Here is a 126,923-nt window from a genome sequence, read left to right on the forward strand (position 1 = left end):
ATGGGGTCGCACAGAGTCGGACACAACTGAAGCGACTTAGCAGCAGCAGCAGCAAAGAGGACATGTGATTTACAAAGGACACCTGGAGAGTCGGTTGTTGTTGTGTTCAGTTCCCTCAATCTTTCCCAGCTTCAGCATCTTTTCCAATGAGTTGGCTTTTTGCATCAGGTAGCCAAAGTATTGCAGCTTCAGTTTCAACATCAGTCCTTCCAATAAATATTCAGAGTTGGTTTCCTCTAAGATTGACTGGTTTGATCTTCTTTCTGTGCAAGGGACTCTCAAGAGTCTCCTCCAGTACCACCGGAGCAAAGCCAGAACCAGAACTCAGGTCTCCAAGGATCCCTCTGCTATAACAACTTGCTGCCTGGGATGACTTGGGTGAGTCTGACCAAACACAGAAGTCCTTTCTGTAATTAGCATCAGTTTTAGTTCACCAAAGCAATATCGAAATAGAAAAACAAAACTGGAGAGCTCACACTTCCTAATTGTAAAACTTACTCTAAGCCTACAGTAGTCAAAACAGAATGGTACTGGTATAAGGATAAACATATAGACCAATGGAACAGAATTTAACTAAAATAACCTGGAAATAAACTTATACATCCATGGCCAATGGATTTAATTAATCAACAACATGGAAAATTGCTCTACATCATTAGTACTTCGGGAAATGCACATACAAACCATAATGAGATACAACTTCACACCAACTAGGATGGCTATAAAAAAAACACTCTGAAAATAAATGTTGAAGAAGATGTGGAAAAATTGGATCTATTGTAAATTACTGGTAGAAACATAAAATAGTGCAGCTTCTGTGGAAGGTAGCACAGTGGTTTCTCAAAAAATTAAACATAGAATCACCATGTGGTCCAGAAATTCCACTTCTAGATAGATATATGCCCAAAATAATAGAAAACAAGTATGTGAACACACATGAATGTTCTCAGCAGCGTATTCACAATAGATAAAAGGTAGCAACAACCCAAATATCCATCAACAGAATGGATAAATAAATGTGGTTATACTTACAATTGAATATAATTCAGTCATAAAAAATAATGATGTACTGATACATACTACAGTGTGGATGAACCTTGAACATTATGCTGAGTGAAACAAGCTCAGCACAAAAAATATGTACAATTCCCTTTATATGACACATTCAGAATAGGTAAATCCATAAAGACAAAAAGCAGGTTGGTAGTTGCCAGGGGTTTAGGCAAGGGGGCAGGGGGAAGTAACTGCTTAATGGGTAAGAGATTTTCTTTTAGGGTGATGAACATGTTTTACAATTTGATAGTGGAGCGAGTCATGGTTGCAGAACATTGTGAATGTACTAAATGGTATTGAATATATACCTTAAAACAGTTAATTTTATGTTATGTGAATTTTACCTCAATTTTTTAAAAAAGGCGTTAATTCACTCAGAGAGTCATTAAGAAAGGAAAATATGTAAGCCCGCTATGTGCTTCTTATGGAGCAAATAACTATTTGACTGACAACTTTTCACATTCTTACCAGTGTGTGGGGGGAAAAGTCACAAGTATTTTCTGGAACATGCAGAGTTGTGAAACCAATGCCCTGAGTAAACTGAAATTATTAACTGATGGAGCCCCAGAGGCCAATCTCGCTAGCTAGCTTAGAGTTCCCTTCTAACCATATGTGGCCCTGCCTCCAGGCATTGTCCCTTTCCATCTAGCCACAGACACTGTCCCTCTTTTACAAAAGTTTAACTTTCCAGTGGGATCCTGGGTGGAGGATATGATGGGATGACAGCGGGGATATTCTAGAGACTGAGCTTCACCACATGGCAGGTTGTCGGTGACTGGAGAGTTTTGCCAACAGACTGAAATCACTTAGAAGCCCAGGGGTAGTGGGCTGAAGCATTTGCTTGAAGAGACACTTAGAACAAAGTCTGGGGCCAAATCTCATCTGAAGCCCATCACCAGTCAGGTGCCTAAATGGAGTTCAGAAATCAGAAGTAGAAATGTCTGTGATGATGCTGGCAGGAAGCAGGTAACTGCTGCATGGACCAGCCTGGCAGAGGATAAAGGGAGGAATCAGGGTCCTGATGTGAGTTGGGTCAGCTGAATCAGGACGGGATGCTGAGTAGAAGAATGGGAGGTTGGACCTGAAAGAAAACAGCACTGTGGATGCCTGGAAAGACCTTAGGAAGTCATGCCCAGGCATCAAGCCAGCTCTGGGTAAACAAGACTGATGCTCCCTCACCTTGGTGGTTCCATCCAACAAACCACAGAGTTTATAGGATTATTCTTCTGCACCGGTTTCCACAGGTGACCCTTTAGATAGCTCCCTTCTATGGCGCCTAAGAGCACTCTGTCTGTGCCTTTAGGGCCCAACTGCAAGCTGTTATGGGCTTCCCAGGTGGCGCTAGTAGTAAAGAACCCGCCTGCCAATGCAGGAGACATAAGAGAGTTGGGTTCAATCCCTGAGTCCAGAAGATCCCCTGGAGGAGGACATGGCAACCCACTCCAGTATTCTTGCCTGGAAAATCCCATGGAGAGAGGAGCTTAGAGGGCTACAGTCCATACGGTCACAAAGAGTTGGACATGACTAAACAGACTTAGCATGTAGGCAGGCTGTTATAGATATTCATGGACGTAACTAAATCTCTTGCTTGCTCTAAGCCCCCTTTGGCCAGATGAGTCTGATTAATCTTTGTTTTCCTCTACAAAGCTGAATGTAATGCTTTATTCTGAGAGGGCACTGATACAATGTCTATGGATGATTATAAGGGATAGGTTTTGTCTTCCAGCAAGCTTTCACTGGGAAAGCATGACATGAACCACATGAGTCTGAAGGGGTATCAAACATAGAAGCCCCTGGGATGGCCTGTGACCTCACTGGTCCAATTCTAATTGTTTACTTCCTTCTCCGTGGTGGTTGGTTCAAACGTGTGATCTGAGCAGAACCAATCAGAATCCTCCCATGAGCTTTGACACATGAACTCTGGAAGATATCTCAAAAAGATTGTAAACCCTCCAATTAAGCTTTATTCTCTAATCATGCTGTTTTCAAAACTAAACACCACCAGCCGGATTAATTCAACATGCTTAAAGCCGAAGATTGGCCACTCTGGCGGCTTCTTGTCTCATCCAAATTAAGTTCCTGTGACCTAACCCTTCTTATTGCTAGTATCACACTTTTATTTTGTTGTCACTTAGTTGGATAACATAATGAAAGAAAATACACTCATTCAAGACAAATAATTTCATTAACATGCACTGCTAAACACAAAGATGGCAACATAGCCCTAAGCCATCTGTTTGTAGATGGGAGCCACCACCACGAGGGAGTTCAAGAAGTGCTTCCAAGAAATGGTCAGAGAGGTTCAAGACAGGCCCATCAAAGCAAGTTCCTAAATGCTTCTGTATAAAAGTATGGGGTATATGAGGGTCACATATTTAAAACTGAGTACCACCTGGTTGAATTGACATTTATTTACCTAATTTTTTAAAAGTTTCTTCACCTGAAAATGATGCACAGAAAAAAATTATGCATGGACTATCCAGTGCTCTCTTTTGTGCAACTTGTGCGATTCATACTAAATGTCTTCACCCTCTTGTGATCTGTCAGTGGAGGTGGAAAGGAAACAGAGGGAGGACAGGAAGTGACACACAGAGAGGTGAGTGGGGAGGGAGACCTGGCCACTCGTCAGCTGTGTCCTCTGTGCTGGAGGTTGAGGTCTTGGGCTGGGCTTGCCTGACCCCGCAATCCAGCACTGCTTCCATCTCCCATAGGACACAGGGCAAGTCATTTCTCACTGAGTTCACCATCCTTCTCTACCAGAGAAGGAATTCCTGAGCTCTCCAGCATAATTCTAGGGCTTGGTGGGGTGGAAGGTACTAAATAAAGTGTTTTCCGATGGAACCTGAACTGGAGAGTCTCCTGACGCAGGGGCATCTGGCAGAGTGGAGGGCAGGGACGAGGCATGACCCTGACCATGAGGATAAGGAGCAGCTGGCAATCTGAACCATCAGAACCACACATACCTTCCCCTCCCTTGATTCTAGAATGCAGGGGCCTTGGGCTGGTCACTGAGATGGAAGCTGCAGAAACCAACCAGTCCAAGTAAATGACCAAGGTCTTCTTTCAGTCAGCACTGAAATTAAAATATAACAGAAAAAAAAAAGAGGATTTTGTAGGAGGGTATGAAAAACTCAGAGACTTCTTCCCAAAAGTAGAACAAAAAGGTAAATAGAAAATAAGAGATAAGAGATGAGATATTTAGACTATCAATTTAGGATGTTTAATATCCAGTTAACAGAAGTTCTAGAGGGGGGAATATAGAAAATGGGAAAGGGTAGAAATTACTCAAGAAATAAATATATGCATTTTCTGCAGAAGTAAAGGAGATGAGTTTCTGGATTGACAGCTTATTGACTGATTGTCCAAAACAATGAATGAAAAGACATACTAAGAAATATCACCGTGAAGTGTTCCACCAATGGATATAGAGATTCCTAATAGCTCCCAGAGAGGAAGCAAGAAAAGGTCCCATGCAAAGACTCAGGAATCAGATTGGTATCTTGAGAGGTCTGACAACTTCCCTAAACTAGAAGACAAAGGAGCAATCTCTTTAAAATTCTTCTTCTTTTTTTTTTTTTTAAAAAAAGACTTTCAATCTAGAATTCAATACCTTACTAACTGAAAAATATACCCTTTCTCAGGAAGGTAATTGGAGAAGGGAATGGCAACCCACTCCAGTGTTCTTGCCTGGAGAATCCCAGGGATGGGGAGCCTGGTAGGCTGCCGTCTCTGGGGTCACACAGAGTCAGACTCAACTGAAGCGACTTAGTAGCAGCAGCAGGAAGGTAGTGAAGGAGATGCTCCAGCAAGACAAAGGAGTAAACCAAGAAAGTGGAGGACACAGGATCTAGGAAACAGGGTAACAAATGCAATATTTTTATTGTCAGAAATTCCTGATTTGTTTCACTCAAATATTACAATTCTATTGGAAGGATGAGAGAGAAAAAGTAAAAGGGAGAGTAGTGTAAAGTTACTAAGTTCTCATTTGCCATATGAAGAAGCCATTAGATGATGTCTAAAATTGATAAACAAAGAGATAGCGCCATAAACACATTATTCAGAAACAGGCAAATACCAGAAGCAGCATCAGGGGTTAGCAATCGTTTGGTTGCCTTTGGGAAGCAGAACTGGACAGGGGACAAGGATGGGAAGGAGAATGGGGAGGCCGATTGCAGGAAAACAGTTTTGTTGTTAAACATGCTTTTGTAACTAATTGATTTAAAATAGAAAAACTGTGCACATATTACTTTGATAAAAAAACTCTAAAAATAAATTCTGAGACTCAAAGCGTCAAGTTCACGTGTGAGCTACGAACACAGTAAAGCAAGGAAGTCCCAGGGGCATGGACAGAAGTGTGGTTCTTCCCTTTCTATCCAATCCTCTGGGTAGAAACGTCTCTGGCTGCTGCGGGGCTCCGGGCTTGGGAACAGCAGGCTCCACGTCGCTGTGGCTGTCGCTGTCTCTGGGCGGGGGAGACACTTTCTCCAATAGACTAAGCGGGGACAGCAGGAAGCGTCCTTTATTTACCACGCCCAGAGCACCCGCCGCAGAACGTTCCGGAGCCCCTGAGAACCCTCGCCGCCCTCCCCCTGCCCCACCCCACCCCCACTCCGCGGCGCCCTCCCCCAGCCCCACCGGCCGCCACCCCTCCCCCGGCGGCTGCTTGTGGCCGCTGGGATCCCTGTCGCCCCGGGACTCAGCTGACAGCGGACAGACAATGGTATTTCCCATCAGCCTGGGTATCAGGAGCCGGCCTTATCCAGCGGTGTTTTTCTATTAGTCTAACACCCCATTGTCCACCGCTTATCGCAGAAATGTTGATGTCATGCCTGGCTTGGAAGTGGTTTCTGCATCTCCGCTGGGAGGGCTTCGCTTTAATTGGAGGGAGGGGGAGGGGCGGAGGAGCCCATTTATCAGAATTCTCACGAGAATTCACCCCTCGTCCCCCCGCAGCCGGGCGGCCGAGGGCGCCACGGGGGGGGGGGGGGGGGGCGGTTCCCGGACACCATTCCTGGCCTTTCTCTCAGTCCCTCGCTCTCGACCCTGCCAGTCTCCCTCACAACTGAAGTGCTGGGGAGGGTGGAGCGTGCTGGGGGTGCTTTTATGCCCCCCACCCCAACCCCGGGCTGGGGGTGTTGGGAGGCCTGTTTTCTCTCTGGTGAGCTCCAGGTGGGGAGGGGTCGTGGTGCTCTTCTTCCGCTGAAGCTCCTTCAGGCCCCACCAGAGCCTGTTTTTGGTAGGAGCTTGGTAAGCATATAAGCAAATGATGAAACGAAAGCGCAGGCATCTGGGAAGGTCCAGCCTGAGAGAAGGTAGAAAACTCAAGACTAGCCTTCATTTCTGTTACATTCCACTCTCCAACCCTCCAGCCCTAGTTGTGCCAACTCCTAAGGAAAGTCTTAATATGGTCTGTCCTCTCCCCATGATGCTCAGTCTTCCCAGATTCTGTGTTTGCTCATAGTGGAGGTCTGAGCACAGGAGACCCTGTGTGTGCGCACGCGTGCATGCGTGTTAGAGCTGCCTTTGTTATAAAGCCCCTCAGAGAATGTGGTTAAGAAAGAAAATGGTGCATTGCCCTGCTGCCTTTTGCTGGGGTGATTTAACCTTTCCAAGACTCAGCTTCTTCCTCCATTAAACAGGAGTGTCTCAACGGATTGTCGGGAGGCCAGAATTGAAACAGGTAAGGTGCGTGGCTAGGTGTTCAGCTGGCTGCATGGCATGTAGTCACACGCAGTAAGTTGGTGGCTGCTATGTGTATAGCTGTTTAAGGCTTTGGCACAAAGCCTGGTCTCTGGACAAACCAGAGGAGAGCTGCCAGTAGGGGTTAGAGGGCATTGCCTTGATCCCCTCCTTGGAGAGCTGGGGCAGAGAGGAGGAAGTGTGCCTCGGTGGGCTAGGTCAGCCTCTGTTGGCTGCCAGAGGGAAAAAGAGACAATCGGGCGTCAAGTTTTTGCCTCACCTTTAAAAAGAACATGAATGCATAGGTAAGCATTTGGAGACTTCTCTGTGGAGTCAAACTTTGTATCTAATGGATCTGTTTTGAAGTGCTTCTAGGGAAACTTAATTTGGAACATGATTGGCAAGCTCCTTTTGAAGGCAGTTTTTATTTTGCAGAGTGGCCTAGTGAACCTCACTTAATGCACAGACAACCCTGCAGGAGGGCACTGCTCCTACAAGAGAGTGAAGGCTCAACACCAGGAATGGTGGAGACCCTTCCCATCCATCTGCCCCCTCCCCAGGGCTCCAGACCCCCAGGCTGATAATAAGCACAGCCCCTAAAGGCCAGAGTCCTCAAAGTAACCCATCCTGTTAGGTTCTTACCAGGTCCTGTGAGACATGCTGGCTAATCTCCACCACCACATTAGACCCAGGACACAGGGCTTACCTAGAGCTGGAAGTCAAACCTGAGTCCTCTGAGTCCACATCCAGGCCTTTTCCAAGACCTCAAGTGGCAGCAGACAGAGCACTTGGCTTTGTCTCTTAAACGCATACTCCTGAGACAAAAAGAAGCTTAGAGAATAGGGGCAGACACTGTCTGTTTCGTTGCTGTGTTTGCCGGGTGATCTTCCTTCGTCAGGGGCTTGCCATACTCTCTGTCATCCCAGAGGCCAGGGCTGAGGGGGCTAAGGGGACCAGACATCCAAAACAGAGGAGCCCTTCCCCAATCCCAGGCCACACTGGACACACCTCCTTCCTGACAGGACTCTCTTGGAAGTTCCAAAAGGGAAATATTAGAATGACAGAGGCAGAAATACAGTGCTGCATGGATTGGAGATGGTGTTTTCAAGGGTAAGTTGTTTTTTTAAAAAATATTAAACTAACTTTATAATTAAGTTGTGTATAAATTCTTTTTTAGAAAATGTTTTCTTTTGCGTTGGGGTATAGCTGATTAACAGTGTTGTGATAGTTTCAGGTGAACAGCTGAGCAATTCAGTCACGCGTATACACGTGTCCATTCTCCCCCAAACCCCCCTCCCAGCCAGGCTGCCGTGTAACACTGAGCGGAGTTCCATGTGCTACATAGTAGGTCCTTGTTGGCTATCCATTGTACATATATCTGTGTTTTCATGCCCGTCTCAAACTCCCTAACTATCTCTTCCTTCAAGGGCAGCTTTAAGCAAAGTCAATTCTCTTCCCCTGAGGGATTTGAAGGATTCCTACAGGTCTCAGATTTCTCCGCCGTGGACTGGTTGTAATCGCATCAATGATCCTTCTATCTGTCCCATTTTAAGGTGCAAATATTTCTGGGAGAACCATATGTAAGTCATGAACACCTTAATGTGAATAGGTTTTCATGTGTTCTCTTCTGTGAGTGCTGAGTGCCCATTGGAAACACCAAGGGGAAAAGGGTCAGTGCAAGAGGAAGGGGGCATGGGACAGAAGGCAAGCATTTGCTGCCCAGTTTGTCCAGACTTGGCTTTTAAAAATTATTATTATTATTATTTTCACGGTGTCGGTTATCTTTCCCTTTCCAGTTTCACATTTGGAACACGTGTTCCTTTGGCCCAAGGCAGCATTTCCTGGGTGTCCCTTTGCTCAGCCGAGCACTTAATGCTCCTTAAGCTTTGATGATCTCAGAGCATAATTTTCTAGAAGTCAGAAGGCCTGACTGGGTTTCTTGGGAGATTCTTACATACATTGAAGTGCGTCCTCCCTGCCCAGATAAACAATCCCGTTTAGGGAGTTGTCAGAGCTTTACAAATACCGTGTTAGCACACAATGCCCGGCTCATCTCTGTAAGCTGGTCCCTTTCTCCTTTCTGCCTTCTGTCTCAGTCCTTCGCCTTTCACCTTTCTCCTGTGAGATCTGCAGTAGAAATACCAGCTCATGCAAGAAGTCTGTGGCCTTGATGAGGCCGTGATGTATTCTTCCTTGGCTTATACCCGCTCCCCAGTATTTACGTCCCACAGAACCCTTAATAGCACCTCGTGTGCTTGGTAATGATCATTCATGTGTTTCTTGGCATCACCTCTCAATCCAGAGCCCCAGTGGGACAAAAGCGGGTTGTTCTTGACCCCACTGTGTCCACACCATGTCTCTGTATCTCAGCCTGCGGCTGGCACACAGAAGATGTTCAGAAAACATGGGCCAAGTGAATAAATGAGCTGATGAGGGGGTACTGGGCAGACAGCAAGATTCTGGGGGATGGGCTATGACCTGAGCTCTTACAGCAGGGCATCCATGTGGGTCTGTGATGGTGAGGCCACCTCACACTTCGGCATCCTGGAGCAGGAGCCCGAAGGAACACTGGAGGCTGAGGATAGAGCAGGAAGCGGAGGTTCAGGGAGAAGATGAAGATGGTCTAGGGTCAGCTATAGGGAAAGGGGCAGCTGCCTCTGGGCGGTTCCTGATACTGGCTCTGTGCTGTCTCTTGGTCTGTGCCTTGCTTAGCACTGCGGGGGTGCCAGATCAGGAAGCCCAGGTGTCTATGGGATGCTTGTGCCCTGTGTGGATGCCGCTCCAGGGTGCCTCTCAGGAGGTGGGGGGCGGTGTGTGCGGAGTTGTGGACACATGCACAGAAGCGCTGCTCACACAGGCTCCCCCACATGCCCTCTGATGCCCGAACTCGGAGGAGGCACTGGAACCACGTGGATACAGCCCAAGCTGCTGCTCTGGTCACCAGAGACCACCCAGGGCCACTCCAGAGCTCAAGGGTCACAGGGAGGAACTGAGGCCTCCTTGAAGCCACTCTCAGGGAAGGTGAAGAATCAGCCCTTTGGTAGAGCCTCCACTTGGACCAGCCTCCTATCCTGCAGCAAACACCCTTAGAGGAAGCTGGGCTGCTAACAAGCCACCCTGCACAGCCCCAGAACTCAGGACAGTTAGGAACTCCTGGAGAAAGTGGGGTTTCCCCTGAGCCTGAGCAACAACACGTCTCATCCCTGGACCGAGGCCCCAGCCAGTTGGGAGCTTCTGCTGGGTCCGTCTTGGTGAGGCCTTCCTCCCAGCTTCCTCACCTCTTCCTCTCCCCTCCGCGCCTCCCAGGCTCCTGCTCTGGCTCCAGGGGTCTGCTGCCTGTGTGCCGCCCCTTTATCTTGTCTCCCCGTTTCCACCACTATCAGCTACTATCTGGCGCAATTCCACCCGGCGGTGGGCAGGGCAGGAAGCCGGCGTGACTCTCCTCTTTGCTCTCCATCCTCTTCCTTCTCCAGAGACAAAAGCAAAAACAGCCTGTTAACAGATCTGCCATTTCCCTCGGCTCCTTGACTTCACTTCCCACTCATTTTTTCACAGCCTCCACTTTTCCACCACAGGGTCCAGGGCCATAACTTCCTCCTGCCTGTCTGCTGGGGCTGCCCCCTCCCAAAGCCGCCTGCTCCCCTTATCCTTTCTGAGGTCAGCCCGACCCGAGGTAGCCGACTGGTCGTCTGCAAGGATGGGGCAGGATGGCGCTCTGGCCTGCCTCATGGACCGCTAGGCTGTGGCTCCGATTGTAACCACAGGAGGATTTTGTTTTGTTTTGTTTTTGGTCAAAGAGCATCATGCATCCATTTATTAGGTCACCATTCACTCAGACATTCACTGTGCACTTCCTACACTACTGCTGGACACCCAGAGAGGCGCAAGATGAGACCTTGGCCTCTAGTAACTTGGGGAGTTGGCAAGTTGCTGGGCCGAGTTAAGTGCTCCATCCAGTGCTTGGTAGGACTTACTAAGTGCAACCAAGCACTCTGAAAACTCAGACGGGGAAAGACAGATGCTCACAAGGAGAGTGGGTGCTCGTCAGCACCTCCTCTGTACCAGGAGCTGGGTTAAACTCTTGTGTTGTTGCCTCGTTGCATCCTGGTCCTCTCGGCAAACCTTTGGGCAGATGTGATGATCATCACCAATTTGCAGATGAGAGACTGAGGCTAAGTTATGGCTGGTGAATTCAGCATCTGGGTTCATAGCTGGAGCCCCATTTTACTTGAAGACCCAGCTCAGGGCTCCTTTGCAGTCTTCAGCCTGCGCCTCATGCCGCTTGGTCTACATCGAACGCTGGTGGAAGAGTGAGTGCCGGAGAAATCTCTGGCTTGAGAAAGAGATTAATTGCAAAAATAATAGACGCTGAATTGCACCGGGTCTCAGTTTTCCTCATCTGCAAAAGGGGTGATAACAGTACCTATCGCTTAGGTTTGTTGTGAGCTTTAGGGGAACAGTGTGCATAGCGTGCTTATCATAGAGACTGGCATGCAGTAAGTATTAGCCGTGAGTATTCTTGTGATTCTTACAGGAGACAGAATATCAGGAGGTGACTTAGGAAGTGGACTGTCAGGGTTGATATAAATTTTGTATCTGTTTTCTAAGGGCAGACGCCCTGGGCCTTGTCATCTTAGACCGAGAGGATCTGGACAGGACAGTGCCCCAGAGGCTGTATTTCCATTTTCTCTTGAGTTTACTCTGAGTCTCCCCCATGCTCAAACAGCTTGTTACTTTCAAAGTCCTTGGGTCCTTCCAAAGCTTGAGCCCCTTGTCTTGTGTTTATTGAAATTCAATTTTTTCCTTTTTCCCTTGTGGCATAATACCCGGTGGCTCGGTGATAAAGAATTAGCCTGGAATGCAGGAGACCTGGGTTCGATCCCTGGGTTGGGAAAATCCCCTGGAGGAGGCCATGGCAACCCACCCCAGTATTTTCATCTGAAAAATCCAATGGACAGAGGAGCCTCAGGGGCTGCAGTCCCTGGGGTCACAAAGAGTCAGACACAACTGAGGCAACAGAGCACACAAGCAGGCATGCATACATCACATAAAGTTGACCGTTTTAACCATTTTAAGTGTGCAGTTCAGTGGGATTTTGTACATTTGTTGCTGCACAACCATCCCCACCTTCCATTTCCAGAACTTTCTCATCATTGCAAACTGCAGCTGTGTCCCCATAAATAATGACTCTCCTGCCTCCAGCCCCCAGCCCCTGGCACTCTCCTCTCTATCTCTATGAATTTGGCAGCTTTAGGTGCCTCATATAAGTGGGATCATGTAGTATTTCTCCTTTTATGTCTGGCTTATTTCACTCAGCATAAAGTCCTCAGGGTTCAACCTCAAGTTTGCCGTATGTATCAGGATTCCCTTCCTTTAAATTTTTTTTTTTAATTTTTATTTATTTGGCTGCACTGGATCTTGTTGTGGTACGTGGGATCTTTAGTTCCCCGACCAGGAATCGAACCCAGGCTGCCTGCATTTCAGAGCCTGGAATCTTAGCCACTGGACCACCGAAGAAGCCCCTTCCTTCCTTTTTAAGATTGAATACTATTCCACTTAGAAACTTCCCTGTAGTCCATACAGGCAAACAGATAAAGAATCTGCTTGCAATGCAGGAGACCCAGGTTTGACCCCTGGGTTGGAAAGATTCTCTGGAGAAGGGAATGGCAACCCACTCCAGTATTCTTGCCCGGAGAATCCCATGGACAGAGGAGCCTGGTGGGTTATGTACGGTCCATGGACTCGCAAAGAGTCAGACATGACCGAGCGACTGAGCACACACTCTTCCACCGCATGGATAGGCTATGTTTTTGTTTTCCATGCATCTCTTGATGGACGTTTAGGTTGTTTCCGCCTTTTGGCATCTGTGATTAGCGCTGCTATGAACACGGTGTACAAGTATCTGTTGCTAGATCAAATGGTAATTTTATATTTAATTTTTTAAGGAACCATCATACTGGTTTCCACCATTTCACACTCTACCAGCAATGCACAGGGGTCTTTTTACAAAATTAATTGATTTTTTAATTGAAGGATAATTAGTTTACAGAATTTTGTTGTTTTCTGTCAAACCTCAACATGATCAGCCATAGGTATACATATATCCCCTCTCTTTTGAAACTCCCTCCCATCTCCCTCCCCATCCCACCCCTCTAGGTTGATACAGAGCCTCTGTTTGAGTTTTCTGAGCCATACAGCAAATTCCCATTGGCTGTCTATTTTGCATGTGGTAATGTAAGTTTCCGTGTTACTCTCTCCATACTTCTCACCCTCTCTTCTGCTCTCCGCATGTCCATAAGTCTACTCTCGATGTCTGTTTCTCCACTGCTGCCCTGCAAATAAATTCTTAATGTCTATTCTCTATTGCCTATGTCTTAGAGAATATGTCTGTTCTCTAAGTCTATTCTCTACGTCTGTTTCTCCATTACTGCCCTGAAAATAAATTGCTGCCCTGCAAATAAATGCTTGATTTCTCCATAACCCTCACCCACCACCTCAGGACACAGTTTACTCTCTACAGGTGGGGTGTACATCTGATTGTTGGGAAATTCTTTTTGCCCCAAGTTCAAATCCTCTGGTACCCTTTTTGCTGGCCTGGTGACTCAGTGGTAAAGAATTCGCCTGCCAATGCAGAAAACGAGGGTTCAATCCCTGGGTCGGGAAGATCCCTTGGAGGAGGAAATGGCAACCCACTTCAGTATTCTTGTCTGGGAAATCCTATGGAGAGAGGAGCCTGGCAGGCTACAGTCCATAAGGTTGTACGGAGTTGAGCAGGACTTAGAGTGTAAACAACAACAATAAGAACCCTTTACACCTGTCCTGGGCTGGCCTTGGTTCCCAGCCAGTCTAACTCTGCTCCTTCTTCCCCTGGGTATCTCTTCAGCAGCCTGGGGCAGCCCCTGCCCAGCGGTCAGTACACTGACCCACCCCATGCCTGCTGGCTCCCGGCCCACCCTGCCGGATGCTGACACGAGGTTCCTGTGCTGACTGCTCCTGGGCCCCTCCTGCCCCTGAGTGGGCACAGACGCCGACAGGACCGGGGGACGCCACTCCCTTTCTCAAGGAGTGTGAGTTATTGGAGGGAATGCTGGCTCCCTGAGGAGTTAAATCATCCCTTGACTCAGACAACAGCCCTTTGCCCCCCTGGAGAGCATCACTCATCCCGGCACCCGCGGGACCAGGCTCTGTGTCAGAGGAAAGTGCCGCTCCCTTTCCCCTCGCCCAGAAGCTCATCCATCATCCCTATTAGAATTTCGGCTCCTCAGATTAGACACGGAACAGCTGGCCAAGCCAGGGCTCCCCGGGGCTCCTGGAGTTTGCTCTGGGAAGCTGGAAGGGATGCCTCAGAGGACGGGGGACCCCAGATGCCAGGACTCATCCCTCCAGGCCAGCAACTCTGCCACGGCTGGACCCCGTGAGACAGGAGGACTTCAGGCTCGGTGTCCCTGAGGACTTGAACAGCCGTGGGGAGGGACCTGGGGAGCCATGGTCTGAGTGTGACGTGGCCACCCTGCCCCTGGGCCTGCATTGGTCATGCCCAGGTTCCATAGCTCTTGGATAAATGTTGCAAAACTCTGCCCTGGCAGGAACTGCAGACATGTTTTCTCACTTACTTTTCACCAGCTCTTTGACGGAGGTGTTAGTTGCCCATTTCACAGATGAGAAAGCCAAGGATTGTGAGGTTATATGACTTGCTCAAGGCCTCAGAGTCCGTGAGAGCCAGACAGAGGGTTTGAATCCAGATCTGGATGATCCAGGCCTGGCTTCTCTTTCTTGTCACAAATAACCCCACCAGTATTTTTTATGCTCCTCAGAAGTAGGGCAGTGGTCTAATTCTGGGGGCAGAAAAGTCTCCCCAGGCTCTGCTGACATTGAGTTCGTCTTCAGCTATTCTGCAGGCTGTGCTGTCCGAATATATTACATTTTATTAGTGTGTGAAGCTATTAAGCTTTTACATTCTTCTTCTGCTGACTTTAGAAAATCCTTCTCCAGTCTCCTGGCTGTCTGTTTCTACGATGTCTTAGATCCTGCCTGGGGACTTCCCTGGTGGGACCGTGGTTAAGAGTCCACCTTGCAATGCAGGGGACCCTGGTTTGATCCCTGGTCAGGGGAACTAAGATCCCACATGCCACAGATGAGCTAAATTTGTGTGCCACAACTGCTGAAGCCCAAGTGCCCCAACTACCGGAGCCTGCGCAGCACCAACAGAGACCCTGCATGCTGCAAGTAAGACTCAGTGAGGTCAAACGGATAAATATTAAAAAAAAAAAAATCCTGCCCGGACTCATCTTCAGACTTGAATGGGATGTGGCAAGGGATTAAAAACTCTGGGAAGATAGACAATGCCACTTCTGAGGGGTGTGCCCTAGACCTCCCAAGTGACCTTAAGGAGGACAAGGAGTGGCCTCAATTCTAATAACAGCGATCATTCACCAAACCTCCACTGCGTGCTGGGTGCTTTGTGTAGCTTGACCAGTCCTTACAATCATTCTGAAAGATATTCTTGTCCCCACTTTACAGGTGACAAAGTAGAGGCTCAAAGAAACTAACTTGTTGAGCAGTTAAATGCCTCCAAAGTGCACACTTGTTCTGACACATCACAGGTGTTCTTGCATGGCATGGGCATGCCTGCATGGATGAAGATTGCCCCTGGCCAAAGGCCCTGGCCAAAAGACCCTGATGATGGGAAGGATTGAAGGCAGGAAAAGAGGGGGATGACAGAGGATGAGATGGTTGGATGGCATCACTGACTCAATGGACATGAGTTTGAGTAAACTCCAGGAGTTGGTGATGGATGGGGAGGCCTGGCATGCTGCAGTCCATGGGGATGCAAAGAATCAGACACGACTGAGTGACTGAACTGAACTGAAAGGCATAGCGAGGCTGAATTGCTGCACCATCTGGAGCAGCCAAGTCAAACCAGGGGTGGGGTCTGCTCAGGGGCTGAAAGACCTTGAACATGGCTACGGCTCCTCCTTGACCACTGATCTCTTGGGCTTCCTTGTGGCTTTGACAACCATCAGTTATGTCAACACAACACCTTACACGTGCTGAAAAAATCACTGCTTTGGGAAAATGTGCTTTTGTTCTTCACAACCAGAGGGTCAGAGCCACTGTGAGTATAGGGGGCGTCCCTTAAATCTCAGAGTTTCATTGGAGAGGTGGATCCAACTGTTCACCCTTGGGACTTGGAGCAGGAAAGACCCTCCTCAGTCCCCTCAGCAGAGCTTTCCGTGGAGCTATCCAAGGTCCTGCAAGTGCTTTGCCCAGTGCTGCCTGTATTCAGTTGACCTCCGATCTTTCTGTCTGGATCCTTGGCATCTGGCCTTCCCTGACTTTCAGATCAGATCAGATCAGTCACTCAGTCGTGTCCAACTCTTTTTGACCCTGACTTTGGGACCCACCAAACTTTACAGTACCCTGCCCTTTCACCCACTTTCTAGGTCCTGCTGATCCGAGCTCACTGGACCCAGTCCACCATGGCCTTGAGGCCTCCCTCTTCACCTCCACTGTCCTTGCTGATAATCAGCCAAGCCCACTGTCCAGCACTGTGTCACTCTGTCCCTTACCTCCTCCCACGGGCACTTGCTTTCCTGTGTGGTTGTTCCTTGGAATCTGGTCGATTTTCAAGACATACTCAATTTGTTGATTTTGTCCTTTCTACTTCCCCGGCCACGTAAGCAGACATTTATGAAAAGTTTCCTGGCTTTAGAGCAGTGGGGATATTCTTATTTAATAAAGCCCATGACTTGAGGAGGTCTGTGTCTCAGTCCTGTGATGTGGTTGCGTCTACTCTATGTATCTCGACACAAGAAATTGATTCTCCAAAGAGAATTGACTAGAAAATGAGCTTCCATTGAAAAGCTGCTTTGCTTTCTCGTGAGCATTGGAGCTCTGGTGTTCCGTCTCAGGATTGCTCCTGACCAGCAGTGTAACCTTGGGCAAGTCATTTAAGCCATCAGATCAGATCAGATCAGTCGCTCAGTCATGTCCGACTCTTTTCGACCCCGTGAATCGCAGCACGCCAGGCCTCCCTGTCCATCACCAACTCCCATACATCCCTTCATATCCCTGTCATTCACTCACTTTCTTGTACAAGTTATTCATCATGCATCATGCACTTGGCGAGGTGCTGTGGATGCTGCAAGGAGAAAGATATAGTTTCTATCTTTAGGGAGCTTGCAGTGTAATCCAGGAGACCAATATGCACTTGGCTAAAATGTAGTGTCAAAAATTATTACAACAATAGAAGCAAAGTGCAGAGGGTACAGGGAGGAGGCCATACCCATCCTTGCTGTCCCATCTGCTTGGAAGGCCTCACCCAGACGCTCGTGTGACTCACATCCTCACTTCTGCAGCTCTTCGGTCAGTGTCTTATCATCAGAGAGGCTGTCTCTGACTACCCTATTTGAAGCAGGAACCCTGCCCCTGGCCTGGCACCTCCCTGTGTCTCTCTTCTGCTTTTTTCCCCCCATAGCACTTATCATCCCCTGGCAGGGAAGAATCTATCCATCTGTGAAGTGGGGGGTTGCACTCATGATCCCAGTAGTGAGTTGAATGGTGGCCCTAAAACATACATATACATCTTAGCCCTAGAAGCTGTGAATGTGACCTTATTTGGAAAAAGAGTCTTTGCAGACGTAATTAAGGATCTTGAGAGGAGGTCATTCTGGATTTACCTGGGTGGACTCTAAATTTAATGACAAGTGTCCTTATAAGAGACAGAAGAGAAGACTCAGACAGAGGACAAGGCCACTTGAAGACAGGGGCAGAGACTGGAGTGACATGGACACCAGCCAAGGAAGGTAGAGAGGTTGGGAAGGATGCTCCCCTGGAAGCTTCAGAGGGAGCATGGCCCTGCCGACAGCTTGACTTCAGACTTCTGGTCCCCACAACCACGGGAGAATAAGTTTCTGCTGCTTTAAGCCACCAGTTTTGTGATCGTTTGTTATGGCAGCCACAGAACATAATACCATCTCTATGTTGTTCCTATGGTCATCTTCACGGCAAATAGCCTGAAACCTAAAGAAGAGTCAGGACTGAGAACGTCATTCAACAATGCCAATGTTTTCAAAGATTCACCAGCTATCTTCATGGAAATAAACACAGCTTGGGAAGGGGTGCATAAGTCACTCCTTATGCACCATGCCGGGGAAACGTGCAGAGCAAGAGGCTTTCTCTTGTTGTTCCCAGGGTGAAGAGAGAGATGCATGGTTATCTGGTCCCACTGGGGATATGGTCATCCACCAGCTTTGCAAAATAAAAGAGGGGTCACATTTCAATTACAGCATGGTTTGTAACAGAAAACAATGAGAAGGGGTCCCAACTTCAGTCAGTAAATCAGTATATGAACCATCCTACATCCTTACTGTAGAAAGTGAAAGTGTTAATCGCTCAGTTGTTTCTGACTCTCTGCGACCCTAAGGACTGTTGCCTGCCAGGCTCTTCTGTCCATGGGATTCTCCAGGCAAGAATACTGGAGCCGGTTGCCATTCCCTTCTCCAGGGGATCTTCCCAACCCAGGGATTAAACCCAGATCTCCTGCATTGTAGGTGGATTCTTTACTGCCTGAGCCATAAGGGAATTCCTTACTGCAGAAACACCCATGTATTCTAAAGTCTGTATTCTACCTCTAGTCTATGAGGATGGTATGCGGGCCCATCTAGTGTATTAGTGTAGTATATTAGAACATATGCTATACCTATTTATTGTTTTTTAACATCTGAAAATGACTTTTTTTGGTTACTAAATTACTGATCAAGTGACAGTGTACATTTGATGAATTGGACCTATAGATGGCAGAATGGGACCATTCAGTTCACATTCTTTAAGGAAAAGACTTAGAGGAATTGTTGCTTTCAGCTACTCAAGAACATTCCCAGTTTCCAAATGTACCCATTGTTGTTTAGTTGCTAAACAAAGAATCCATGGGATTCTCCAGGCAAGAATACTGGAGCGGGTTGCCATTTCCTCCTCCAGGGGATGTTCCCGACCCAGGGATTGAATCCATGTCTCCCAAACTGGCAGGCAGATTCTTTACCACTGAGCCACCTGGGAAGTGCTGCTGCTGCTGCTAAGCCACTTCAGCCGTGTCCGGCTCTGTGCGACCCCATAGACGGCAGCCCACCAGGCTCCCCGGTCCCTGGGATTCTCCAGGCAAGAACATTGGAGTGGGTTGCCATTGTCTTCTCCTGGGAAGCGCTAGAGGCCTGTGAATCCACTGAAAAGGCCTCTGAGGACACAAGCTAAGCTGCTGGCCTTGGGGAGGGCCCTGGACTGAGCAGTGTTTCCAAGGGATTTTCATTTCATCTGCTTGTGTCATTCTTTTTACAATGACTTGAACCATTTTTAAAAGTTCTTTAAATAGAGTTATTTAAATAGAAAAGAATGAGAAGAAAGGTGCTCAGCTGAGGGTGTGACTTTGGGGTCACTCGGCCTCGTAGCTGGAGGGGGCGGGGAGCGGGTGGGAGGTGGGGTCTGTGGTTCTCTGCCACTCCAGGCTCACAAGTGCAGCTTTGACTGCTGCTGCTGCTTTCTGGTTCCTCGTCATCCTGTCGGGGCCTCGATGTGAGATCCATGAACAGACGCAGTCCTAGAACCTAGTGTTCCAGACAGAGAGTGCTGTGCAGGCAAACTCGTGGGATGTGCCCTTTCATGAGGAACAGCCGGTAACAGGCCACCCAGCCCGGCCAGGCCCAGCCCACCTCTGAGGCCACCCAGGTTCAGAGTGGAAGCATCCCCAACCAACTGTGGAGTGGTGGGTGCAGACCCAGTGGCCACGGCAGGTGTCTTGGGAGAGAAGGCTGCCTCTAGGCACCTGGCACCCTGTTCCCCTCCCCCACCCCCCACCCCCAGGGTGAGAAAAGGAGGCAGCCTTTCACCTCTCAGAGAGGCAGTGGTTAATTCCAAAAGCACAGGACACCTGGGACCAGAAAAGGTCTCCAGGGAGGGGGAAAGAACCCAGGCTGTCATACGGAGGAGAAGCCTAACATGGTATGTAAATTAGTTATTAGTTTTCAGTGCAAAGGATAAAATAAACTGAGAGGATAACCAGCACAGACTTTTTAGGACTCCTTCAGGGAAGGGATGAGTCTCATTTGTAACCAATGCTGTTAAGCCAAATGATACAATCCTGAAAAAAAGAAATTACATTTGCCTCGCTTCCTGCTTCTGTGCATTAGTACTTTCCCCGGCAAATGCTGCATCTTCAGAATTAAAAAAGCAATCAGGAAGAACTGTCACAGTCAAGAGGAGTCTAAGGAAACTTGATGAATAAGCGTAACACGGCATCTGCGGTGGGATCCTGGCACAGAAAAAGGACATTAGGTGAAAACTAAGGAAATCTGAAAAACTGCAGGCTTCAGTGAATAAAGGCACAGATATTAGTTCTTTAATTGTACCAAGTGTATCATATTATGTAAGAGGTTAACAAAAGGGGAGACTAGGAGGGAGTTGGTGGGAACTCTCTGTCTTAGCAACCTTTTTGCACATCATTTAGATTCTAAATTTAAATTCTAATTTTAGATATCCTAAAATTTTAGTTTTTGTTGTTGTTAAAATACATCAGGCCTGGCCTGGTTTAATTGGTGTTCATGCCAAATGGAGTTTGTAAGTGATAATAGGGGTGAGTGGAATTCAAAGTTTAGAGGGGTTATGTAGATTTGTTGAAACTCATCAAGCCATACATTTAAAATTCATCAATTTTACTGTATTTTAATTACATTTTAATAAACTGATTTTTTAAAGGGCATAAAGCCACGAAGTTTGGGGGTTTACAATGAGTTGATTTGAAGTAAGATTTGTGAGTGATTTGTTGTAGAATTTCTTCCCCACTGTCCCAGTTGAGCCTTAGTTCAACTGTATGAGAGACTATTATTCCCATCTCACAGATGGACAAACCAAGCTCAGGGAGGTTACATGGCTTTTCGACATCACCCTCCCCACTCCAGCTGGTGCTTTATTTACTCCTGTAATGTGGATAATCCAGATTACAGGATAATTTCCCAAAATTGCCTTGTCTCTTCGTGTGTCAGTGTCTGCCAAGCACTCACTCCCTCTTCTTCTCTGCCCGCCAAATCGTCCGGTGTCTCCCACCCTCTAAAGATGGACTCAGACCTCACCTCCTTTGAGAAGCCTTCCTGGATGCCCCCGTGTAACAGCCACTCCATAGTCGGTGCTCTCTCTGACCTCCCACCCCCAAACAAATTCTGTCCTTGACTTCTCTGACCTCTCATTGGACCGGGAGCAACTTGATGGCTGGGACGGTGCCTTTTCCTCTTTGAATCTACCGTCTGCCCAGGGCCTGGCCAGCCCCAGCTGGGAATCACTTGCGTTAAACTGAAGCTAATGTGAAACAGCGTTAATCTGCTCAGGCTGCCACAGCAGCAGCAATGTTTCCTCGCACTTCTGGAGACAGAGAGTCCAAGAGCAAGCTGCGGGCAGGGTCGGTTCCTCCTGAGGCCTCTCCTTGCATGCAGATGGCCGTCTTCTCTTTGGGTCTGCACACGGTCTTCCCTCTGTGTGTTTGGGCTCTAATCTCCTCTCCTTATAAGGACACTGGTCATAGTGGATTAGGGCCCACCCTAATGACCTCACTTAATTACATTGTTAAAGGCCCCAGCTCCAAATCCAGTCATATCCTGGGGTTCTGGAGTCAGTACTTCACCCTAGGAACTTGGAGGGGACACAACTCCATCTATAAGGAAACCAGGGCAGGCTGTGGGGTTGGAGTTTGGTGGGGAAGCCACCACTAGGGTCTGCCATTTAAAAGATGCAGTTAAGGGAGTTCCCTGGTGATCCTGTGGTTAAGAAGTGCCTTCCAGTGCAGGGGATGTGGGTTTGATTCCTGGTTAAGGAACTAAGAGCCCGCATATGCCTTGGGGCAACTAAGACAAGATGCGACTAAATAAATATTTGTTTTTAATTAAAAAAATTTTTTTGGCCATGCCTCTTGGCATGTGGGGTCTTAGTTATGAGACCAGAGATCGAACCCGTGCTTGCTCCATTGGGAAGCCCAGAGTCTTAACCACTGGACTGCCAGGGAAGGCCCCCCAAAATTAAAAAAAAAAAAAAAGATGCAGGTGACGTGTGGGCAAAGGCCTGAACATTTCTAGGCTGGAGTTACAAGGGCATTGCTTTTATTCCAGGGCAAAGAATGCGGGAAAGACTTCTCTTTGGAAAATGATATGAAGTCTTGAGATGAAGGAGCTGTGAAGACGCTTAAGTTTATGTATCTTCACTAATGACTGCTTCAGCCGGAAGAAGATCCCACAAGCCTTTGGTCTGTGCTGTGTTTTCTGGCCTTGACCCCGCTATCGCTGTGCTCACAGTCTCCCTCTCACTCCTCTTTCTCTCGCTGTTACTTTTGCCTGTCCAGCCCACACAGCACGTAACATCTTCAAGGCCTTGCGCTCGGGGCAGGGGGAGGACCGGAATGGAATTTCAGACTAAACTTGCACTGGCCAGCTACCTTCTCAAGGGCATGGTGACGTCTCAGGCAGCAGCTGCAGCTGTCGAGGACAGCCAGGAAGCCCCAGTGGCTTCTTTTGCAAAGAAGGGGGAGGTCTTGACAGACTGCCCACTCCAGGGAGGGTTCTGTGAGCCCCGTCCCCAAGGGCCCAGTCATCTAAGACCCTAGGAATGCGCAAAGGCAGGGGAAGCTGGCAACATTTCATGACTGCTGGTTTGTGCCATCAATACTGCTACTTTGGGAGTCAGGGCTTGTTTTGTCAGCATCAGTCCTTCCAGTGAATATTCAGGGGGTTGATTTCCTTTAGGATTGACTGTTTTGATCTCCTCGCTGTCCAAGGGACTCTCAAGAGTCCTCTCCATCACCATAGTTTGAAAGCATCAATTCTTCGATGATCAGCCTTCTTTATGGTCCAGCTCTCGTATCTGTGGTGGCTCTTTATTATTTGGCACAGTACTTGCTGGTCCACAGAGTGGCCTCACACAGAGCTCTGCGTTTGATCCACACACATCCAACCATCCACATCCCCATCTTGCAAGAGAGGAAACTGAGGCTCTGCAAAGTGGCATGACTCACCCAGGGTTGCCTACCTGGTATGGGGTGGCATTCACATCTGAGAATAAGTCCCTGGCTTCTGGGACTGGGCTCTGTGCCTGTGTGAGCTCATTTGAGCCCCTCACCAATCTCCACTGCAGAGGCTGGGGCTCCTCATTTCCCAGGTGGAGATGAGTCCCGTGAATCCCGGAGTTCATGGAGCCAATACCAATTCTGATGACTTCTGATCTCAGGTGCTTTCTTCTCCAGCACACCACCATACCTGGACAGGCGGGACCCAGTAGGTTTGTGGCTGAGTCCTGTCTTTATGCAGTCTGGCTGCTTGAGACAAATGGTGGCTGGAAGCATGGGGGTGAGACTGGAAGTGTACCCACTGGCTAGGGGACCAGGTCATGCATCCCATGAGTCAGGTGCCACATCTCCTTGGTAAGCCAGGGACCATGCTGGCAGCAGCTCTGGCCTGCAAACATAGAGCATCTTTCCTTCCACCAACACCTCTGGGGGGAAGACTTGGTGTCATGGAAAAAGAGCGTGAACTCAGGAGACAGACCACCTGAGTTAAAACGCTGATGCTGCCATAGCCTTGCATGCATTAATTAATTTCCCTGAGCCTCAGTTTTCCCACCTGTATGATGAAGGCTTCCTTGGTGTCTCAGATGGTAAAGAATCCGCCTGCCAATGCAGGAGACCTGGGTTCGATCCCTGGGTAGGGAAGATCCCCTAGAGAAGGAAATGGTAACCCACTCCAGTATTCTTGCCTGGGAAATCCCATGGACAGAGGAGCCTGAAAATCCCATGGGCAGAGCAGCCTGGCGGGCTACAGTCTGTGGGGTCGCAAAAGTGTTGGACACGACTTAGCGACTACACAACAGCAGAATGGTGAAGGCAGTTATGCCTACTTGGTAAGACTGCTTTGGAGATAAAAATGGGACAACGTGTGTCCGTCATCCAGCACTGTCCCTGGAGTGTGGGAGATGCTTAGTAAGGGCAGCTAATGTGATGATGACTACCACATGGGGCCAAGCACCCAATGTGCAGTCCTGGGAACTGTGTAGGTGCTTGGGGCCCAGAACAAACTCTCTGGATGATGTGTGTGTGTCTGCACACCTGGCTTCCCTGCTTGCAGCCCATGGAGCCAGGGCTGGGCAAGCATGAGGGTCACCAGCTGTGAAACCTTGGACAAGTTACTTCAGCTAAGTCTCCTCTGCTTGTCTGCAGGATAGGAATAATAATAGAAACACTTTCCTGGAAGGGTTGTGAGAATCAAATGAGGCCATGCATGTAGAGACTCAACACAAAACAAGCTTTATATATACATGTATTTGAATATATATAGATATAGATATATGGGCTTCCCTGGTGGCTCAGCGGTAAGGAATATGCCTGTAGTGCAGGAGACCTGGGTTCGAGCCCTGGTTGGGAAGATATTTTGGAGGGCATGGCACCCACTCCAGTACTCTTGCCTAGAGAATCCCAGGGACAGAGAAGCCTGGCAGGCTGCAGTCCATAGGGTTGCACAGAGTCAGACACAACTGAAGTGAATAAGCAGCAGCAGCATACAGATATTCATATGAAAGATCATTATCATCGTCATTGTTTCGTGTGTCAGCTCAGCCATCTCTGCCTGGACGTCCATGTTGGAAGGACTAGGGACCTTGTCTCAGTTAGAGGAGAAGGAAAGGGCCATTACTGATCAGTGAAGTGTGCTGAAAGTGGACGAGGAGCATAAAATCCCCAAGTTTCCTCTCTTGAAGTGGACGATCTCCAAGGTCCTGTTGGTGTAAAGCATGACTCTTTCCTACGTGGAGTGTTAGTTGTCTTCTCCATCCATGAGGGACTTGGATGGCTGATCTTGGAATTCCTTTTTAGCACCATTACTCTAGGACCCCAGTGACCCCGAACATCATCCAAAGTGCTCCTCTCCAGAGAGCTGGCTGTAGTGGGGAACAGGAAAGAAGTCAGTTCCTGCTGGCCCCTGACTCTGGGGTGGGGTGGTGGGGAGGGTTGCAGAGGCAGCTCCACAGCTCAGTGGGCGGCGCCTGGTCAGTAGCTGGGCTTCCCCCAGCCTGCACACGCAGCCCTCCTCCCTGGGCCCAGCCTGGTGGGGACAGGCCGGTCCAGTCTCTCTGCTGTGCTCTCTGGCTTGAAGCAGTGCATCTGGGGAACTCTGCCCATGCCAGCTGGCCGTTGAGTCTGCTGGTGTGGCCATGAAACGCGGCCCTCAGAGCTGCTCAGACCTGAGGAGTGGATGGACCTTGACCGCCAAAGGGGCCTGCGAACAGCCCTTCATCATCTTCCCAGAGGAATGAGCCACTGAAAATGAAGCTGGAGAAGAGAAAGAACATCTGCCGAGCTTCCCACTCTGTTGGCAGCACGCAGCTTCTCAGGATACAAAGAAGACGACAAGGGGTCCATTATATAGAAAATAAGACAAAATAAGACAAATTGCTTATTTTTTAGAATTTTTTAAAAAAACATGTCTGTTTCTTCTAACTTGACCATAAGCTGCAAGACAATGAGGATATCCTTCATGCTGTTAATCAAAGTATCCCAGAATCTGGCAGTGTGCCTTACCTGTGGCAGACTCTCAGAAAATACCCATTAACTTAGTGGAACAATTACAATATTGCTGAGTAAGAATGGAAGTGTGATCAAGGTGCTGGGAGAAGGTAGAGAAGGTCAAAGCCAGAGAGGTGACAATTAGACTGGGTTTTGAAGAATGAATAGGAGTTCATCAGGGAGAGACAGTATCAAAGATTTTTTTTTCTTCAGTTAGATTTCAGGATAAACTTTCTGTTGGTGATACTTATGAGACCCTTAAATAAGCTGTGATAGGAGGCGAAGGTGTGAGCAATAAAGAATAAATGTCTTGAGGTTTCCACAATGGGGAAGAGAATTGATGGATATTAATGGCTTGCTTTGTATGTGCCCAATGCTGTGCCAGGCACTTACTACATGATATCTTATTCCTTCTAACCCTCCTATGAGATAGGCATTTGATAAATGGAGGTGCAGCCTTAGAGGCTTCCGTAACTTGCTATGGGTCTGGGAGCTTGAAGGTTGGACTAGACCTAGTGTTTTCCACACCCAAACCTCCTGTTCTTTCATGGGCAGGCTGGCCTTCCTTCAAGGCAGGGGACCTGGTCACCTTAACTATAAGCTAAATGAATTAAACGCCCCTCTAGAAATAGAGCCTTCTGCTAAAGCTCCAGGCTCCAAGGCCAGAGTTGGAAAATAAGCTCTAAGTCTTTCTCTTCCAAAAGAGAGAGAAAAAAAAAATCATCTGTGCCTGTAGCTTTTCTGCTTTCCTTTCTCCCAGTTCACTCCTGTGGCCTCACGGTCCATCCTCTGGCTTGAGGACACTCAGAAGCTCCAGGAGGAGGCCTCAGCTGTTTCATCCATCAAGACCTTGAAAGGACCAGGGCAGGTTTGGGGGGCAGGATTGGGGGGAGCCTGGTTATTCCAGAAGGGAATCGCAGCCCGGAGGTCCCTAGCTCCATTCCCTGGAGGGGAGGAGGTGGTGGGGGTGGGAAGGGATGGAGGAGCAGAGGAGAAGGGAAGATAAGCCAGTGGTCATTTGTCTTTTTAATTGGCTCAAATGCTCGGAGGAGAGAGGCGTGATTATCCTGGCTCTGGGCCTGGACAGGGTCCAAGCTCCGGGCCATGGAGCAGGGGCTGTGCAGTATGGGGCTGCAGAGGGAGCCTGTGCTCTGCCCTTCACCCGGGAGGGGCCCCTGGGGAGGGAGGGCAGCTCTGGAGATGGGCTGGGAGGCAGCAAAACGTGGTCAGAGGCGGCTTTTGCTTCTCCAGCATTTAAGAAATTTTAAAACAGTAATTCAGTGACTGAAATAGACATATTTTAAAGAATCCGTGGCATCCGAAGGCCCCTCCTAATTCATTCCTGTACTTGTGGACGGAGCCTGTCAACCAGCTAGACCTAGAGGTGTCTGTAGGGAGGGAGCGTGTGGGAGGTGTTTGTGTGGAACTTGAACTTCCCTTTAATAAGGACAGAACAGACAGTGCTCAAGCACTGGATCTCAAGGTATGCCCTCCTATTTGCTAGCCCATTTATAGTCAGCAGTGAAGGAATGTTAGTGGCTCAGTTGTATCTGACTCTTTGTGAGCCCATGGACTGTAGCCTGACAGGCTCCTCTGTCCATGGGATTGCCCAGGCAAGAAAGAATACTGGAGTGGGTTGCCATTTCCTTCTCCAAGGGATCTTCTTGACCCAGGGATTGAACTCAGGTCTCCTGCATTGCAGGCAGATGCTTTACCAGCTGAGCCACCAGGGAAGCCCATAATCAACAATGCCCCGTTGCATTTATTCCCCCATTTGGGTCTCTGAAACAATCTAGTGAAAAAGGTAGGACACGTTCAAAAGCGGTACACCGTCCCACGTCACAGGTCGCAGCTGAGGAAGCTTCAGCTCTGAGAGGTTTGGTGATGTTGCAAGAACACCCAGTTCTGCAGCTGGGACTCAAATCTGGGTCCTTGAATTCTGAATCTGTGGACTGGCCCCCGGAGCTGGCCACCCCACAGAGGATCCATGCAGGTGGATGCCTGGCGTGGCCTGGTGGTTCCCAGTGATGGATGTGGGCACAGCTGCCAGGAACAGACAGCTCAGTTCAGGTTCCCAATCTGAGCACATCTCAGCCTGGTGAGCTTTCTTGGTGGGAGGAGGATGCTTCCAGGGCAGGGATGGAAGGGATTCCCGGCAGCATGATAGGTCCGGAGAGGAAATGGTGAGGGCAGGGAAGGAAGGCAAAAGATGAGGTGGTCTCAGTTAGTACCAGAGTATACAGCTAATCAGGGCTTCCCTGGTGGCTCAGAGGGTAAAGAATCTGCCTGCAATGTGGGAGACGCAGGTTTGATCCCTGGATTGGGAAGATCTCCTGGAGAAGGGAATGGCTATACCCACTCTAGTATTCTTGCCTGGAGAATCCCATGGACAAGAGGAGCCTGGCAGGCTACAATTCATGAGGTCACAAACGGTCAGACACGGCTGAGGGACTGAGCACACAGAGATCGAGAGCAGGGAACGAGAACAGATTCAGCCTGTCCTGAGTCTATATTTGTGGTGAGGGTCCTTGTGATGCTGAAGGTTGCCTGTAATCCCTAGGCCTCCAAGATCGTTCCTCAAGGAGTTTCTATTGCATCCTTGAATAAAATGGAAAACCCGTTGCCTCAGTACGGTGAGGCCTGAACTGCCCAGACTGAACTGCCAGTCTCTGAACCCAAAGCAAAGGAAGATGCTTTGATTTTGCTTCCGTGAATCTCCCAGCCCTTGGGAGGAGGTGGTTCAGCCTCAGACTTCTTCAGCTGGTGAGCAGGCAGCTCCTGGCCCCTGGGAGCCCCATGCCTCACCCTCTAGCCTTGCGGCCCCGCTGGCCTGTCCTGACCTGAGCCGTCCCTCTTCTGGAGTCTTTGGAGTCCTTCCTCCAAGCTCAGCTTGGATAGCATCTCCTGGGTCATGGCTCACCTGTGGAAACTCTTCCTGACTTCTGTTCCCTTACCCGTCAGCTGGTTTCTGCATTACCCCATCCCCCTCTGGCCAACACCCCAGGCTGCAGGAAAGGGAGGCAGATGCCAGCGCAGGGGAATATGACCCAGTGGAGAGTCCTGGTGCAACAGAGAGGAAGCAAACGCTGCCTGCATCCAGGCTCCTGAAGACTGAAGGAGGAGGCAGGGGCAGGTGGAAAGACACTGCCCCAGCGTCCCTCCCTGCAGCAAAGTCTGCTTGCCACCCTCTCCCTACCCTGATGCAGCTCCTGGAGGGACTGGCAAGCTGGGCAGGTGCAGGGGACGGGGGTGGGGGGCCTCCTGTGGGCCTTGTTTTGCCGCCCTGGGTGCTGTGGGAGGGACTCTCCATTTCCTCCCCCCAGCCCCAGCCCCAGCCCCACTCTACCCCATTCTACTCTGTGTCTCTGAATTTGATTCCTTAGGTATCTCCTGTCAGTGGGATCATACAGGGTTTATCCTTCAGTGACTGGCTTCTTACACTTAGGAGAATGTCCTCAAGGTTCCTGCACTGTGGCCTGTGTCAGAGTTCCGTTCCCTTTTAAGGCCGAACAATATCCCGTTGTATGGACATGCCACATTTTGTTTACCCATCGTCAGTCGGTGGACACTTTGGACAGTCGGTGGACACACCTTTTCAAATCTCTCCACCTGTTGAGACTCAGCTCAGGCGTTACCTTCTCTGCAAACCTAAACTGCACACGGTTGCTGAACGTGTCCGGGGCTGGACAGTTGTCCGGGGACTTGCATGGTGGAGGAGCTGCTCCCCCACACCAGCATTCCCAGGTGCCTTGAGCAGGAGGGAGAGCAAAGTCTGCTTGCTGCCTACGCCTGTGCCAACTGGAGGCCTGGCAGTGTGCTCCTGACACTGGAAGTCACTTCTTGGCGATGACTGAAGACATTAGACTCATAGGGTGGCCTTTTCTCCCAAGAAGGAGGTGTCTCTCAAGTCCAGGTCAGATAACTGTGCTGGTTGGAAGCTCCTGGAGGATGGGGCAGGGCCTCTTGCCCCGAGGGGGGCCCCAGCTCAGCCCTCAGACCCTAAGGGACTTAGGGTGCCTGAGCTTGAGCTCAGGTGGGAGGTGTGCAAAACAGCTTTATTCTTTAGTGGGAGTGCATAGTTTACTACCGCAGACCCTCTTCATCTATTCCTGAACCAGTTAGCCAGGATGAGAGTCCTGGGAATGACACATCACTGCAGGAGAGAAAATGAAAGAAGTGTCAAGGAAAGGAAGAGAGTCAAGAACAGAGGCTAAAAGCCTCTGGGAGTGTGAGATGCTCTCTGACATTTTAGAGAAGGACTGCTCTAGATGGTTAAGAATTTTTTGCTTGTCCTTTAGTAAAACACTAAATTTACTAAAATTTTTAAAAATCACTTTGGATTTAGGACTTGCTTGGTGGTGCAGTGGTTAAGACTCTGCCCTTTCACTGCACCGGGAATGAGTGAGAACCCTGGTTGGGGAACTAAGATCCCACAGGTCTTACTGCACGGCCAAAAAAATCACTTTTGATTCATATTGCACATCACAGACTCCTTCCAGCGCTGAGACTCCCGAAAGTTCCTTCTCACATTTGAAGGAAAAGAGAACCACCATGCGGGAGGGGTGGGGGAGGGGGCGCACAGAAAGTGGTGCACTGCAGCGATTTGCCAGCAGGTGGCGGTAATGTGTCTCAGGGAAAGATACCTGTTTCATTCGCCAAAGGTCCTGGATGAGTTAGTGGGTGGCCTAGGACTAGGTGAAGGCAATGGCACTCCACTCGAGTACTCTTGCCTGGAAAATCCCATGGACGGAGGAGCCTGGTAGGCTGCAGTCCATGGGGTATCGAAGAGTCGGACACGACTGAACGACTTCACTTTCACTTTTCACTTTCATGCATTTGAGGAGGAAATGGCAACCCATTCCAGTATTCTTGCCTGGAGAATCCCAGGGACGGCAGAGCCTGGTGGGCTGCCGTCTATGGGGTCGCACAGAGTCGGACACAACTGAAGCGACTTAGCAGCAGTAGCAGTAGGGCTAGGTGAGGATTGTGACTTAGAACCTAATTTTCTTTGCCTTTGGTCAGATGTGAAGTATGATCTGCCAGTGGGTTAGACACTACTCACCCAAGATCTATGGAGGTAAGTTACACTCATTCTACTCTGCACCAGAGACAAGGAGTAAGAGCCAGGGTGAGCTTTACAATAATAAAAGATGTCAAAGATTTATGGTAGTGAGGTCCTCATCACCAGAGGTGTTCAAGCTCAGGCAGATGATTCTTCCTTAGTAATATTGTCGAAGATCCTCAAACCTTAGATGAGTTTGGGTTAAGCAGCCTTTCCACACCAGAGAGCCTATCTTGTTATTTTCCTAAGAGGAAAATGATCAATAAGTTCTTGGCTCATGGAAGGAAGCAGTGTGTCTTATCTACCAGTGACTCACCTGTCCCTAGGACATATAGGCTCATGTGATGAACATGTCAGTAGATACAGCAGCCTTATTAGCTAATTAGGGATCAGCACTGTTGTTAGCTCACTGGAGCAACTTACAGGACCCTGTCAGTGGCTAATGGTTAACAAAAAACCCTTCTCACTTCCATGATGACATTTGCCACCCTACCCACCCCACCCCCAATCTCTCGGCTGGCTGCCGTGTCTGTGCTGCCATTTTGAAACTTCAGGTTAGCTTTCAAGGAGCCCCACCTCCAAACACCGGCCCTTAGCATTCACTGGACATAAGATGGTGAGGACAACGTGCATGCATGCTAAGTCGCATATTCGTGTCTGACTCTTTGTGACCCCGTGGACTGTAGCCCGCCAGGTTCCTCTGTCCATGGGATTCTTCAGGCAACAATACTAGAGTGGATTGCCATGCCCTCCTCCAGGGGATCTTCTGACCCAGGGATGGAACCCACGTCTCCTGCATTGGCGGGCAGGTTCTTTACCTCTGGCACCCCCTGGGAAGCCCCTAACGAGGGCAACAACCACTTCCATTTCTTCTCTCTCAGGAGATGGAGCCAGGCAGGAGTGACACTGCTGCTCCGTAACCATCTGGAGAGCTGGCCTAAATCCAGTTGAGAACTCCAAGTGTCCTAAAAATACCAGTTCCCACCCCCGTGTCCGATCCCAGCCCCCACATCCAGAAATCCCTGACAGTAACCATATGCCACCAACGAGTCAGTCCAGGCCGCCTTGGCAAATGTCAGCCACAGTTGCTCGTAATCTTCAGGGAGGAAGGGCGGTGCCAGAAGCGACCGGTTTCTTTATCCACATCACCCAGATATAAACAATATCGGGGAACCGTGACAGGGAGCGCCTCCTAGACCAGTCCCCCTGACCCATTTCTCCTGAGCTGAGTTACCCTCAAGCTCAAGGCCCTAATGGTTCCCGGGATTTCGGCTTATGACTCTTATCTGCTGGAGGCAAAAGCACCTCGGTGAAAGACATTTTTTGGTGCCCTGTTCTGGATGGCTCGGTAATCCTCTCATTTATGTACGCAGACAAGGAGATCAAAGCCCCCGGGGATGCATAAAACATGTCAGGGCTGGGAGTCATACATCCATTAAAGCTGACAAACGCTTTGTCCAGCTGACGGGTGGCCAGATAGCCACTCTGGGGGACAGGAGAGCTGCGAGGAGCCAAGCAGAGGAGGGCAGACCTGCACTGGGCTGAAGGCTGGAGAGGCAGGGCCGAGCATGGAGCCAGAGTGGGGCATGCAGGGTGGCCGTGGCACCCAGGCCCCAGCCTCCTGCAGCACCCAGTCTCCCATGAGGACAGTCGATGTTTTCTCAGGCAAGTGCAGAAAAGCAGGTTCAAGATGCCCTCCGCATTTGCCATCATATCCTCCAGTTCTCTGGCTCAGGTAGGCCTGTGCTCTCCAGGGTCCACGGAGGACAAAGTCCTTCTGAGACTTCCTACTTGAGTGACATCATCAGTTTCCCTCCACTTTCGGGGGAGTCACTCTGCAAACAGAGCAAAGTGTCCTGGAGGGGGCCTGATGCTCTCCTGGCCTGTGGGAGAACACAGGCTGCTGTTTTTCCCCAAATAAGGAGAGGTCTTAGGTCAGAATGTGCTTGGATCTCTGTGTGTGTGTATGAGAGAGACAGGAGGCGGAGAGAGAGAGAACCTGGACCAGGAGCTCTGGCTGCTGCTCGAACCCACAGTTCGAGGTGCTGAACTATTCTGGTACCTGCAAATATCATACAAGTTAGTATGCCTTCCAGGGGAGCCTCATAATAACTGCACAGCCTGGGCTGGCTTAACACAGGAAGTCTCCCTTCAAAGCTGCAGCTGGTGGGAGCTGCCCGAGGAACTGCCAGGGAAGCCTTGTCTTTAGTTCTGAGAGATGCTGTGCTCGGGGTGCTAAGACAGCATGGTTGCTAGGGGATGAACTGGTTCTCACAGCTGCTCTGGCTTTGCTCCTCTGGGTATCTTTGTCCAGTGCTAGGCTCATGGGAGCAGATCGAGAATACGAAGTGCTGTCAGTGAGTCTTCTCCTTCCTCGCACCAGGATCTGCTGTCCCCGTTACACCTCCACCTGTCCCCACAGACCTTGTCTCAACCTCAAGGCTAAGGAAGTGATCCTCCAGGCAGCCCCTACTCACCAGTGGGCTCTTTTGGAAATAGTAACACAGTTTCCTATGGAGACAATGCAATAGTTCCAATCCTCCAGACAAAGTAGCAGATTTGATAAAGCATTTTCCTCTCCTAAATGCTAGTTCTTGAGGAGACATAGATTTGGTTTTTATTGTTGGTAATTCTTATCAGTCTTTTATTTATTTATTTTCTCAATTATTTGGCCTCAAGGCGTGTGGGATCTTAGTTCCCTGACCAGGGTTAGACCTCTTGCTCCCTGTACTCGCAGCATGGAGTCCTAACCACTGGACTACCAGGGAAGTCTCAGGAGACATAGATTTTTAATCAGAAGAAGGTGGAGAAATAGGTGGCGATTTATCCACCTGAGGGGACTCCTGAGCACCTATGAGTGCTGTTTTGTAGAGATTGATGACATTGTTCTTCTTTTTTTTTTTTAAATAGAAGATTACAAGTCTTTTAAAAGATATTTGTTTATTTATTCTGCTTCATCAGGTTTTGGTTGTGGCATGCAGGATCTTCTCTGCAGTGCACATTATTCTACTTGAAAAATTGTATTTAGCTTCAAATCTAATATGTGTTCCTTCCATTCATACAGACCCTTTGCTATCCTTCATTAATTGTGACGGGGGTCATTTAAAGAAATTTCTTCAAACGAAATTCAAGAAAAAGCAAGATGGGAAAGGAGAGAAGTTTCCCCTGAGAAAACTGGGTGTGAGCTAAGGCAGAGATGCAGGAGTTAAGAGGGGACGTGTGTATATGTGAGCAAGTGTCTGATCTGAAGGGAGCTAAATTTTGGACGGAGAACTACAGCACGTTCTACAGAGGCGAGGGCGGAGGGTGTGTAATTCCTTCAAAGAGACACGGGAGTTGGCCCACCTGCAGATGTCTTGGTTTTTATTTCCAGCCACTAGAGGGCAGCACTAGCCCAGAACAGTTTGGTTGCTTTGGGCGGAGAGTCTGGTGAGTGAGACCCACCCAGGCAGCTCTCCGGCCAGGACCTGCCTGGTTCTCAGCTTTCCCGAAGCTCCCCTCACCTCACAGCTCAGGCCACTCAATTCCCACCCTCATTCCAAGTTCTGAGACGAATCTTGACAAATGTGGTTTTCATCACTGAAGCTTTTGACTTTTTTCACTTGTACCCCAATTCTCACCATCCCCTTGTACCTCCTAACTGCTACTTACTAAAAACAAAACAAAACAAAACAAAAAACACAAAAAAAACCACTCCCTGGATCTCTAGATCTCAGTCTCCTCTCTTCCTTGCGTCCCCCTGCCTCACACCCCAGGGACAGAATTTCCTGACGATGCAGAGACTGGCATCTGCTGCTGACGTCTCTGATAAAGATGCTGCCTTTGCCCATAGTGGTAGGTCCTGTCTGAAGTCTGTCCTGGCCCATGTGCTGGGTCTGTCTCTTCAGCTCCTGCGCCTCCTAAACTTCCCCCAGACTTCTGCAGTTAAGCCTCTTGACTAGCAATATCAGGAAGAAAGACAGCCACACGTATTGCCCTTCCGTGGTGCTGCATGGTTTAAGATGAAGCCCACAAGCCTTAAGATGAGAGATGCCTGGCTCTTTTCCAGGCTTCTTCTCCTACCTCCCCTCTCTCCGTCCCTTTAGGCATATCCTTTGCCCTAGTCATCCCCTTGCTTGCCTGTGTGCTCAGTCTGACTCAGCACAGGGACTGTAGCCTGCCAGGCTCCTCTGTCCACGGGATTCTTCAGGCAATAATACTGGAGTGGGTTGCCATTTCCTTCTCTAGAAGATCTTCCTGACCCAAGGGTCGAGCCTGCGTCTCCTGCATTGGCAGACTGGTCCTTTACTGCTGAGCCACTGAGGAAGCCCCAGTCGTTCCTACATGGGTTCTTTTTGCTGGTGTTTTGAAGTCCCTCATAAGCTTTTCCTTCTTTCTAGAACAACCTTCTCCTACATGAGCCTGGCTAACTCCTCTGCTTGATTTAAGGCTCAGCTTAAGCTGTGTGTTCAAGGGGAAGCCCTCCCTGATGCCTGACTTGGCATAGGAGTCCTCTCCTGGGCATCTCCATATCCTGTTCTGCCCACTGTTGCAACTCTGATTCAGTGTTTTGCTGAATTACACAGCCCCTACAAAGCCGCCTGATGCCGGGGTTCCCCCCCCCCCCCAGTGTGTCTGGTGGACAGGGACTGTGACTCATGCCTTCTGTGCTCCTAGTGCCTGGACAACACAGCCTGTCTTTGTGCATGAACACTGACTGTTCAATGAATCATGAGTCAAGGGTATCTGAATGATACACTTAAGCATTTTCCTAAGTACATTCCAAGAAATTCTATTTCCACTGAATGATAGATATTAGTAGACTAAGGTTTTCATAGAAAATCAATTTGGAGAAACGCTAGATTAAACAAAGTAAAATAGATGTCTTTTTTGAAGTATTTTCCACAGTTTCAAGTATTCAGTATGTATTACTGTCTTAAGGAGCCTCTGATTTTTTAGGGCTGTCTGGCACATCCTTTGGGAAACCCTGCTATAATTCCTATATCCACTCTCACATGAAGCACAGGGACAGAGAGAAGTGTGGTTGCTTCTGTGGGAATAAGGCCACCATGGCCACGATGACGCACACCTTGTTTGTATGCTTAACTACATTTATCGTTTTTTAGCCACTGTGTTGTGTCCAGCACTTTTGCAGCCGCATGGACTGTAGCCTGCCAGCCTCCTCTGTCTATGGGATTTCCCAGGCAACAATACTGGAGTGGGTTGCCATGTCTTTCTCCAGGGGATTTTCCCAACCCAGGGATCAAATTCATGTCCCCTGTATTGGCAGGTGGATTCTTTACCGCTGAGCCTCCAGGGGAGCCCATCCATTGTGTTTACTGTCTTCTTACACTAGTAATACTAGTCTTTCACAATCCTTAAGATCTATGGAAAACTGATTGAACTTCACCATTTCATCCCAGGGATCTTGGGAAGTAAGGCCATGTCATCATTTCTTAATATTTTCAACCCACACATTCCTTTAGTCAGGGACCCTCTTCCTTCTCCTTACCAGATGGAGTTCATTTGCCTAATTTGTGAGTTTTGACACTATTTGTGCCCTTTTGCTGCACAATTACTTCCCCGGGTTTCTGTGGGGCCTGGCAATCAGGAGGCCACCATTGGCCTCTTAGAAACCCACTGGTCAGAGAGAGGTTCAAAGACGGCGGCCTCTCAGCCTGGGCTCCTTAGAGCCGCCTGCCCTTGGCTTCACAGACTCTGAGAATTCCGAGACTTGGTAAAGGGACTCCCCTGGGGGCATATCCTCCATCTCCAGCTCCAGGAAGGGCCTCATTAATCCTCATAATGTTTTGTCTGGGCTGACAGTATTTCAGAGGGGGCTGAGTCTTATTCTTACCCATGTGCCCCCTCCTTCAGTCCTGCGAGGCACCCTCCCACCTGTCTTCAGGGCCCCCTCACACTTCTCAGGGGAAAAGAATTGGGTGGGTGGGTATGGGAGGTTTAAATCAGGGCAGAAAAGAGAGGAGAGTGTCCCATCAATCACAGAGCATTAAATACGTGACCCAGGCAGGATTAGCGGGACCCCTTCCATAGCGGCCTGTAAGAACTTAGACATTGATTGCCTGCAACATTGATCCCTGGGGGAAAGAGCTTGAAGGAAACGACTCTCAAAGGTCCCTACCACAGAGGGCATCAGAACCAAGTCAGTTGACCACTGCCCTCTGATGAGGATGGAGTAGGGAAGATGGTAGGTGGAGTGAGAGGTAAGAAGGGCAAGAAGTACTTCCACTGTGGCCTTCTCAATCCATGCCTTCATCAGCTATTTGCTGCTGGCCTGCCATGTGCCAGGCATTGCTCAAGGCCCAAAGGACAGAGCAGTGAGCAGTGGGTCTGACACTCCTCAAGTATCTGCAGAACTGTCCCAAACTCTGAAACAAAGACTTGTTCAACAATTTCTAGGTCTACTTGGTGCCAAGTCAGCTGCCAACTTTATGTTTCTTTTCATTTTCCTATTGTGGCAAAATATCCATAACATTAAATGTACCATCTTAACCACTGTTGACTATACAGACTCTGACTATACAGACCTTTATTAGCAAAGTAATGTCTCTGCTTTTCTAGACAGCATATAAAAAAGCAGAAACATTACTTTCACCAGCAAACACCCATACAGTTAAAGCTATGATGTTTCCTGCAGTCATGTATGGATGTGAGAGCTGGACCATCAAGAAGGCTGACTGTCGAAGAGCTAATGCTTTTGAACTGTGGTGCTGGAAAAGACTCTTGAGAGTCCCTTGAACACCAAGGAGATCAAACCAGCCAATCCTAAAAGAAATCAACCCTGACTTTTCATTGAAAGGACTGATGCTGAAGCTGAAGCTCCAATACTTTGGCCACTTGATGTGAAGAGCTGACTCATTAGAATAGACCCTGATGCTGAGAAAGATTGAAGGCAGGAGGAGAAGGGGACAACAGAGGATGAGATGGTCGGATGGCATCACTGACTCTGTGAATGTGAGTTTGAACAAACTCTGGGAGATGGTGAAGGACAGGGAAGCCTGGTGTGCTGCAGTCCATGGGGCTCAAAAAGTTGGACACGACTGAGCAACTGAACAACAACAAACCATTGTTGAGCCTGCGGTTCCGCCAGTGGCATCAAGTTCATTCACAGAGGTTGCAACCACCACCACCACCACCATCCATCTCCAGAACTTGTCATCTTCCTAAACTCAGACCCTGTACCCATTAAACGCTGATTCCAGTGCCTGGGAACCATCATCCTACTTCCTGTCTCTGTGAACTTGACTGCTCTGGTAGGATCATACAGCATCTGTCTTTATGCGATTGGTTGATTTCACTTAGCAGAATGTCCTCATTTCATCCATGTGTCAGAATTTCCTTATTTTTAACGCTGAATAATATCCTAGTATAAACACTGCATTTTGTTTATCTGTTCATCTGTTGATGAACATCTGGGTGATGTCCACCTTTTGGCTATCGTGAATAAGGCTGTTATGAACTTGGATGGGGGGCTTCCCTGGTGACTGAATGGTAAAGCATCCGCCTGCCAATGCAGGAGACTTGGGTTCAATCCCTGGGTTGGGAAGATCCCCTGGAGAAGGAAATGGTGGGCTACAGTCCTTGGGGTGGCAGAAGTGTCAAACATGATGTAGTGACAAAACAATGAGAACTTGGACGGACAGCCAACTTTCATTTTACTTCGATGGTGTAGGCAAGCATTATTTCTGGGAGGAGAAAGGGGATGTGGGGACATCCCTTAATTGCACTACTTGAGTTCGGATGTCATGAATCTAAGGTACTCGACTACAAAGTGTTTTGTGGCTGTAACCTCATTCCAACAGATCCAAGAGGCAGGAAATAGAAGGTAAGTGTCCAAGGCAGATCTGAACTCATCTGGGGTGGATCTTGCAACTTCAAGGGGAAGAATCGAGATGACCTTGGGGCTGTCTGCCTCCTCTCAAAGAGGATTCCTCTTGATTCTTCACAGAATCAAGAATGTGAGCTAGTGGGCAAGTGCCAGACTTCCTAAAGAGACCATGCTGTGAGTGGACAGACAGTTGATGAATCAGAAATGTGGGGGTCAACTAAACAGAAAACTAACAAGGAAACATAAACTTTAAACAATACAATAGACCAGTCAGACCTAATTGATATCTATAGGACATTTCATCCCAAAACAATGAATTTCACCTTTTTCTCAAGCGCACACGGAACCTTCTCCAGGATAGATCACATCCTAGGCCATAAATCTAGCCTTGGTAAATTCAAAAAAATTGAAATCACTCCAAGCATCTTTCCTGACCACAATGCAGTAAGATTAGATCTGAATTACAGGAGAAAAACTATTAAAAATTCCAACATATGGAGGCTGAACAACACGCTGCTGAATAACCAACAAATCACAGAAGAAATCAAAAGTTGCATAGAAACGAATGAAAATGAAAACACAACAACCCAAAACCTGTGGGACACTGTAAAAGCAGTCCTAAGGGGAAAGTTCATAGCAATACAGGCATACCTCAAGAAACAAGAAAAAAGTCAAATAAATAACCTAACTCTACACCTAAAGCAACTAGAAAAGGAAGAAATGAAGAATCCCAGGGTTAGTAGAAGGATAGAAATCTTAAAAATTAGGGCAGAAATAAATGCAAAAGAAACAAAAGAGACCATAGCAAAAATCAACAAAGCCAAAAGCTGGTTCTTTGAAAGGATAAATAAAATTGACAAACCATTAGCCAGACTCATCAAGAAACAAAGGGAGAAAAATAAAATCCATAAAATTAGAAATGAAAATGGAGAGATCACAACAGACAACACAGAAATACAAAGGATCATAAGAGACTACTATCAGCAATTATATGGCAATAAAATGGACAACGTGGAAGAAATGGACAAATTCTTAAAAAAGTACAACTTTCCAAAACTGGACCAGGAAGAAATAGGAAATCTTAACAGACCCATCACAAGCACAGAAATTGAAACTGTAATCAAAAATCTTCCAGCAAACAAAAGCCCAGGTCCAGACAGCTTCACAGCTGAATTCTACCAAAAATTTAGAGAAGAGCTAACACCTATCCTACTCAAACTCTTCCAGAAAATTGCAGAGAAAGGTAAACTTCCAAACTCATTCTATGAGGCCACCATCACCCTAATACCAAAACATGACAAAGATCCCACAAAAAAAGAAAACTACAGGCCAATATCATTGATGAACATAGATGCAAAAATCCTTAACAAAATTCTAGCAATCAGAATCCAACAACACATTAAAAAGATCATACACCATGACCAAGTGGGCTTTATCCCAGGGATGCAAGGATTCTTCAATATCCACAAATCAATCAATGTAATACACCACATTAACAAATTGAAAAATAAAAACCATATGATTATCTCAATAGATGCAGAGAAAGCCTTTGACAAAATTCAACATCCATTTATGATAAAAACTCTCCAGAAAGCAGGAATAGAAGGAACATACCTCAACATAATAAAAGCTATATATGACAAACCCACAGCAAACATTATCCTCAATGGTGAAAAATTGAAAGCATTTCCTCTAAAGTCAGGAACAAGACAAGGGTGCCCACTTTCACCATTACTATTCAACATAGTTTTGGAAGTTTTGGCCACAGCAATCAGAGCAGAAAAAGAAATAAAAGGAATCCAAATTGGAAAAGAAGAAGTAAAACTCTCACTGTTTGCAGATGACATGATCCTCTACATAGAAAACCCTAAAGATTCCACCAGAAAATTACTAGAACTAACCAATGAATATAGTAAAGTTGTAGGATATAAAATCAACACACAGAAATCCCTTGCATTCCTATACACTAATAATTAGAAAACAGAAAGAGAAATTAAGGAAACAATTCCATTCACCATTGCAATGAAAAGAATAAAATACTTAGGAACATATCTACCTAAAGAAACTAAAGACCTATATAGAGAAAACTATATAAACACTGGTGAAAGAAATCAAAGAGGACACTAACAGATGGAGAAATATACCATGTTCATGGATTGGAAGAATCAATATAGTGAAAATGAGTATACTACCCAAAGTAATTTATAGATTCAATGCAATCCCTATCAAGCTACCAACGGTATTCTTCACAGAGCTAAAACAAATAATTTCACAATTTGTATGGAAATACAAAAAACCTCGAATAGCCAAAGCTATCTTGAGAAAGAAGAAGGGAACTGGAGGAATCAACCTGCCTGACTTCAGGCTCTACTACAAAGCCACAGTCATCAAGACAGTATGGCACTGGCACAAAGACAGAAATATAGATCAATGGAACAAAATAGAAAGCCCAGAGATAAATCCACACACCTATGGACAGCTTATCTTTGACAAAGGAGGCAAGAATATACAATGGATTAAAGACAATCTCTTTAACAAGTGGTGATGGGAAAACTGCTCAACCACTTGTAAAAGAATGAAACTAGAACACTTTCTAACACCATACACAAAAATAAACTCAAAATGGATTAAAGATCTAAATATAAGACCAAAAACTATAAAAATCCTAAAGGAGAACATAGGTAAAATCACAGCAGGATCCTCTATGACCCACCTCCCAGAATATTGGAAATAAAAGCAAAAATAAACAAATGGGACCTAATTAAACTTAAAAGCTTCTGCATAACAAAGGAAATTATAAGCAAGGTGAAAAGACAGCCTTCAGAATGGGAGAAAATAATAGCAAATGAAGCAACTGACAAACAACTAATCTCAAAAATATACAAGCAACTCCTACACCTCAATTCCAGAAAAATAAACGACCCAATCAAAAAATGGGCCAAAGAACTAGACATTTCTCCAAAGAAGACATACAGATGACTAACAAACACATGAAAGGACGCTCAACATCACTCATTATCAGAGAAATGCAAATCAAAACCACTATGAGGTACCATTTCATGCCAGTCAGAATGGCTGCGATCCAAAAGTCTACAAGCAATAAATGCTGGAAAGGGTGTGGAGAAAAGGGAACCCTCTTACACTGTTGGTGGGAATGCAAACTAGTACAGCCACTATGGAGAACAGTGTGGAGATTCCTTAAAAAACTGGAAATAGAACTGCCTTATGATCCAGCAATCCCACTGCTGGGCATACACACTGAGGAAACCAGAAGGGAAAGAGACACGTGTACCCCAATGTTCATCGCAGCACTGTTTATAATAGCCAGGACATGGAAGCAACCTAGATGTCCATCAGCAGATGAATGGATAAGAAAGCAGAGGTACATATACACAATGGAGTATTACTCAGCCATTAAAAAGAATACATTTGAATCAGTTCTAATGAGGTGGATGAAACTGGAGCCTATTATACAGAGTGAAGTAAGCCAGAAAGAAAAACACCAATACAGTATACTAATGCATATATATGGAATTTAGAAAGATGGTAACAATAACCCTGTATACAAGACAGCAAAAGAGACACTGATGTATAGAACAGTCTTCTGGACTCTGTGGGAGAGGGAGAGGGTGAGATGATTTGGGAGAATGGCATTGAAATATGTATAATATCATATATGAAATGAGTCGGCAGTCCAGGTTCGATGCACGATACTGGATGCTTGGGGCTGTTGCACTGGGATGACCCAGAGAGATGGTATGGGGAGGGAAGAGGGAGGAGGGTTCAGGATGGGGAATACGTGTATACCTGTGGCGGATTCATTTTGATATATGGCAAAACCAATACAATACTGTAAAGTTAAAAAAGAAAAAAAAAAGAAATGTGGTGGTCTCACTGGCTCCAGAATTCTTACACCCTGCAGTCCCCATCCACCCTCTAGCCTGCCTAAGGCAGGTACTGGAAATTTAGTCCTGATTTTTAGCTGGAAATTTTCCAGTCCCTTTGTTTTCCCCTCCTGATGTGTCTTGCCACCTCTTATTTGCAACTTACTTAAAACACACACACACACACACACACAATGAAAGTGAGTTGATTTGAGAATATGCAGAGAAATTGCAGTTTGGAAGCATAAACTATGGAGGCCCACGGGCAAATCTAGAGAGAAGGAAGGGGAGCCTAATTTTACAGGGTAAAGGGGAGAATCTGCTGGAGGAAGCTGATCTGAAGTAGTTTGGGGCTTACTTTAAGGCATGTGTGGAGAAAAAGATGAAAAGTAAATGTAGGTCTTTAAACAGATGCTTATAAACAGTCCTGATCAAGAGAGGAGATCAAAATTAAAGTGATCAAAATGTTTTCAGATTAGAAAACGAATATATGGTTGTTAGTGGGGAAGGATCGGGTGGGGAGGGGGGAGGAGGGATAGTTAGGGAGTTTGAGATTGACATGTACGCACTGCTGTATCTTAAATGAATCACCAGCAAGGACCTACCGTACAGGGAACTCTGCTCAGTGTTCTGTGACAGCCTGGATGGGAGCGGAGCTTGAGAGAGAATGGATACATGTATATGTGTGGCTGAGTCTCTTTGCTGTCCACCTGAAACTGTCACAACATTGTTAATAGGCTATACTCCAGTATAAAACAAAAACTTTTAAAAAATCAAAGTTTTAAGTATCCGAAGATGCCAATGTATTGATCACTTACTAGGCAATTACTTCCTGACTCTCCAGCCCTCTCAGGCAGGTGGAGGCTGGGGCAATGGGGCCAGGACCCTGAGTCTGGTACAGGGGAGATTAGAGGTGGGGGCGGTGGGGAGAATGAGGTTGTGTGAGGGACACTGGGAAGCCAGGTGGGGTGATGGGGAGGGAGGAGGAGCCAGAGGGACCAGAGCAAACAGGAAGAACGACTATTATTTAAGACGCTGAGCGTTAACTGTATGCCAAGCCCTGTTTTAGGCCAGGGACGCGGCAGGAAACACACTGGCTGCTCTCGGGGAGCTTACACTCACTCTTGTGGTTTGCAGATGTTCCAGACACCTCCTGGCAATTTCTACCAGTCAGGATGGGCTCCCTCAGGCCTAATGGGTCAGAATCTTCCTCTTCTTCTCCCTCTCTTTTATGTATTATTTAATCAATCAACTGATTAATTATGGGATTGCTAACTGGTTAGGGCAGGGCAATGCTGTAGACATGGATTCCCCGCTTGGTGTCATGGATTTCGGGTGGGAATTGGAGGGAGAGGCCAGAAATGGAAGAGGTACAGCCCTCAAGGGAAGGACGCTCACCAGAGGGCTGCAAGTTGACCTTCTGTGTCACCATTGTGACTCAGATCGGGGTCACCTGGGGCCTGGCTGACACCTGAGTCAGAAGCTGGCAGGACTGTTCAGAGAGAAGTCAAGTCAGCCCTGCCCTGGAGAACTGTTCAGCATTGGCGGTGAGAGGCTCACATGTAGGAGACAAGGCGGTGTTTCACAGGGACAAAATGGACCAGCTCCAGTGTTTAGAGCTACAAGAGGTTGGCAGGTGTGCTTGGAGTAGGGATTTAATCCACAAGACTAATGGGGAGGATATTTAGGAATAATGGTAAGAACAAGAGCAAGAATTTTGGTGTCAGAGGGACCCAAGTTGTGATCCAGTCTCAGCTGGGGATTTGTCCTCAGTTTTCTCATCCATAAAATGGGCACAAGAATAGGACCCACTTCATAAGGATAGACTTAAGGAATAGAATCAAATTCCAAAGGTGTAGTAAGTACTTGGACATAGGAGACACTTAACAGACAATGGTCCCCACTACTTTGAGGTTTTGATTATAATTTAGTCATATTCCCCTCATAGGCAGGGGCGGTGACTAACTCTGTGTATCCCTTGAGCTTGCATGGTGCGTGGCACATGCTGCCCATGGGAAGACTGAAAAGGTAAGTTGGGGCCTGTCTGCTCTGGGCCTCTGTACTCTGGGGATGAAAGTGGAGGGTGTGGCCCACAGCGAGCAGTTCCTACACAACAGCTCCTAGTATTGAATTAGGACTTGCAGTGCTGGAGCCTGGCTTCAGCCCTGGGTTGCTCGGTCTAGACCCCGGACTGGCTGCCTTGCTAGACCGGAGGAGGCATGCTAGAAGGGAGGAGGCATGGGGGTCAGGCTAGGTGAGTTTGGTCCCCAGCTAACTTGGGGAAACACTTAGCTACTTGAGCTTCTGAAAGCAGTGCAAATAATTAGTGAGAAATTTTCTTGTACCTCACTTTTTTTTTTTTAATGACATTTTTAAAAAAGATCTTTTTAAATGTCTTTATTGAACTTGTTACATTGTTTCAGTTTTATGTTTTGGTTTTTTGGCCCTGAGGCATGTGGGATCTTAGCTATCTGATCAGGGCTTGAAGCTGCACTCCCTGCTTTGGAAGGCAACATCTTAACCCCTAGACTGCCAGGGGAGTCCCTTGTATCTTACCTTATGAATGTGGGGTCAGTGGAGCAGATGTCCTTATTACCTGCACGTTAAGACCTGGATGCTGAGGTTCAGGAGGTTGAGAGCCTGCTCCAAGCACGCAGACTTGGTGAATGGAGGGCCTGACTGACCCTGCTGACCACGAGTCCTGCAGCCTTTTTGAGGGAACTGTGACTGGGCTTGCCCAGATTGGCAGAGGCCTTCTGGCTTCAGAGTTCTGTAATTCTTCATTTTCCTTCACTGATAGATGTCATAGACCAGCCTGCCTCTCTCCCAGGGATCTTAGCATCTTAGGAAAGGGCTTTTGGAGAGGGGAGAACTCAAAGTGGGAAGGTGCTAACTGGTCTTGAGTGCTTTTCTGTGTCTAGGCCCTGCGCTGGGCACTGTACAGTCCAGTGTTCACAAACATTCCAGGCCAAGCAAGAGGAGGCATTATCCTCCATTTGTGGAAGAGACTGAAGTTCACAGTGGTCCCATGATTGCAAAGACGTATATGGGGATTATCAGGAGTAAGTGAGCCAGAGGGGCAGTGTTTCAGGAAAGGGGGCCTCAGAGGTGGCTTACCCCTTACTCTACCATCTGCACGCAGTACCCGCAGCACTGGGTCCCTAGGTCAGGTCCTCCCAGGCTCAGATGCTGCCTTCCAGGCCTGTGGAAGGATTCCAGTCCCCCAGGCCTGTGGCTCCCCCAGCAGAGAGAAGGACGCTTCCCAGCTCATCCAGATTTGCAACGGATGCTGTTGTGTCCATCTCAGTGTTTACACCAACTTCTCAGAGATTCTCGAGCCTCCAGTTCAGCCCCCAATCAGCAGGGAGCGTGGAGAGATCCGGAGGCCTGAGCAGCTGCTGGCCGCAGGCTGACCCCTGTGACCCCAGAGTTATCGCAGGGATTCAGTGCTGCGGTGGGCCCAGGACCACCAACGATGCAGCCAGGACAAGGGCGGGGGTGGAGTGAAGAGGAAAGCTAAGGGAGGCTGCCACAGGCCTCTGGACCAGTTCTGGCTCCTCACGGGGTGTGTAACGAATGCCCGCTGCCTGCAAGGACAATAATGCCAGTACTGCTAGCGTCTCCCAGGCATGTTACAGACACCACCGCCCTCGCCCTCCCCCAGCCCTGGAGGCAGGCACGGGCATTGTCCAGATTCTGTGGCTGGGGCAACCCAGGTATGGAGCAGAGAGAGGGGTAAATGCCATACCTGGGGCACTCCCCACCTGGGAAGTGACCCCACCAGGATGTTAATCCAGGTGAGTCAGCTCCAGAGCCCCGCCTCACTCCAGAGTCCTAGATTGAAGCCCACTGGAATTCCCACCAAGCCTTTACATGAGCCTGGGCGCAGGAATCCTTGTGGGGCTTCAGGAACTCAGAGAGAAGGTGGAAGAGACGGTTGAGGGTTTCTGTGTCAGTGGGTAGATTGCCCACCACCAGTCCCACCCCAACCCCACTCCCAGGGAACAAGGACATCAACCCACAGCACATCAGCATTAGGACTCACCAGCCACAGGGGGAAGGGACTTGTCCAAGACCATGTGTTTGTCACCTCTCATGAGTGTAGGGAATATTGGGTCACAGCCATTGTCCCAGGAAGGCTAATCGTATTTGCAGTTAAACTCAAGGGACAAATCATAGACTCCTGAGCCAGACAAGGGTCATTTCCTCCAGCCCCCTGTCTCCAGAATTTTTTTTCCTTAAATACTCTTAGGACAAAACCACACAAAATTGCTAATATTCAATTATTTTGACCAACAAAAATGGCAGTTTCATCTGGTCCAGCCTAATATCGAGAAGATCACACTGACTCAAGAAAATTTGCTGGGAAAACCCAGATTGGAATTCTGATATCTTTCATGCTCAAGTCCTTTCTCATCCGGCTGCCTGTTTTCGGCACAGTTTATCCAGAGCCAGTTGTGTTGCAAGCAGCTGGGTCTGCCGTCCTGCAAACGTCACCAGCTGAGGAGAAGTGGAAGGGGACTGGGCTGGAAGTCTAAACCATGTAAATCTGAGCAAGCCACCCACTCCCCTGGGCCTTGGTTTCCTCACCTGAGTCTTCTTACGGTGTTTTCACCATTGGAACGATGCGTGCCGAGCACCTAGCTCCAGGCACTCAGTCAGTGCTCATGCTGTGTGTGTAGGGTCAATCTGAGTCAGCAAGATCGGTGTTCAGCTCAGAAAGAGTCCCCACAGAGATGAAGCCCCACTCGGCCACCGACCACCCCCACCCCAACTCCACTGTGGAAAACGCTCTGCAGGTGCCTCCAGCCGTCGGCAGCTGCCACGTGTGTCCCCATCAGGCTCTCTGCATCCACCTCCCCCGTCTGCTCCGTCTCTTCTCGCAGTCCACCTGGGTGCTGTTTTGCCTGGAGTCTTCGGTTCAGAGAGGCCTGCCAGGCAGGGATCTGATCCCATGAAGTGCACCTTCCACCTCACCCAGTCCCTCAAAAAGCCAGGAGACACAGTTCTCAATTAGTGGGGCTCAAGGGTAATGGCATTCACATGAGTCACCCCCAATGGAGAGGGTCCCTCTCCCACTGACAAAACTAAGGGGAGCCACTGCTAGGGTTCCAGGCCCCTGGGAGAGACCAGGGCTGGAGGTGATGAGATCCACTGGGACTCCCTGCTTTCCCGGCGGATGTGCATTCAGTGGCCTGCATTCAGATCCTGGTTCTGCCTTGTATTTGTTGGAGACCTTGGTCACTTAATATCTCTAGAGCTTCCTCCCTGTTGGGTAGAAAGATTAAGAAGCAAAAAAGCAGACCCACCACCCAGCACAGCAGCAGGCCCATGGAGGGCGTGCAATCCATTCTGGTGACATTATTGTTACCACTGGTGGGCTGCAGTTCATGGAGTCGCTAAGAGTCAGACACGACTGAGCGACTTCACTTTCGCGCATTGGAGAAGGAAATGGCAACCCACTCCAGTGTTCTTGCCTGGAGAATCCCAGGGACGGGGGAGCCTGGTGGGCTGCCGTCTATGGGGTCGCACAGAGTCGGACACGACTGAAGCGACTTAGCAGCAGCAGCAGCAGCAGAAAGAGATGAGGACGTCCCTGGCGGTCCAGTGGTTAAGACTTCGCCTTCCAGTGCAGGGGGTGCGGTTCGATCCCTGGTAGGGGAGCTAAGATCCCACGTGCCTTGAGACCAAAGAACCAAAACATAAAACAGAAACAATATTGTAACAAATTCAATAAAGATTTAGAAAGGAATGGTCCACATCAAAAAAAAAAAAAGAGAGAGAGAGGGCTCCTGAGGCTTGAAGACTGTCATGGGGATGTCCGGGCCGTGGAGGGAGGAGACGCTGGTGGTGGGAAGTTCGGCTCCCAACCCCCAGCCCATTAGGATGCCGGCCTTTGCCGGGGAGGGGCTTGGTCACGATCCACCAGCCGCGTCTGGTCCCTGGACCTCCCGCTGGCCTCCCTCCCTACAGGGACGATAAGCCTGCTGACGGCACATTAAAGGTGTGGTGCAGGGCTGGCCTCCCCGCGAGGCAGCCGCTGATAACCTGGTGGGGGGCGCTATCTGGAGAGGAAATGGGCTGAAATGCGGGGCGGCAAATGAGGCCCCGCATCAGGAGGCTGATTGGAGCCCCAGGGCGGGACCCAACCCCGGGGTCACGTCATCCCTTCTCTGCCACCAGGCACAATTGCATCGTGCAATCCATCACTGACGTTGCCTGGCTTTTTTCCTTCAAGTGCATTACTGCATTCTCATTCTAAAAGATTCCAGCCAAGGACGAGTCAACTGTGAGCCCCTCTGTTATCTGCCTTTGTCCCCTGAGTCCCCACCGCCAGCCCAGGTCAGGCTGGGCTCTTTCTGGTCCCTTTACTGCACATTTACATACATGTAAGAGTCGGTGTGATAAATACCAAAACTGTGTATGAATTCATGCCATACGTGTTTTTCTGCACCTTCCAGGTCCTGAACCCTTGACATGTCTTGGGCATGTTTTCACATCATAAGGAAGTGCCCCATTCATTTTAATGACAGAATTCTAGTCCACAAAATACATGTTCCTTAATTATATCTTCCTCTTTGCTGTACCTTCAAATTGCTTTCTTTTTTTTTTTTTTTAACTTTTAAAATATTTATTTGGTTGCCTTGAGTCTCAGTTGCAGCATGTGGGTTTCTCTAATTGTGGCCTGCTGGCTAATTGTCCTGAGGCCTGTGGGATCTTAGTTCCCTAAACAGGGATTGAATCTGCCTCCCCTGCATTGGAAGCTCGGAGTCCTAACCACTGGACAACTAGGGAAATCCCTCAAGTTGTTTTCGATGTTTGCTGTTGCAATGACAGAATGCGGCCATGCGTGGTAACTTTCACATATCTTTGAGAAGGAGTGTGTGTCTTAGTGTATCATCATTTTCTAGAAGTGCAATTACTTCACCACTGAGTACAAGCATCCCAGATTTTGCATGGTGCTGCCAAAAATGCTCCCCAGAACATTTTTAATCAAATAACACTCTTGTCAACACTAGATGAAGGTAACTAGTTTCCTACATCATCACCAGAAATGAGCAATATTGTCATTTTTGCCATTCTGATGGCAAAAATATTGATTACCTATTTAATTTTCACTTTTCCACTTATTGCTGTGATCAGGCAACCTTGCCTATGTTATTAGCTTCCCTGGTGGCTCAGACAGTAAAGCATCTGCCTGCAATGCCGGAGACCTGGGTTCGATCCCTGTGTTGGGAAGATCCCCTGGAGAAGAAAATGGCAACCCACTCCAGTACTCTTGCCTAGAAAATTCCATGGATGGAGGAGCCTGGTGGGCCCCGGTCCATGGGGTCACAAAGAGTCGGACACGACTGAGCAACTTCACTCACTTTCTGTCCAGTACTCATGTCCACTATTTGTCCACTAGTCTTTTGGTTGTTTAGAAACAGGAAAGTGTTAGTCACTCAGTCGTATCCAACTCTTTACGACCCTGTGGACTGTAGCCCACCAGGCTCCTCCGTCCATGGAATTTTTTTAGGCAAGAATATTGGAGTGACTAGCCATTTCCTTCTCCAGGGGATCTTCCCAACCCAGGGATCGAACCCAGGCCTCCTGCACTGAAGGCAGATTCTTTACCATCCAAGCCACCAGGGAAGCCCTAGAAATAGGAAGGACTCAAGTTTTCTTTCCTTTGTTATACAGCTACTGCAAAAATTCCCCCTTGTCTGACACTCTTAACTCATTCATGTCCCTCCTGAGGCTTTCCTTTGCAGGATTTTAAAATAATTATTTATTTTTGCTGCACTGGGTCTTCATTACTTCGCATGGGCTTTTTCTAGTTGTGGTGAGTGGGGCTACTCTTGTTGAGGGCTCAGTGATTGTGGCATACGGGCTTAGGTGCTCCTCAGCATATTGAATCTTCCCAGACCAGGGGTCAAACCCCCGTTCCCTGCATTGGCAGGCGGATGCTTATCCACTGTGCTGCTAGGGAAGTCCCCTTTGCAGGATTAGCAGCAACCCACCTCATCCTTTGCTTCTGAAAGTTTAGCCCACCTTTCTTTGGTAGATATCTGGTACTATCATTAACAGTTACTCTTCTGTTGAATGCCTGCCATGTACCAGGCTTTCTGTGAGGGACAGGAGAGGTATTGACTATCTCATCTGCTCCAGGCATGGACCCAGTTAGTGGGTGCAGCTGATGAGAGAGGACTCAGGATCAAGGTGTCAGCTGACTTGCAAAGGCCTCCTGGCTGAGCAGGACTCCAGCCTCCAGAGCCACAACCACTGGCTCTTTTCTTCCCAGCCTCAGCCCCTTTCTGATGTGGCTCAAACCATCCTTGCCTGAGCCCCAGTTGGGTGCATCATTTTGACTTTAACATGTTACTATCTCTGGGATGTGGGCAAAGAGCAAAATAGCAACTTGTTCCCATTCACTCATGTATTTCACAAATATTCACGGAGGACTTTCTATGCTTCCAGCTTTGTGCCAAGGGCTGTGGACACAGTGGGAAAAAGACACAGACCAGCTCACCAGAAGGGACTGTCTGGCCAAAGCTTTCTGCATTTTGCTTTATCATTTGCTCACTCACTTAATGAGTCTCTGGGTCATCTGGGATTCAAGAGGCACTGCGTATTTTTCTTAATCTCGTGTGTGGTGCACGGGGTGCAGTAGGTCAACTGTTCAAATCTAGGGGTTAAAAATGAGGAAGAAAGAAATAACACAACCAAGAAATAAGGCCAATGGCAAGAAGCTTGTACAAGTCTAACTTGTCTCTTCCCCAGGTGCCCTGCTTCCCAAGTGGCACTAGTGATAAAGAACCTGCTGCCAACGTAGGAGGCTTAAGAGACACAGGTTCAGTCCCTGGGTCAGGAAGATTCCCTGGAGGAGGGCATGACAACCCACTCCAGTATTCTGGCCTGGAGAATCCCATGGACAGAGCAGCCTGGTGGGCTATGGTCCATAGGGTCGCACAGAGTTGGACACTAATGAAGCAGCTTAGCACACACAAGGTGCCCTGGTCTGGTTAGTTACCCATGCGTGCAAGCCAGCCCGTGTGTGCATGTGTATAACATCATATGCACATGCCCCACCCCTCTTGTCCAGTTTCCAGAACAGAGGCCACAGATTCCACTTCTCTCTGGGGAGCAGAGGGCACACAGCCCAGCTCATCCATGAAAGGCCAAGTGCTGGTGGCTCATGGAAAAGGCCATTCAGTCCAGAGCAATGAGCAAGAGGTTAATTTTAACCAAGAGCCTGCAGAATGACCTTGGCCTAGAAGGAAATGCTCCAGCAGAGGCACCCCCAGAGGGGACCCTCCTCCTTCCAGGAGACATCAGGCCAAGATGAGGGACCCCCTGCCCTCCTGCCCTCCTTCCTCACAGCGATGCTGTCAGCTTATGGGCAGTTGTCCCCTTCACCTCATCAGTCCTCAATAATCTGCCTTTAGACCCCTTGGGACTGGCTCCCATCAGCCCTGTCAGCCTCTGCTACCCACGGGAACCTGGTGGCCCAGGGGCCAAACTGATTTGAAACAGAGGCGGAGGGGCTGGGGGTGAGCAGGCTGGGCTCCCACACTGACCCCCACGTGACCCCAGGGAGATGCTGTCTGTACTGCGCCCCCGGCAGGCGGGGGAGCGATTGTGTGCTGACCTCCTACCGCATGTACAACCCATACCCGAAGCTTCATGCACAGTATCTCAGCTTACCCTTGGCTTCCCTGTGAGATAGTATGTTTGTGTCCATTTTAAAGACAGTGCAACTGAGGCCAAGAGAGGCTAAGTAACTGGCCAGGGGTTTGGCAGCCAGTAAGAGGCAGATCCAAGAGGTGGAGTGAACACTTCCTGGTTCCTCTGAAGCCTGTCCTTCCACAGCACAATGGACAAGTGGCCCAGGAACGAGGCCACAGGGGTCTGGGCCCAGCCTGTGGATGGGTCTGGGGCAGCGCCAGCTCTGCCTCCAGCAAAGCCTAACCTCCTCGTTCTCCCAGGAACTCCCCACTGGAATGGGCTCTGCACTGAGGCTCACCTGGGCTTGCGTCCCTGATGCCTGAGCTCAGCAGGTGACCTTACCTCTCACAGACGAGGTTTTTCTCATCTACAAAGGGGCCTAGTAACAGAATGGGTTCTGAGGTTTCATGTGGCATGTGTCATGTGGCACAAACAGAAGTAGGAGCGTGGCACCGGGCAGGTAACAAAGGTGTGCAGCCTGCTCCAGCATCCTCGCTGTGATCACAGCAATGGATGTGAGACACACGCTCCCACGAGTGAGGTGTATTTAAGAGCCCTTTGGGAACAGATTCTTGTCTTCCTCATCACTGGAGCCCTTCATGGCCAAGGAGGAAATGAAAGGTCAAAAAGTCCCTGCAGGTGCCCGCCAGATCTTTCCACACACCCACCATTCTGCCCAGAAATTTTAATTTTCCCCAGTATCTTCTAGACACTCCCTAATGGCTATTTTTATGGTCTTGGCTGCTGTCAGGTGGAGTCGTCACCCCGTGAGTTATCAACAGAATCCCCATCTCATGGGCAAAGACTCTGGCCACCTCACCTCTCCGGGGACCACAGTTACTGTCTCAAGGATGAGACTCCATCCAGCCCGCGGTCCCACCAGCACCAGATATTTCTCCTCCTTGCTTTTCCACCAGGTGCTCACAAAACCTTCCTGTCATCCTCTCGGAGCAGTTTGCTTATCCTTATTAAGAGGATAGCCCCACACGGCCACTTAGCCTGCCCTGCACAAGTTGGGTCCACCCCAGTCCTCGCTTTTCACCTCAGTGCTATCTGCTGGATCCCTCAAGTGCTGGGTGTGAAGCCAGGGTCAGCGCTCCAGCCCCTCCCCTGCAGTGATGTGATGGTGAGTGGCACCGTCAGCCTTGCCGCCTCCCCTCGTTCAGTACTAGGAGGAACCCGGTGGCCACTCAGGTGGCCGACATCTGAGAGGCCGCGTAGAGCCGGGGACCCCTTTGTAAACTGTCAAGTGCTCTGTCCTGGGGGCCCCATTCTCATTAGTAACTTTTAAAAAAATATCGGCTTACTGTTCTTTTGGCTGTGCCCCAGGGCATGTGGGATTTTAGTTCCTGGACCAGGGATTGAACCCTTGCCCCCTGCAGTGGAAGCATGGAGTCTTAACCACTGGACCACCAGGGAGGTCCTGTGAGTAATGTTTTAAAGGCTCTGGACTCTGTTCCATCAAGTGAATAGTTCTTTTGCCATGGTTAAGAAATGAGGTTTTTCCAGGGAGCTAATTAATGTGATTTGGAGAATTCTCAAATACAAGAAGGGCTTCCCAGGTGGCTCAGTGGTAAAGAACACATCTGCCAATGCAGACGCCTCAGGAGACACGGGTTTGATCCCTGGGTTGAGAATATCCCCTGGAGGAGAAAAGAGCAACACACTTCAGTATTCTTATCTGGAAAATCCCATGGACAGAAGAGCCTGGTGGGCTACAGGCCATGGGGTTGCAAAAAGTCGGATACAACTGAGCAACTTCATACACACACAAATACAAAGATGTCTGTTTTCAAAAACAAAACAAAACAAAAGCCTGCAATAAACTAAAGTCTGCCCTCCAGGAAAGCGGGTGAGCTGGGGTGGGCAGAGGCTAGACCGGGCCCCGGCCCTGGTCTGTGGACCTGGTGTGACTCTGAGTCCTTATCTAGGCCTCAGTGTCCACTTGTGAGAGGGTGAGAATGGAGTGAGGGTTGGGCTAAATGATTGATTTTCAAAACAATTTAAAAGTCACACTCTGTTCAAATAACCCTTGTGAGGCCTCTGAGCTTGTGAGCCAGAGGCAAGAGGGGCTGCTGTGCTTGAGGTGGGTGGGCTTTCTCCCAGCCGCTCAGCCTACTGTGAGCCTCCTTCTCCTGAGAGCCCAGCATGGAGGCCCAAGTCTTCGAGGGGGCATGGTCTGAGACATCTGGACAGAATCTTCCTGGAAGAATGGTTAAGAGTGGTGAGTCCCCATTGCAACGGAAAGAATAAAATACTTAGGAATATATCTACCTAAAGAAACTAAAGACCTATATATAGAAAACTATAAAACACTGGTGAAAGAAATCAAAGAGGACACTAATAGATGGAGAAATTTACCATGTTCATGGATTGGAAGAATCAATATAGTGAAAATGAGTATACTACCCAAAGCAATTTATAGATTCAACGCAATCCCTATCAAGCTACCAACAGTATTCTTCACAGAGCTAGAACAAATAATTTCACAATTTGTATGGAAATACAAAAAACCTCGAATAGCCAAAGCGATCTTGAGAAAGAAGAATGGAACTGGAGGAATCAACTTACCTGACTTCAGGCTCTACTACAAAGCCACAGTTATCAAGACAGTATGGTACTGGCACAAAGACAGAAATATTGATCAATGGAATAAAATAGAAAGCCCAGAGATAAATCCACGCACATATGGACACCTTATCTTCGACAAAGGAGGCAAGAATATACAATGGATTAAAGACAATCTCTTTAACAAGTGGTGCTGGGAAATCTGGTCAACCACTTGTAAAAGAATGAAACTGGACCACTTTCTAACACCATACACAAAAATAAACTCAAAATGGATTAAAGATCTAAACGTAAGACCAGAAACTATAAAACTCCTAGAGGAGAACATAGGCAAAACACTCTCCGACATACATCACAGCAGGATCCTCTATGACCCACCTCCCAGAATATGGGAAATAAAAGCAAAAATAAACAAATGGGACCTAATTAACCTTAAAAGCTTCTGCACATCAAAGGAAACTATTAGCAAGGTGAAAAGACAGCCTTCAGAATGGGAGAAAATAATAGCAAATGAAGCAACCGACAAACAACTAATCTCAAAAATATACAAGCAACTCCTACAGCTCAACTCCAGAAAAATAAACGACCCAATCAAAAAATGGGCCAAAGAACTAAATAGACATTTCTCCAAAAAAGACATACAGATGGCTAACAAACACATGAAAAGATGCTCAACATCACTCATTATCAGAGAAATGCAAATCAAAACCACTATGAGGTACCATTTCACACCAGTCAGAATGGCTGCGATCCAAAAGTCTACAAATAATAAATGCTGGAGAGGGTGTGGAGAAAAGGGAACCCTCTTACACTGTTGGTGGGAATGCAAACTAGTACAGCCACTATGGAGAACAGTGTGGAGATTCCTTAAAAAACTGGAAATAGAACTGCCTTATGACCCAGCAATCCCACTGCTGGGCATACACACTGAGGAAACCAGAAGGGAAAGAGACACGTGTACTCCAATGTTCATCGCAGCACTGTTTATAATAGCCAAGACGTGGAAGCAACCTAGATGTCCATCAGCAGATGAATGGATAAGAAAGCTGTGGTACATATACACAATGGAGTATTACTCAGCCATTAAAAAGAATACATTTGAATCAGTACTAATGAGGTGGATGAAACTGGAGCCTATTATACAGAGTGAAGTAAGCCAGAAGGAAAAACATAAATACAGTATACTAACGCATATATATGGAATTTAGAAAGATGGTAACAATAACCCAGTGTACGAGACAGCAAAAGAGACACTGATGTATAGAACAGTCTTATGGACTCTGTGGGAGAGGGAGAGGGTGGGAAGATGTGGGAGAATGGCAATGAAACATGTAAAATATCATGTAGGAAACGAGTTGCCAGTCCAGGTTCGATGCATGATGCTGGATGCTTGGGGCTGGTGCACTGGGACGGCCCAGAGGGATGGTATGGGGAGGGAGGAGGGAGGAGGGTTCGGGATGGGGAACACATGTATACCTGTGGCGGATTCATTTTGATATTTGGCAAAACTAATACAATTATGTAAAGTTTAAAAATAAAATAAAATTGGAAGAATAAAAAAAATAAATAAAAAAAAAAAAAAAAAAAAAAAAAAAAAAAAGAGTGGTGAGTCCTTACTCCGCTATTTACTAGCTGTGTGGCCTTGGGTTGATTACTTACCCTCTCTGTGCCCCAGGTTTCCTCATCTCTAAAACAAGGATCATAGGATCTGCTGCTGCTGCCGCTAAGTCACTTCAGTCATGTCCGACTCTGTGTGACCCCATAGACGGCAGCCCACCAGGCTCCCCCGTCCCTGGGACTCTCCAGGCAAGAACACTGGAGACCTCTCTCTTTATACCCAATAAATATGGACTGATCATGAAGCTCTGTTCAGTTCAGACTGTCACAGGATCAGAGGAGTTGAAACACGGCAAGTTGTTGGCCAGAGGTTTGGGGGAGGGTGGGAGGGAAGAACAGGTGGAGCCCAGGGAATGACAGTGAAGCTATTCTGTAACCCTGGAACGACGGCATGGGAGTATACATAGGTCCATACCCACAGAACACAAGGCAAAGAGTGCATCCTGAGGTAAACTGTATGCTGAGTTGCTTCAGATGTGTCCGACTCTTTGAGACCTCATGGGCTGTAGGCCACCAGGCTCCGCTGTCCAAGAATACTGGAGTGGGTTGCCATGCCCTCCTCCAGGGCATCTTCCCAACCCAGGGATCAAACTCATGTCTCTTACATCTCCTGCATTGGCAGATGGGTTCTTTACCACTGCGCCACCTGAGAAGCCACACAGGTAAACTATGGATTTCAGTTAATAATAATGTGTTGGCTCATCACTGATACGATTGCAAGATGTTAACAGTAGGGAAAGTTGGGGGTGGGGCGGGATGAGGGGTTAAATAGGGATTCTCTATACTTTTCATTCATTTTTCTGTAACCCTAACAGCTCAAAGAAGTAAAATTTAGCATAAACAAAACAGAAACATGACAAATGGGGAGCTTCAATGAACAGTGCGGAGCCTGGAACGTTCCTTCGTGTTACCATCCCCAAGTCACCTGTTTATGCTCCCGGTCCAGGGACCCAGAGCCCGGGGCTTGCTCGCCTCCCTTGCATGCGCCACTGCTGAGCAAACCCCCTTTCTCCCCATCACCCAACTCAGACCTGGAGGCTGAGGATGTCTGAGGTGAGAGCGCCACCTGCTGGCGCTATTCTAGCTGCCCTAAAAGGCAGTGATGGCGCCCTTGTCTTGGGGCTGGGGTCCTCGATTTCCTCTTGAAACCCAGTGCCATCTGCGAGCCCCTAGAGGCACCACTCATACAACCACGAATGGCAGGTATGCGACGTCCAGGCTTGTCGCCAAGAACGACACGGGAAACGTCAGGTCTCGCGACTTTATTTCCGAAAAGTCCCAAAGTGCTGAGCGCAGTCTGGGTCAGGTGAGAGTCGCTGGACTCAGGTCGCCGGTGGCCGACTCCTCGTTTCTGGTGCCAGCACAGGGAGCCTTCTGTGACGTGATGACGGACACCGAGGAGTGTGTGATCCTCGTCACCGGGTCATCCTCGTGAGGAACATGCGAGGTAGGTTCTATTGTGGTTCATCCCCTTTCTGCCAGTGTGAAGAGGCGCTAAGAGGCTAAGTCGCCTAGGGGCGCACAGCCGGAGAGGTGTGGCGCTGCGATTGGATCCTGCTCCAAAGTCCAGGCCGTGACCCAGCTGCCTCTAGTTTCCTCATCTGAGAAATGGGCGTGCGGACATCTCCCCGCCTTTCGGTGCATCTGGGGCTGAGGCCAGACAGTTTTGCACGCGGGCCTAGGGCTGCAGCTCGTACTGGCCCTCGGTGGCCGTGTGGAAGTCCTCGAGCACCGACTGCAGGAACTCGAAGGTGGGCCGCTCCTCCGGCCGGCTGCGCCAGCACTCGGCGATGACGCCGTTGTACAGCTCAGGCGGGCACGAGTCTGGGCGGGGCATGCGGTAGCCGCGCTCCAGGTTGCGGATGACCTCGGGGTTGCTCATCCCTGGAGATGGAAGGGACGTGGCTGAGGACCGGCGGGGGCCCGCGAGGCATCCACCGCCGTCTCTGCCCTCAGCCCGGTTGGTGCCACCTTTACACATCCCTCCATTTATTTTTTATTGCTTTGAGAACAGTGTAGATGATCTCAGTGCGGGGCAGTTCCTCCTGCATGGGGTGCTACCTGCTTACCTGGGACTGTCAGGCACACAGGTGAGCATCACTCACCAAGCAGGTGCTTGGTGAACAGGCCCCAGCCCCTCCCATAGGCTGCTAAGGGCCCAAGCCCTTCAGATCGGCCTGGGGGTTGATTCTCAGGATGGAGGTTTGGGGGCTGTACCCACGATGTAAGGCCAAGGGAGGGACCATTTGGCCACTCAACTGAGGGCAAACTAACTGGAAGAGATTTGAATTCAGATCCCCACCTTAACTGAATTCCAGGTTTGTGGACTCACTGACCTCTGCTGGATGCAGGGGACACAGTCCTGTTTCCAAGAGCAATGCTGAGGGGAGGGAGGGAAGCCCCGCCCCACCCCCAGAGTGGCACACCTGGGTTTCAGTTTCAACCATGGGGCTCCATTCTGACATGCAGGTGGGCAGCCCCAGGCCCTGAGGATGGGACATCTGCCATCACAGCCGTCTCAGGACGGCCCTGAGCCGGGAGGGTCGCTGCAGGACACAGCTGCCTACCTGGGTAGGGCACACGCCCATAAGTGACAATTTCCATCAGGAGGATTCCAAATGACCACACGTCCGCTTTGATGGTGAACACCCCAAAATGGATGGCCTCTGGGGCGGTCCACTTAATGGGGAACTTGGCCCCTATAAGAAAGCCATGAGCAGCTTCATGAGGCCATGACTGACTTCCTCCACACCCCCAACTCCTTGCTCTTTCTCCCCCAGCCCCTGCCCTGCCTGGTGATGCCTGGGTCACTGTATCAGACAGAAATGCGCCCAGGGAGTCATTCAGACCCATAGGACACATGACCAGGAGTGTGAAGACCCTGGGGGTCCACAGCACCAAAGGACAAATACCACCCCTGTCTCCCGCTTTGTGTCTTTGCCTAAACTGGCTTCACTGGGCGACCAGCATGTGTTTCCGCCTGGCACTGAAGAGGTCGTTTCCACCTCCCATTAGCCTTGTTTACTAACAGGAACCCATGACTGGGGCAAGTCGTTTAACTTGTCCTTGCCTTAGGTGGGCTCTCCTGATGGCTCAGACAGTAAAGAATCTGCCTCCAATGCAGGAGACCTGGATTCAATCCCTGTGTCAGGAAGATCCCTTGGAGAAGGGAATAGCTACCCACTCCAGTATTCTTGCCTGGGAAATCCCATGGACAGAGGAGCCTGGTGGGCTACAGTCCATAGGGTCGAAAAGAGTTGGACATGACTGAAGTGACTGAGCAGGCAGGCATTTAGGGCAGTGTTTTCTAAAGTCTGCTCTGTGAACCCTTGGTTCTATGAGAGGTTCACAGAACCTACGTGGAAAAAGTTTCTGGGGTTCCAGTGACTTTGGGAGACACAACGGGAAACATATGTGCCTTGTTACTTAGCTGCTGCCTTCTCACTGCCTCTATTATGCTGCTATGGGCTGGGAATCTCCAAGAGGACTCACAGAACGGGTGGTATCTCTAACCCCACTCTCACATAGTCATTCCTCCTGAGGCAACTGTGGTCTGCAGAGCACGTCGGGGAAATGCTGAACTAGTTGGGAGTAAGGTCAAGACTTGCACGACAAGAAGTCCAAGGGGGACTGGGGAGTTGGGGTGCTGCTCACCCTCCTGGGCGGTGTATTCATTGTCGATGATCCGGGCCAAGCCAAAGTCACCAATTTTGCAGCACAAGGCCTCAGACACCAGGATGTTGGCCGCTCTCAGGTCCCGGTGGATTGAATTCATCTGCTCGATGTATGCCATTCCTTCTGCAATCTGTGGGAGGGGGCCCCACAGTGAAGGCCAGACCCCTCAGGGAGAGAAAGGACTTTAGGCCACCCTCTGCATCAGAGCCAGGCGGGGTGAAGGTTCCAAGATATGACAGGACGGGGGGAGCTGCCATGTGGCTGCAAAGTGGGGCACACAGGCTGCGGTTGGAGGGGAGCTTTGCACTTCATGCTGTAGAGCAAGATAAGGAGCACCCAGAAGGCAGAGTGTGCATGCGTGTGTGTATGTTTGTACACAGAGCAAGGCGTTAGCGTGATCAGAATGTGTTTTAGAAGCTGTTCACCTGGAAGGTTCTGATTTTCTGCTTTCCTAACCTTCAGATTCTTGGCCACATCTACTTATAAACCTATTTATTTGCAGAGTACATCATGAGAAATGCTGGGCTGGATGAAGCACAAGTTGGAATCAAGATTGCCGGGAGAAATATCAATAACCTCAGACACGCAGATGACACCACCCTTATGACAGAAAACAAAGAACTAAAGATCCTCTTGATGAAAGTGAAAGAGGAGAGTAAAAAAGTTGGTTTAAAGCTCAACATTCAGAAAACTAAGATCATGGCATCTGGTCCCATCACTTCATGGTAAATAGATGGGGAAACAGTGGAAACAGTGACAGACTTAATTTTTTTGAGCTCCAAAATCACTACAGATGGTGACCGCAGCCATGAAATTAAAAGATGCTTGCTCCATGGAAGAAAAGTTATGACCAACCTAGACAGCATATTAAAAAGCAGAGACATTACTTTGCCAACAAAGGTCCATCTAGTCAAAGCAATGGTTTTTCCAGTAGTCATGTATGGATGTTAGAGCTGGACTATAAAGAAAGCTGAGCACCGAAGAATGGATGCTTTTGAACTGGGTGTTGGAGAAGACTGTTGAGAGTCCCTTAGAGTGCAAGGAGATCCAACCAGTCCATCCTAAAGGAACTTCCAATGACTATTTAGGACTGATGTCCTAAATAGTCATTGGAAGGACTGATGCTGAAACTCCAATACTTTGGCCACCTGATGCCAAGAACTAACTCATTGGGAAAGACCCTGATGCTGGGAAAGATTGAAGGCAGGAGAAGGGGATGACAGAGGATGAGACGGCTGGATGGCATCATCAACTTGATGGACATGAGTTTGAGTAAACTCTGTGAATTGGTGATGGACAGGGAAGCCTGGCGTGCTACAGTCCATGGGGTCAGAAAGAGTCGGACACAACTGAGCGACTGAACTGAACTGAACTTATAAACTCAGGTGACTTTTCATATCCTTTGCCTCTAGGGGACCCAAGATTTCCTGAAGGATTGACAGAGATCATTGACAATGAGTGAGAAAAGGAAAAGAAAGGGAAAAAAGGGAGTGGGCAGGCTTATCACTGAGCTGTGGTTTGAAACCAGTTACCAGGCTTAGTTTTCCGAGACCACCTCACCATCCTGTTCAACCCAGCCTGTGCACACCTCAGTGGAAAAAAGGGGGTGGAAAAAAGGCACGGTGACCTCAGTTCCTGCCCTGATACTAAGAGCAGATAACGACTTGGAGGGGGGTGGGGGTAGTGTGGGATAGGGGAGGGTGCCTCCCTCCAACAGGATGTGTGTGTGTGTTTCTGCGTCTCACGAGCTGACCACAGACCGGAGCTCTTCTTCTGAGAGTTCCAGTTTCAACAGACACACACGCAGGGCCACCAGATGTGCTTTGCTGCCAGTTAGAATCCTCAGCTAAAGTCCCCCGGGAGGAACGTTTCCTTCCTCTTCATTTTGCTCCTCACCTCATGATGTCCGAGTCTACAGAAGGCATTGATTGGCACCATCTGAGGATGGAGGAGGTCACCACAAAGTGCTGACCTGCCATATGACGTGGATTCGTGGGGACTTTCTGGGTTCCCCACACCATCCTTTCTTCCTCTGGTCCTCACCAATAGAACCTTCATGGCTGCCTAGGAGAAAGACTACATTTCCCAAGCTCCTTTGCAGCTAGGTGCGGGCAGGTGACAGGTGGCCAGGGGGCTGGGAGAGCAAGTGTAGTGAGTGACTTCCAGCACTTGGCTCTAAAGGGAGCGGGTGCAGTTTGCCCCCTCTATCCCACTTCTTCCTCCTGGCTGAGGAGGACAAGGTGCTAAAGCATGAGCAGGTTCCCTGGGTGGGAAGATGATCTATTAAGACCCAGTGGGTGGAAGAAACCTGGGTCCCTGTGACTCTGAGGGGAAGCTTCACTGCCCGCCCCAGACTGCCCACCTCTGGTGCTTACACATTGAAGCTATGATGACTTGGGCTTTCTGTCTCTCACAGCCCAGCCTAAATCTAATGGACACAGCCTCCAAAGAGTTGATCTCGCTGAGCCACAAGGGCAGAGGACAGGGCCCAGGGGCCTGGATCACTGCACTTGGCGCTCACAAACCTGGGCCGACATGTCAATCAGCCTTGAGAGGGACAATCGGCTACCTTCATCCGTCTTCAGGAAATCCAGCAGGCAGCCTGAGGAAAGAGAAGTCGCAGCTGAACTTCTGCAGGGTGACCCGACCCTGGCCAGGCCGGCCTCTCGGGGTGTGGGCTGCTGCCCACCTGGGCAGGAAGTGGGTGGCACTCTTTCGGGTCTCTTGTGCCCCCACAGCTGCAGGTGCCTCTGCTCTACAGAAACTCCCATCTCAGCCCTCACAGCTCCCAAGAGGCGCTGATCTGCTGCCAGCTGCTCAGAGGACGTGATGTCTCGGTCAGGTTCAAGGTCACACAGTCAAGGAACCGGGTCAGAAACTGCTCGTTCCCTGCATGACATTACAAAGCATCTTCCGTCCACTTCACCCTTTGTTGGCAGACATTCTGCCTCCGAGGATGCAAGAAATCACCAGAATTACGGAGACTCATCTCCTGGAGCTGGTACAGGGGACAGACGCTGCTCCTCTTTGGTACCTAAGAGCAGGGGACTGCTCATCTGAGGGGTGGCTAAGAGGTGAGCCAGGGAGCCACATGCCTCCAGCTCAGTGTAGGACCCCTTCATGACACCCTTTAAGGAACAGACAGCATCAACACAGCATTTTAGGATCTGACAGGAGTCGGGGTGTGGTCAGGATCATAGGAGGGGTAAGAAGGATTCCCCAGGCCCCAGCAGAGAATGGCCATACTCTAGACCTCAGTGGCCATCTCACCCAGCCTCTCATCATCCGTGTTGAAAATGTTCATAGGGTTGTACAAGGTCTCCTGGACTAGAACTGTCTCTGGATGCCCAGCCTACTATTGTTTAGACTTTGCTGCCCTCTGTCCGCCCCAGGGGGTGCCAAGCACAGGAGGCTCCCTGCAAAGATGCTGGTTCAGGGTCTCCTGAGCTATGGAAACTCCTCTATAAGGACAACTTAGCTGTCTTGTTCTCATCATCCTTCACTCTGCCCCCACCCATGCATGTGGAACACTAGATCTGCAGGATATTGGCTGATGGATCCAGCTCATGCCTCAGTAGTCCCCTGAAGAGGTCCCCCAGCCAGCAGATCAGCCTTATCCTTCTCGGAGCCCCCAAGCCTGGACTCTCACCCTCAAGCCCTCCTGCCTCTGTGTGAGGGACACAGCCCCGGGCAGGTCCCCACCTCTGGCCATATATTCGGTCACGATGTAGATGGGCTCCTTGGTGACCACAGCGTAGAGACGGACCAGCCTCTCATGCTGGAGAGTTTTCATCAGGTTGGCCTCGCCCAGGAAGGCCTCCGGAGACATGGTTCCCTCCTTCAAGGTCTTGATGGCCACCTTGATGTTGTTTTTATAATAACCTGAGCCCGGGGGACAGAAGATGAAGAGGATGTTCAGAAGACTTGGAGGTGGGGGCAGGTGATCCCTTATCCAAAATCTACGTAAGCTTCCAGGAGCCATCCCTGTTCTATATAGATGGGGCACTGAGGCCAGAACCCCGCCCCCGGAAGTGATCCTGGGCTGGAATTACAGCTCCTGATGGTGACGGATGCGCCCGCTTACCTAGAAGGATTCAAGCCTGTCCCGGCCTCCTCTGCTAGACAGGAACCCTGGGCGGTTAAGGAAATTACCCAGCCTGGGAGGGGGGCCGTTTCACTTCCTGGTCCCTACAGCCAGGTCCGGGGTGCGTCCCTTTTGTCCTCCTATCTCTGCCTAATGAATCTCTTCAACCACTTGATAGCGTCAGTATGGCAGTAAGCATCACAGCCCGTGGCAGAATCATAGAGGAGGCAGAGGTGGCCGGGGCCTCTGTGCCCCATCTCTGTGCCCTGTGATGTTCATCTCTAGATCCTTACAGCTCCTGCACCACCACCGCCCCCCCACCCCACCCCACCCCACCCCCGCCCCCGCCACCACACAGCCCAGTCCATTAGGTCCCTGTCTGCACTGAAGTGAAAAGATAAGTCAGGACTCAGACTTGCAAGGAACCAGGGGGAGCGCCTGCCAGGGGTGCCCCAGGCATCAGTCTTGGATGCCGGAGGAATCAGGGAGGCAGCAGGGTCCCACCTTGAAACCATGCCCCAGAGACACGGACCTTTCCAGGGATAAAATAAAGCATCTTTTATATTCTGATCGCACATTGGTAAGCAGAGGAGCAGCCATTCACTGTAATTGAAGGCGAGGCCACAGGGGCCGGGAAGTTAAGGGACGGGCCAGTCTCACAGCTGCATGTGGTGACTGTTATCAGGGTCCTGGAGCCCTGGTTCACCTCTCACCCTGGTTAACATAGTGTTTCCACCCAGTGAGACAAAGCTAAGAGGAGCTAGCCAGGCTCCTCTTCCAGGTCACACAGGTGTCAATGGCAAAGGCAGCTCTGGGCAGTGAAGAAGGAAGGCGGGAACGGGCTGGGGTGGAGGCAGGGGGAGAGCTGGATTCTACTCCTGCTTCATCACCATATCAGAACAGCTGAGGGCAGGTGACTTCAGTGTTCTGTACTTCCATTACCTAGTCTGTAAAATGGGTATATGGTCCCAGTCCCTTCCCCTTCACAAGCCTCTATGGGAAGGACGAGGCCCAGTGCAGATCCCGAGCCTTCTGTGCTCTAGGATGCAGGGCAGTGGGTGAGCAACTCCTGGAGTACCACATACTCACCCATCCAGACTTCACCAAACTGCCCGGATCCAAGCTTCCTGACCAGCTTGAGAGACTGCCGGGGGATTTCCCATTCATCCTGGCCCCAGGGGTTCTGGGGAGCCAGGCTCACACAGGGGTGGGTCAGCCTTTGGCACAACCCGTCCCCTTTCTCTGCATTAGGAAAGAAGAGATGAGCTGGAGGTCACAAGCATAGACAGATCTGTGGAGACCATGCAGATCATGAGAGCTGTATCATTCCCAGCTGTGTCCCTGCTCCTTCTTGACAGCCCCACATCCACCCCAAGTTCAATGTGCACAAGTGCACACACACACACACACACTCAGCTCTCTGCATTTGTTTTACATAAAATAAGCACGATATCATTGTCCTGCTGTCTCTAAGAGTGAAAATACTTGCTATTCTCCATGTGGTCACAGCCAACATAGAGGATCAGGGAGACAGACAGGGAATCATTATGTTGACAGTTAACACCTCAGGTCCAGCCTTGGGATAATCCTCCACCCCTCCACCAAAACAGCACCAATGGTTCATGCGATCTCGAGAACTCAGTGACGGAGGGACACGAGGGCTCCTCTGGCGCAGCCCAGCCCTCTGTCAGATGCCCCCGTCTTACTAGTATAGTGCTGCACCAGAGCCTGCAGAGTGGGGAAGGCGCTCCGGGGGGAGATGTAATAGCCGCCTTCGTCCAGGGAGCGGATCTTATAGTGTTTGATCACCTCCCCCTGCGTGGTCACATCCTTCACAGACAGAGAAAAGGCACCTAGAGAGTTAACAAAGACACACCATGAGAAGTAAGACACAACGAGGGAAAATCAGGATTGGGATTTGGGGCTTCATTTCAAGGCCTTGGAAAAGTGCTGTTAGTTGCTCAGTCGTGTCCAGCTCTTTTGAGACCCCATGGATTGTAGCCCTCCAGGCTGCTCTGTCCATGAAATTCTTCAGGCAAGAATACTGGAGTAGGTAGCCGTTCCCTTCTCCAGGGGATCTTCCTGACCCAGAGATCAAACCCAGGTCTCCTGCATTGCAGGTAAGTTCCCCCAATTCTGCTTTCCATTTTGACCATCATCAGTTACCTTTTTCTTTGTCTCACCCTCCACCCTCCACCCTCCTGGAAGCCTTTCCTGTCAGCTCATTCTAACTCTGTCCTTGGCATTCCTCCTCAAGCCTCCTAAAACTGCTCCAGAACTCTGGAGCATGCAGAATGCTCTCTTAGCCATCAGGCTGTTCCCCTACTTGGGCACCTGTGACTTGAGGACCCTTTGCCCTGGAATATTGAGAAATACAGAGTTTTTTGGAGGGACTAGGAGATTGACTCACACATTCATTCCTTCATTCCGTTTAAAGATTGACTCTGCCCCACATGCAATGCTGCCAAGTCGCTTCAGTTGTGTACGACTCTGTGCGACCCCATAGACGGCAGCCCACCAGGCTCTCCCTTCCCTGGGATTTTCAAGGCAAGAACACTGGAGTGGGTTGCCATTTCCTTCTCCAATAGCAAATTACAACTGGAAGCACTCCTGTCCCTGGGGAAGAGCATAATAAGACACAACCCAGGGCTTCTGTTCAAATCCATACACACATCTACGTATTCTGTTTTCTAGGTTAATGTTTCCTGCGGTCGGAGGTTGCAGATGCCAATTTTGTTAAGGGCAATTTAGGAGGCAAGAGTTTCCAGCTGGGAAATTTTCCATGAACTTGATATTTTTATAAGGCGCCTCTGTTCAGCTCTCTGGGTGCCACATACTTCCACTTTTATTTGCTAAATGAGAAACCTGAGGCCCAGAAGGGGGATGTCTCTTGCCCCAGGGCCCTTGGCTGATCAATGGTTGGCTTGGGGGCTCCCGTGACCGTACTAAAGGCGCGCCTACCGCAGGCAGTACCACCCTCCGCCACCAGGTGTCAGGCTCGAACACCTCTTGTCCTGGGCGTGGGCGCTTGATTTTTGCCCTGCGCTGTTTGTCTTCAGGCGTCTTTCCTCCCTTTTCAGACTATCACCCCATCTCAAATCCCTTCTCCCCTACCTTGGCCATTGCGCCTCTCTCATCGCCCACCTGCAAAAGGATGTGGAGAGGCCGCGCGTCCTGTGGCGTGCCCTGCCGCTGACACAGCCCGCCCCTCGTATCCTACCTCAGCCCAACCTGCACGCTGCAAAGTGTCTTCCCAACTTCGCCGCTGGCGAGTGCAGCAAGCTCGGGTATCACAGGAACCAGAGAGTGGCGCTAGTGAGCACATTCATCCACGCACCACCGTAGTGAGGAAAAGAGCTATCTTCTCCATTCCCTCTGCTGTTCCCTGCTTGTGATGCCTCCAGATCAGCCAAGGAGGCCCGAGTCTCTTCCTCCAGTGCCACGGGAGCTCTTATTTAGGGCCTCTCTGCTGTGTGGGCTCCTCTCAGGGCCTGTCCCCAACATCTTTTTACAATTTGGCATTCCTTCTTCTTAAGACGGGTCTCAATCCTTCCTGTTCACAATATCTGGATCCCCTGCCCTGCCTCCACCCTGTGGCTGGAATGCTCTGGGGTGCGGGGCTGGGCTCCCAGAGACTGAGATTTTCGTAAAGGCCACCTGTCCTTGAACTGGGAAACTGGTCAGTTCTAACAAACATATCAATAAAATTAGTCTCGAGAAGCTAAGGGATGTTCTGGAGACCTCTTAGGTTAGAACTCGCTGCCCGCCTTCTGAGAGCAGTGTTCCTTCCCACCTGAAGAGGCTTTGGATTTCTGCGGAGCGTGTGCGCATGTGTATAGAGGTGCTGTATACTTGGCGAGGGGTCTTCTAGCCCCTGCTCCAACTGGCCAATCCCAGCCTGGACTAGCTGTGGGGTGGGGGGCAAGGACAGGAAGAGACACCCCACCTTTAGAGATCCTTTCCTCCTTCACACTGAGGTTGGGGTGGCTTTCCCTCCAGAGGGCCCCTTAGCAACAGGCAGCCATTAAAACATCATTTCCTGGTGAAATGACGTGATGTCTGGCATTTGCTTCACAGTAATAGGGCTGGGGATGTACATGAAATCAGATTATCTGGGTTGATTATTGTTGAAGCTGGGTGTTGAGTACAGGGGTTCCGTTTACTATTTGCTTTACTTGTGTATGTGTTTGAAATATTCTACAGCAAACAAAACATCTAGTCATCTTCACCCTGTTTGGGAAGTTCTCCTCCATCTGCCCAGTGTTAGGTCTGTTTGACACATTTAGAGCTTGTGAAAACTTTCAGAGCCTCTCAGATGATTGGGCCCTGATGCGTCTTCACTGTTGGTCTAGAGCGAGTCACTTCTTCCCTCAGTTTTCCCATCTTTCAAATGGGGATACCGGCCCAGTATCTCAAAGATGGAAGGCTAGAGGCAAACCCACTAGGAAGCATATGCCTCAAGGTTCACAGCAGTACCTTCATAACAGCCCCAAACTGGAAACAAGCCCAGTGCTACCAGTATGGAGAAAGAGCTTATGGAATATTCATATCCTGGATTCTGTTTAGCTGTCAAAGTCAACAGATTATTGCTGTTGCCTCGGCCATGCAAATGCATCTGTGATGGACGGAACTGTGTCCCCCCATCCCTGCTAATTCCTGTGCTCAAGTCCTATACCCCAGTGATGTGACTATCTTTGGAAATAGGGTCTTTAAAGGGGCGGTTACATTATTGAGGTGGGTCCTGATCCACGCAACTGGTGACCTTATAAGAGGGGATGAGGACGCAGACATATGCAGAGGGATGACCACATAAGGATACAGGGAGAAGTCGGCCACCTGCAAGCCAGGGAGAGAGGCCTCAAGGGAAACCAACCCTGTGGACAGCTTGACCTTAGATTCCTGGCCTCTGGAACTGTGGGAAAGCACAGGTCTGCTGTTTAAGCCTCTCAGTTTCTCGTACTTTACTACAGAAGGCCTAGCAAACAAATACAGAATTTTACAATGTTGAGTGAAAGGAATAAGACACAAAGACTAAAATGGCTTGATCCCATTTGTATAATAAAGGTGAAAAACAGGCAAAACATGCGTGGTAAAACTATAAAGAAAGGCAAGGAAGGGCTTCCATCAAAGTCAGGATAGCGGTGGCTCCTCTGGGGGTGAAAGGTGAATCAGGAAGGGGTACCGGTGGGGCAGTGAGAGGGGCTCTGGGCATCTGGAATATTCTTGCTCTTGTAGTTACACAGATGTGTACTTATTATGACTCTATGGTTATAATTCTGCTCTTGTTCATAATTTATGCAATTTTTTAGATGTGTTTTATACTTGATAGCCAAAAGCACTTTAAGAAGGAAAGACAGAAAACTAACAGAGAAAACCCAGTGACCTCAGAGTGGCGGCAGACACATTCCACTCGGTCAGTGGGTTTAAATCTAGGAGTCCCCGCAGTTCTCATGATCACTACCCCCTTCTTTTGTATCACAGGCTGTGCCCCAAACTTCCGATGCCTCCCAGGCTCTTGCAAGTGTCTGAGCCACAGCCTCTGACTGAGATGATCTCTAAAGATTCTTTCAAATCCTTTGATTCCAGATGGGTCACCCCCCTTTCTGCCCCCCACCAGCCTCAGCGCTCCCGCTGGCCCAGGCAGTGTGAGACCGGCCCGCAGTGGCTGGAGCAGCTGTCTAACTCCCTCTCCAATCCCCCACCCGTGTTGGGTGCATTTCTAGCCAGGTCTTGGGAGAGCTGTCTGTGTGCACAGCCTCAAATACTGGATACTCATGGGCTGTCCTGGCTGTCCTGATGTGGCGGGGACACCCAGGTGGAAGCTATCAGATTCTCCTGGCTGGCACCTCCCCTGACCCCCACCCAACTCCCAGAAGGAAGGCCATAGGTGGGGGTCCCCGGCTGCATGGTGAGGGCAGCAGGCCCCAGGCTTACCTTTGCTGGTTTCACTCTCTCTAATAAGAAAGGCGCCAGCCTTATTGACTGGAGCCAGAAGCTGCCTCTCGGCATCTCTCCGGCAAATTGATCTAAAGAACCACCTGGAAAGGAAAAGCACAAAGGCAGGCAGAGCTGAGAGTGGCCATGGTCCTGGGGATCTTGTCACCCAAGTCCCTTCCCCCTTGAGATACAATGTGTTCCTGTTGCCAACTTGACCCTGAGCTGAACCCCCGTGTCTTGATACATGAAATTCCCTGAGTCCCTTTTCCTCCTGTCAGCAATGGACATGGTGTTTCCTTGACAAGAAATGAGAATGGTGTTTGGTGCCCTTTGTTAATTTCGCTCTGGGTAAATGCACCCGATACCTTCGCCTACAGCCCACCCTCCTTGGGGTTGGTCTCCAGTGCTCCTTGAGCGTGGCTGGTTGAGGTGGACCTGCCCTAGCCTCCCTCTGGTCCAAGGAAAGGCCCAGGACTGGGCGTGCTGGGCAAGGAGCCCTCCCGAGGGTGAGCATCACTGGACAGGCACACCAGGCGAGGCTGCTAACCTGTTCCAGCTCTGAATTTGACAGACTCTGAGCTCCTTCAGGGGAGGGGCCGTGTCACTGTTGGTTTGGCGTCCTCCCCAGTCCTGGGCAGAGCCGGGCTCTGGCTCTGGTTGTTCAGGGCTGTAATGCCTGAGGCTGTGGCTGGTGCCGTGTGCTGTGAGTGATGAGGATTCTGTACAGGCTCTCCTGTAAGGCCCCCATCCTCTGAGTTCCCCCAGGTGTTAGCCCTGAGTGCTGCCCCCTGGAGGCAGGGGAGGAGGCTGGCTGGTTAAGGGCGTCCCTATCAGGTTAGCCAGGAAATGGGCAGCTCTTATTTTACAGATGGGAGGACTGCGTAGGCTCCCTGGCGTCCTTGGTGTCACACAGACGTTTAAATATTGTCTGGGATTTTAGACAAGCCTTTCCCAGCAACTCCGAGTCCCCACCCCAGTCCTGTGCCCTCTCTGCCGGGTTCACACCCTGCTCTGCTTTTTAGCTGCTTTCTGGCTCCGTCCTGCCTGGAACAGAAGCAGCCAGCACACCTGTGGGGCTGTCTGTCCACCTACTTTTCCACTTCCAGGGTCTCTACCCGGGCCACAAAGTTGCTGGGCACGTAGCCTTCTCTTCCTGTGATGAGAGACTTGGCCAACCACCAGTCTCCAGTTCTAGGAAGAAAGGAAAAACAGAATGGGTAGTGACTCTCAAGGGCCTCTCCCTGGGTAGCTCACAGCCCACAGCAGCATCTCAGGCAGAAAATTCGAGAGGCAGAGTCGGGTAGGGAGAAGGGACGGGGCCAGTGGCTCAGTCCCTGAGGTGTCTGGGTCACTTCCAACTTGCAAGCTTCCTTCCAGGGAAGAAGGGGATAATACGGCCTCCAGGGGAGGTTCATCTACACAGCCTGATTCACCCAAGAGGGGCCCAGTCTTCTAGTGAGCAGCCTCCTCTCGATAAATGGGACACTTTTAGAGTTTAGGGAGTAAGTTTATACTGGATGGGAAAGACAGAAACAAGAAGGGCTGCTAAGAAAGGACGAACCAAGAGCCATTCTGCTCTTGGCTGGAGGCCCTCATAGAACTTCGAGAACAAAAGCAGCTCCCAGGTTCCACAGGACAAGCACGATGTTTGAAGCAGAGTATAGACTTTGGAGGAGTTTCTGAGAAGAAACCCTGGATAAATCTGGACACAACTGACTCTAACCCAGAGCTGTGATGGAGCAGTCAGGCAAGCACTGTGGGTGTCAGGAGGGCTGCATGGAGGAGGTGACATTAGAGGTGGGTTTTGAAGGAAGGATAGGATTTTGACAGCAGAGCAGGAGGTACTGAATAGGAGCCATCTCACCAGAAAGACTTTTAAAAAGTACATGGAGGAAAGGTGATTGGGTCAAGTTTAAGAAAGTGCTGGGTGACTGGGCTGGAGAAGATATTCAGGAGGCAGCTGTGGGATGTCAGGGTGGGGAGAGGGGAGGGGGTCCTGCAGGGATGGGGATGGTGTCCTGGACACTTACTCCTTCAGGATCTGCAGCTTCTCCCCCTTCAGCATCTGCAGGTCCCGGTCGTTCATGGCCTTATAGTCATACAGGGCCACCACGAAGTGATTCTCTAAAGGGAACAGGTTAGACATGGCCGCGAGAGCCGTGGTAGGGGCTGGGAGAGTCCCAGGGGTCTAGGGAGATGAGCTCTGTGGACCTGAGAGCTGCAGACCTAAGTCTGGGACCAGCGTGGGCAGATCTCTCAGCACCTTGTGGGCCGTGAGCCTCCCCTCCTGCCCTCCCCGCCTCTGCTCCAAGGGGAGTAGTGGTCTCAGAACACGACAGCTGTAACTTTGACCTGTGACTGTGCCCAGGGCTTGGTCACAGTGCTCAGCCTGACAGTACCCAGACAAGCTGGTGGTCCCACAGCAGAGGTGGGGAGGGGGCTCCGGGGCTTGGCTTAGCGTTTTTCCAGGGACCACTACTTCTCTGCACAGCTCTGGGGAGCCAAGACCCCTCCAGGAAAAGGTCACCTGGAGACCACTTATCTTCCCTGGGAGTAGATGACTCAGCTTTGTCACCAAAGCCTGGCTATTCACCCCCTCTGGCGGGAAGGAGGGGCTGGAATACATGTGCTGAAGGCTGTTGGTTTATTTCCTTCCCCTGAGCTTTCTTCCTGGAGGTTCGAAATCCCCAGCAGGAAGTGAAGGACCCACACCCCCCACCCCACAATGGTGATTCATCGTGTCCTCAGCAGGATAAGAAACTCCAGGCACCAGGCGAGGCCCCTAACTGGGCTCCAGCTCTTCTGAGTAGACAGACTCTGAGCAACTTCAGGGGAAGGGCCATGTCATAATTAGTTTGGCATCCTCCGCAGTCCTGGGGCAGAGCTGGGCTCTGGGTTGATTGCTTGGTGCAGTGGTGTGACTGCCTGAAGCCTGAGGACCCCAGGTGCTGGGTGCAGGTGGGTGATGAGGATGCTGCGGTGAAGCACTCCTGGAAGCCCCACCCCATGAGCCCCCTGCCCGAGTCTGAGCTTCTGACGCAGGACGGCCAAGGTCATTCATTATGTCATCTCCGCAGTCCCTCCCATCAGAGTGAAGTGGAGGCTGGGGGTGGTTAGAAGGTTGGTGGGGGGCCTTTAAAAGTGGGTTGGGAAACAAGATGGTGCTTCCATGTGTGGGACAGAGCAGGGGCTGGGAGGCAGAACATCGGCTTTCACCCTTGGAAGCTGGGTGCTGGAATCTCTGAAAGCCTGGGTTTGATGATGCTGTCTGTATTTGCGGTAACTCTTTTGCTGTTCATTTATAGTTTGTAAAGTCTTTTGCAAAGACTGAGGCTCAGATACTGAAGGAGCTGGTGCTTAGACTCCTGGAGAGATCCCCTTTGACAGGTGAAACCTGGGGCACCTCACTCAGCCTCCCTCCAGACTTCTCCCACGAGGGCTTGTCTTCTCCAGGCAGCGGCTCCCGCCTTAGCCCCTGGTCCAGCCTCACGAAGCCGGGGCCCAGAGGACGTGGCCAGGGGGCGCTCAGCTGCAGCCCCTTCTTACCTTGATCTGGGTGCGTGGTGTCAGGAGGTGGGGGAGTCAGGTGGTTAAACACAACCTAGAGCGGAAATGCAGGCGCTCTATATTAGTTCACACCCTGAGGTCTGGGTGGGGCCCTGTGGGGCGAGGCTGCCAGCTGGAGGGTCTGGGGGAGCCCGAGCTGCACAGTTAAATTCTACATGAGCTGCTGAAACTCTCCAGGTGCCAGCACCAATCCCCACTACCCACCCCCCACCGTCTGCCAGACCACACACAGGGTTGGAGGAGGAGTACATGGGGATGCCCCAACTTCGTAAGAAGCAGCTGTGGAATTGGGGGCGGGGAACTGGATCACCAGCCAGGGTATAAGCTTGGCTCTGCTTTAAAAGATGAAGTTGCAAAAGAGTATTTGTTCTCGAGGGAAATTATTTAAAAAGCATATTTCGCTAAAATTCAATGAATGTATTCCCAGATATGCACGTTGTAGAGAAAGTGTTATACAGAAATGCTCCTAGCCCCCCAAAAAATTAAATAAAAATTGTTGAAGTGTGGAAATCACTCTTCGACCAAAGACAGACAAATAGACAAACTGGTTGGGAAGTCATGCAATGAAATTCTGGACAGCTCTAGGAGTTTGCGGCTATAGTCCTGCACATTCACGTGGATAAAACCCACATATGTAACAGAGATCAGAAACTCAGGTCTCCAGGCTTCCCTAGTGGCTCAGTGGTAAAGAATTCATCTGCCAGTGCAGGAGGCGCGGGTTCGATTCCCGATCTGGGAAGAGCCCACATGCCGAGGAGCAGTTAAGCCTGAATGCCACAACTACGGAGCCCGCGTGCCCTAGGACCCGTGCCCTGAGAAAAGAGAGGTCACCACCGTGAGAAGCTCGTGCACAACAACTAGGGAAGAGCCTGAGCAGCAGCAAAGACCCAGCACAGCCAAAAATAAACCAATAAATAAACATTAAAAAAAAAAGATCCCACGTCTCGACAAATATGTGCCATCTGATTCAAAGGGCAAAATCAAACTGAATAGTATACAGAAATGCATACATATGTGATCACACCGAAAAAGTGAAGCTGAGAAATGATAAACACTCAGGTCAGTGAGCCCCGAGGTGACGATGATGGACTGGGGGCAGCAGACGGTCTCAACTGGTCACTTTCTGCTTCTGAGGATGAGGGGGTGCTGTGCTGGGTGTTCATTTTGTTCTTAGTTTCAACTTGATGTATGTGTTACACATATTCCTTTTGTATTCTATATTTATTGAACACAATTTTGAAGTAGCATTTTGCAAAACGGCATGTATCGCATGGTTCCGTTGAAAATAGAAACACATAAGTAACATACAGGAAAGGGGTCTGGAGGCAGGAGCTCTGAAGTGAAAAATCCTGGTATCATTGGGCAGTGGGACAAATGAGTATTTATAATTTTTTTCCATAATTAATATATATTATGTGACTTTTTAAAAAAGTTAAAAGCATTCCAAACTCTAATACTTATTAGCAAGTAACAAACTCAATTTAAGTCAGAGTTTGCCCAGTGAATCAATCGTTCATTCAACAAACATTTCGTTATTTGCCAAGCCCTGCACTAAATTGGGACATAGATGGAGAAGATTTCTCTAGAAAATGGGATTAGCAATCCCCTCTCCCCCAACCACCTCAGGTCACTGTCAGAATAAAGCAATGGCCAGATGGATATGCTGATGGGGGCAGAGAGATCTGGAGTGGGGGATCCAGGCATGAATCCCAGCTGCCCCAAATGAAAAGGGGGTATGTGGCCAGGCAGGAGGAGACATGAATAGTCGTCTAAAAGTGCATCTTTGGGGATGGTACCATCAAATGGTGCTTTGTGAGCAGACCAGAGGGGACAAGGATCTCCAGGAGCTTCTGGGCAGTGATGGGGCAGCAGATGTTGCTAAATGCTCCAGACTCCCCCAATTTCCTTTTTTCAAGTTGACATTTCCTTATTTCCCTTTCTCTTCAGGCTGCCCTTGCCCATTGAAAACTGGCTAAGAATTAACAGGTGGGCCTACCAGGCTTGGTCCTGTGCTAAAGGCAGTGTGCCTTCTATACCTGTATATACACTGCATATGGTCACAGCCCCATCAGAAAGGCATTCTAACTGGACCCATTTTACAGATGCAGACACTGAGGCATGGGGGAGGTAAGTAACCTGCTTCGAAGCACACAGCTAATACATTTTGACTCAACAACCTGGCTGCTTAATTTTATACTATACCACCACCACGACTTGAGCCAGGGTGGCCGTGGGAGGGGACCTGTTTGTCGGAGCCCTGAATTATCTAGAGATGGTGCTGGCCCTGGCAGGAGACAGGTAACAGCCCTGGAGCCGCACAGGTAGGCTCTGTGCTCCCGTCGCCCACCCTCTCCAACTGGGCACCCAGGTCACTCACCAGGGATGGCAGTGGTGGGGGCTCTTTGCTCTGAGTGCTGGTCTTCACAGGGCTCCATCCACTCCTACCCTTCTCCTTGACCTGCCTTTTGCTGCTCACCACTCCCATCCTGTCAGAGAGTATGCAGCAGATCAGCGATGTTAGTTTTCAGAACCTCTGTGCACAAGAGAACCCCCAAACCCCTTCCGGTGGCCGATTACAAAGGTAGAGAGGCAGTAGTGGGGAGTGTGAATGTCAAAGTCAGAACATGAGTTCAGAAGGGGTTTGGGCGGGCCAAGCTTGTCTGCATCTTTTTCCAAGAGCCAGAAGAGGTGGCCCAGAGAGGAGAGACGCCTGGGTTTAGGACTCAGAGATGGTCTGGTCTGAGGAAAGTGCCAGAAACCTGCTGGGGTGGATCCCAGGCCCTGGGGACAGGAGCCTTGCTATCTAGAAAGAGGTGACCAACGCATCTGGTGATCTGGGTTTCAGTCTTAACTTGGGAAGATCACATCCCCTCTCGTGGACCATGAGAACATTCTGAGGTTCTTTCCAGCTCAGGTTTTCAGATGAGATGCTGTAATTCACAGCACAGTGAGAGCACAGGCACCCAAGGTCAACTTCTCAGTAATACCTGGGAAAGTTCTCTAGAGGCGAATGGAATATGACTGAGACTTTTATTGAATAAAGAGACTTCAGTGACAGATGTGGGGAAGGCCCCAGCATCCCCACCATGTCATCAGCACCCTCACTCCAGGGGCAGCTGTTCGGGGAGAGCTTACTCTTGCCAACAACTGTACCTATCTCATATCATCCTTCAGATCTCCAAAATGAGTGCAAGTGGGAGGTCTGAGCTGGTAAATAGCTGGTTCCTGGTCAGACACACAGAGCCAGTTTTGGAGCTTGGGCTGACCCTAGACCACCACGCTCCAGCTCACGCTGGCCCGCCCCCACCAGGCCGGTGCTTATGGAGGAAAGGGCTGTTGTCTGGAGGGTGTGTGGATGACGGGGTTCCTGACTGCCATAGGATACATACATTGTGCACCCCTTTCCCGCATCTCAGCGCCTTACAGTTGATGATTCATCGGTAATTAGCAGCATCTCCCCCTCTCTCTTAGTGATACGTAAACGCTAGCCCTCCGAGCAGCAGCCTTTTAGACTCAAAGTAACACCGTAAAGCATTTCTTTCAGAGTTAAAAAGCACACGCCTCGTATTATTTCTCTTCAAAATCATCTTGAAATCAGAAAAGACTATAATAATTGTGAATAATGGATACAGAACCATAGTAACAAATAACCCACAAGTATTGTTTTTTAGTATATTTCTCATACAGAACATTGTAAACTATGTGAGTAATATAGTACTAATTTTATTAGTACTATAATAATTACTAATTATTAGTAGTAATAATAATGTAAACTAATTACTAGTTTTAGTTACTAATAATGAAAACAGTTCTGATAATTCACATTGTTAAAGAATAACACTTTTTTCCTTGTATTTGTGGTGTGCGTGCTCAGTTGCTTCAGTCATGTCTGACTCTCTGGGATGCTATGGACTGTAGCCTGCCAGGCTCCTCTGTCCATGGGATTCTCCAGGCAGGAATACTGGAGTGGGTTGCCATGCCCTCTTTCAGGGGATCTTCCCGACCCAGGGATTGAACCTGGGTCTTCTGCATTACAGGCGGGTTATATACTGCTGAGCCACCAGCAAAACCCCTTTTTTGTATTTACTTGTATTTAAGTAGTCTCTTTTGTTGGTTTGGATCACCTTTAACATCAAATGAAATATAGCGCCAAAGTGACAGGTCACTGTTTCAGTTTTCAGAGATCTTTAGGGATCCACATCTTGGGTAAGGGATAGTAGGTTTGTACTTGGAAGGGCTGCTGAATTTTACCAGGTGCCTATTTAACATCTATTAACACAGTAATTTTTCTTCTTTAATTTGTTGATGTAATGAATTATCTTGATAAATTTTTTTCTATTGAAATATCCTTGCATTCTGGAGTAAAAGCTATTAGGTTACAGTACATTAGTCTTTTTGATTCATGGTTAGATCCTATTTGTTAATATTTTATTTTGAATGAAAATCTATATTCCCAAGTGTGATTAGTCTATGAGGAATTAAGATGATGCTGGCTTCCTAACATACCAGGACGCTCATCTTTTTTCCTATAATCTTGAGTAATTTAATAACATTGGGGCTATCTGTTCTTTAAAGGCTAAATGGAACTCAGCTGGTAAGTCCTCTGTTCCTGGGATTTTAAATAATAGATCTTTAAATAAACTTCCAATTTCTTCTACAGGAATTTGTGTCTTGCTATTTTTCCTCCTTCTTACACCATTTTGATAATTTATATGATTTATAAGAGGTCTTTGATTTCCTTTACTTTTCAAATTCATTGCAATGAAGGTTTACATCATACTGTTTTGTAATTATTTTCATTTCTTCTCTTTCTTGATTATGGCTTATTTCTTGTTCCCAACAGACATTAAAAGTACTTTCAATAATAAGTATGATTTTTTAATTGGATAAAATTATCTGAAAGTTTCTAAGACCAAATAAAGTTTTATACCAGCTTTAAAATTACAAAAAAGGAGAGTATAATCAAAATAGCATGTAAGTGGTATAAGAACAGATGTCTCACCAGTGAAACATAACAATAAGCATGCAAACAGAGTCCAGTACATATAGAAATGTGGCATTTTAATTCAGTGCAGAGCTGAGGGTTTATTTTAATAAAAGGTATTGAGAAGATATATATCTACTTAGAAGAAAGTGCAACTGGACCCCAATCTCACACCACATTAAAAATAAGTTCCAGGTATACTGAAAAAAATATTAAAAAAATTTTTAATGAAAAATTAGGAGTCTAATATGTATGACCCAGGCTTCCCTGGTGGCTCAGTGGTAAAGAATCCACCTGCCAATGCAGGAGCCACAGGAGATGCAGGTTTGATCCCTGGATCAGGAAGATCCCCTGAAGAAGGAAATGGCAACCCAGTCCAGTATTCTTGCCTGGGAACTCCAATGGACAGAAGAACCTGGAAGGCTACAGTCCATGAGGTTGCAAAAGAAATAGATGCGACTTAGTGACTGAACAACAACAAAAATAACAACATATGATTCAGAGCTGGAGATAACAATGAACCAAGATAGACTAGCTGGAAACTACGAGAGAATAAAAAGACATATTCATAACAAAAAGGCAAATTCACAAATGCTAAAGGTACTAAGCATCAAGTCAGTAGATGAGCAATAGATTGGGGGAAAGATTTGCAAACTGTATGGCAGACAAATGTCTATTTATAACATACACAGAGCTCATGAAAATTGACAAGTATGGGATTAGCATATAATCTACTCAATGGAAAAATTAGTAAAAATATAAATAGGCAATCCATCCAACACAAATGTGAATCACTAAATAGGCATGTGAAAATGCTAAAATTACTTCCCAATTGGAAAACGCAAATCAGAGTATCAAGGAAACACTATATTACATCAATAAGATTGGGAAATAAATACAAGGAATGGTAATGCCAATTGCTGATGATAGAGGGAAAATTGTGTTTCTTACACTTCTGGTACAAAAGTATTTATTATTGTTATTTCATCTGTTCTCTCTCACTCCATTTCTAGGTTGAAAGCTTTATGAAGACTGGAACTTTTGTATTATACATTGTTAAATCTAAATTACCAAAACAGTGCCTGGCATGGAATAAGTGCTTAATAAACATTTATTGAACAAATAAAAGATTAAATGTTACCAAACTTTTAGAAAGCAATCTTTCAAGTTCTATTAAAATGAAAAAATGTACATACCTTTCGATTTACAATCTCTCTTCCAAGAATCTCACCGTGTAACAAGACATCATTATATAAGAATGTATAAGATATACATGCTTTATTGCAGCAATAAAGCATCAAAAACCAGAACATAAAAAACTTTGTAACTGCTCACCAATTATAAAGCTGGACTTTAAAACTCTCTAAAATATGATACATCTATTTTTTAAAAGTGCTAGATCTTTACCAGCGAGGCTAAGAGAATTTCTACAACATATTGTTAGGTGAGAAGGGCAGCATGCAACGAAGCAGGTGAGGTTTACCCACATTCGGAAAAACAAAAGAACGAGACGAGAAACCCCTGTATAGGCTTAGGGTTAGGTTTGGGAGGATAAACAGCAAGATGTTTACTTAGGTTATTGGCGGGGGAGGTAGAGACAGAAAAGGAGGTAGAACACCCCCACCCCCAACCTCCAACAGAAGGAAAAAGCAAATTTAAAAAAATGTGTGTGTGGGTGTGTGTAGGAGTGTTGATGCAAAGTAGGGCTCCAAAAAGATATTTCCTAAAATGTTAATATTGTTTATCTCAAATAATAGGACCTCATGTGACTTTTGCTTTCTTATGATTTTATGTGTTCCTTGAATTCTTTAACAGCAAGCACATCTTATTGGTACAAGCAGAAAAATGAAAAAAGACGTGAATGACTTGCTCAGCACCAGAGAGGGTGTAAGACCTGCCCCAGGGTCAGCCCCAGCACTGGGGAAGACTCCCTGGGTCTCAGGCTTTTCCTCCTGGCTCAACGAAGGGTCGGCGGGCAGCAGCTTCTAGAATTTTCCCTACATGGACATCTGGTTCTGCACTTGTGCAAATGACCAACCCTGTCTGGTCAACCCTATTGCCACCAGTTTTAAACTTTCTGTGCAAACCTTTCTCTCCACTTAAACAACAGAACTGGACATCCACATAACTTGACGAGAAGTATCAATACAATTCCTCAGATTAAATCACCACTACTTACACTTCCTTGTCCTTCAGTTCCTTAGCAGTGTGTATGCAGATGGTTTTCCATGGGTTTTCTAAACACATAGGTTCTCCAGGGTCCCTTCACCCCTGGGGCTCTGACTGGAGCCCGAGTTAATCAGGAGGGCATGTGACGAGTAGCGTCCTGCCTCGTGCTTGGGCTGTCACCCTGCTGTGAAATTTTAGCAGTGTCAGGCTGGGTGGAGCCAGGAAACTCAGGGTCCGTGCAGAAGCCCTAGGCAACATGTGCAGGTCCCAGGAGCTTCAGGGGCTTTGCTGCACTCAGGGGATACTGGGCTCCTTCCAGCAGTGAAGAACTGATGGGAGAAGGGTATATGTGTAAGTGTGAGAGCGCACACCCGTGCACCTGTGTGTGTGTGCATGGCAGAGCAACCGTGTGTATGCTGTGTGTGTGTGTGCGTGTAGTGCAGAGAGGGTGGGGGAGTAGCAAGAGAAGGGGAAGGCTGGGGAGGGGCTCATGCTTGTTTATTTGGACTAGGTCAGATCCCCGTGCAGACCTTTACTGGAGCAGGGAGATCAATGTGGGCCCCAGGGAAGATGCCTGCAGCCTGAAACACAGCCTCAACCTTAGAACCTTTTATTTACAGTTGCATTTCACAGGTTGAAAGGACTTGATAGATATGATTTACTGGATATTCATGTAGCATCCATAGGGTTTTCCAGGTGCCGCTAGTGGTAAAGAACCTGCCTGCCAATGCAGGAGACTTAAGAGACGCCGGTTCCATCCCTGGGTTGGGAAGATCCCCTAGAGAAGGGCATGGCAACCCACTCCAATATTCTTGCCTGGAGAATCCCGTGGACAGAGGAACCTGGCAGGCTACAGTCCATAGGGTGGCATAGAGCTGGACACGACTGGAGTGACTTAGCATAGCACATAGCATCCATAGGGTGACATAGAGCTGGACACGACTGGAGTGACTTAGCATAGCACATAGCATCCATAGGGTGGCTACAATTATTCTCATTTCACTGCTGAGGATGGAGTGGCCAGGTGACTTGCTAAGATCACACTGAAGGTGACGGAGTCAGGGGCTGGAAGGAGTTCTCAGCCTATCCTGCCCCCGACCTCCCTGCCCAAAGAGGGTGCATGGGTGCCTTGCCTGGGGCTCTATCACCAGGGCTCACTGTTCGAGTTCTGACACCTGATCTTCATCTCTGTGGGGACTGCACCTGCCTCTGAAGGAAAAGCCCTCCAAGAGCTGATGGAGAGGGGAGGTGTGGAATTCCAGGAAGAGCCTGGCACAGCAGTCTCCCTCCTTCCTGGTCCAGGGGAAGTGGGTGGTCCAAGCAAGCAACCAATAGGCTGGGTGAACTTGGGCAAATCATCTCATCTTCTAGACTCAGTCTTCTCACCGATAAAATGGGGAAGTATGAAACTATTCCTCCTTTTCATATATAAAGACTTTTGGAAAAAACATACTCAAAGGTGAATGCCAAAAAAGCCAAACAATAGACTTTCCTGTTTGGGGCTGAGGAGGCAGTTTGTTTCTGCAGAATTAAACCAGGTTTCCATGCACTTTTCTGCTTGCATTACCCTGTCTGTGGGCTTCCTTCATCCTGGTCCTGGCATTATGGAACACCATTTTTTTTTAGCATGTTTTTAAATGAATACTGATAACCTGTCAATTATGTCTTGCCTATTTGGAAAAACTTGGTCTATTTTTAGCCTTTCACAGATGTCTTAATTATGCACTTACCCACAGTCACAGGTGTAATTCCAATGACTATTTGTCCATTTGTGTAAAATTAGGGGAAAAGGCACCAAAACATGGAAACAGTTGTGCAAACACTATTACTCAGATGAAAGTGCTAATCCGGACGAGACGGAACTGTTGACACACAGGTGGCGGTTCATTCATCAGCTGACGTGCTCAAGTCCAAGTTAGTGTGTGGAAGACGTTTGTAATGTGGACACAGGGTGCAGCTCCCTAGGTTCTATAAAGGTCAAAGGGCCTGTACATCAGTCATACGGTTGTTATCCAGACCAAACCAGATGAAAGAGCCAGAGCAGACAGGGTACTAAATAAATCGTAACTGGAGGATGAGCTGGGTGACAGAGGAGAGCCTCACGGTGCTCCGAGCTGGCCTGGGACCCCCTGAAGTCCCTGACCTTTCCTCTCGGGTTGAGGGCCTGGAGAGGCCAATGTGAATGGCAGGTGGCCCCAGAAGTGCTGATGGCTCTGAGTCCCTCCACCTGCACTGGCTGCTCCAGAAGCAGCCTATCTGAGAGGCAGGAAGTGGATGTAGAGGGAAAAAATCTTCTATTATACGAAGTCAACCCTGGAATGCACATGGTGGCAAGACAGAAAAATCAGTTTGACGCTGGTTTACTTTTTTAATTTTGAAGAATTGAGGTACACAAAGTACAACGTTTGGCTCTGGTTTACTCTTTTAAAGAGCAGGTACCGGGACTTCCCTGGCAGCCCAGTGGGTAAGACTCTGCTTCCAGTGCAGGGGGCCTGGGTTCGATCCCTAGCTGGGGAACTAAGATCCCGCATGCCTTGCAACAAAAAGACTTTTTTAAATACCAGGTACTCTCATGTGTTGAGTGGCCTTCCTGTGCCAGATACTGAGCCAGACACCCCACGAACACTGTCGTGTTTGAGACAGACCACAGAGCACCAAAGACAAGGTTGCAGAGGTCTGAACCCCAGTCTTGCTCTGTTCAACCTCTGTGTCCTTGCGAAATTTGCTTAACACTGCTGTAAGGATTCGATGAGTCATTCCATGCTCCTGGCACATCTTAGAACAGTGCGTGGCCCATAAAGTAAGTGTTTAATAAATACTTCACTATTACTCCACATATACAAATAACTACCGGTCACAGCTTCTTTAGTGACTGTGAAACGGGCAGCACCACCTTCTTTCTACAGATGAGATGGACTTGAGACTTGAAGCCCAGTTGAGCTAGTGAGCTGCGGGGACAGCCTACCTCTGACTGGTTCCTAAGTCTGGTGTCTGGAAATTTTGTCGTGTTCTTGGCCAAAATCTCAACTCTGTGACTTGACCTGACAGACGTGAGGGGCCAATTCAAGGTGGAACAGGTAAGCCTATGAGCAGAGCCAGGGCTCATTTTGGGCACTGGCTGGTGTCTCGTGATGAGATACCAGCCTCCCATTGGTGAGTTCCTTGCATCCTTATGGAGTATTGGCCAACGTCTAAGCATTCCAAGTGTTGCCCCCCTCCATGAATCCTCTAGCGCAATGCCCATTTCCTAGATGAGAAGAATACAATGATGGGCTTATGACTCTGATCTAAAAAGAGGCCAAAGAACTTGAACCAAAACTCATTTTTCGAGTCTCCTGTTCAGGATAACTCAGCCTGAATGAAGGCAGTTCGCCTTGTGTGATCATCCCCTCCACTTGTGGTCATGATGGTCACAGGTGCTCTAACAGTGCTGGCTCTTAGAAACTACATTCTTGTGTCCACTCAGTCACAGAAACTGCATGCTGTGTCAGGCGCAGTGAAGACACAGAGATGAAGCAAGGAAGATGTCTGTTCTCTAGGGATGGTAAGACGAGACACGAACACTCAAGTCACAACAAGCAGGGTAGGCAGGTGGCGTTCAAAAGAGAGGTCTTGTGAGCTGAGCAAGAAGAAATCACTTCTACCTGTGAGAAAACACTAAGTAATCCTTAAAGGATGGTTCAGATATAATTTTTTAGATCGAAACTGTTTTGAACAAAAAAATTCAAAATACAAAGCATAAGTATAATGAACACCTCTATACACATCTCCCAGATTCACCACTTATCTTTAGATACTATTATTATTACTTATTTTATTTTTTCCTTTTTTGGCCACACTGCCCAGCATGTGGGATCTTAGTTTTCCCAACCAAGAATCAACCACACCCCTTGCCCTGGAAGCATGGAGCATTAACCACGGGACAGCCAGGGAAGGCTTAGAAATTATTTTCTTGAAGGAAATACTTTAAGTGTTTTAAGACAAATCATTTTATAAAGGATTTAAACTTTAAAGTGAAATGAAACTCATGGCTTGAAACATGCTGTGTCACCTCCATACTCTGTACGCATCTCTAAAACATAGAGACATTTTTCTCACATAATCACAATGCCATTATCACACATAACAAAAGGAGCAGTAACTCTGTGGTTTTATCTAACATCCAATCCATAATCAGTTTCCCCCAGTTGTCTCAAAAAGGGCTTCCTGATGTTGGTTTGTCCTATTCAGGATTCAGACAAGCTTCACACATTGTATGGGATGGTTGAGTCCCTTGGGCCACCTTTACTGGAGTGACCTCCCACCCTCGCCCACCCTAGCCCCTGCTTGGGTTTGTTTCATGCCGTTGATTTGTCAGATCCAGATTGGTGGCCCTGTGGAATGTTCCGCTTTCTGGAGTTTGCTTCCTCATGATGGCTCATAATGGGTTCCCCTGTGTCTCATTGTTCTTGCTGTTCAGTCACCCAGTCGTGTCCGACTCTTTGCGACCCCACGGACTGTGGCACACCAGGCCTCCCTGTCTCTCATCATCTCCCAAAGTTCGCCCAAGTTCATGTCCATTGTCGATGACGCCATCCAGCCATCTCATCCTCTTCTCCTTCAGCCCTCAATCGTTCACAGCAATGAGTCAGCTGTTCGCATCAGAAGACCAAACTACTGGCCTTTTGGCTTCAGCATCAGTCCTTCCAATGAGTATGCGGGGTTGACTCCCCTTAAGATTGACTGGTTTAATCTCCCAGCTGTCCAAGGGACTCTCCTGTCTCCTCCAGCACCACAGTTCAAAAGCATCAATTCTTTAGCTCTCCGCCTTCTTTATGGTCCAGCTCTCACTACTGTACATGACCCCTGGGAAGACCATAGCCTTGACCATATGGACCTTTGACGGCAGAGTAATGTCTCTGCTTTTCAACACACAGTCTAGTTTTGTCATACCTTTCCTGTCAAGAAACAAACGTCTTCTGACTTCATGGCTGCAGTCACCATCCATAGTGATTCTAGAGCCCACGAAGAGAAAATCTGTCACCACTTTCACCTTCTCCCCCTCTATTTGCCATGAGTTAATGGGGCTGGATGCCATGATCTTAATTTTTTTAATATTTAATTTTAAGCCAGCTCTTTCACTCTCCTCCTTTACCCTCCTTTACTCATCAAGAGGCTTTTTCATTCCTCTTCGTCTTTTGCCATTAGAGTGGTATCAGCCGCATGTCTGAGGTTGCTGGTGTTTCTCATACATAGAACTAACCCTGCAGGATCCACTACATCCAGGTTCATCTTCTTCTGATAGGGATGCCTAATAGGAGTGATATGTGCTTCACGTCATGTGGAGGCTCATCTGTCAGGAGGCTCAAATACCCAGCTGCACCACCTCAGAGATGCTAAGATAGATCTGGGTTCAGGTGATGCCAGCCTGATCCTTTCATTGAAAAGCTCCTTATCAACATTTTCAGCTAATGGTTCCATGAGAGGTCACTGAATACGGATGCTTTAATTCCAGCATTCCTTTCACACTTGTTAGTTGGGAGTTGAGAGAGTAAAGGATGAGAATGAGAGAACATCCGAAAAAAAATGCCATGCATAATTCCACCAGGATTAAGTAGTATCCGCATATAGAGAAACAGTGCCTTCCCAAAGACATGGAGACAAAACCCTTGTTCAGAAAACAGAGTTTTTCCATTGGCTAGATTGTAGAGCACGTGATGGGATCAGTCAGGAAACCACAGTGAATGCCTTGTGCAGTATTTTCAATACTAGTGGGATATCTGCCCAGTGCTTTCACAGGACCCACTGTCAGAGCTGGAACTCCTGCCTGGGTACCTCGGGGCTGCTGGGCGAGCTGGCAGTGAACTTGGACTTGTGTGTGCCCTGGGCCAAAGTGGCTGCCAACTTAGGCTTGGCGATGAGTAGACACACATGTGGCTGTTTCGATTTTGCAAACTGAAAACGTTCCCACAGTGGAAATTCACTCCCCACAATGATAAATTTGATGGAAACTGTTTTCAGGTGGTGAAACGTTTGAGGGTGCTAAGCAAAACTTCAGGAAGGAAGACAGCATTTCTGTGAAAATGTGTTAAAATACAGATGCATGCTTACTGTGTCACCTACATTTGATTCTGCTGACATAGCGAAGCTTGAAATTTGTTAGGCAAATTATGTGTAAAAATGGCACCAGGATAGTATTTAAATTCTTGTGATAATTACTAGCTTGTGAACAAAATTCTTTTATTTGGAGACACCATATACATATTTATTTAAAAAACCACAGTAGTGGTAAGTAAAACATGCTGCCCATATGTCGAAATGCAAACAGCTACTGGTATATTTGGTACTGATGGGACTGTGGACTTTAATCTACTTTTGTTTCTTTTTTTGCATTGTTTTTATTACAAAATTAAATCATGAATTCACTACTTCCTAATGGAGTCAGCTATGATTTCTTAGCATAGTCGTTGCTTAACTTGCATTATCACAGCTGGGAGTTTGCAGATTCCTGAGTTCCAGCCCCAGCAGTTCTGACATGGAGGTCCAGCCTGGGGCCAAGTGTCTGCATTTTTAATTAGCTCCCTGACCATGCTGATGCAGACAAGTTCACCTACCCCACTTCACGAAGACTTTCTTTTATTTGGCTGCACTTCCAGAGTATTACTTGCAAAAGGGATTAAAAGATAGTCTTGCAGACCTTCATAATGAAGTCGCTCAGTCGTGTCCAACTCTTTGTGACCCCGTGGACTGCAGCCTGCCAGGCTCCTCTGTCCATGGGATTTTCCAGGCAAGAATAGTGGAGTGGGGTGCCATTTCCTTCTCCAGGGGATCTTCCCGACCCAGGGATCGAACCGGGTCTCCCAGATTGCAGGCAGACCTTCATTTGAGTCCCTCATAACTTGACATACAAAACAGAAAGAGACTCACAGACTTAGAGAATGAACACATGTTTTCTGGAGGAAAGGATGAGGGGGAAGGGACAATTAGGGAGTTTGGGATGGACATATACACACTGCTGTATTTAAAATGGATAACCTACAAGAACCTACTGTTTAGTGCAGGGAGCTCTGCTCAGTGTTTTGTGACAGTGTGGATGAGAGAGGAGTTTAGGGAGAATGGATACATGTATATGTATGGTTGAGTCCCTTCACTGCTCACCAGAAACTATGACATTGTTAATCAACTACACCCCAACACAAAAGCTCTAAAAAATAAATAAAATCAAAAAAGAGTCTCTCATAAATAATGCTTATAGTTTTCCTACCACTGATCCTCTTATCTTGAAAGGAAACATTTTTTGTCCTCCATACACATATTCCTTCCATATTAATATATTTCTATATCGTTTTTGGACATGGGGGAGATAACTTCCCTTTCTACAAGAACAGCCAGCATGACTCTAATATTTGCCAATTGGCAAAGCATTTTCACATGTGTATCTCAGGAGCCTCAGAACAACCCTGTGAGCAGAATCCTCACCTTCATCCTCTGGAGGCTGAAGACAGAGGGGAAGAAGCAGAAGAAACTGAACAGGCATTTGAGTCTCCTCTCTGACGTGAAGCCGTGTTCTCTCACGCTGAGGCTCACGGCTGTGCTCCCAAATGCACATCTGTTCACAGCCTGAATTTCTTTCTCATTATCCATCATTGGTCCTCGAGAGCCTCCTCTCCGATATTTATTAAGCACAACTCAGAAGTGGAATTGGTAAACAGAAAGGAGACTTGCGCAGAGAAGCACCTCCACAGGTTTCAGGGGGTGGTGGGGACATTTGGACTGAAAAAGTTGGCTCTATTTTATGCTTGCAAACAGGAATTTGGGAAAGGTAAAGACAGCAAAAAAGAAAGAAAAAAAAAAAGGTCTTAGGTCCCTGACATTTTTGGGGTTAACTGTAATAATGTTACAGTTATTGTAATTATCTGTAATAGTCGACAGACACGGATTGACAGGCACGGAGATCTAAAATTAACTTATAAAAACTCTCTGTCGTAGGATTTGCCCATCAAACGGGAGAGTGAATACCAACGCAGAGTGCCTGTGCTCCTTCCTGCTCAAAGCCCGTCACACTGCCAGGGCTTTCCAAGTAGTGCCTCTAGTACTGACAACAGACACACTCCTTCCCCTTTTATAGATGAAGAAACTGAGGCTCACCGATGTCCAAAGACGTGATCAAGACTATATAGTGAGTCACGGACTGATATTTAAAAATCAGTCCTATAGATTTGAAAGTTAGCTGATTCTACTCTGTTCCAAAGTATGTGAAGTAATGAAAATAAGACACTGAGGTGACATCTGTGAAAAGCATGAAACGGATTAGAAAATTAAGTAATAAGTGATAAACAAGTAAAAGTAGATCATGATAGGATTTTAGAACAAGATGAGGACCTTGGAAATTGTAGACACAGCAACAGAAAAAGAAACTAAAGTGAAGCACTTTAAATAAAAAAAGAAATAAAAGTGGAAAAAGAACAAGCACAGTGACCTGTGAGACAGTATTATGTGGTCAAAAAACATGTCATTGGATTATCAGAAGAGGGATAGAAGAGAAAAAAAAATTGGAAGAAGTGAAACATGGAAATTCCAAATTTGATGAAAACTATAAACTCAAGGATTTGAGAAAGTCACTCAACCTCATAGATGAAGAAAACCACATCAAGTTACATCATGATCAAATTGCTGAAAACTGGCGATAATGAAAAAATCCTAAAAACTGCTAAAAAGGATACATTATATTTTTAGCAAAACATCGTAGGAGAAAATCTTTGTGACTTTGACAGGCAAAAAATCTTTTAGAACATAAAAGCATGAACTATGAAAGGAAAATTTGATATATTAGAGTTTTTCAAAATTAAGAATATCTGTACTTTAAAAGACACCATTAAGGAAATGAAGAGGTAAACCACAGACTGGGGAAAATATCTGAAAAACATGTATCTGATGTGAGAATATATAAATAACTTTTTCAACTCAGTAAAAGAAGACAAAAATTCAACTTAAATAGTTGAACAAAGGAGATATTATATTATTGGCAAAGAAGCACATGAAAAGGCGCTCAACATTATCAATCGTTAGAGAAAATGGTGATTAAAATCACCAAAAGATACCTCTACATACCCACCAGAATGGCTACTGCTAAAAGACCAGCCAAAGCAAATGTTGGGCGGGCTCCGGGGAAACTGCAGCTCTCACACAGCATTGAATGCCGACAGCCAAGCAAAATGGAACAGAAGCTTGGGACACCAGTTTGGGAGCTTCTATTCTATGATCCAGAGATTTCATTTCTAGTTATTGATCAAACAGCAGTGGACACATCTAACACAAAGATTTGTGGGCATACACTCCTAGCAGCTTTACCCATTAGCTCCCACTGGAAACAACGCAAAGGTCCATTAACTGATAAATGGATTTCAAAAATGCAGTTGTAATTGATCACTATAGCTATACTAACTCCAGTAGTCTTGCCTGCAGAATCCCATGGACGGAGGAGCCTGGTGGGCTGCAGTCCATGGGGTTGCTGAGGGTCGGACACGACTGAGCGACTTCACTTTCACTTTTCACTTTCATGCACTGGAGAAGGAAATGGCAACCCACCCCAGTGTTCTTGCCTGGAGAATCCCAGGGACGGGGGAGGCCTGGTGGGCTGCCGTCTATGGGGTCGCACAGAGTCGGACACGACTGAAGCTACTTAGCAGCAGCAGCAGCTATACATACTAACATGGTGAACTTCCAGAGCACCATGCTAAGAGAAGGAAACAAAACACAAAGAATGTATACTGTCTGATTCCATACACAGCCCTCTCATATGCACGGGGATTTGATTCCAGGAGTCTCCACATTTGCCAAAATACCTCCTTGTCTGCCCTTCATATTCACAGTTTTTGTATTTACAGATTGAACCAACCACAAATGAAAATTTCGATAAAGAAGATAGGGTACAGGTGGGAGGCAGGTAAGGAAGGGCTTCTGCATCTTTCATAGTCGGAATCGATATAATTGCCCCAGAGATATATTTAAAATCAAAGTATTGGTATTCTTTAAAGTTACAAAGGTGATGAAAAGGAGATTTAAAAACAAAAACTGTTAGCATCCCTTATTTCTGGGGTGAGAGAGGGAGGGGTGGGACAAATTTCTATTTTTCAGTTTAGACCCTTTGGAGCTTTCCACATTTTAAGAAATAATGTTTATGGATAACTTATGTAGTGATAAAATCTAACTCGGCAAATGAATGGGTAGACAAATAAATTAGGAAAAGAATAAAAGATCTAACTGACCAAAAATGCCTGGAATACATTATTGTTAGGTGAAAGAGTTTATTGAAGAGTACTTTGTATAAATAATCGTAGAAAAGAAAAAAAAGGGGAGTATATAAATATATTTGCAAATGAAAAAAATGTCTGAAAGCCCTTTGGTATAAATAAAACTGCCAACAGGGCTGTTTCTGGAGAGTGAAATTCACGACCAAAAAAGACTTTATATTTTTACTTCACACCCTTCCGTGCGGTTTGTGTTAAACATAGAACAATACGCTTAAATACATAATACCATAAAATGGTGGTGGTGGTGGTGGTGGTTTAGCCCCTTAAGTCGAGTCCGACTCTTGTGACCCCATGGACTGTAGCCCGCCAGGCTCCTCTGTCCACGGGATTCTCCAGGCAAGAATATTGGAGTGGGTTGCCATTTCCTTCTCCCAATACCATTGAATATTGTTTTTTAAATGTGAAGTAAAAAAAAATGAATTGGCAATTACCCTAAAAAAATATATGGGACATGTGCCCCTGAGCAACATTCTAAAGGATGAAAGAGGTGATGGAATTCTATCCTTTGTGGGTTCAGGCCATGCTTGGAGGACCTGGCTTCCTCTGATGAATCACATTAATATACTTTTCTCTTTCCGCACGTAATCTGCTTGCAGTTATAGGAAATTCACAAAGTAGAGAGGAAGATAAGATTTACTGACAGCACCATTATTTAGAGATAATCACTGTTAGTTAGGGCTTCCCTGGTGGCTCAGAGGTTAAAGCATCTACCCGCAATACGGGAGACCCGGTTCGATCCCTGGGTCGGGAAGATCCCCTGGAGAAGGAAATGGCAATCCACTCCACTATTTTTGCCTGGAGAATCCCATGGAGGGAGGAGCCTGGTAGGCTACAGTCCATGGGGTCACAAAGAATCGGACACGACTGAGCTACTTTACTTCACTGTTAGTTAACATTCTGGTATGCCATTTTCCATCGGCATTTTTAAAAAAACGCAGAACTGGGATCATGATCGACATCCGGTTCTGTGACCTGTTTCTAAGACTGTATCACGGCTACCTTTTCCCGTCATTTACCCCCTTTGCATGTTGCATCACATGCAGGGCTGTGGGGCCTCTTATTGGAAGGTGGTACCATACTTAATTTACCCATTCTTCTGCTTCCATGCCCAAGCTGCTTCCATTTTTTTAGTATCAGAAATAATTCTGCAAACATGTCCTTTGCTCATATACCCTACCCTTGTTCAAGTCCCCCGTTAATCTTTGTTGAGGTTAAAAATCCTAGAAGTGGGATTGCTGGCCTCAAGAGCATAATATGTTTAAGTCTTCTGATACATAATTGCCAAATTGTCCTTTAGGCATTTTCAGACAGCTGGATATATGGATTTCCCTGTACTTTCTTTAGGAAACGTTATTATTCTTTTTATACTAAGTTAATTTATTTAAAAAGTTATCTTTTACTTTTCAATCTAATTTTTTTGTTTCGTTGCTGTCGTTCACTCAGTCGTGTCTGACTCTTTACAACTCCCTGGACTAAGTAAGTAATATACATATGTTGAAAATCAGAAAATTAAGATCTATATAAAGGAAAAAATTAGAAAGACTCAAAATCTCACCACATATGAAAAAAACACTATGAACACTTCGGTGATGAATTTGCAGAGCTTTCATATTTGCATATCCCCTTAAGAAGATGGAACCAGCCTGTTTATGCAGTATAATAACGTGGTTATTTCAGCAAACAGTACAGTGTAAACTACATATACATAAGGGTAATTTGGGAACCAATATTATTAATTGCATGCCATCTACAGACAACATTAATTTATTTCATCACTATTGCTCAAATAAGTTATTTTCAACCTTTGATTGCTATAAATAAACCTGTAGTAAACATCCTTATAGGATAAATCTTTAGTTGTTTGTCCAATATTTTTAAAGCTATATTTCTATAAGAGGAATTATGAAGTCAAAGAAGATGCATATTTTTAAGGATCTTGAACTCTGATACTAATTTCTGCAAAGATGGTATTAATTTATATTTTTACAGCAATGAAGAAAGCTCATTTCCCTTTATCTTTGTCAAGAGCTTTTATCAAGTTGCAAACCTTTGCCAATCCAATAAGTGAAAAGCAACATGGCTTTAATTTACTTTTCTATGAATATTTATCATGTATTTATCAACCACTTGTGTTTCTCATGTGATGAATTGGTTGTCCACAGTCTCTGCTTATTTTTACATTGAGGTGTTTATAATTTTTCCTAATTACATACAGGAACTCTTTATATCATAGATACATTGAATTTATACATTAATTTGTCAAATATATTCTAAATACTTTTCTCATTTTCTTTTAAATTTTGTTTAAAGTATTTACTGTGCACAAAAGATTATCATCTTTATCTTGTCAGTTTACTAATCTTTCTCACCAATCTTTGCTTTTGGTGTTCCCTCTTAGAAATATCTTCCCCAACCTAAGATTATAGATATATACACCTACGTATATATTTATTAATTTTCACTATTAGCTTTTTCACAATATTTTATATACATAAAAAACTCAGAAACAAATGTAACAGCACTAACATCAAACACGTATTAATATTTTGCCACATTTACTTCAGTTCTCTTTTTCTTCCTCTCTCTCTTTTTACGTCACCAATATTACTAAAGCTTGATCATAATTTTCTCCTTTCTTTGTCTCCAAAGTCATCATTATATTGAAGTAACTGGGTGTTATTACCACATATGATTTTGTACATTTATGACATACAAATAAACAGCCACAAGCAATATATACTTTCGTATGCTTTGCCAACGGAGAAGGCAATGGCACCCCACTCCAGTACTCTTGCTTGGAAAATCCCATGGACGGAGGAGCCTGTTAGGCTGCAGTCCATGGGGTCACTAAGAGTCGGACACGACTGAGCGACTTCACTTTCACTTTTCACTTTCATGCTTTGGAGAAGGAAATGGCAGCCCACTCCAGTGTTCTTGCCTGGAGAATCCCAGGGATGGGGGAGCCTGGTGGGCTGCCGTCTATGGGGTCACACAGAGTCGAACACGACTGAAGTGACTTATGGCCTCATAATGCAAGTAACGTTTTTGAAACTTGTTTTTTTTTACCCAAACTTATTCTTGAGGTTTATTTATTTTGCTATACAGATCCCTAATTCTTCTATTTTTAAAAAATCGTATTCCATTAAGTGAATAAAACACATCTTATTTGCCCCTTTAATCATTTTTTTGCTAAGGAACAATTGAGTTGTCTCCTCTTTTTCACGATGACAAACTCCATGGTGAGGAGCCCATGTCCCCCTGCACACGCGTGAGACTATCTCTGAACAACGTGGCTCCAGGGTACTGTGAGGACCCACAGGGCTATAGCGTGAGATCCTTCAGTTTGGCTGTGGAGTCCCAAAACTGTCTCCAAGGTACCAAATTGTCCTCCTCCCAGCAATACTCAAGAATTCTCATTTCTCCACATGCTTGCCAAAACCGGTGTCACGAGACATTGCTTTTTACTAATCCAATGGGTAATAAATGGAATCTTTTTGTTATTTATTTTTTCTTGATTACTTTTAAGATGTTTATTGATTTATGTGGGTTTTCCCCTCTGTGGATGGCCCATTCATATCCTTTGACCATTTAGAAAAATTGCAGTTTTATTTTTTAAAAAAAGAACTCATTTATTTTCAGTTATTATTGATTTTTTTTTTCCTACTGTGGAAACTATTTACAAATCGATGAAACTTTGCTATGGTCTGTAACCAAGATATGTGTAAAAGGATTTGCTATCACATTTGAAGCAATGCACACGAAGACAACTGCCAAATTCCTTAGACTGGATAAGAGAAATTTAAAAGGCAAGAGAAGTTCTGGTAACAGAGTAATGTACTGATCAACACCATCATGAAAGCAACTTGTCATGGTCTAACTCTCAGTGTTGTTTTTTTCCCTCAGTGTTGTGTAAATAAAAGAAAGATATGTCCTAACCAGAAAAAAAAAAAAAAAAAGAATGCATTTCTAAGAGGTATAAACTTCCAGTTAAAAAATGAATGTCATCGTGATACTATAATCTATAGTATTTGGACTGCCTATTTTTCAGATTTCCTCCTTCTGTTCAGGCCTTCAGAAGGAAAATTACTCTGCTTCAACACCAAGGAACTATTTCAAGACTCCTGATCCAAACTTCAAACTGCTTTCCTGTGACAACCCAGTTTGCCAGCAGCTGTGTGGGAGCAGGCCCACCTCGGGCAGTGTGGCCCCCTGACGTGCTCCTGCCTCCCTCCTTTCCTGTGAAGAGCTTGTTCTCCCTGACAGAGGCCCGTGAGCACAGGTCCTGGGCATGCTGTGGGGAGCAGAGACCAGGGATGCGCTCCGGAGCTTGCGTGCTGGCTGGCAGAGAGGTGAGCCAAAGACAGCCCAGACAGCATACAAGCAGAGAAAATGGCTAATCACTTCTGAGAAAGGTGAGTTTGTGCAGAGAGCAGAGCCCGTGTGATGGATTTGAAAGAGACACGAGGTTATTCAGTGGAGGAAAGCCCTCCCAGGTCTGAGTGACCAGAGGCAGCTGCCTGAGGTTGAAAGGGCAGGGGGACGGCAGGATGGAAGATCCTGGGTTGTGGGGCTGAGGATTGCGAGCCCTGGAGGGGCTCAGCCTGGAGCAGAGTCAGTGGGGAGGATGGAGTAGGTGAGGGCAGAGAGGAGGGCATGTGAGGGAGCCGGGCTTCCTTTCAAGAAGCCACATGAACCTCTAGATGGCTTCAAGTGGACCCACTTACCTGATCGAAAGATCACGGCAGCTGCAGAGGGCCTCTGTGAAAGGTGGTGGACGAGAGATCGGAGAAGGGGGATGTGAAGGGGGATGGGGAGATGCCAAACAAGGTGACGATGAGCTTTAGCTGTGGGAGGGGCTGTGCGTGGAGGGGAAAGAGCTGCCCCATGCTCCTCCTACGGATCAGAACCTCTCACCCTCCCCCACCTGGGGATGTCTGTCCTCAGAATTGGAACCCAGTTCCCAGCAGGGATTCCACAGATTAGTCTTCAAAAATTGAATGTCCTAAGTAAACACACACGAAAGTGGCTGTTTGATGTCTGAAGCCAAGTTCTGCCAGGAGTACCTGCTCTCTACAGCCTTGGCTGGAGCCTGGATCTGAAGGATCGTCTGTGCCTTGTCTAGCATAAAGCGATTCTAGTGCCCATGTGAAGCCAGAAGGCTGCTCAGTGTGGGGTGGGGCGGTGCTGCCAGCTCCTGGGCAACTGGAGGAACTGGGATTCAACCATCAGCTGGCTGTGGACACTGTGTCTTCCCCCATCTGCTGCCTACCTCAGCTTCCTCCCTGTTGAGTGAGTTTTGAGCAGCCAGCATGCATCACTGTCATCAGCATCTAAGGGAGCTCAGCTTCCTCCTCTTGGAGGTTACCCTCCTGAACCATGGGCTCAGCGCTGGGCTGCTCTAGAAGCTGCTACAGGAGAAAGGTACCTCTTTGGCTTCCCAGAAGTCACTCTTAGCTGAGGGGGAGGGCCCTGGACTCAGGATCCAATTGTGGGACCTTGGGAAATAGCACCCAATCATGTAATGGGGCCAAGAACTCTGACCACAGAGCTGGGGCTGCACCAGCAGTAGGCAGGGTCTCACCACGGTGGGCTCAGCACCAATGGAGCGCAGTCTTCAAGAGCTGGGCAGCTGCCTCCTGCCCCACAAGGTGCTGCTCATGCCCAGGAAAAGCTCCCTATCAAATTTGACTCAGCAAGTAGGTGAGGCACAGAGAAGCCAGGCCTATGCTGCAACAGCAGGAGGCTCTGGGAAGCCTGGCGGCATCTGAAAGGTTCCAGTGTGCTTGGAGGCTAGGAGGTCCGTGATGCTCGGGGGGAACAGAGCCAGAGGAGGGGTTGGTAGAGCTGAGAAGCAGTGGACTACATTACCAATCATACTGCCACTTGGATTTCTAGTAAACAGCTCAGACTTGAAATGGCCAAAAGGACCCCCTTGTTTTTTTTCCCCAAACCCCCTAGGCCTCAAAGATTTCCCATCTCACTAAACAGTGCCTCCATCTTGGAGTTTCTCCCGCTCTTTCTCCTACTTCCCACAAACCATCACCAAATTCTGCGGGCTCAGCATGCAGCCAGAACTGGGCCACTGTTGCTATTCCAGTCAAAGCCAGGACCTTGCAGCGGCCTCCCAGCTGTTCTTCTGTTTCTCTTCCGGCCCTCCCACCAGCCTGATGCTGGAAGATGCAGGTCAGGCCATGCCACTTCTCCCCCGATTACCACCTGGCACGACATATATTTCCAAATTTGTTTGGTGTCTGTCGTCCTGCACGAGAAGAGGCCTTTGTTTTGTCCACTGATGTGACTCGTGCCTCAGGAAAAGCTCATAGTTATGTCTGAGTGAGTGAACAGACAGCTCCTCTTCTCACGTGGCATCCATTCTACCATCGACAGAGGCAGTTGATCGAATCGTGAAATTCCATCCCTGCCCCAGCCCTCGAGGCTTCAGGGTTATTGCATGATATGCCAGGATCCAAACCTCCTCCTCCTTTTGGTCCATTGCCTTGTTCGCTTCCCATCCTGGCCCAGGACTACAGCACCACCTTTCCCGAGGCAGCAGAAGAGGAGGGATTTTAAATCACGAGGGACGCATTTCAGTCACGGCTCTGCCTCTTGGTAGCTGAATGCCCCTCTCCTCCTCTAGGAGCTGCCATGCGGATCTCACAGCCGCTCATGTGAGCAGCGCTTTATAGATGCTACAAGCCAGGTGCTAATGGCAGCCACTATATTAAACACACACTCTACTCTTCCCCTTTCCACAGGCTCCCCTCCAAAACTATCCTAGAGAACGAATGTCTCCCTCTGGGTGAACCTGTGGGGCAGCTTATTGTTCCTTCTCCCCCCAGAGACCCCATCCCTCCTGAAGGCCCAGAAGGATGGAATGTTTCTTCCTGCCACTTCCCTGGAATTAGACTGATTCCCAGACCCCTGTCCAAGCCCTAGTAGTGCTTCTGGTGAGCCTCTGAGCTTCCTGAGGTTACAGAGGGTTTATCTAAACTCTGCAAGTCTCAGAAATCAAAACCACAGCCATCGACCTTCCTTCCTTTTTTTCTTCTCCCCTTCCATTCTTCCCTCCCTTGGCAGTTTTGGAATAAATTTAGTATTTGTCATTTCCTTTCTCAGGGCTTCCTAGGTGGCTCAGTGGCAAAGAATTTGCCTGCCAATGCAGGAGCCTCAGGAGACAGGTTTGATCCCTAGATCGAGAAGATCCTCTGGAGAAGGAAATGGCAACCCACTGCAGTGTTCTTGCTTGGGAAATCCCATGTACAGAGGAGCCTGGCAGGCTACAGTCCATGGGGTCGCAAAGAGCAGGACACGACCGAGCAACTGAGCACACAGTCATTTCCTTTCTCTCCCACATCCACGCAGTTTTCTAGTTTAGTTCTTGGGGAAATGGGAGAAGATGGAGAAGTATCAATGCAAGACCTCCTAGGGGATCTGCTTGTCAATTAACGAGCATTTTCTGAGTGGAAAAGATGCCTTGGGAGGTGAGAACCATAGAGCAGAAAGCACCCTTCTGCTGTGCCCCGGGGGAGGGATGGCTCAACCACACAGGTTATGAGAAGCATTACTGGGCTGTGTGGTCTGAGGTCGTCCACTGTGGTGTTTATCAGAAGGTTTTTTCTTGGTTAGATTGACCCTCAGTAAGAACACGGTGTACACCTGCAAGATGGAACACGCCAAGGTGCACATGTGCACACACAGCCCCCACGCCTTGAAACAAAGGCTCATGCAATGTTATTTGTTCTCACTCAAGCAATGCGTTTGAGTATTTTCTATCCTATTCTATTTCTCAAAAAAAGATTTTTTTAATTAGGTAAATACACATGACACAAAATTTACTATCTTAATTTTTAACTGTACAGTTAGGTAATGGAACAAATATTCACATTGCTGGGCACCCAATCTCCAGAACTTCTTCATCTTGCAAAATTGAAACTTCATCTCCATTAAAGAAAAACTCCCCATTTCCCCCTCTGCCAGTCCCTGATAACCACTTTTCTACTTTCAGTCTCTATAAATTGACTACTCTGGGGACCTCATAGAAGTGACACCATACTGTACTTGTCCTTCTGGGACTGACATTTCATTTAGCATAATGCCCTCACGGTTCATCCATGTCGTGCCATGTGTTTGAATTTCCTTTTTTTTTTTTTTTTAAGGCTGAATAATATTCCATGGCATATACATGCAACAATGTATTTATCCACTCAACCATGCGGCTATTGCGAATAATGCCACTGTGATATTTGTACAGTATGCAAATATCTCTTTGAGACTGCTTTCTCTTCCCCTCTCAACTCCCTCTCTGCCTTTATCATGGCCCACAGATCAGCTGTCTTCCCCTCTGTGCCCTCAGCCTCGTTCCTCTGACTTTGCCATCCCCATCTCCCAAACTGCTGACACTTCCTTTAAGGTTTGGGGGTCCCAGTTCTGGAGCCAAGCACGCCAGTGTCAGCACCAGCCTCCTTGGGGCCCAACGTGTGGACGCGCCTCAGGACCCAGGCACTCTCTGCCTGGGTTCAGTCCAGGGCTGGCAGTAGAGACGAATGTTTTAGCAGATTGTGATAGAGTATGAAAATATTCTATCAAGGGTACAACAAATTTTGTGAGGACTTTGCTTCAGCCTTTCTTGAATAATTAATTCCTGTTTTTGGATAGGCAGTCATGCTTTTTGCCCAGAAAACCTTGAAAGTGAGTAATTTAGACTCATCTAGAAATTGAGGCAAAGGCAAAAAAAGCCAAAAATGCTCTTATGAAAGCAAGTTACTGAATGATTTTGTGTTAAATAAGATGAAATATATAACGCACTTATAAGAGTGCCTCAACACATAGTAAGGACTCAATAAATGTGAGTTATTACTGTTAAACCATGGCACAATAATATATTATTATAAAGTGTTAGTTGCTTGGCCTGCAGCCCACCAGGCTCCTCTGTCCACGAGATTCTCCAGGCAAGAATACTGGAGTGGGTAGCCATTCCCTTCTCCAGGGGATCTTCCTGACCCAGGGACTGAACCTGGGTCTTCTGCATTGAAGAGAAAACACAAATATAATAAAATGCCTTCTCACCCACTTCTCCCTAATACTCCCCTGTCATAAACAGTTAACAGTCTAATTTTCTAGGGCAATGGTAAAAAGATGCCATTTATATCAAAACCCAGGGTTATTGCATGTACTGATTATCTATCACAGGCAAAACTAGAGGGCCAATAAGGCACACTGATCTACGGTTTAATGTTGTATTACATATAAGATGCCCAAGATGAAATTATAATTTACTCTTTTCTATTGCATGATTATTTCCCAAATTTCAGGAAGTCTTTGCTCTTTCAAGGCTGCCAGTTTTCCGTAATAATAATAAGTGGTTAACTTAGCAGAAATTCTCAGAGGAAGTAAGGAGACTTGAGATTAAATTTTGCCCCATCTTTTTGCCTGCAGGTATGAACGCTTGTGGAGAAGGCAATGGCACCCCACTCCAGTACTCTTGCCTGGAAAATCCCATGGACAGAGGAGCCTGGTGGGCTATAGTTCATGAGGTCACTAAGAATCAGACACGACTGAGCGGCTTCACTTTCACTTTTCAGTTTCATGCATTGGAGAAGGAAATGACAACCCACTCCAGTGTTCTTGTCTGGAGAATCCCAGGGATGGGGGAGCCTGGTGGGAGGCCATCTATGGGGTCGCTCAGAGTCAGACACGACTGAAGTGACTTAGCAGCAGCAGCAGCAGCATGAACACTTGAGTTTAAGGAGGTTCAGGACAGGATTACTAAGACAGAAAGGAAATCAAACACATTTAGGAAGCCAAAGTCACCAACAGGTGCCAAGTAGGTTGTTGTTACTAAAAACATCTGAAGAGAAAAGGTCCATTTGTATTTAGTAAATCATGAGCTCAAGTCTCCCACCCATTGGGTTGGACTGTTGGGTTCAATCTCTTGGACTTCAGAGTTTCCTTGGCTCTTTAAGCCTTGAGTGATAACATTTCCGTTTGATAAACACAGCTCATCTCCTATGGTTAATGCTTGTAGGAGGAAAGAACAATTAACCACCACAAATATTTCTGTGTCAGTCTGACTCCTTGGAGAGAAATGCAAGGCTTAAAAAAATAAATCAAAACATTTAGTGAAGTTTAGTGAAGAACCAAAGATAGCCATAATCATGGCAGAACCTTGAACACATTAGCATTTAGCTTTGGTTAAAGTAAAAAGAGAAGCAACTCTCTTAACCATAGGGCACTTTAGCATAATGGATGTGTGTGCGTGTGTGTGTACTGAGTTGCTTCAGTTGTGTCCAACTCTTTGCAACCCTACGGACCATAGCCTGCCAAGTTCCTTGGTCCATGGGATTCTCCAGGCAAGAATACTGGAGTGGATAGCCATTCATTCCCTCCTCCAGGGGATCTTCCTGATCCAGGGATCGAAACTGCGTCTCTTATGTCTCCTGCTTTGACAGGCGGATTCTTTACCACTGGTGCCATCTGGAAAGCCTCACGTAATGGGTATGCACACACAGATCAGGCAGTGAGATACACTTGGGTTCTAGTCCAAAGGCTCCTCAGATGGGAATAATATGGTCCCCATTCCACATCTGGACTTCTGTATGTAGGCACAGATCTTTAGAATTCTTTCATTTCAACACCAGACTTGCCAAAGGGAATGGGAGGGAAGAAGAGAGAAAGAAAGATCAGTTGTTTTTAAAAATATTTTCAGGGACCCCAATTTCCTTTGAGAACCTGGTGAACTACAGACACTTCCGTCACTCCCAAGTACACTTACATGCAGACACATCCAATTTTGTGTTCAGTTTCAGGACTCCTCTCCCCGCAAACCCGCACAACAATTCATGGACCTCTGATTAGGAATCTTGGTTTAGACTGTGGGACAAATGAGGCCAAATCCTTGGGTTTTCTTTCCTTCTGAGTCATTTCATCTCACAGAGAGGAAAGTCTGTTCTCTTGCCAAAGACCACATCAGTAACCCTGGCCAACAAATATAGCTGTTGAAAATGAGGGAGCTAGATGAGAAGACAAGAACTCAAGCCACGATCACCATGACTTCAAATGCAAATCCAAGACCACCCCACTCCACCCCCAAATAAGTCTTTCGTTTCTCTGTATAATTGTTGTTCCTTGGACAATGGGAAGAATACTCTTTGGCTGTACGATGTAGTTCAGAAGGACTTTACAATTTACATGTTATTTTGTTCCCAATCATAACCCTCTATCATGTTAAAAAAAAGGGGGGGGACTAAATGTCCAGTTTGAAATAGAGTTAAGATCAGGAAATATTATGCAGCTTCAAAAATGATCATTGTGATAATACTTTCTCCATTCGTCCCACTCTCTCCATCCCCCACTGTGTCCACAAGCCCATTCTTTACATCTTTGTGGCCATTCCTTCCTTGCAAATAGGTCCATCAATATCATTTTTCTAGATTCCATATCTATGTGTTAATATACTATACAATATAATATACAAATATGTTTTTCTCTTCCTGAGTTACTTCACTCTGTACAACAGGCTCTAGGTTCATCTACCTCACTAGAACTGATTCAGATTCCTTCTTTTTTATGGCTGAGTAATACTCCATTGTATATATGTATGTAAGATAGACAGCTGGTGGGAAGTTGCTGCGTAGTACAGGGAGCCCAGTCTGGCACTCTGTGATGACCTGGAAGGATGGGATAAGGGGATGGGAAGGAGGCTAGGGAAGGAGAGAATATATGTAGAATTATGGCTGATTTGCATTGTTGTATGGCAGAAACCAACACAATATTGTAAAAATAATTTTTTAAATATTTAAATAAAAATAGAAAAAATGATCATTGTGAAGACATGTTGCCATGGGGAAGACGCTTATGTTAAGATGAAAAAAAGAAAGCAAGGAAAAAACATAGACTCCAAAGGTCTCTGTCCTTTATGATTCCAGTAATAAAAAGCTGCATACTACAAACAAAGGCATGCAAGTCTTGGGTAGAAATCAGAGGTGGAGTTACTGATGGCTCATATCTGTTTCCAAAAGGTTTCTTTTTTTTGGTATTTTATGATTGTTATAGTTAGAAAGAAAGGAGATACATGATATATCTGTACAAAATCAACCTGTTCTCCCAAAGGGTTGTGGCTGATCTCCTGCTTCTAAGTTTCCCTGCTTAGAAGGCTTTCTAAGTGAGCCGGTGAAGAAGATAGACCCCCAGAGGACTCAGTCAGAGCCCCACAGGCCCCCACTGAGCACAAAACCTTGAGCCTGTGGCTGAAAGAGCAGAGAGAGAGCACCTCCTCACTCCTGGTAGACCATGCACAGATTGGGTCCCTGGCATCTGAGTCTGGGCTGAGGGGGACACTGGTTCCCGCAAAGAACACGAGGAATTTCATATCTAAATCCACGTGAGCTTCTGGTGTTTAGATTCTCCCCCACCACCCACAAACAGAGTCAGAAGTAAAGGACCCATTCATGTGACAGACCCCTCCCCTGGGTCATGGGAGGTTAGCTACTCTCAAAACAGCCACCAAGGGAAAATTTCCAAAGAGCTTCTTGCAGGGCAACCTGCCAGGGGTGAGGAGGCAGCAGCTTCATCAGTCGGGACTTGACCTTCTTGAGGTCACGGTCAGTCAGCACACCAGTCCTGAGCACGGAGGCTCCTGAGTAAGAGCAACACGGCAGCACAGCTCTGACCTCAGACTTGGCTCACGTCCTTCAGGCAAGCTCCTAACCACCTCCCTTTTATCTCCCAGCCCTGTAGCTGGGGTGTCACGAACAGCAAGAACCACCATCCTGCACACCTGGCGTTTCCTTCCCAAAGTGCTCAGCACACACAGGCCTGCACTCGTGCAGTAGCTCCTTCACCGAGGCTTTGCTGACCCCCAGAGAGAGGGGTGTGTATATGTATATGATATGTACAGGTACATCTCAGTGTCCCAGCTCATCCCACCACCACCACGACCCCATGTCCACACATCCATTCTCTACATCTGCATCTCTTCCTGCCCTGCCAATAGGATAAAGAAGTTATGATACAAATACACAGTGGAATATTACTCAGCCATAAAAAGGAACAAAATCGGGCCATTTGTAGAGATGTGGATGAACCTAGAGTCTGTCATACAGAATGAAGTAAGTCAGAAAGAGAAAAACAAAAACCATATGTTAACACATATATGTGGAAACTTCCTGGATATTTTACTGCTATCTCTGACCCTGAAGTTGTTTATCTCAGTTGTATCTGTTGCGTGGAAACAATATAACCATGTGCTACCCGCCCCTTTCTGGTTTTCCAGCTGCATGTTCAGTCCAGATGTTTTGGCAGCTTGAAATCACTATGGTAGGAATGTTTATACCACAGGAATAGGCAAGGGCTACATATTTAAAAACAGAGACATTACTTTGCCAACAAAGGTCCATCTAGTCAAAGCTATGGTTTTTCCAGTAGTCATATATGGATGCGAGAGTTGGACTATAAAGAAAGTTGAGCGCCAAAGAATTGATGCTTTTGAACTGTGGTGTTGGAGAAGCCTCTTGAGAGTCCCTTGGACTGCAAGGAGATCCAACCAGTCCATCCTAAAGGAAATCATTCCTGAATATTCATTGAAAGGACTGATGCTGAAGCTGAAACTCCAATACTTTGGCCACTCGATGCAAAGAACTAACTCATTGGAAAAGACCCTGATGCTGGGAAAGATTGAAGAAGGGAAGAGAAGGGGATGACAGAGGATAACATGGTTAGATGGCATCACCGACTCGATGGACGTGAGTTTGAGCAAGCTCCTGGAGTTGGTGAAGGACAGGGAAGCCGGGCGTGCTGCAGTCCACGGGGTCGCAAAGAGTCAGACATGACTAAACGACTGAACTGAACTGAACACATGTGTGGTTGATGCATTTTTGTTGATTTCCCTGACTTAAGACAGTGATGGAGAAAACATTAATAGTGTTGATTTTGCTTTAAAACATTTGCAGCTGTGGATAGCACCCCTCAACATGGAGAAAATTTTCAAGTAATAAAATACTGTTATTCAATTTAGTAAAGAAGTGGGTGAGCCCACAGACTATCAAGTGCAGATCACACATGTGGTTTCACTCTGATCTTACTTCTTAGAATAAATGAAAATATCAGTGAAGTTCATGTGCATCAATTGCTTGACTTTGGGTCCAAGAGTTTGGCAAAAGTTCACAAGATCATTCTGTGGAGAATCAGTTGGCTATGCGGAATTTATAAGAATGGGTATTACATATATTAATATTTGTAAATGAGTGTTACTTATCATTTATACCAGTAAAATTGATGATTAACTTATGTGTGTGTGTGTTTCCCGGAAAGCTGGAGGTTAAACATTTGCCAGTACACCCCTGTTCTCAGTCTTCTTAACCTGACACGTCCCCGACAGCCCTGACTGTGTGAGGGAGTCCGCCAGACAGACAAAGGGACAGACACCACAAAACGGAAATGGCTCCTTCCCATTAGGAAATGGAAACTTCAGCCTTTCCCATAAAGCCACCCAAATAAAATCATAAAATGGTTTATTACTTTTGATCCTATCTTCAAGTGCAATATTAAAAAATAAAAAGAATTTGTTTTTTAAAAGTCTCATTTACTTTAGAAATGGTAGGACTAAAAAGAATCTTACCGTGAAATAATTTTATAGAATTTCTGTAGCAATACAAGGTAGAATAACTGTAAAAATGGACAGTTGAAACATAGGTCATTTGTCTAACTATAATAAACACAGCCAGATATCTCACCGTAAGTTGGCCCTCTTGGTGAAAAAATAAAGAACTGATCTATGTTAACAATTCTTATTTAACACCCTTATCATGCTTCAAGCTCTTTCTAAAACCCTCTCCTGTTTTGGATAGTGTTTGGAGGGAGCCCAGATCCATAGGGGCAGCAGACCTGCCAACAAAGTGCCCCAGGCATGTGCTAGATGCCTTGGGGACTCAGGGGTGGATCTGGGCACTGGTAGGCTAATGGCACCCCACTCCAGTACTCTTGCCTGGAAAATCCCATGGATGGAGGAGCCTGGTGGGCTGCAGTCCATGGGGTCGCTAGGAGTTGGACACGACTGAGCGACTTCACTTTCACTTTTCACTTTCATGCATTGGAGAAGGAAATGGCAACCCACTCCAGTGTTCTTGCCTGGAGAATCCCAGGGACAGGGGAGCCTGGTGGGCTGCCGTCTATGGGGTCGCACAGAGTCGGACACGACTGAAGCGACTTAGCAGCAGCAGCAGGCTTCCCGGGTGGTGCTGGTGGTAAAGAGCCTGCCTGCCAATGCCGGAGATAGAAGAGACACAGTTTCCATCCCTGGGTCGGGAAGATCCCCTGGAGGAGGGCATGGCAACCCGCTCCAGTATTCTTGCCTGGAGAATCCCATGGAGAGAGGAGCCTGGTGGGCTACAGTCCATGGGGTTGCAAAGAGTTGGACACGACTGAAGTGACTTGGCATGGCACGGCTGACATGACAAGAGAGAAGACATGGGTGCTCATCCTGAGAGCCAGGACAAGAGGGACTTGCCTGGATGAGAAAGAGAGGTGCACCACAGAGCGACCAGCAGGAGGGGCCTGGTGTGTTCCAGAAGCAGTGGTGGAGCAGGAGATGTGACAGGAAAGTGACTGCAGGCCCAGCGGTAATCACCGCTCTTCAGCTCAGATCTTCATCTCAGCGTTGTGATTTTCATGTAAATGCTATCTCCCCACAGCTTCATAATTCTTTCCTCTTTCATGTCTGCTTCCGAAGCTTTCTCTAATCTGGTTGAGACATCGCCTTTGAACAAGGGCACACCTGCTCTGCCGGGCCTGTGAAGCACAAGTGCACGCACGTGTATGTGTGTGTATGTATGTGAACGTGTATGTGTGTTGAGGGGGGTGGGTTGGGTTTCTCTGTCTCCCTGGTACCTCTCTAAACACTTGATCCTTAAAGCAAGGCTGCTGCCCCTGGTGATCTCATCTGGATGCTGCAGATTCTAGGGTCTGTGCAGGGACCAGGCCCCCCAGGCATCACTCAAGCAGGAGCTGGCTCTTAGAGTTCCAGTTTGACTCTGCATTCCTCAGTAGATGCTCTGCTCGTGGAAGAGTGTTTGCAGCACAGTTCAGTGCTGCCTGGCTGGCCACAGATTCTGCGGGGAAGGGTGAGCCCAGGATGGCAGAGTCCATCCGGGTATTCCATACCAGGTCTGGGCCCTTATTGGCCTCCACGCTCGGCCTCCTGCTTCCCCACTGGGGATGGGTCAGGTGTGGGTAGCTGGGCATGAGCTGGAGGCCCAGGAGCCTGAACCAGCACAGTGAGCTCCGCTGGGAGACAGAAGTGCAGTCCTTAGGCCTAAATCCCCCTGACACAGAGTGAAGGCTCAGAAATGTGTGTTGAATGAAAAAATAAATGAATGATGAGGAAGACCACGAAGACAGGGAAATACGGCTCTTTCTGAGAAGCAGGTGGGGAGTTGGGAGAGAGGCTGATAGAAAATGCAAGAGGCTTTCTGGGTTCCAGAATGTTCAAAGAGAGGGTGGGCCCCCCAGGCCATGAACACCAGTTGTCTCAAGCATGTTCAGATGTTGACTATTTCTGCTCCAAGGCAGGATGAGCATAGATTTTTATTTTTTATTTTGGAATAATTTTAGGTTTACAGAAAAATTACAAAGATAGGATAGAGACTTGCCCTGCATCCTGCACCCAGCTTCCCTGAGTGTTGGTGTCTTTCCTAACTATGGTACACTTGCCAGAACCAAGAGAGGCACATCAGTGATAGCTGTTAAGCTCCAGACTTTATTTAGAGTTCACCTATTCTTCACTAATGACTTTGAGGTTGTTGTTCCAGGCTCCAAACCAACCCCTATGTGAATTCTGAATTTAGCTGTCATTTCTCCTTACTCTCCTCTGAAGTGACAATTTCCCTCTCTTTACTTGTTTGTCATGACCTTGAGAATCTTGAAGGTCAAGTAATCTGTAGCCCTTCAATTTGGGTTTGTCTGATGTTTTCTCATAACTAGACTAAGATTAGGGGTTTGAGGATGGAATAGCTTGGAGGTTAAGTACTTTTCTCCTTGCAGCCAAAGTTAGACAATGAATACAAGGTGACTTATCCCTGGAGATGTTAACCTTGACCTTGGGGCCAGGATTCTCCACTGCAGGGTTACCGGTTTTCCTTCTCCATACTCTCTAGTAAGTCCAGTCCTCACTTAAGCGGAGGGGTCTCTAACTCCCTTCCAGGAGGGAAGAGTGTAGACATAGATCATGTGGAATTCTTCTCTATAATGACAGAAGCACCGTAATAACAGTTTTTTAGTTCCTTGGTCATGTGGCAATTGAGGGTGAGTGAACACATTGGCCAGTTAGGAAATGACTGGAAAAGTTGTCAAAATCCTAGTATTTTTAAAATTCTCTCAAGAGATCAACTATTCTTTCCTTTTCAACAGTTGGCAAAGAGCTCTCTTAGCCAAACAGGCCATCTTTAAACCTATCCCGGGGCTTCCCTAGTGACTCAGTGGTAAAGAATCCACCTGCCAATGCAGGAGACACAGGTTCAGTCCTTGGGTTGGGAAGATCCCCTGAAAGAGGGCGTGGCAACCCACTCCAGTGTTCTTGCCTGGAGAATCCCATGGACAGAGGAGCCTGGCGGGCTACAGTCCATGGGGTCGCAAAGAGTTGGATATGACTTAGCAACCAAACAGCAACAAGCCTATTCCATCACCCTACCTCCAAATGTCTGGAAAATGGAAAACCTGGTTGTAAAAAGAAGACCAAAATGAAATGAAAGCAACAAGCAATCATTGACCTTGAGTCAGACCCTCCACACGTCACTGCTGCCCTGCATCAGCTTGGCACCATGGTACCTTTACCCTCCTTTACAGGGAGGCTCTTGCCTGGAGCACACAGCCCCGAGTGCCCATCCATACCCTCACCCCACCCACAGCCTCCTTCTGTCTCTCTTCCATGGCACATTCACCACCTTTTCCAGCTTTGAAAGGCTGAGCAGCAGACTCTATCCTGGATGGACTGAAGTTTTATCAATCAAAAAAACTCTCTTGGGTGACCATTCCATATTGAAGTATGGCAGAAACCATCACAGTATTGTCAAGTAATAATCCTCCAATTAAAAATAAGATTTAAAAAATGTCTAAAATAGAAATGAACAAACGACGGGGCAATCTATCCACAACTGGGGCTCAGACCCTAAGAAAGTCTTCCCTCTCCCCTGTAACACCCATAACAATGTTCCTGCCCACTCTCCCAGGGTCTCCACGGGCCCCTAAGCACTGTCTGCGCTGTATGAGGAAATGCGATGGTCAGGAAGGCGGAAGATGAGTCTTACCTTGGCAGTATTCAGCGGCTGCTCACCATAGCTCTTCAAATCGCCGCGCCTTATCGGGCAGCGGCCTCCTAGCTTCAACCAGCGACTCGGAAACAATCCTGAAGCAGGAGCCCATCCCAGGCGTCTCAGTCACTTCAGTAGCTCGTGGCTTCCTGCCGGCGATGGCAAGAACCCGCCGAGGTGGCAGGCTATCCCCCCACCCCCGTCTGTGGTCACAGCTGCCTCCACCGAGCCCCGCCCCTCCCACCGGCCCTTGGAAAGCTTTCGTGGGCTCACTGTGCCCAGGAAAAGCCTATGAGCAAGGACCACGAGCAGCTGGTCCTTTCTCTGGAGCTGGGCCACGTTTGTCACTGTGCCCCTCTGCCGTCAGAAAGTTTTCCCAAGGGGCTTTGGTTTAACAACAAGGAGGTGTTTTTCCTGCAGCGAGCCTGGTAGGTACAGTTAGTAAACCTCCAAGTTAACCCTGCAAGGTATTTCACACTGCCTTGCAGGGTTGTCTGCAGGGCAAGAAGGAGCTTGGGTTCGGCTGCCTTGTGCCCTCTGTGTGAGCGAGGTGGCCATCTCCCAGCCGTGCTGGTTTTGTCTTGTCTTCCAAATAGTCCTGATGATACCCAGCTCATGGGATACGAAGAGCACAAGTGATAGAATGGAGTGACGGCAAAAATTTGGCTCATTCCCTTGTCTCTAGTAAGGAAATTCCCTTGACTCTAGCCAGTCCTTGATTCTGATCTCAGAGCCTTTTCAATTGTACTATGTCACTCCTCTGTGAAAACTCAGAGGAACAGAGACTGATGGAGTTGATGGGGAAGGACCGTAACATCTAGAGTGGTGAGGTGCCGTCCTTTACCACACCAGCTGAGGGACCAATGGGACCAAGAAGTTTGCTGAGATGCCCTCTGGAGACGTATTGGTTCAGCCGGACATAGGGAGCCACTGGCCTCCTACTTTCTGATCTGTGGACCAAAGGGAGCCAGTGGGTGGTCTCCTCTCCTGCCCTTATGTCTGGGAACCTCAATATCGGGGGGCAAGGAGAGAATTTAGACACATTGGCTTCTACTCCTGCCCTGGGACTACAGTTCAGAATCTCAGCTTCTTCATGGAGTCCCTTCCCTTGGATTTTAGGATTAAGAGAGTAATTCGCTGTGAGTCTCTGGCAGGAAAGATTTTTTTGACAGATGTTCATGGCAACCGTAGCAGCAACATAGAGATCTTAGGTTCTAAGACTCCTTGGAAACAATCTATTTTATTTTCCCCAAAAGATTTTTTTGTGAGAAAAGATGGATTAATGTATAAAAAGCCTCTATTACAGTATTTAGCACATGAGAACTCCAAATAACTGGTAGCTGATGTGAATATGTCTAATCCAAGTGCCAAATCTGATCTTTTAGAAAAACTGCTTTGTCTTCTTCCATCCTTGACAGCAAAGGGCCCAGAACCATGCCCAGAATTGGCTGTGCTCAGTGAATCGTAGGTGTTATTTTTATAGTCACTTCCTGACACCTGAGAGTTGGACCTAAGCATTTGCGCTCTAGTTTGAAGACTCCCAAACTACTTAAACTTGTGATTTAAAAGTTAATGGTTTGATATATAGTAACTACACAGGTGCTCAGCCTGGTGCTCTGAGACAACCTAGAGGAGAGAGATTAAGGCGGTGGGAGGGAGGCTCAAGAGGAAGGGGACATATATATGTGTACTTACGGCTGATTCACATCGTTGTACAGCAGAGACCAACACGACACTGTAAAGCAATTATCCTCCAATTAAAAATAAAACAAAACTTGGAAGTCAAAAAAATAAAATCTTAAATACAGAAAAGTTATTGAATTGAGGAGAGATTATTCAGTCCTGTTATTTCAATTCAGCTAACACAACAAACTTTTCTGATTGTTTGCTTTAAGAACACACAAGAGGCTGGGGATGCAGATATAAATAAGCATGCCTGTCCTCTGTGAGAGCCAGTCTAAGGTGTCTGGGAGGGGTCTGGTAGATAGACAACCATGACTGGGTGTGGTAAGTGCAGCCATTGGTGCCTCAACAAGGCACAGTATTAGAACAGAGGCAGGAACAATAACTCCATCGGGGACTACTGAAGGACATTACCAAGGAGACGGCTTTGAACACGGTTTGTCCCTAAGGATCCTGCAAACTCTCAGAGGCAGAGCCAGCATTGAGCTTTTTACTTACCAAGGGTCCAGTTATACCGCCTGAATTATGTCTAATTTTTTTTTAATCCATGGGGCTTAAATAAGTGAGTTGTGAAGAATTTTTTACATACTTGAACTCAAGGATACAGAGAATACAGTGGGAAATAGGGAGTCTATCTTTCTAAAGAGAAAATCCATTTCTTCCAATGACTTATCTATTCAAGGTTAGAGTGAGAGGGGATGTGTGAGGTTTGCAGGGAAAGGAGTTTAGAGAAGCTGGCTTTTGTATGATTTTGGGGGAAAAAAGCTTCACCTTTCTGTCCACCCCCAACAGACAGGGATCGGAAAAAAACCCCAAAATGGATTCCAGCAGCCACCCAGAAAAGAAGGAGGAAATGACCTTACTCTTGGGTTTCAGTTGTCTAAGCAGAAGTGAAAGTTACTTTCAGCCATTTTCACCCTGACAGAGTCATAGCATCCATAAGAAAGGCAGGGGGAGGAGGGGAGGAGCTGGGAGAGAAGATGGGAAGCAGCAAGACATATGAAGTGAGGCGAGGGGTGTCCTTAACAGAAGCTTTTGTTGGAGAACCTCAGAGAGGGCTCCCAGGGCTGCGCTGAGATGAGACTCCACTCTGACCCTCCCCCGCTCAGCTCAGTGTTCAGCCTCACTGGCTGCCCCATTTATTTTTGCACATTTGAGGTGACATATGCAAAATGTGGAGCTATCCTTCCATGTGTCTGCAACAGCCTTCTGACATCAGAACATTTCTGGGAAAAAAAAAAAAATCAAAAGCTGTGGACAATAGAATAGTTGGAGGGAAGAAACATTAAAATAATCCAGTCCAAGATTCACTTAGGAATGGTGGTGTGAGAAGTGGGGCAAATTCCCTCTGAAGAAAACAAGTATAAAGCCAGATAAAGTGGTCAAAATTCACCATTCAAAGGCACTGGAGCCTGACCAAAGGCAGACAGATTGAGAAGTGTTTAATCTTGGAAAACTGCTCCTGCATCAGAACGGCTGTGAGCCTGTGGTCTTCTTGTTTGGACTTTCTGTGTCTCATCCACACACCTCAGCCTGGCTGATGAGAAACACAGCTTTTTTTTTTTTTTTTAACTACGACTTATTTTTTAAAATATAATGTTATTATTGGCTGCGCCAGGTCTTAGTTGCTGCTTGAGGGATCTGTGAGCTTCCCTGTGGCATGCAGGATCTTTAGCTGTGGCAGGCGGGATCTATTTCCCTGACCAGGGATCGAAGCCAGGCCCCCTGCATTGGGAGTGTGTAATCTTAGCCACCGGACCACCAGGGAAGTCCCGAGAACCAGTTTTACTCGTGCGAATGATGAACTTGTTTGAGGCCTGTTAGTGAAAACCAGCAGCCAGGTGAAGGTGACAGATGTGATCCGGAGTGAGGAGGTGAAAATCTGCTACTTATGGGTTAAAGGCCACAGAACAGTTCAGATCTAAGTGGAAAAACTGCAGCTTTACTGGACTTGAGAGCACAACTTCTGTTCAGAGTAGCCTGAAGATCACCCAGAAATGCAATGGGGAAAATCTGGAAGTAAGAGAGCTCCCAACGGGCTGAGATAATAACTCCCCACATGTCTCTGACCAACTCCTAAAACATGCACAAGTCAGGGGGACCAGAGAGAGTCCAGAGAAAAGTGAAAATCAAGGGGGACTGAAGGACACTCTGCAGATTTGAATTTCTTCCTTCAACCACACACAACTTAGACAGCAGAAGATAGAAGGCTCACATGTTCAAGGTTTCTGAGCAGGACTTCTATCCAAATAATGACCTGACCACTAAACAGCACACAAACAAGGAACACCCTTAGGGAGCCAGACTGAAAAACAAAGTAAAATATTAAAAGTAAACCCTGCACAGTGATATCAATGGCTGCACACCATGCAGGAGACCAACTTTGCAATTCAGGTGCAGAAAAGTTAAGAAAACAGGAAACAACTTTCAGAAAAATAAAACAAAATTCAGGAATAAAATAGAATTCACAGCAATGTCCAGTTTTCAACTAGAAATTACACAAAAAGAACAAGAAACTGTGACCAGAAAAAAGTCAATATTCTGATGCCACATGGACCCAAATGTTGGATTTAGCAGACAGAGATTTCAGAACAGCGTTTTTAGTTATGTTCAAGAAATGAAAAGAATATATGTTTAAGAATTAAAGGAATTTCTGTGGAGAATATGTCAACAATAAGAGACTCTCAACAGAAAAATGGAAATTATAAACAAGAATCAAGTGGAATTTCTGGAGTTGAAAACTACAAAGATTGAAGTTGAAAATTAACTAGACAGGCTCAACAGCAGATTTGAGATGACAGGAAAAAGATGTGAATTTGAAGATAGAGCAATAGAAGTTATTGAATAAAAAAAAGAGAGAGAAGCAGAAAGAGTTAAGAAAAATGAACGAGACTTAGAGAACTGCCAAATGAAGTATAATGTTCAAATATAAATGTAATAGGAACCCCAAAAATAGAAGAAAGAAGAAAAGACACAGAAAAACTATTTGAAGAAAAAAAAATAATTGACAATTATTCAGTGTTAGTGAATGATATTAGCTTAAAGGGTCAATGCTATGGTCTGAATGTTTGTGTGCCCCCAAATTCATATGTTGGACTCAGTGTGCCCAACCTAATCATGAAGTAGAGCATTTGTGAGGTGATTAGGCCATGAGAGCATGCTAAGTTGCTTCAGTCATGTCTGACTCTGTGCGACCCCAGAGACGGCAACCCACCAGGCTCCCCCATCCCTGGCATTCTCCAGGCAAGAACACTGGAGTGGGTTGCCATTTCCTTCTCCAATGCATGAAAGTGAAAAGTGAAAGTGAAAGTAAAGTCGCTCAGTCGTGTCCACTCTTAGCGACCCCATGGACTGCAGCCCACCAAGCTTCTCCATCCATGGGATTTTCCAGGCAAAAGAACTGGAGTGGAGTGCCCTTGCCTTCTCCAATGGCCTCATGTAAATTGGATAAAGGCAAATTCCCTCACTTTTATTTACCTGGAAAACAGTAAGAATTAGTGAACTTAAAAAATAAAAAAGGCCTTTTAAAAATTTTATATAGAGAGAGTTCTCTCTCTTCCACCATGCTAGTGTACAGCAAAAAGACGGTCGGTCATCAGTGAAGCAGACACTCACTAGACCCCAAATCTACCGGCACCATGATCCTGGACTTGCCAGCCTTCAGATTAGTGGGAAATAAATTTACATTTATAAACCACTCAGTTCATGATATTTTGCTATAGTAGCCCAAACAGACTAGCATAGTCAGAAAACAGAATGAACCCAACATAGTATAAACACAAAGAGAACCACACTGAGTCATCATGGTTATATACTGAAAACCAAAGAAGAGATTATCGGGCAAGCAGCAAGAGAAAAAAATGATCCATCGTATTTATGGCAACAGCAACACAATTAGTGGTTGAATTCTCATCAGAAATGGTGGTGGCTAGAAGACACTGGAATGGCATATTTAAAGTGCTAAAATTAAAAAAAAAAAAAAATAAAGAACTATCACCTAAGAATTTACTATCCAATAAAAATATCTTTAAAAAGTGAAGGTGAAATAAACACTTTTTCAGGTAAGTAAAACAGAGAAGTTGTTTCTATCTGACTGAAAGAATATGATACCAGATGTTAACCAGCTGACAAAAAGAAATGAAAAGCACTGGAAATGGCAAGCATGTAAGTAAATTTAAAAATATATAATAATATATTATCTTTTCTTCTCTTAACTTAAAAAAACACATATGATTGCTCAAGCAGAAATTATAACATCGTACTGTGGGTTTGTAGCACACATAAATATATGCGCCAATAATAGCACAGAGAAGGGGAGAGTGAGCAATGGAGCTATATGCGTGCAAAGTTTCCTTTTTCTTTCACCAAAAACTACATTAATTGAAAGTAGATCTTCCCTGGTGGCTCAAACGGTAAAGCGTCTATCTACAATGTGGGAGACCCGGGTTCGAGCCCTGGGTTGGGAAGATCCCCTGGAGAAGGAAATGGCAATCCACTCCAGTACTATTGCCTGGAAAATCCCATGGACAGAGGAGCCTGGTAGGCTACAGTCTATGGAGTCGCAGAGTTGGACACGACTGAGTGACTTCACTTTTGCTTTCATGATCCATTGAAGAGGCATATTGTAATCACTGATGCTGGGAAAGATTGAAGGTGAAAGGAGAGGAGGATGGCAGAGAATGAGATGGTTACATAGCATCACTGACTCAGTGGACATGAATTTGAGGAACTCTGAGAGACGGAGGAGGACAGAGGAGTTTGGCATGCTGCAGTTCACGGGATCACTAAGAGCTGGATGCGACTCAGCAACCCAACAGCAGTAACATTGTAATCACTAGAGCAAACACTGAGGAAAGAAATCAAAGGTAAAAAGTAAGGAGGAGGAGTGATCTCAGGCAGTTAGCACACTAGGAAGTTCCAATGTTTGTCCTTCACACGTACACACAGACACACACAGAGACACACACAGAGACACACACACACACACGCTAATGAAGAACTGCAAGCAGATGAAATGGCATAGCACTGGAAGAGCTCTGAACGAAAGAACTTGCAGCAACTCAGTGGAGCACAGAACCCAAGGATGACTGCATAGAAAAGCATCGGAAGCATCATCCTGGGATCACCCCCATCTCCCAGTCCGGCACAGTTCAGTGCCAAGACGGATGCCCTCGGCAGGACCTTCCCACATGGGAGGAAAGAGGTCAGAAGAGCACAGCAGCCCTTGTCAGCACAGAGACACCCAAAGCTTTCACCCGACTGCTGCAGGATTTGCTGACACTGACCTGACACCAGCAAACCAAGCTGCTTGGAATCCACCTTGCTGTGCCTCCCTGGAGAAGCAGCCACTACTTTGTCCCCCACTCTTGTAAAAGGAGCCATCGCTGCACTCTCTGCCTTGAGGGGAGTTGCCACTGCATCCCCCAGGGCCAGAGCTTCCATGCCCCCACTCCATTCCCTCCCCCCAAACAATTGCACACATGCCCCAGACCCTAGCTCAGAAACCACTTTGTATACACTTGACATTGGCACCACCACCACCACCGCAAGTGTACCTGTGCCCTGAACCTCAGAGCCGCGGTCACTCCATGTGTGCCTGCATCTTAGACACCAGCATCATTGTCATTACTTTGCCGACAAAGGTCCGTCTAGTCAAAGCTATGGTTTTTCCAGTAGTCATGTATGGATGTGAGAGGTGAGCCTAAAGAAGGCTGAGGAGCAAAGAATTGATGCCTTTGAACTGTGGTGTTGGAGAAGACTCTTGAGAGTCCCTTGGGCAGCAAGGAGATCATTGAATCTCAATCCTAAATCCTAAAGGAAATCAGTCCTGAATATTCATTGGAAGGACTGATGCTGAAGCTGAAGCTTCAAGACATTGGCCACCTGATGTGAAGAACCGGTTCATTAGAAAAGACCCAGATGCTGGAAAAGATTGATGGTAGGAGAAGAAGGGGATGACAGAGGGTGAGATGTTTGGATGCCATCATTGACTCAATGGACATAAGTTTGAGCAAGCTCTGAGAGTTGGTGAAGGACAAGGAAGCCTGGCATGCTGCAGTCCAAGTGGTCGCAAAGAGTCGGACATGACTGAGCAACTGAACAGCAATCTCTGTCACACCAAGCATGCTTGTACCTTGGATCTGGGGGCTACTGGTTCGTGTGCCCTATGACCACTCCAAACACGACTACACCTCACACTCTGGTGTCACCTCAGTAGTGTACATGCCTTCAGGCCAAACCCAGCACCAAGAGGGATGTGACCACAGCATCTTCCTGAGGGGAATAAAGAGAACAGGAGCACCCCAGCAGCCTTCTCCAACAAAGACCCCAACAACCCTCACCACCTCCATACACATCCACTGAGTATTCATCATGATGGATAAAATAAAGCTGTCCCACTGCATCACAAAATTTCAGAGCAACAAAAGAGAATATTCATGCACAAGCTTCCAGAGAAACAGAGGATCAATGACAAAAATAGCTTGGGACTCCTCAAAGTAACCTTGGAAGCCAGAAGATAATAGAACAATATCTTCGAAAGTCTAAGGAAAAGTTATTTCCAACTTGGAATTCTGTCTTAAGCCAAGGGGAAGAGTAGAATAAAGACATTTTGGGGGTATACCAGCTCTCAAACCATTGGTTCCACATTCCCTTTCTCAGAAAGGGACTCCATGATGTGCATCATAAAAATGAAAAAAGAAATTAGGGAAGAAAAAGACCTGGAATCTGAGAACAAAAACAGCCAAGATGAGAGAGAGTCCCAAGAAAATAATGAAGAGAACTCTCAAGAAAAAACTGTGAAGCAGGCCTAGGAAACAACCCGCATATTTTGAAGTAGGTTGGAGGGTTCTGGGGGGTTTCCTCAAGAAGGTGGTGTTATTGCATTGCCTGGTGTGTTGGAAGGTATTCAGAGGAGACTTATACACTAGGGACAGCTAGTTTAAAGGGTAGCTACTGCTGCTGCTAAGCCGAATTCAGTTGTGTCCGAGTCTGTGTGACCCCACAGACAGCAGCCCACCAGGCTCCCCCATCCCTGGGATTCTCCAGGCAAGAACACTGGAGTGGGTTGCCATTTCCTTCTCCAATGCAGGGAAGTGAAAAGTGAAAGGGAAGTCCCTCAGTCGTGTCCGACTCTTCACGACCGCATGGACTGCAGCTCACCAGGCTCCTCCGTCCATGGGGTTTTCCAGGCAAGAGTACTGGAGTGGGGTGCCATCACCTCCTCAGTTTAAAGGGTAGAATTAATGCTAAACAAATAGATAATTAAGCAAATGAAAAATTGAGTCATTTCTATCCAGGGAAGACTTAAAATTGTGTTTGGAAAAAAACATAGTATATTATATGGCTCAGTTGTGAGTAGAATTTATATAATCATACTACAGACCCTGAATACTTATAGAAATTACAAAACTCTACTGGAGATACTGTGAGATTAGAAGGGCCTGCTGGAGAAACGGGAAAGAGCTAAATTTGCTTCATAATAAGAAATAAAAAGATCATGTCTAAAACTGAAAAAATCAAGAAGCAGTGGTCAAAACTTGTTATTTGTTGACATAGAGGTAAATGCCACAGTTCAGTTCAGTTCAGTTCAGTCGCTCAGTTGTGTCCAACTCTTTGTGACCCCATGAATCGCAGCACGCCAGGCCTCCCTGTCCATCACCAACTCCCGTTCACTCAAACTCACGTCCATGGAGTCAGTGATGCCATCCAGCCATCTCATCCTCTGTTGTCCCCTTCTTCTCCTGACCCCAATCCCTCCCAGCATCAGGGTCTTTTCCATTGAGTCAACTCTTCACATGAGGTGGCCAAAGTACTGGAGTTTCAGCTTTAGCATCATTCCTTCCAAAGAAATCCCAGGGCTGATCTTCAGAATGGACTGGTTGGATCTCCTTGCTGTCCAAGGGACTCTCAAGAGTCTTCTCCAACACCACAGTTCAAAAGCATCAATTCTTCGGCACTCAGCTTTCTTCACAGTCCAACTCTCTCATCCATACATGACCACTGGAAAAACCATAGCCTTGACTAGATGGACTTTTGTTGGCAAAGTAATGTCTCTACTTTTCAATATGCTATCTAGGTTGGTCATAACTTTCCTTCCAAGGAGTAAGCATCTTTTAATTTCATGGCTGCAGTCACCATCTGCAGTGATTTTGGAGCCCCCCAAAATAAAGTCTGTCACAGTTTCCACTGTTTTCCCATCTATTTCCCATGAAGTGATGGGACCAGATGCCATGATCTTTGTTTTCTGAATGTTGAGCTTTAATCCCACTTTTTCACTCTCCACTTTCACTTTCATCAAGAGGCTTTTTAGTTCCTCTTCACTTTCTGCCATAAGGGTGGTGTCGTCTGCATATCTGAGGTTATTGATATTTCTCCCGGCAATCTTGATTCCAGCTTGTGCTGCTTCCAGCCCACAAGTATCCATTAAAAATTCTCCAATGTGGACTGTGAACAGTCTGTGAACAGACTGTGAACTCCAATGTGAACAGAAAAGAGGAGGCAGCTGGCAGAGGCAAAGAGGCCCTTTGTTCATGGCGAGCCTCTCTGAGTCTTCAAACTGCATACATGTATGGCCCAGATAGACACTAAAAACTAGATTTAAAAAAATAGTATTGGGATGGGGAGTCAGATGACCCAGGTTATCGGTGGGTAGGGGAGCTTCTGTATTCACAAGTGGAATATTGCCCAGAAGCAACAGGAGATTCTGGGAGTATGGCCCTGAAAAAATTCTTGAGGCAGCAAGGAAACGTGATTTTTAGCTGCCATCCAGAAGTTCACCACATTGGCAGTCTTATCCCTAATCTTTGGGAACCCCAATAGGAAAAGCATTTACTTTTCAGAAATAACTCCATTCAAGACTGAACAGGGTCAGGCCCTATCATTAAGGTTTTGAAAGTCATAATTCCTGGGTCCTAGAAGAGACGCTTGCAGACAAGGGGCTGGAAAGCACAGCACTGGCTTCCAAAGCTCTTTGTGAACCACAGCCTACATTGCAAACCAGGACACACATGTAAATAACTAAGTCCGAAGTCTCACCCCCAATTCCCTATTCTCACCTCTTAGCTATTCTATTGTATTCTATTCCTATCCCTTCCCCTTTCTTCTGTGCACTTTATTCTTTTCTGTTCTATTTCTTTTTTCCTTTCTGCTAGGTTTATTTTTTAGAAAAAGATTCCCAAGAGTAATGTATCCAGGCTGGAGACCATGATTGTTTTTGCTTTATACTTCTTGAGGGTAGCTGGATGGATTTATTTTCTTTTATCTTTAATGTCTTTTATTATTGTGGTAAAAGTCACATAACATAAAGCATACTATTTTAACCACGTTTGACTGTACAGTTCAGTGGCAGGGTGCAGATTTACAAAGCATGTTTACGAGTGTAACTGTGCTCTGAGTTCTCAACAGATAGCCCAGTGTGAGAGAACTCCTCATCCACTTCTTACAGGTGAGGATGGTGCCCACCTGGGTCATGCCGCTGAGCAGGGGCAGCCCCAGGACTCAGGCCCCTGCCCTGCACTGACTTACTCTGTGACTCCGGGCAAAGGCTCCATGACCCTGAGCATTACTGCAAATGCCAGGGAATGGACTCAGGGATTTCTGAAATCCTCCTAATGTCTGTGTAATTCTGTGGATGGAGTTAGGTTTTGGCTGAATTATGCTCCTTGAACATTCATATGTAAAAGCCTTAATATCCAGGGCCTCAGAGTGTGTCTGGATTTGTATAGGGCCTTTACAGAGTTGATCAAGTCAGGGTAAGGCCTTTAGGGTGGGTCCCAATCTAATCTGACTAGCGTCCTCGTAAGAGGTGGAAGTGCGGACTCACAAAAGCAGTATGGGATATGTGCCTGCACAGAGGAGGGGCCCTGAGGACACAAGGAGGAGGTGGCTGTCTGCAGGCAAGGAGAGAGGCCTCATTCAGAAGCAACCTTGCTAACATCTTAATCTTGGGCTTCCAGCCTCCAAAATGAAGAGAAAATATATGTCTATTGTTGAAACCATCGCTCTGTTGTGCTTTGTTTTGGCAGCTGAGCAGAACCATGCAGAGTCCATCCTGTGACATTCAACCATGGATGGCCACAGGCTAAGAGTTATTGAGGTTAAGTTGACCACCACCCTGTGAGTCAGTAGACCAAACAGCTTGGGGCAATCTGTGGAAGATTATGGAAGCTGTTTTTAGTTTTGCTTTGGTTTTTGTTTCATTGATTTTTTTCCATCTGCTTTCCCAGATTTCCCTTCCCTCTTCAGGTAAGAGACATGCTGCCTGCTCACAGGGAAGGGCCTGACAAGCCATAATACCCACCTCTCCAACAATAAAGACTGGCTCGTGGAGAAATCTGGGACGCCGGCATAACCAACAAGAAACCTCCCTGGGATTGCTGTGCGATGATGGTAATGACAGCTGACTCTGCCCAACCCAACAGCATTATTGATGGAGTTATTGGCTGTTTAGATTGGGGGCTGGCTTTCAGCAGTTCAGAACCCTCTGAGGGCTTAGATCTCAGCATGATGAGTTTTCTAGGGTAGGGGACAGGGGACAAACCCTTTTCCTGAGGGAAATGTAGAAGACAAGAGAGAATGCTGGCTCCTGGATTGAAGGATTGCCAGATCTCAATCTAAACACCAATTCCGTCAATAATGCCATTGATTTGAGGCAGTGTTCCTTTGCCCCTCGACCATAAAAAGAGAGGAGGAGAATGCCCTACCAGAAAATAAGTCACCTGGTGTCACTGACATATTGTCACTATTTGCAGTTGCATTCCTACTGGCCAGCTAAGTGGGAACCAGGCTATGGGTACAGGAGATAACAGGTACAAATTTTATGCCGACAAGTGGGAACAACCCCAGGGCGGAGGAAGTTTGGGACCAGTCCTGGGGCACTTACGGCACTTTTTTCCTGTCTCTGTTTTTCAGGGTTCAGAGAAGGAAAGAGATTTGCTGCCAGCTGGCGAGCAGGAACATCAGGACTGGATCCCAGTGCTCCTGACCCATGGTCCAGTCCTCTCTCTTCGCCAACGTGCAGCCTCTTAACAAGCTCCTCCCAGACCTCCTTCTCACAAGCCCACTAATGACCTGTTTGAGCTGAGAGCAGATGGTCTGGGAGCATCGAATTCTGAAGGCTGAACTGCCACAAGTCAGACTTTCTCCTTAGGAAGAGGTCAGCAACCTCTGCAGCTTGGCAACTCTGTGTAGCCCCCAGACCCAGCCTCCCGAGGGCCCACCCCAGCCTGCTGGAGTCACCCCTGGTTGGACACAGCTGAGTCAGTAGAAGCTCTTTTGAGGCTGAGAGTTGAGACCTTGGATCCTAATCTTCCATCTTTTCCTCCTCTTCTGTTGAGGAAAGGTGTAAACTTCTCTACCATCCCTTCTTCTTCTCCCTCTCCTTTTCCTCTTCCTCTCCATCTTACACCTATCCCATTTTCTCCTCTTCCTTCATCCAAACCTGGGCTCACTTCTTTCTACTTTTCTGATTGTCCCCTGCCTTAATTTTTTTTCTACCTTCAATACAGACTTCTTCCCTGATTCTTTTCCTTAATCTCAGATGTGTCCTATTCTTTTCTATCCTAAAAATACTTCCCCTCAACAGCAGCTGCCCTTAAGACATCAGCCGACCTCACCAGCCAGGTCCAACCTGGACCCTCAGCAGCCAGCCCTCTACCTCCTCACCCTGCTGGGGCTGACCTTGCAAGGATCACTTAGCAATTACCCTATTTTCAGAGGTAGCAGAAGCTGAGACCAAGCTGGGTGGCTCAGTAGAATCCAGAGCAGGAGCCTGAAGGCCCAGAGGAGGAGGGTGAAGGCTCAAGCTGCCTTTTGAGCCTCAGGTCTCTTCTCGGCCTCCCAAGAGGGGGTCGACACTGCTCTGCCTTCAGTTTCCCCCACTTAGCCCATTTCCCACAGACTCGGGTCCTGCCTCAGCCTTCCAGCCTAAAACCGTCTCCCAAACAGGACACACAGGCGCTTTCAGCCTACAAGAGGGCTACAGCCAGATGGGCTTAAGTTCTTACTTCCCTGTTCCAGCATCAGGAGGGACCACCCCTCAAGAGGAATGAACGCCAGGCCTGATCTCGGGTGGCCTCTGTCTATAGCGGCTTGAAGGAGGATATTGGTTCCCGGCCAGAGATTGAGGTCAGGTCTCAGCAGTGAGAGCACCAGATCCTAGCCACTAGACCAGTGGTCAGTGACAAGAGACTCCCATGGACAGAGGACACGATTGAAGAGACTTAGCACGCACGCATGGATAGACACACAGGCAGGCCCAGAGAGAGAGTTGCTGGGTTGCATCCTCGTGGCAGATCGAATTACTTTTATTGGGCATTTCTTCAGGTTTCCTTCGGCCAGTCACTTTGATTTGCCTGGTCCTGAGGCCATATTTGGTGTATCTCAGGAACCTCCTACTTGCGCGTGCTCATCTGTCAGCCAAGATGGATTCTATCAAAGAGGCTCATGGGTAGCTGACATCACTTCCTGTGAGGTGATGTCTCCTCCCTTTTTGACTTCCAAGGAGCCTTTCTACTTACATGTAGTTGAGGAGGTCTCCTTAACTTTGAGAGTGAGGAATATGTGATCTTTTATCTCTTATCTGGGCAGGGCTCAGCCTCCTCCATCATTCTGCTTTTGTGGAGTTTCAACCTGGGGCCCATCTGTCTCCTGCCTCAGGCCCAGAAGTGTACCAGGGCCCTCCTTTTCTGTCCCCCGTCCCCCACTGGCTCACACACATTCCAGATACCCAGATACAAACACCTCGTCTGCCTGGGCCTGGGGGGAAGGAGGGGTAGGTTGTGGAATTTTCCCAAGTCATAACTACTGCATGGAAAACATTTGAATGTCCAGTGTTCCCACACTCAGGGCTGGAGGGGGAAGACAAGTCCCGACTAGCAGCCAGGTTCCCATACAAGCTGCAGGGCATTGACGGAAGTGCCCACTCTCACCTCCACCTCTCTACCTGCAGGAAAGACAGAACAAAGCTGAGCCTCTGCTGATTTCCTAAGAAAGGAGATAGTATAATCTACTACCCTTCTTCAGCTTCTGAGAAAAAAGGATTGCTCACAGAGGCCAATTAATAACAGGGAAGGGGGAATGAATTGAGAGATTGGGGTTGACATATATACACTCTTAATACCATGTATAAAATATGTAACTAATAATCTACCAGAGAGCTGAGGGAATTCTACTCAGTGCTCTGTGGTGACCTAAATGGGAAGGAAATCCAAAAAAGAGGGGATATATGTATATGTTTAGCTGATTCACTTTGCTGTGCAGCAGAACATTGCAAAACAACCGTGTGCGCGCTAAGTCACTTCAGTCGTATCTGACTCTTTGCGACCCTATGGACTGTACTCAAATAAAAATTAATTAAAAAAAATAACAGTGGAGACAGAGATCCCCTGTCATTTTTCTGTAAGTCAATGTCAAGGCAGGCCAGTGGTGGCCAGACTACGTTGGAGATGAACTACAGTAGCCATATCAACTCATGCCTAGGACAGACGACCCAGGTCTCAAATTACCCACCCTATCACCTGTGGCCCTGGTCACTCCGGCACCCCTGGCTTAGTTCGTTTCCTTCCATGCCTTCTTTGGCAGAGGAGACTAGGGACAAGGGTTTATAAGAACATGTGTTCACTCATTGGTTTGTTCACTTACACATGCATCACTGATTGTGCACTCTCTGTGTCCCAGTCCTGAACTAGCACCAGGTACATTTCCAGTGCAAGATAAAATGCCATCCCTGACCTCTCAGGCTTGGACTCTATTAGGATTAGGAGAGACAGACAAGGATAGGTGACCTCAGGGTGAAGTGTCAGAGCAACATTTAGTCTTCAGTGATAGGGAAGCATAGATGAGGGGGACCGATCTGAGTTAGAGGGGTGATTATTGGGGAAAGAGGGAATAGAATCAATACACATAAGGAAAGATTAGAGAATCAATGTATTCTAGGACCTGCAAACAGGTACATCTGACCAGATTTATTAAACACTTTCTCTGCTTCCTTTCAACGCTTAAGTGGATGATATGAGTGTAATTATCTGTAGCCCAGAGTCTAGTGTTTTTGCAGGTACTAGATATATTTCAATGGGCATGTTTGTATGTGAGTGGAAAGCTGATGGTTCTTCTGAAGGCAAGAAGTCATGATGCAGAAAAGACTAAGATGTTTTAGAAGACTAAGATGTTTGCGTCATTAACTTTGTAAAATTAACTAGTGTCTAAAATCAATTTTATTGAAGCATTGTTGCTTTACACTATCGTGTTAGTTTCTGCTGTACATATCAAGTGCTCAGTCGCTCAGTTGTATCTGACTCTCTGTGACCCCATGGACTGTAGCCCACCAGACGCCTTTGTTCATGGGATTTTTCCAGGCAAAAATAATGGAGTGGGTTTCCATTTCTTCCTCCAGGGGATCTTCATGACCCAGGGACCAAACCCACATCTCCTGCATTGCTGGCGGATTTTCACCACTGAGCCACCAGGGAAGTCAGACATATACATATATCCCCTTTTTGGACTTCCTTCCCTTTTAGGTCATCTCAGAGCATTGAGTAGAGCTCCCTGTGCTACACAGTAGGTCCTCGTTAGTCATCTATTTTTACATAGTAGTGTGTATATGTCAACCCCAATCTCCCAGTTCATCCCACTCCTCTTCTTCGTCCCTTTCTCTATTTCTCTATGGATCGTTAGCTGTTTTTTGAACTTGGCGTCTGCCTGATTTCTCTGGGGCTCCATCTGATCTCTCTTAGACTCTGAGTCCCATAGGACTGCACTGCTCGCATAGCTGGACTTCAGGGTAAGAAAGGCTACTTTTGCGGGCATGGGTGGAAGGCGGGGGCAGTGGGAGGATTTTAGAGTTCCTCTGAGGTGCTCCTCTCTCCCAACTGCCAACAAGTTACTTTTCTCCCTTGTAAAACTTCAAACATAATCCACGCTTTTCAGCGTATGAGCTCTAACTTGCAAGGATGCAGAAATGCCCACAGGGAAAACTGGCTTGGAAAACTGAGGTCAAGTCCAAAGAGAACAGCGTGGGTCCTAAGAGAGATGGTATGGTGAGAGATGGTATGGTATGGTGAGTCTGCCTGAGGTTGGAGTGCCCCACAGCAGGGGGTGGGGTGCAGGACCCCCGGCCCCCGGCTGACCGACCCTTCCTGGGACAGCTGGGCCACCTGGCCTGCATGGACCGATGGCTGCCTTCCTGGGGGGCAGGGGGCAGAGTCAGGCTGTTAGCTCATCCTGGCAGAGTCCCGGTCACTCACACAGTCCCTGACTCCAAGATGCCAGGCCACTGAGGAAGAATGTATCCCACCATCTCAGTCCATTCACGCTGTTCTAAGAAAATATGACAGATTGGGTGGTTTATAAAAAATAGACCTTTATTTCTCACAGTTCTGGAGGCTGGGTCCAAGATCAAAGCAGATTTGGTGTTTGGTGAGGGCCCGCTTCCCGGTTTATAGCCAGTGTCTTCTTGCTGTGTCCTCACGGGGCAGAAGGAGTGAGGGGAGCTCTGTAGGGTCTCTTTTAAGGGCACTATTCCCATTCACGCAGGCTCCACCCTCATGACCTCATCATCTCCCCCAGGCCCCATCTCCTGATGCCATCACAGTGGGAATTAGGATTGCAACATACAAGTTTCAAGCCACAGCACTATTCTGAATATTTTCTTTCTCTTTTCCACCTTTCTTCTGCTTCTCCTCCTCCCCTCCATCCCCTCCTCCTCTTCCTTCTCCTTCCCCTCCCTCCCCACCCTCGCTTTCTTCCTCCTCCTTCTCAGAAGCCTATGGCATCATTGCAACCAACCATTTTCAAGGAGGGCTGATTCTGTTCGCTAAACATTTTGATCTGATGAAGAAACATTAACCTGAAGGTGACTCACTTTCTGCAGGGTGTCCTGCAGAAGTGATTGCTCTGCGTGTGTACCACCCGTCACCCTTCCCTTGGTCTCCCTCGTCCCTGAGAGCGTCAGTAAGCCCATCTCTGGGTGCCTGCATCTATTTCCCTTTCCCCGTCTGCTTCTAGTTCTCTCTGTGGACCAGAAACAGTCCTAAGCATGAGACAGTAGCCAAGGCAGTTGCAGCCGCCCATGCTAAGTCCTGGCTGCATCCCTGCCAGGAAGTGCCCTGAGTCTGTGCCTGAGGATTGCGGCCGAACCACGGGGTACGTGATCTGCTCTGTGCTCCATCCTGTTTTCCTAGTGTCGGGTTCCTTACAGGACTACCTCATGTTCAAGGAAGGCAAATAAGGCAGCTAAGACATTCGGGAACCCTG

The 126,923-nt window shown here is 47.4% G+C and overlaps 1 protein-coding gene across 4 annotated transcripts; it reads right to left on the reverse strand.

The window, feature by feature from the left end:
• Positions 1–57,229: 57,229 nt before the first annotated feature.
• BLK (BLK proto-oncogene, Src family tyrosine kinase) lies at positions 57,230–109,337 on the reverse strand. Of its 4 annotated transcripts, none has more exons than XM_061425008.1 (13): positions 108,987–109,337; positions 75,623–75,731; positions 73,225–73,279; positions 71,709–71,802; positions 70,771–70,869; positions 69,676–69,779; positions 65,448–65,594; positions 64,831–64,983; positions 63,360–63,539; positions 62,183–62,259; positions 59,637–59,787; positions 58,550–58,681; positions 57,230–57,866 (listed from the first exon to the last, which is right to left on the reverse strand). In XM_061425008.1, the coding sequence occupies exons 2-13, from the start codon at positions 75,728–75,730 to the stop codon at positions 57,661–57,663; spliced, it is 1,506 nt and encodes a 501-aa protein (XP_061280992.1). In that variant the 5' UTR covers position 75,731; positions 108,987–109,337; the 3' UTR covers positions 57,230–57,660. The 4 variants fall into 4 exon arrangements, with proteins under 4 accessions (XP_061280992.1, XP_061280993.1, XP_061280991.1 ...); XM_061425009.1 differs by lacking the exon at positions 108,987–109,337 and adding an exon at positions 95,415–95,577; XM_061425007.1 differs by lacking the exon at positions 108,987–109,337 and adding an exon at positions 80,409–83,014.
• Positions 109,338–126,923: the final 17,586 nt, after the last annotated feature.

This window comes from Bos javanicus, chromosome 8 (genome assembly GCF_032452875.1).
Source record: "Bos javanicus breed banteng chromosome 8, ARS-OSU_banteng_1.0, whole genome shotgun sequence".
NCBI lineage: Eukaryota > Metazoa > Chordata > Mammalia > Artiodactyla > Bovidae > Bos > Bos javanicus.

Bases quoted from the DNA above. Each gene is read 5' to 3' on its own strand.
- BLK (XM_061425007.1), bottom strand. From the start codon at position 80,476: ATGTGTTTAGAAAACCCATGGAAAACCATCTGCATACACACTGCTAAG. The intron at 63,540-64,830 runs GTGAGTATGTGG...CCCCGGGCTCAG, and splicing joins GTTTGGTGAAGTCTGGATGG to GTTATTATAAAAACAACATC. The intron at 59,788-62,182 runs GTTTGTGAGCGC...CCCCTCCCACAG, and splicing joins TGATTGACATGTCGGCCCAG to ATTGCAGAAGGAATGGCATA.